This window comes from Pleurodeles waltl, chromosome 4_2 (assembly GCF_031143425.1).
Source record: "Pleurodeles waltl isolate 20211129_DDA chromosome 4_2, aPleWal1.hap1.20221129, whole genome shotgun sequence".
Taxonomy (NCBI): Eukaryota; Metazoa; Chordata; class Amphibia; order Caudata; family Salamandridae; genus Pleurodeles; species Pleurodeles waltl.
Window position 1 is genome coordinate 45,269,934 of NC_090443.1, and position 144,179 is coordinate 45,414,112.

General features: G+C 46.0%; 1 protein-coding gene across 1 annotated transcript; it reads right to left on the reverse strand.

Annotated features, from left to right (window-relative positions):
* Positions 1–19,883: 19,883 nt before the first annotated feature.
* Positions 19,884–66,834, reverse strand: LOC138292162 (zinc finger CCCH domain-containing protein 10-like). Its single transcript, XM_069230582.1, has 2 exons — positions 66,572–66,834; positions 19,884–21,941 (listed from the first exon to the last, which is right to left on the reverse strand). The coding sequence occupies exon 2, from the start codon at positions 21,885–21,887 to the stop codon at positions 20,913–20,915; it is 975 nt and encodes a 324-aa protein (XP_069086683.1). The 5' UTR covers positions 21,888–21,941; positions 66,572–66,834; the 3' UTR covers positions 19,884–20,912.
* Positions 66,835–144,179: the final 77,345 nt, after the last annotated feature.

A 144,179-nucleotide genomic window follows, 5' to 3' on the forward strand; every position in this document is an offset into this window, starting at 1 on the left:
CACGTCTAGCCGACGTGATGGCTACCAAAAACACAGTCTTGAAAAACAAATATCTTAATGGGCAGGAATGAAGAGGCTCAAAGGGGGAGCCCATCAAAAAAGTCAATACCAAATTCAAGTCCCACTGCGGCATAATAAAAGGCCTGGGAGGAAATTTATTAGTAAGTCCCCTCAAAATCGAACAACCAAAGGAGATTTGAATAAAGAGGGCTGATCTGGAAGATATAAAAAAAACGAAAGGGCTGAAAGATAGCCCTTAACAGTGGCCACAGCACAACCACGCTGAGCCAATGACAATGCAAACAATAAAACATCAGAAAGATGGGCGCTTAAGGGAACAATTTTCTTCTCTCCACACCAACGAACAAAATTAGCCCACCTACTTGCATAGACTGACTTAGTGGAGTGTCGCCTGGCCGATAAAAGAACGTCCACTACCTCTGGTGGGAGAGAAAAGGAACTCAGGTTGCCCCGTTCAATCGCCAGGCATGAAGGTGCAGGCTCTGGAGGTGGGGGTGTAGAACCTGCCCCTGCGACTGCGAGAGGAGGTCTGCCCTGAGAGGGAGACTGAGCGGCGGGTACATTGAGAGTCTGAGAAGGTCTGCATACCACACCCTTTGTGGCCAATCCGGAGCTATCAGAATGACTTGGGCCCGGTCTTGGCGAATCTTCCTCAAAACCCGAGGAATCAAGGGTATGGGAGGAAACGCGTAAAGCAACTGGTCACACCAGGACATCTGAAACGTGTCCCCCAATGCTCCTTGCATCGGATACTGAAGGCTGCAGAATGACGGACAGTGCACGTTCTCTCGAGTGGCAAACAGGTCTATATGGGGAAAACCCCACATCCGAAAGATGTAAAGAACTAGATCTGGATGCAGACGCCACTCGTGGTCGTCCGAGAAGAAGCAACTGAGTTTGTCCGCACGTACGTTTTGGACCCCGGCCAAATGGTTTGCCACTACACAAAGCCGATGGTCCCCGAGCCCAGGACCAGAGTCGCATAGCCTCTCTGCAAAGAAGGTACGACCCTACACCCCCCTGCTTGTTGATATATCTCATCGTGGTCGTGTTGTCCATCAGAATCTGAACTGACTGACCGCAGCGGGAAGGGAGGAAGGCCTTGAGGGCCAAACGAATTGCCAGCAGCTCTAGCAGATTGATATGAAACCTCTGCTCTACTGGAGACCAACGACCCTTTATCTCCAGATCCTCCAGATGAGTTCCCCACCCTAAGGTGGAGGCATCCGTTATCACCGTGGCCACCTGAGTTGGTTGCGAAAACGGCTTCCCTTGAGAAAGGTTGCCTTCCACAGCCCACCATCGGAGATCCGCTGCAGTGTCTCTGGAGATCTTTATCGACTCCCCGAGATCTCCTCTGTGCTGAAACCACTGCTTCCGGAGGCACCACTGAAGAGCCCTCATATGCCAGCGTGCATGAGTGACCAACAGAATGTAAGAAGCGAACAGACCGAGCAAACAAAGGACCTTGAGGACCGGAACTACCGCTCCTTCTTGAAACATTGGAACCAACGCCTGAATGTCCTGCATCCGCTGTGGCGGAGGAAAGGCTCGATTCAATGTCGTGTCCAGTACTGCCCTTATGAACAGGAGACGTTGAGAAGGCTCTAGGTGAGACTTGGGTACATTTATTGAAAAACCCAGACTGAACAACAACTGGGTTGTCAGCTGCAGATGATGCAACACAAGCCCCGGAGACTCGGCTTTGATCAACCAATCGTCCAGGTAATGGAATACTGCTACTCCCTTCCTCCTGAGGTGTGCTGCAACAACTGCCATCACCTTCGTGAAGACCCGTGGTGCGGAAGTAAGATCCAAAGGAAGGACCGCAAACTGGTAGTGCTGCGATCCTACCTCAAACTGGAGATACTTCCTGTGCGACCTGAGAATGGGAATGTGAAAATAAGCATCCTGCAAGTCGACCGACACCATCCAATCCTCCTTGTCCAACGCCAAAAGCACCTGTGCTAGAGTTAGCATTTTGAATTTCTCCTGTTTGAGGAACCAATTCAAAATCCTTAGGGCCAAGATAGGTCTCAGACGACCATCCTTCTTGGGGATCAGGAAGTACCTGGAATAACACCCCTGACTCCTTTCTTGCTCTGGAACCAACTCCACTGCACCCTTCAATAATAGGGAGAGAACCTCCTGTTGTAACAGCAGGAGATGATCTTCTGAACAAAAGGAAGGACGGGGAGGGAAGGGAGGAGGAATCTCCCGAAAGGGAAGGGCGTAACCTTTTCTCACCAAACTGATGACCCAAGAGTCTGTTGTTATGGACTCCCATATGGGAAGAAAAAGAGAAAGCCTCCCCCCTACCAGGGAGGTATGAGAGACAATGGCAAGAGGACTAGGGCTGCTTTCCTTGAGGTAACCCTCCAGAGGAAGAGGAAGGGTGCTGCTGTTGGGTGGCCCCTCTTGTGCGGACTCTACCCCCCCCCCTGTATGAACGATAAGGGAGGCTGGAGGACTGCTGCCCTGGCTGCTGTGATCTCCCGCGAAAGGAAGCACCTCTTCCAAAAACACGCAGCCGTCTAAAAGATCGAAATGGGGTAGAAGCAGCCTGCAGACCCAAAGATCTAGCTGTGGCCCTACATTCTTGAAAGCGCTCTAGCGCAGAGTCCGCTTTTGAACCAAACAGTTTTGCCCCATCAAAAGGCAGATCCAGTAACGTAGACTGGACGTCAGACGAAAATCCGGAAGTGCGTAACCATGCATGCTGTCTGGAGGCAACGGAAGTCCCCATGGCTCTTGCAATAGAGTCTGTGGTAACCAGCCCTGTCTGAATAACTTGCGTAGCCGCCGCCTGAGCATCAGAAAGAAGACCACGCAAGTCCTGGGGCACATCTGGAAAAACGGTCTTCGTCGCATCCATTATAGTATGGATATACCTGCCCAGAATACAAGTTGCATTGGCAGATTTTAGAGCCATGCTGCAAGATGAAAACACCTTCCTGGCCGATTGGTCCATCCACTTGGATTCCCGGTCCGATGGTACTCCCGGAAACGAACAGGGGCCGACCTCGAAGAGCAGGATGCTTGCACCACCAAACTCCGGGTCCCCAGGCGCAGATCTATAACCCCTGGCCACCGACCTACTAACAGCCGAAGAGGTGACTGGCCTCTTCCAAACCTCTTTGATCGGATCCATCAAGGCCTCATTAAATGGTAGAAGAGGATCCGCCATGGCTGCGGCAGGATGCAAAACCTCAGTCAAAAGGTTGGTCTTCACCTGCGCCGTCGGTAAGGGAAGATCCAGAAATGCTGTGGCCTTCCTAATAACAGAGTGGTAAGAGGCTGTATCCTCTGTATATTCACCTGGGGAGGCCAGGTCATACTCTGGAGAGGTGTCAAGACCACTTGAAGTGTCCAACCCAGGGAAGTCACCCTGGGGATCAGTGATCTCCCCTTCTTCGAGGAATTGCTGCTGATATTCCCTCTCCTCTAAAAGTCTAATGGCCTTTCGACGTGATCTCAACTTGGCCTCGAGCCCCGGCGTCGACATGGAGCGCAGCGACATCGGCGAATGGAGCCAGAAAGGCGTCATGATAGGCTCTCCGGATCCCCCCGACGCCGCAGATGGATCCATCGGCGCCATGGATAAGGCACCCGCATCCGACGCAGACATCCGACCCCTCGGCTCCATCACTTCCGACACCGGCATCGAAGGTCTCTCCCTCGACGTCGAGGGCTGTGCTGTCGGCATAGGGGCCTGACCTGGGTCTCCAGCCGAACAAAACGGCATAAACGGCGTCGGTTTATATGGAGCCGGAACGCCAAGATTGAAAGCCAGGGTACCAGTGGGGCCAGCCGGCGCACCACCTCCCAGAGCCATATTTTGACAAATCTGAAACATAGCATTAAGGAATGCCGCAGGATCCGTACCCGGAGCTGGGAACGAAGGATAAGTCTGTGGAGCCGGTGCCGGCGCCGGGCTGGACTCTTCAGGTTCTGGATGCACCGGCGAAGCCAGATGACTTTGAGGCTCCACGACTTCAAAGACTGACGGCGCCGGGGACGTCTGCGGTGTCGCAGGTTGAGGGGACACCGTCGGACTCACTTCCCAGGACTTGCGGCGCCGGAACGATGGAGACCTCGACGCCGACCGACTTCTGGACCGACGTCGGGAGTCACGATTACGTTGCTTCTTATGGGACAATTTTCAAGAAGAGGACCTCGCCAAGAAAAGCTTTGCCTCGCGTTCCTTCAATGCCTTCGGATTCATCTTCTGGCAGGATCCGCCTTCCGAAGAGCTAACGATACAGGTAACAGAAAAGTAACCGTTATCGAAGGCATGGAAAAATGGGAACTGACGTCAGCAAGGACCTCTTATTGCCACGATGACGTCACACGGAGCCGCGTGGAGTCGGGCAATTGTGACGTCCTCGCCGACGTGCAGAGCTAGAGAGAGAAGTTTCCATCGAATGCTACGCATGGGGGAGAATAGAATTCATTAGGTGAGGAATCCACAGGTAGTTGTATCCATCAGAAGCTCTCATTCTTTGTCTGAAACAGGTTTTATTTTGGCTTAAGGACGCAGCATAGCCACTTCATCTTCAAAAATGACTTGAAAATTATACCCTTTAAAGAGGACTTTCAAGCACCTCAAATATATGTATCATCCCAAGGACTCACAAGTACTACTCAATGACAGGCTTAAAGGAGACTTTCTCGAATGCATTACATACAACCCAGACCAACTGAATGGCACTGTTCAAGGAGAAATTCTCCAAAGCTTCATGGCCAACACAAGAGCAACCCAATTGCCCTCTTCAAAGAGGCCTTCCCTGCTACAACACACAAAACCTTCCCACTTACCTGTGAAACCCAGACCCTTTGGTGTGGGGCAGTGTGTTGATCATGCTATTTTCGACCTGATACGTTTTTATCCCATAGACAGACAAAATCTAGACGAAAGAGATAGATACCATCTGGACGATGTATTAATCTACCACTAACTTTGTGTAGCCAAGTAGTCGCAAATCAACCTGAAAATAATTTACATGACATGCAAGTAATTGATCAATACATTTCTTGACGATACAACTGAAGTATTACTAGTGCTGTGGTGTGGTGGGAGTGTGCTCGTGCAAGTGGGGTGTTTTGTGCACATGTGGAACATTTGTCCACCACCAAAATCACAAACATGTAAAAGGACAATCCAAATGAACATTTCCTAGACAGGGCAAGATTTACATTAGAACATTTCTAATGTAAAATGAAGGGATTAAAATCCTTGTAGTCTGGTAAGGGGCAGGTGTGGGAGTAGACAAAGTATGAGACAGCAGTAAGTACCTTGTGTAACATGTTGACAAAGGAGGAAGAGGCTTGAACATATACATTGCTCAGAAGCAGTGCTTTAAATGGGCCGGTACTCTCTGGTACTGAGTACCAGCACTTTTTTATTTTGCGAGGGAGAGAGTACCTGCACTTTAAAAAAAAAAAACATAATACTTTTTATTGGAGAGAACTGCCACTGCTCAGAAACAAGCAGGTACTCTGATACCTGCACTTCTATTTTCCATTTCAAGCACTGCTCAGAAGTACAAACATAATATGCGGTAGGTAAGAGAACAGGGAAATGTGCATAGCTTAAGGGTTACAAGATGGTAACAAATACGTTTAGATGTCTCATTTTGTATAAACATAATAGAAGTGGGTTTGGGAAAAGTAAAACCGGCTGTTAGGTAGAGAGAGGTATAAATGCATTAGAGATGGGTAATTCAAAAGAGTTCTTGAAATATTGTAAAGATACAAATCATTCATACAGGGTAATAATATTTTGGTGGAGGAGGCAATACAACAAGTGATGAGGAGGTTAGACTTGTCAGGGAAGGCTTAGGAGTAGGAAAAAAGGAGGACGGGTATATGTAAGGAACCATCATCCATTTGGTGTGGCATTGGTAAAATACTTAAGAGAATTCAACAAGAGATGGACACAGAGGAGTAAAAGTTATCCAGTAGCATTTTGTGTACTTCCAAATCCAACAACCATGCACCAATTCCAAGCAAGCTGTGCCTCTAATCGCAGAGTATGCCTTCCAGTGCAGTAAGTTTAGTATGTACAGCCAAGGGTATCTCAGGTTAGTCTCACAAATACTATTCACTTTGTAATGAATCCAAGCATTTCTCTATTTGTGTTGTTTCACTCGAATGTAATCTTGATCAATCTGTTAGACAGCCCATTACGGTGGTGTAAATTAGTGTTCAATTCACTGGGTGCTCAAACAATGAGATTTGTACTTCCAGATTCAACATATACAGAAGTAATATGGCTCTGTATTAATATTATTCGATGGTTCATATAATAACATACTTGTGTCCAACATGCAGGATATTTTTTTCGAAGTGCTGCACATCCTGTAGGAAGATATCCTCCGTGAGGAACTGGGTATTTGGGCACTAATGTTCTAAAACAATTTTTAATTTACAAAATGTTATACATGTTTTATTATTAAACAAATATTGTTGAGAAAGAATAAGCTCAATATGTAAAACTCTAAATAAGGAATTAACTTTGGATGGTTGTGACTGCTTGGAAAGGCTATAATTTACATTTTAAAATTTTATTGTGGGCACTTGTGTTTCCCATATTCATATGACATCCAAGTAGACCAGTTTATTTGTCTTGCCGTGTTTTGTTTTATTCTTTTTACAGTTATCATTAGTGCAGAATAGGTACAGTACATATCATATGAACGAAGACAGTATTGTGACAGGTATGATTGTAGACAGCAAAGCGTGAATGATGGATTGCACTGTATTGTTATTCGTCATTTATTCTATCTGGGTTGAAAGACTATTACATTTTTAATACTCAATCCCTTTAGCCCGGAGGCGTTGCGTTTGCTTTACTATGTTTAAAATGCTTTCCTTGATATGATTTTGTTCGGTGATGTGGTAGTTCCGTTGGTGAAGAGCGGATGTTTGCTGGTACATCATTTGCTTATTCCAATTTAAAGCTTAAGGGGATTAATAAGAGAACATGTCCAGCTATGCCTATCCGTTGCCCCAGACTTCCCAGCAAAATGTTGCAGTACACAGTATCTTATGCTGTGGATCGGTCACGGAGTATCGGGTATGTTTTTCCCTTATCTTTGGAAAGACTTCCTGCATACAAAAAAAGTGATGGAAGTTTGAATTAATCTCAACAACTGGTAATCGCCTGAGGCCTCATCCCACTCCATCATTATTTTGCACACCGTGCCACCTCATTTTGGACCCAGCCATATACAGATCAGCCTCAAACCTACCCCAATAGTCTGTACCTGACTGATTAGCCCTAATAAGGGCGAGACCAGTCTGGGGTTTTCTATTTTGTGGTTCAGTGAGGAACTGGCCTGGCAAATTTGTTTGGACTGTTCCTATTGGAGCAGGGTCGAGACTGATTTGCATGTAGCTTGTCCAAACTGAAGTTGCACGATGTGCAAAATAACAATGGACTGAGATGCAACCTGAGTGATCAGTGGCTAAGATTAAATCAAGAGTACTGTCACTTTTTTTTAAGTACTTCAGTAGGACTGATAAGGCACCCCTCACAGGCTTCTATCATGATCAATGGTTGTGAAGAAGATGGTTGAGTTCCACAAACTCTTTTAGTTATTTCGTCTGACTGATGCTTTTGGTTTTTCAATTCTGAGAGTGCACTGAGGCCTGCTAACCAGACCTTGGTGCTAGTGCTATGAAAAGGCAAGGTGCTATATAGTAAAATGTAACACATGTATTATGATATGTCCTACCAGTATGAACCCTAGATTCTTGTTTTTACTGTTGGAAAGCCAGTAGCCCCATTTGCTAGTACAGGGTTACATGCTCACAACTCAAACATGCCAACTTCTAAATGGGGCTACTAATGTTGGTATTTCAAGGTATCAAAATAATCGTTACATTAAACCCATCTTGATGCCCGAGTCAATTTAATATAACTTTTAAGTAATTGCAGCTTTTAGAAAGTTGCCACTTTAGTGCCCAAGTTTTCCAGTGGCCATTCGTAGATGCTAGCCACAAGACAGCCTTCTGTCCTCCTGGGGAGCAGTGTGAAAGTCTCACAGGAAAGGAAACACCAGAGACCCTACCTTTAGAAAACGTGTCACCTCTCCCAGGCAGGAAGCCACACATAGTGCAAGTCCGAAAGGCGAGCTTCAAAGGGAAAGACACCTTTGAATGGCAAATGGCAAACACACACAAGAGGAGCTGCTCTTTTGTCCTGATAGAAATGTTGGCATCAGGGACAGAACGGGAAAAACAGTTACCAAACCGGTCTTCCTGTGGTGTGTAGCGCTCAGGTAGCCACATCTCTAGGGTGCACTACCAAGCAAATTCCAGGAAATCATCAACAGGCAGGGTGGGACCCAGTAGCCCATTAGCTAGTAACCACTGCATCACCTGAGGGCACGTTATGGACCTAAGTATGCCACCCAGACTTCAGATCACATCTGCATTGGAACTTGTTGCACCCTGGATCTGGCAAAGAGAGGCTGCACCCAAGACTTGACTGCACCTCCTGCTCCTGGGCTAGCAAAGTAAGGACTGTGCCTGTGGTGTCCTGCTCAAGTTAAAGATGTCCCAAACAGAAGAGGTGAAATCCAGGAGTCAGTTAGCTGACTTCTTGTTGCAGCCACATGGCCACAAAATCTCAAGACGTTTGCCTTGGCTAGTCAATAGCCACAATCCCTTGATAGCCACTGACAACTAATGTGCAGTCCAGGAGACTGAGTCCTGACACTCAAAAATTGCACCCAAGTCTGCTAAACCCAGGAGAGTCATCGGGGTGCAGTTTAGTCATCAAAGAATGACACCAGCCTCCACTGAAGGGAACTGCTAGGTTTGTTGTAACTGTAGACCAGGAGTCCTGTGGCAAATAGATTTTTGATGGACCCACCAGGACTTCGAGGGATATCAACACATGTGGCAAAAGTTGTCCCACCGAGACTGCGGACCGAGGAGTAGCCCCAGGAACCCTCACCCTGTCAGCCACACAGCATCCTTCAGCATCTTCAGAATCCTGTGGCCCTTCCATCATTGAGGTCTATGGCAGTTCACCCTTAGAGTCTGGAACTGAACTGGAGGTTGTTTTTGAGACAAGGTTAACTGTTCTACAAATCCTCACCGGCCCCTTTGACATGCTAACTGCTGGAGACAGTCGCCAAAAGGGGGGCAGAGTTCACAAACACAGCTTTATATTAAAGTCCTCAAACTTTCTGCCAACTGCAGTAGATGCCAATGCTTGTTTACGTTTTGAGTGAAAAGCTATGGTTTACATTTTATTTAAAAAACTATATCTCCAGAGCCCAATGGTCAATTTTGTTAGATTTGGTGTTTAAAAAACATAATGAAAATAATCTATTTTTATAAATTGGTATAGTTTTTCTTTCATCTTGTGTGACATGGTCTTTCTAAATTGCACTTCTTTTTTTATTTAAGCCTGACTGCTTGAAGCCACAGCCAAGGCTAAGGCTTAACACACAACCCTGAGTGGGCCCAAAATAATATTGTGAGTTTATTAAACAGAGGTGGCACAACCCTACCATATAATGCACCACTTTCTATGAACTTGCTGTGGAAGGGCAGGTTGGAAATGAACGGGCATTTCACCAATATCTGTGAATCTACAGATTATTTTTTCAAGTGTGGGATGTGGAGGGGTGTTGATGGCAGGTTTCAATAGGGTGGGATGGCTTGTGATCAGAGAGAGAGAGATGTTTTGTTACTTTTATTGTAAGACACACAATGTGGAACAGGAGCTGTAGGAAGCTGGCCTGGTGTGTGGTGAGCATATATAGTGTTATCACCTTATATCAGGTCCAGGTATCCCCTATTAGTGAAGTGTAGGCAGTGTCCAGGAAACCAGGGCTCTCTAGAGGTAGCTGTGGATGAGCAGCCAAGACTTATCTAGGAGACATGCAAAGCTTATGCAGCATCACTATAGTCACACAGCACTTTCACACATGCACGAAAGAACCACAGTGTTACAAAAATAAAGGTACTTTACTATATTAACACAAATACTACATTATTGAATAGTCAATCTCCCAACTGGAGGTAAATAAACACATTATTATATACACATCAGCAATCAGTAAAGAGCATAGCTATCAATAGGCACTGGAAAAAGCAACAGCAAATAGTGAGGGCCCTAGGGGAGGGCCAAACCATACACGAAAAAAGTGGAATGTGAAAGGCAGTCACCCCACCCAAGGAAGTGAACTCAGTAGAAAGGAACTGGAAGAACTAGGAACCCCAAGAGGTGAGTTCCAGAGTGATCACTAGCGACCAGGGAAGTAGAGATAAGTACCTTGTTTTTCCCCAAACCAATAGGACATTGGAAATGGATTATGCAAGACCCAACCAAGACTTGAAGAACTCAAAGGTGAATCCTGACAGAAGAGGACCTGCAATGGAAGGGGGCCAAGTCCAGTTCGAGTTGGAGTGTCCGGTTGGGGCAGGGGCCACTACCCACCCTTCTGTGGATGCAGGACCAGGTTGACAGTGGACAAAGAAGGTCAACAGTACAGCACATGAGCTAAAGAGGAGTCCCAGAAGTGATGCAAGTGATGTCCCACATCAACAGTTGAGATGTAGTGGGTTAGTGGTGCTGGAAAACCACCAACAAGCCTTGGCAAATGCCAGAGATGGAAAAGAAGGTTTACAAGGCTGAAGAGGACTAGCAAATTCCAGAGGACTCAACCCAAGGATGGGAGTCAGGGGTGACCCTCAGCAGCTGGGAGAGTCACAAGAAGAAGAGGCAGCCCCCACAGGTATCTCACTGGCAGAAAGCACAGGCGTTGCAATGAAGCCCTCTCAGCACACATGGAGGAGTGTCCCTCATCGCTGAATCAGCAGACAGGGGACTGTGCATTGCAGGAAGAAGAGCTGAAGGCCGGGGCTACACAAAGTCTGAAGATTCCTTGGAGGAGGAACAAACGAGCCTTGGTAGCTGCAAGAGTTGCGTTGCACAAGGGTACTGTCCTGCAACGAGAGGCAAGGGCTTACCATCTCCCAAGTTGAACAGCTGGTGAAGAGGACTAAGGGAACCACCTGTGATGCAGGATCCACCAGCTATGGAGGAGAGAAGATCCACACAGCCGGTCATCGTTGCAGTTGGTTTTTGCAGATGCAGTGGAGTGATTCCTTCACTCCAAGGGAGATTCCTTCTTACTTCTTGTGCAGGCTGAAGACTCGTCACCCTCAGAGGATGCACAGCCACGGAAATGTTGCAGTTGCTGAAAGGAGCCAGAGAAACAATGTAGCAGAGCGGACTCGTCCCTGGAATTGCAGATTGTCGGTTCCTGGAGGGTTCAGTTGCAGTCCCAGTGGCCAGAAGATGAGGTAAACTATGCATAGGAGTCCTGCTGGAATATTGCAAGTTGAAACTGAGGACCCACCCAAGAAGGAGACCCTATATAGCCCAGAAAGTGGGCTTGGTCACCAAGCAGGGTGAACACCTATCAGGAGGGGGGCTATGACATCACCTACCTGACCTGGCCACTCAGATGCTCCCAGGGGCCTCTGCCCACCTTGAATTCAAGATGGCAGAATCAAGTGGTCACCTGGAGGGTCTCTGAGCACCACCCCTACGGTGGTGATGGACAGGGAAGTGGTCACTCCCCTTTCCTTTGTCCAGTTTCATGCCAGAGCAGGGACCGGGGATGCAAGCAGGTTTATGCAAGGAGGGCGCCAAATGTGCCCTTCAAAGCATACCAGTGGCTTGGGGAGGCTACTCCTCCCAAGCCATGTAACTTGTACTTGTTGCCTCCCTCTCCCACAGGAAATCATTTGTTGTGTCTTCCTCTGCCTGAGCTGGTCAAGCAGCAGAAGGGCAGAAACCTGCCTGAGGAATGGCAGCAGCGTGGGCTGCCCAGAAAGCCTCTGGAGACTGGAAGGAGCAATGCCAGGGGTCCTCTATGGGGCCCCCAGAGTCCGTGGAATCATACAACCAATACTGGCAACAGTATTGGGGTACGATTCCAACATGTTTGATACCAAACATGCCCAGGCTCGGAGTTACCATTATGTGGCTGGACACCTGTGTCCAGTACAAGGGGTAACATGGTTTCCCCGCACTTATGAAGTTCAGTGTGATGGAGACAAGTTTTTAGGAGCACCTCTGCTCATGTAGGGGTGGCCTCACACAGAGGTACCTGCCCTCTGGGCTAGGAGGGCCTACCATAGGGGTGACTTACAGTGACCTGGTGCAGTAATTTGTAGTGAAAGGGTGCATGCACCTTTTTATGCAGGCTGCAATGGAAGGCCTGCAGACCCATTTTGCATGGGCTCCCATGAGTGGCACAATACATGCTGCAGCCCATGGAGAACCCCTGGTGTCCCAATGCCCTGAGTACCCATATACCATATACTAGTGACTCCTATGGGGGCACCAGTATGCCAGTTCTGGGGTGTGCAAGGTCTTATGCAACCAAATTTAGAGGGAGAGAGCGCAATCACTGAGGTCCTGATTAGCAGGATCCCAGTGAAGCAGTCAAAACACACTGACAGCAGGCAAAAAGTGGGGATAACCATGCCAAAAAAGAGGTTACTTTCCTACAGGAGCTATATGAAGCATAAGCCTGAGGGTGTTACCGTCAATGCTCCGAAGGGCTTTATCTTGGTGGCCAAGCTAAAAAAAACTAATCAAACCCCAGAAGTGAAAACAGTAGTAAGTGTAGAATGGGATGGCCGGGCGACTGATCAGATGAGTTAGAGACGGCATGGCGCATTTTGGCAATTTTGGGACTGAAAATATTCATAATGTGGTGTTGCACACAGGTTGCTCTTCAGGGCATCTGTGTGACAGTTTGTGATGGATGTTTAAGTTTTCCACGTTGATCGGGTTCTTCGAAGAAATATTTGGTCACTAAGCCTTTTTAGGTTTCACCTGCACATCGCTTGCGCTGTGCTTACAAAATCTTCTGTGATAAAGATTAAAAATAAAATTAAATTAAATTAAAACATTCTTAAAAGGGACTTACCACCCGCCCACAGCTAACCTATTACTTACTAGTGGTAGCTTCACTGATGATTCTTGTTTTCTTGCTTGTCACTGGTCAACAGCAGCTTTTTACATCACCAGGCTGCATCGCTCGTCTTCTTTTCTCTGCTCCAGCTGTTCTGTGGAGCTTGGACAAAGTACTGTTACCGGTTCATGGATGGCAGCTAGTCTCCTTCCACCACCTGTGCACTATTGAGGAACTTTTTTTATTTTTATTTTTATTTTTTATTTTTAACTTTCCTTTTTGGCAGCTGTGCGCCTGCAACATCATTTGTGTTGTGCAGTTCTAAGATTCGCCACTCAGCAAACAGTTGTTTAGATGATGGCTGTCATATCCTTTCCGTGTAACGCGCATATTTTTTTCTACTACTGCTTTCCAGCTCCTGTTTTACTTATTGTTTGTGTTTTCTTTTGTGCCGGCAGTGCATCTTGTAAATTTACTTGCATGCTAACTATTGGGCAGTTTTAAAGCAGTCTCCTACAGTGAAATGAATAAAGACCGCGTCAGCAGCTTATAACATGCGTTTTTTGTATGCTAAAACCAGGTAGTGTTTTAAACCTTTATAAAAAGATATATCACGGTTCCATTGTGTGCGTGTGTGCAATGTAACCAGTGCCCCCGTGAAGCGCTTGAGTAGCTTCCACTCAAGTCTGTGCAGTAAAAATGAGATGAAAAAAAACAGCAAAGCTTACTTTATATTCAGCAATTACCCCTCACTATTCATTAAGGAAAATGCATTGTTTAGAAGCCGTCTCCTACTGTCAAGTGAGTAAATGGCATCATTTTTGCTGGAAAAAAACAGAAGCGCATTGGTTGACAAGTAAACACGTCGGCTGGATATAACATTTTTGTTTTTGTTTTCGAAAGCTACTCCTGGCTGACCACAAATTGGATTTCAGCTACTATTTCCCTGGCGGCGGTGCATGCGCAGCTTCGGCATTCGTGTTGTGCCTTTAGAAGGCTCTCTACTCAGCGAGCAGTTGTTTGTATGATGGCTGTCACACAGTTCTGTTTTGTAATTGGAGCACTTTTGCCACTATAGCTTTCTAGATTATCGTTTTGTGAACTGTAACAATAACTGAAGCTATAATTACAACTTTTAATTGGTGTTGGTTTCTTTTTTTATTTTATTTTTTATTAATGGCACCGCATTATTTGTTTTGATTGTATGTTCCCACCTTCTGTAATGTAACTGGTGCTACTGTAATGCATATGAGTTCACTACAAAAACTGACCGCCAGCACTCCTGTCTTTACATCATCAGTCACCCTCTCCCCCACTGGTTTAGTAAAATGCGCAATCTACTACGAGCTGTCTGCTACTGGCTGGCATAGATTAATCTGCATTTCAGTGTGGATATTTTTCTCAACTGATTTGTTTCACTTTTACAAGTGTTAGAATTTAACTGGCTCTTCCATGTGAAAAGATCACATTTCGTTCTATAGAGGTTGCTAAATTCTTGACAGTGAATTGGCTGTAAACAGTGTAAATTGCCCAAAGTCACCATGTGTCAGGGTGACACCAACCCTGTAATGCAGGGTTTAAAAAAAAAAAAATTGAAATGTAGTCACTTTGTCATTTGCTTTGTAAAAACACCGTGTCCACTAAACAGTTTTCTGTTTTCGTTGGCTGATTATAACAAGCGTTTTATTTTCTGAACATAGTCCCGGCTGACCACAAATTTAGATTTCAGCCTCCATTACCCTAGCGAAAACTGTATTGAGAACACTAGGTTTTTACGAAGTACAGCAGAAAACAACTACATTTTGAAGGAGGAAAAACCCTCATTTCAGTGTCGGCGTCACATTAACATATGGTGATCTTGTGCAATGTACACTAATTAAGGTCCAGTCACTGTTGTGACTTCATGGAACTTTTATAGTACAAGATAAGAACTTTTCCAAGGGAAAGCCAGACAGCCTGTACACACTATTTTGGCAATGCCTGCATCTTAGTATTTTATTTCAGAAAGCAAATGCTCTAGCCTTATGGAGTCTGTTTTAATTACTATTCAGGCATCAATTCCCTTTTGTGGGGCTACTTTGAAGGTCTCATCTGTTTGTTTTTCTATGCCCTTCTCTTATATTGAAACTGTTCTTTGGATCATAGAGGTGGTTAATCTTTTTTTTTCTAAGCCAGTACACAATAAATCTGTTTTTATTTTTTATTTTTATTTAATAGCCAGTAAATGTTTGTGGAATGTGGATTTTTTTTTTAATTTATGTTTCGTGTTCTTGTTTAGTGCGTTTTGAAACACTATGCTATAACACATCAGAAATCTTAGTTAATATATCAAAGAAACTGTGTTTTAGCCACACAAATAGTGCAATGAAGTAAGCGTGTGTGTATATTATTTTCACTTGTGTGCATTCAGTATATAAAAAAAAAAAAGTAAAAAGCATACATAGACTCTGCAGTGCAACTTTGCTTAAAGTTAATAATAATAAAAACACTACGAAGTGGCAACCTTTGACCATGTCACAGCGTTTTTATCTGCTTAAAGCCATGTTCCACAGCAGCTGAACTTTTGGTTTTGCCAGTGCTTGTTCGCCCTTGTAAAGGGCCAGATGCTATCTTTCCCAAATAGTTTCCACTGGTGTTTGTTCTTTGCAGTCTGTGACTTGCACTATTGCCACTCCTGCTGTAGCCAACACAGTTCAGATCTGCTAATCCTCCTTTGAGTCAGCACTAGGTTGTTTAGTAACGCCAGTCGTGAATTTCTGGATTTGGCTGGTGTTTGGATATCTAGTAAATATTAAGTGTTTTGGCAGAGATTCAATAGCAAGGTTTCAGGGTCTCCTGGAGTGGGAAAGTAGATCTTCATTGTGCCATATTATCACCTCGATCGGTTCACTGCTTACATTTCTGACAAATTCAATTGAAGGGGTGTGGGTATTCTGGTTGTGGTTTGCTGGTGTGTAAAACAGATCAAGCTTGAGGCAAAAATGGTTGAACCATACTTGAAGGTGCACTAAACAGTTTGCGATTCCATGATCATAGGTGAATTTACAGATCAAGAGTGTGAGCAGCACAAGAGATCACTCACAGTTTGAAGCACAGAGCCTGGTTGTCCTCAAAATGGTCCATTGCATGTTTTGAATCTACCGGCCCAACCGAGGATTCTGTCAAGTTTGACTCGTGAACAGGATGCCAGCACAGAGTTGCTCCAGCATGTTTGGGTTGAGGTCATGCTGGCAGTAAGTCGAAGCTATATTGAAAATGTTTTTTTACACTGATGGAACAGCTGGTAGCTAATACACAAAACGGGAATACTTTAACAACAGCAAATCCTTGCAGGTGGAAATCAACATATGCTAGAGCAGAGCAGCCCCTTCTATATTCTTCAAGCAAATTTTATGGCCCTTGTGAAAATGGTCATTGAAAAAGTTGTTGCCAAACCATGGCTCACTAAGTCCCACTATGTGGCATTTTGAATCAAAGAGAACATGCAGCATGTGCTTCACAGCACATCTGACGTTTTGGGTGACGAATTTCACATGATTGCTCAGAGATGTAACAGCATTGTGATCTAAATATTGGTGCTACATGGTTCTGTGCGAACGAGAAGAAGGAATACATACCATTTTGTATGAATGGTACCCTAAACATCTACCAGTGACCAAGAAAGCAATGAAAATGCTGAAGGATGCATGCTTGTTAACAGAAGGTGATCTTGTTCGACAGCCAAGTCAGGTTTGTAACCAACAGTCTGAAGTAGCACTCACAGCAAACGTGTCATTAAAATAAAGAAAAGTGTGATGCATCTTCTTTCTTCAGCTTACGGGCTGACTGTGACTGCACTCGAGCACAAATATCATTACCCAATAGGAAACGTGTTGAATCTCCTTTCTTGAACTCAAAACAAGTGCTCCGTCCTCAAGTCTAAATGAGTAGCATGGAGGTGTTAAAAGTGAGTTTCAAGTTATTTATCCATGTGAGGTTTCAGCTTTTGTCTTCCAGAAAAATACACATATGTCTGGATTTAAAGAATGTTACTCCCCTCCTTGACTCTAACTGCACAAAAGTCATCCATGTCACGTATCACAAGATTCTTCCCCCCCCCCCCCTGCCTGCCCCCTCCCCCACACCCCCTCCAACCCAACGTCCATCTGCCAAGCCTATCCTTGCAGACAGGCTGACAACCGGAGCAAACTCAGATAGCTCAATTAGTTTCCATGTGGTCAAGCTAGATATATAGAAACAAGTGGCTTGGAACATAAGAAAGCAGACTGAGAAACTCTGGACAGGGGCATCATCTCACACTGCAGGTTAATTTCTGGAAAAGTCTGCCTTGTTCAAATAAACCATCACACAACATGTGTAAACAGCTATAGTTCAACATGGAATGCAATTTTCCTTTTAAACTGGATAAAGTAAGTATAAGGCTCTGCACTTCTGCCCTTTGTGCATGAAGCTTAGAAAGGAGCCAGCAGGAACGGCCAGATGACCCAAGTCCACTGTAAGACCGGACTTTTAAACTGTGGAGGCTTAGAAATAGGGCTCTTTTAAGTAATATTTTACTGGGTTTTGATTCAGCATTTACACCATCACAAATAATTGAGATCACAATAAGCACTTATTAGTTCAACACAGTCATACTGACGCGATCTCACTCCTGAGATGTTGCTGGATATGTGTAGACCTATTACTCTCCAGAATGAGCTTCTGCCATCAGTAGACAGCCTTCGCCTTCCCAGTATCTCTCCCAAGATCCCCACACACGAATATGTTTCTTCGGGCATCAGTAAGTCTTGTACACTAGTCTCTCCCTCACACAGCAGAGGTCCATCTCAGCCCTCCAAGCTCAAAGCTGATGCCTGCCACCACAGGCGTGCTGTATCCCTTTTGGCGATCACTAGACCCAATCTCAGCAATATCCTTACTGCTGTTGTGTATGCTTACTCATCCACCAGTTGCAGAAGGGATATTTTGGGAGTTAGGCCTACGCACCCCCCCCCCTTCCCCTCCCAGCATGACCTCCACTGTGTCCCAAAAAGGCCAGAGAACTATACAGCTCCAAAATGAATACAAGCAGTCACCCTCCTCATCACTGCAGCAGAGATCCTCTGTATAAGCCTTAAGCGTTGTTGAGGAGTAAGGTATATGCAGTGTAAGTATTTGAACTGTATGAGGCAGAAACATGTAATCACTGCTGCATCTACTGATTACATTAGGGCCAGCACCCAATCAGTGTCATCCAATGGTCTCAAGGTCCTCCTTCCAGTGTCATGTGCCCTTTTGAAGGAGTCAGGCTTTTGTAGTACTAGCAATTAATAAAGCTAGCCTCTGGGGGTAAAAGAGGGCCCACTGTTAGTAGCACTTCCAAGGGGTTGGATTCTGGGAGCTCGTCCAACATAGTGAGGTGCATATCAGGCCTTGAAAAATCTACTCGCTTGTTTGCTGCGGTGAGTCATATTTTATCAGGTCGAGCTATTTTTAGGACCTACTAGCCCCTTCTGGTGGGTTGACAAAGGACAGGTGTTCAGTTCAGTCAGAAAGTGAAGGAGCAATGAAGAGGCCTTTAAATCTTGTTCTTGTCACATTTGCTCTGTGTTCAGAGTCAGGGGTTGAAAGTCAGTTTGTCTTCTTACAATCAATTTTCCTTCTGACTGTAGAGTTCCAGGATTTTGTAAGCTGAACTGCCTGACCTGCTGTACAAAGAGTGTGAAATGAAAGGCTGTAGTGTGTCAGGTTTCCGAACACACAGCATTTAAATAACTGTACAAACATTTCAAAATATATTACAGTACTTAAAAATGCCCATTTTATTTGTACTTGTGTGTGATAAAAAAATAATTTTATAGGATGAAAACAAATCAGAACAAAATAGGTTTTCTGAAACCCAATTTTCACAGATTATTGTTAATACATGATATAGTTTTATCAGTAAAGCTGCAGGTTAGTGGGAAGGTTTTTGGACATTTCTTGGAACTTTACAAGTAGTATATTTATTTAGAGTGAATGTTTAAACAAACTGAGAAACACTCCTGTCCTGATGGCAATTCTATTAGTAAACTAAGAGGCATGTCATGGTTCATAGGTCTCCTTATTTGTGGAACAGATTTGTATTATACAAGGAGCAAATGTTTAGTCTATTTAATCAAACAAAAGAGGTTTTGTTGTACAGCAGAAATGCTGAGTTCACATATTTGAAGGTGCACTCATGTGAGAATGAAGAAAAAAGGCAACTAAACAAATCTTTGCCTAGGGACACACAATTTGACACACGTTTCCAGGTCAAGTACATTACAGTTAGGCCGAGAAGATAATTAAAGTTACTCAACTTGCAGATCTAGTAACATTTTAATATTTTTTTTTTTTAGGTCTGCATATGTCTAAGTTGTAAGTAAAAATTGAATTGTGATATTTCTAGTTCGAGTTTGTGTTGAAATTCTCTGTAGAGTTTGATTATCGTGGAGCACCTGACATGTCCCATGATGGTGATACCCTGTGTGTTCCATCTACGGAAACCGTCTAAGGATGCAACCTCTGGCATTAGGGTGGAAATAGGGTTCTTAATCTTGAATGAGGTCAGATGGTAAACACAGGACACTGGTTTGTCAATATGCCATTCGATGAACACTCACAAGGCAATCACCTTTTTACTATGAAAAACGCTGCACATTAAAAGGGCACATACACTTAATGCTATTTCACTTCCTTAAAAAAACAAAACAGTAAAGAAAAAAGTGTAGATTTTTTTTTTAATGGATTTACGTTTGAGAGTGCGTCCATCACAGTGAATGTTTTTATTCATATTGTAGGGCATGCTGGGAGTGGAAGTTAAGAAAGCAATAGGGCCCACCTGTTTCATTTGTGCCCAAACCCCCACTTTACTCAGAGTCACTCAAGAGATTAATTAAACATTCATGCTTTGATATAGAAAATATTTTTAATAAAAGCTCTTCAGAAATATCCAGATACATATTCCAAGAAAGAAGCTGACAAAGCTAAATTGAAACAAATTGGGCACATTATCTGAAAACATTATTTGTAACCCTTGTTAAACGAAAGAGCAGAACATGTGAACTGCTACTGATGTCAACACCGACTTGCATGACGATCAATCTTTGAGAACGGAGCAGAACTTTGAAAGCACTGTAATTGGTTTCATTTCTTGGCAAACTGGACAATAATTTTTCAGGACTAAAACTGCATGAAACAAAACCGATGCACAGAACAAGCCACATCAGGGCCATATTATTTTACAAAAGGATAAGGCTGCTTACTACACCCTCAAAGCCACAAGTTGGTAGACATTTACTTTCTCTTGAAGTTGCCATTTTTATTGTCAGGGACATGGTTTGTTCCCTTCTTATTGTACTTCGTTTTATTTTAGGGCAAGCTATTGTTAGTGAGTTTGATTTGGAAGATAGTGGTCAGGCTGGGAATGCACTGAACATCAGTGACTCAGACATTTTGTGCATTTTCCAGCATGTTATTGCCTTCGCCAACCTAAGTGATAAAAACAGCTTACCCTCGACCACTAGGAACAGTGGACGCAATTCAAAACAGGCTCCTCTGCGCAAAAAGTTATATAATTTTTTAATGCAAACTTTTTTAGCCAGCTAAACCACTTTTTTTTTTTTTATTTTTTTTTTTTAAGATCAAGCCTCTTCCCAAAATATTTTATCTTCCCATCCTTTTAAAAGCCATGAAATTGCTGGTTTCAACCCACCCTGAGACTACTCCCACCAGCCCTGTAAAGTAGCACAGACAAAAAGGCATCAGAGGTAAAACTACTTGCCCCAAAAGTAATCTGTGTGCCACAACTATGATACAAATATTATGGGCGCACATGTCTACACAGGTTGTGCATCTGCAATGCCTGGTGCCATTAACAGTAGCCCCTGAGAGAGGAGTAGCGGTGTTCAGCGGAAACTGGGCATGTGGTGGGTTCTTTTAGTTCGCTGTGCCGACCTGGGCTGCTGTTTGTGCAGGAGAAGATGTCACCAACTCATGTTTGGGCATAAGGTGTGGCTGTAGGGTGTGAGTGCTTAAGGTGGTATGAGTCTGTGCGAGGCCATGGTTATAGTTGGTGACCACTGACGGCATGTCACCTGCAGTCGCTGCCAAACTTAGAGTCACAATTTTGGCCTGGTGCTGGCGAAACTGCGCATTCTGTTCCAGCAGCACCTCATTAGAGGCCTGGAGGATAGACACTTGCTTCTTTAGCTCCTCTACACGCCTGCGTAACAAGATGGCCTCTTCCTCTAACTGGCGATGCTCAGGAGTACGAACAGCTGCCAAGCCGTAATCACATACTGGCACCTGTGTGCCTTCTACCCGCCGCCTCTTAAGCATAGAACCCACATCCTGGTAAGAGTTGATCATATATGGGCTAACAAAGGTGTCAGGGCGGTTTACCGTGGGGAATGTGTTCTGCATCAGAGCCATGCTCTCCATATTCAGATTTTTCATGTCAAATTGATAATTATAATCGATTTTGCACTCGTTCTCTCTCTGGATATGACGAAACTTGCACTTTGTGCCTCGCAGGCACCCACCCTTTAGGTAGTCCCTGCAGATTGGGACCTCCTCTTTGCTGTTGGGGAGGTCAGTTGGTAGGAGTCCCAAGTTAGCAGCTACTTTCTGATGCAGGTGAGGCGGGAGTTCACCTGTTTTTTTGTAGTAATCCTCATCTTGCCTGGTACCGTGAATGAACTTGCAGTTCAGGTGCACGCACTCCTTATTTTGAAAGTCGTGGCAGAAAATAAACTCGTTCTTGGTCACACCTGGATCAGGCACACTGGCGTCGGGGTGGCGGAATCGGCAACGAGACCCTCGATAGCAAACGTTGCGCAGGAAATCTCGGCATACATCCTTGGTGCCGTCTGCAGGCTCATCGCTGCCGCTTGCACTATCCCTGTCTGGCATTTTTACCCCCCAACGCTCTGCGCAGTATGGGTGAACGAAGCGCTCAGCGAACAGCTGCAAGAAAGAAAACCATTTCCAACAATTAAGAGCAAATCCAGAACTGTCAAAATAACTGACAGGGCTTCAAAAAACCATACTATTTAGACAATTCATAGTAGGATAGCAATGCACATTAAGCCTACCAGGCCCAAATACCTGGAGGCTCTTCTGTTCAGCTGGTGAAAATGGCAAACAGTAAGAAATATCAAGTATTTGCAAAGCCAAAAGGTCTCACTCACCTATGGAAGAGCTATCGGCTCTGCCAATATGTTTTAGCCATGTTGCACACCAGCATGGGTGCTGTTCTGCACAGCTAAAAATTTGTTGCATGGAGAGGCGCAAGTCAAGTGTCGTAGAGTGGAAGGGCACAGAGTGGAGAAGAGTTGAGTGGGGTAGATGGTGTTGAGTAAAGTGTTGTTGGGTAACATAGAGTCAATTGTACTAGAGTGGATGTGAACAGAGTGGAGGAGTGAAACAGCAAACTGTGGAATAATGGGTTATAGAGTTGGGTGGAGTGCCATTCAGTGGAATAGAGTGGAGAAGTGTGTCACAGACTAGAGTGGAATAAAGTGGCATGAAATTGTATTGTAATAGTATTTATATAGTGCTTACTAACCCCTGACGAGGCGTCGAAGTGCATTTCGGCAAGTAGCACACTACTCTGGAACCCAATAGGAATTAGTGGTGGATTAGTATAGGGATATAGGAGTACAGTTTTAGTATTATGAGTTAATTTTAGCAGAGAATATGTGAGTTTGTTAGTTGGACTGACTAGAGTAATGGATGGATAGAGAAGGGAAGAATAGAGAAGTGTTAATTGGGAGTGTATTGTAATAGGATGAAGCTTGGGATGAGTAAAGGAGAGATGGAGGAAGGAAGAGTCTGTCGAAAGGGTTAGGGAGATCACAGTAGCAGGAGGGTTTTTGGATGAGTCAAGGGTGAGAAATGGGGGAGAATTTAGTAGGGTTGTTTGGGAGATCATGGTAGTAAACTGAGGTTTGGGTGAACTAGATGTGGTAGATTGGTAATTGGTCCAATATTGAAGATCTCAGCGGCCTCACCCGGGCAATATGAATTTAAAGTGAAAGTGCTTTTTGCCAAAATGCATAAACTTTCTAGTCTTTTACTTTGAAATATACTTTAGGATTATCCAGCCATGCACGGGACAGAGGAGTGGTGAACTGCTCTCATAGGTACGTACACAGCCAAATACAAAATATTCTCGAAGGGTGCATTTTTCAACATGCCCAATAAAAGCTGCCATGCTTTAGTTTTTAATATCCCAGGAAGGGGAAATAAATTGTGAAAAAATGCAGAACGTGAGATCAGTAGGATATCTGAATTAAAGAATGAACAAAAGTGTTAGTTACAGCTGTGGGGAGAAGTATTAAGTAATAGCTGCAGGAACAAGCATTTGCAATGCGTTTACTCGAGGTAAAGCTATGAACGTTGTAAACTCCTAACCGGACTTTTCTTGCCACAAACTGAAAAGTAAAATAGTTTCACATAAGCAAGCCACCGGCCACCATGATCGCAAAGCAAACGCACAAAAGCAAACAGAAGTCCGCTTGCAGTGAAGCTTATCGGCAAAAGTGCAATTGCCCATGTAATCGGCAAAAGTGCAATTACCCATGTATCCGGCAAAAGTGCAATTACCCATGTAACCAGTAAAAGTGCAATTACCCATGTAAGTGCAATTACCCATGTAACTGGCAAAAGTGCAATTATCCATGTAACTGGCAAAAGTGCAATTATCCATGTAACCGGCAAAAGTGCTAATATCCATAGCAGGGTCGATGTCATGCAAAGCATTCTACTGCTGCCCAGCGAGATTGCGCTGCCTACGAAATAAAGAGAAAAAAAATAGTGCAGAAACCATACGGAAAACATGGAGTCTCATATGTTTTCAGTATTTAGCCCGTGTGCTTGAGGCGGGCTGAATACCGGAAGAGGTATGATGTATGCATGCCTTCCAATAATGAAATCAAGCTAATTTTAAAAGGCAAGCCCACGAACCAACCACACAGATGGGCTTGATATGGGCGTAGTTAAAAGCCCCCAGAGCACTTTGCACTGGACCCTAAAAATTAGGAAGTATTCCATACACAACTCACCACCAGTATCTGGATGTGGCAAAAAGGTGCTATTATGAATTAGGCCCAGGACAAATACTGTATTTTATTTAAATTTTTAAACCACAGATGGGAACTATAGCATATTTTGTTTGTGCTGTATTTGTGTAAAATGAACTGAGAATTTTGTAAAACGAATAACACAAAATTCTTAAAGTAAACATATGTCCAAGCAAAAGGAGAAAAACTGTCCGAAGACGAATATATTCTCACGAAAACCTGTTGTTCACAGAAAGTAAACACTAGAAGGCGGCAAGCCAACTAGTCTAAACTATGCAATCCTTAAACTATTTTGCTGACACTTTGAATATATATGACTGGACTTAGCTGATTGGCTCCCTGAGTCCCTGCTGCACCTGAGACCCGCCCCCCCACCTGCTCTGGCCCTTTAAGTTTGTGGAGGGAAGCCCAAGACAGCCACCTCCATTTTGTGAGCCTCTGTGCATCTCCCCTGTGTCCTGATACAGGCCAGTGTTCAAGAATTGCAAAAAGACCTAGGTAAGGAGCCCTGTGAATTTTCTGGGTAAATAGTATTATTTGTTCAAAATTGTTTGTTTCAGCTACCTGTGTGTGTTTTACTGTGGACTCTCTGTGTTTCAGACAGCCTGGCCTCTTTTCAAGTGGTATTTGTTTGAAAATCGTTTTTTGCCGTGACTGTGTGAATTGCCTTGCTAGTTTGTGGCACCCCCTCTCCCCTCCCCCCCTTTTTTTTCCCCTCTCCTAAGTAAAAAGGCTACATACATCTTGCAGAGTGTGTCTTTTAGGAGACTGTTTTAATCTGTTTGTGTGATTTAAATTGTGCTTAAAAACTGTCTGCCCCCCTGTATTTTTGCCTTTAAAAAAGCCCTATTTTAGAGTGTGCGCCCAGCACTATAGAAGTGTTTGTTTCTTAAACAATCTCCCCCTTACCTGGAAAGTAGACTCTGCTAGCTTGGAAGTGTGGATTCAGCCTGTCTGTATCCAAGGCGATTCTGAATAGAGCAGCAGTTACCTTTCCCCCTGACCACAGGGACTGGAGTTCAGTTAACTTGCTCTTTATATAACTTCCTATTGGTTGTTGCATATGCTGTTGTGATAGGTTGTTGGGAGACGGTCCTTCATTGGTTGCTGGCTCCAGGGCTGCAGTTATGATTGGTGGATAGGGCAGGGAATCTGATTGGCCATTGGCTCTAGGTCTGAGATTCTGATTGGCTGTTGGTTCTAGGGCTGTGATTGGTGGATAGAGCTGGGATTCTGATTGGTTGCTGGTTTTAGGGCTGGGGCTGTGATTGGTGGTCAAGAATAGGGCTGTGATTGGTGATTAGGGCCGAGTCTCCCATTAGTTGGTTGAATCAGGGCTTGAAATTGGATTTGCTAGGGCTAGGACCAGCTTCTTATTGGCCAGCAGGGCTATAAAAGGCTAGGATTCAGGGCGTCTTAGCCCGGGCGGAGAGGCAAAGGGCAGTTGCTTGTAAGGGCAGAGAGGACAAGGGCAGTTGCTTGTAAGGGCGGAGAGGACAAGGGCAGTTGTCTGTTTGGGCCTGTTCGGGACAGGTAGGGACTAGGGCCTTGGGCCAGAAATGCTGCCCAATTCACATTTGACCATGAATGGTTTCAGCCCCTACACATCCCTCAACATGCAAACACACATTCTACAAAGGCATCCAACTCATGCATCACAAACTGACTACAGACAGATTGCATTGCTCCATCACCCAACACAATACCCTATATACAACACATATACACATACCCCCCACAACTACTACAGTCAAACACCTTCATTCTCACAGCAAACACTACTCTGTTCACACCCACTAACACAACCTGCCATCACCCACACAATACAAAACTACAACATACATTTCTCTCAGGTTCAGTCTCCCAGATACACACTCTCTGCTCATACTAACCAACAACACTATCCGCTGTTCGCTCCACACAGACCACCTGTCATCATAACAATGCCCAAACCCTGCCTTCAAAAACATCATCTACAAACACTCTTCCCCTCTCTTTACCATTTAAACAGAACCATACAATCCCCACATTTCACTCCACCACACATATTACCTCTTCCAGTCATCGCAACTAATACTAACTCCCGACACACACCCATCACCTCTTACACACCTCATACATTCATCTCCAAAACACATCAACACTCCATCTAACACTCAAATTCCACTTAGCAGCACTCACATACAAATCCCTCACCAAAAAGAACTACACCAATATCCCCTCATTATTCCACAAAAACAATACCAACCACAAACATCAGCACATCAAAGCAACACAAACGTACATTACACTCATCGTCATACCCACTCCCACCCCCAGGACTACACAAAGAATATAAATTCCATCCTATCTCCACCCCTACCCCCCCACTCTTCACAAACACCTACCACAATCACCCCAACCCAGCAACTTTCATTCACTCGCCTCTCCTCCATTGCACAATTTAGAGCCTTACATCATGATCCACATACTCCTCCACCACCCCTAACCCATACTCCATCCACACTAAACAAACGCAAACAAAATAAAAAACAGGTCACTCATAGCAACCTCGCATCCCCTTGTCTGTTACATAATAAAACTACCCTACAAAAAACACTACACTCCTCATGGCTCCCTCAGCCACCAAGTCCACCACCCACACACACACACACAGACCCAACAAAATGCCTCCTTAAACTGCTGGAAGAGGAACACTATGTTGAAAAGCAAGACTATTGTGAGCCTCAAACAGTTATCACAACTAGCAACACTCCTGCTTCAAGCTCACATTACACTACTTACCGTTCTACTAAACAAAACACTACCACTAACACACCTTTTCTAAACTGCCAGCTCATAAATGCTCGATCACTCTTAAAAAAACAAGCACCACATCTACGACCTGCTCACAGACACACAACCTGACTTACTATTCATAACTGAATCCTGGTTGGGAGATGACATGGCACCAGTGCTGCACGAAGCCGTTCCTCCGGGCTATCAAACCATAACCCAAAACCGTATAGGCAAGACAGGAGGTGGACTAGCTATTATATTCAAACAGGCAATGAACCTCAGTAAAACAGACAACATCTCCATACAAGGTTGTGAAGCCCTCCTTACCAGATGCCACCCTACTCCAACTTCCTCCTGTAACTTTCTCCTCCTTTACAGACCTCCACCTAACAACTCCACTTTCCCAGATGCTTTTCTAGACACAGTCTCAAACCTTATTACACTATACTCCAATCTATGCATTCTTGGAGATCTAAACATTTGGTTTGACAAACCCAATATGCCCCATCCAAAAGCTATCACCACTGGCCTAGTCGCATTGAACCTACATCAGATTGTACACAATCCCACACACATCGTTGGTCACACCCTAGATGTCATTTTTGCTAAGCCTGAACTAGTTACTATTCATAGCATCACACCAATCACCTGGTCAGACCACCATATGATAACTTTCCGACATACAACTCCACAAATCAACACACCCCACAACTACTTACATACATACACCTATCGACCATGGAGCAAACTCAATTTGGATCACTTAGAAACACAACTAACAGCAAACACAGATCTAGATACAATTAATTCTGTACTGAAGCTTTATGAGTGGCAACAGGAAGCTTTTGATGTCCTAATACCACTCAGAAAAACTAAACACAACAAAAGAAAACCAACACCTTGGAGAAACACGGAACTAAAAAAGATAAAGCAACAAATCAGAAAGTTGCAGCGAACCTGGCTCAAAACAAACAACAGTCAAGACAAACTGCTACACAAACTTAACAGGATATACAAATCATCAATCAAAAAAGCTAAAAAAAGATACTACTCAGACAGAATTCAAAATGCTCAATCTACAACCAAGGAATTTTATAAAATTCTCAATGAATTTCGAAAACCTACATGCATGGAAGGAAGTCATCCCACTACTCAAGATTTCACAAACAAATTGGCAACTCACTACACAACCACCACCATACAAGAAAAAGACTATAGGTGGTACATCCTTCTCCGTCCAAGCAGCTAAACTATGGAATTCTTTACCCCCAACTATAAGAGCCACAGATAACTTTCTTGTCTTCAGAAAACGACTCAAGAGTTGGCTCTTTCCTTCATAACCACCTTTTTCAAACAACTATGAACTGCATATGCCTATGTTGATAAATATTTTTTTCAGATTATATGTATATTTCTATTTATTTATAGTTTCTTTAGAAAATCTGTATTGCTACTATGTCATAACAATAAAATACACACACACACTCTTTAAACCTGTTTGACTAAGTATTTTTTTACCCATGGTTCTAATTATGTATTGTATGTGCATATGTGTGTGTATTCATGTGTATGTGTGTGTGTATATATATGTGTTTGTATGTGTATATGTTGTTTTCTGTGCTTGGCATGTTCGTGGATCACTGCATGGCTCCTGGGTGGGTCGTTATATACTAGAATATCTATGAATTCCTGCTCTCATCTTATCACACTTATCTACTCATCATCATATGTCATGTCTCTATCAAACTATCCTCCACTCTCACTCTGACTCATCCCAAAACCCTTATACTACTTTCATCTCCTAAATATCTCTGCCTAAGCTCTTCCCTCCGCTTCCACATCTAACTCACCAAACCTCACTCTACTACTGTGACCTCCCACACAACCCTACTAATTTTCTCCTGCATTTATCTCACCCTGCTACTATGCTCTCCCTAACCCTTCCACATACTCTTCCCCCTCCGCCCCCCTTTACTCATCCCGAGCCTTTGGGTTGAGTAAATGAAGAATATACTCCCAATTAACACTTCTGGATTTCTTTCCTCCTCCACCCCTCCATTACTCCAGTCAATCTAACTAACAAACTTTCATATCCACGGCTCAAATTAACTCATAATAATACTAAAAATGTACTCATTATTTAACAATACTAATCCATCACTAATTCTTGTTGGGTTCCAGAGTAGCGTGCTACTCATCGAAAAGCGCTTCGACGCCTCGTCAGGGGTAGTAAGCGCTATATAAATGCGATTACAATAATATATATATATATATATATATATATGGGCTTTATCATGTTTACCAGTATGGCTAAAGTAGCTGACTAACTGGGGAACGGAGTTAGAGTCCATGCATCAGCTCACCAGTCTGTGATTGTGAGCACATCACTTCATTTCCCTGTGTCTATAAAAACAGCATAAGCAGCAAACATTGGCCCGACCTTTCACAAAGTGTACATGTACAATATACGAGGAACCACTTACCTGATGCAGCTTAATTAGCGGTTGTTCAAATAGAACATGCGCTCAAAATACACCAATGAAAATAAAGTAGTGGTTAAGAGTGATCATCTGTTGCCCTCTATATTGTATGTTTTTCCCCGACTACGGTGTACTCTGCAGCCGCGCTAAGCCCAGAAGAAGGTAGAGTGTCTCAAATCTATCAGTAGACATAATTTACAGGCAGGATTTTAGATGAATGACCATGTGTGGGTCACCGAAACAATTAGGTTATAAAAAGAAACAGACCATAAAAAGCATGCAAATGTAACATCTATACAAGTACCATGGTGCCGAGCTGATGTTAAGGAAAAAGCATGCAGCACAGCACTGTAATCGCCTTCAGAAGGAATGCGCCCGATCATCCTTGTGGGCTCATGTTGTAACGCCTGGAGAGCGAGCCGGGCAGAACAAAAGAAAGTTGCGCTGCCTCCCGAAGTGGCCGCCATTAAAGATGAAGTGTAGCGGCCATGAAGCGGAAGACGCGCTGATGTTAACCAAAAAGCAACAATGGAGGGTGTGCAATTTAAAAAAAAAAAAAGAAGTACTTACAACGGGAATACAGTTGTAAAACAAAAGTTTCCAGTTTCCTCGTTACATATTATGAAAACGCCAACGGGGGATGGGGTGGGAGGGTGTTTAGCGTGGCATGTAAGGACGCTGAGCAGCTCCAAAAACAAGAGTAGGAAACAATTACCATTAATTCTTTTTAAATGTCAACAACATAGGAGGCGGCGGGAGGGACCAACACTGCAATAATGGTTTTATGTTTACAGGGGGAGGTGGGGGGGGAATGGAGACCTGCTGTAGGACTTGCCCGAGGAAGCGTGGCTACTCTGGAACAGTGTGGGACGAACAGGCAAAAAATTAAAAAGAAAAAAAAGTCCCCTGCGAAAGAGACAAACAGGACAAAGCGTAAGTATACAGTAGTTGGTCCCTGCTCTGAAGGAGAAAAGGAGGGACAAAGAGGCAGAAATGACCACTAGCAAGGAAGAATTTTTAAATTACACTACCACCAACAAATGAAATCGCTCAACTAAAAAAAAGGTTTGTACATGTGTAAGGAAATGCCTCCTTGGCATGGTTGCCCCCTGACTTTTTGCCTTTGCTGATGCTATGTTTACAATTGAAAGTGTGCTGAAGCCTGCTAACCAGGCCCCAGCACCAGTGTTCTTTCCCTAACCTGTACTTTTGTATCCACAATTGGCAGACCCTGGCATCCAGATAAGTCCCTTGTAACTGGTACTTCTAGTACCAAGGGCCCTGATGCCAAGGAAGGTCTCTAAGGGCTGCAGCATGTCTTATGCCACCCTGGAGACCTCTCACTCAGCACAGACCCACTGCTTGCCAGCTTGTGTGTGCTAGTGAGAACAAAACGAGTAAGTCGACATGGCACTCCCCTCAGGGTGCCATGCCAGCCTCTCACTGCCTATGCAAGTATAGGTCAGTCACCCCTCTAGCAGGCCTTACAGCCCTAAGGCAGGGTGCACTATAACATAGGTGAGGGTACCAGTGCATGAGCATGGTACCCCTACAGTGTCTAAACAAAACCTTAGACATTGTAAGTGCAGGGTAGCCATAAGAGTATATGGTCTGGGAGTATGTCAAACACGAACTCCACAGCACCATAATGGCTACACTGAAAACTGGGAAGTTTGGTATCAAACTTCTCAGCACAATAAATGCACACTGATGCCAGTGTACATTTTATTGCAAAATACACCCCAGAGGGCACCTTAGAGGTGCCCCCTGAAACTTAACCGACTGTCTGTGTAGGCTGACTAGTTCCAGCAGCCTGCCACACTAGAGACATGTTGCTGGCCCCATGGGGAGAGTGCCTTTGTCACTCTGAGGCCAGTAACAAAGCCTGCACTGGGTGGAGATGCTAACACCTCCCCCAGGCAGGAGCTGTAACACCTGGCGGTGAGCCTCAAAGGCTCACCCCTTTGTCACAGCCCAGCAGGGCACTCCAGCTTAGTGGAGTTGCCCGCCCCCTCCGGCCACGGCCCCCACTTTTGGCGGCAAGGCTGGAGGGAACAAAGAAAGCAACAAGGAGGAGTCACTGGCCAGTCAGGACAGCCCCTAAGGTGTCCTGAGCTGAGGTGACTAACTTTTAGAAATCCTCCATCTTGCAGATGGAGGATTCCCCCAATAGGGTTAGGATTGTGACCCCCTCCCCTTGGGAGGAGGCACAAAGAGGGTGTACCCACCCTCAGGGCTAGTAGCCATTGGCTACTAACCCCCCAGACCTAAACACGCCCTTAAATTTAGTATTTAAGGGCTACCCTGAACCCTAGAAAATTAGATTCCTGCAACAACAAGAAGAAGGACTGCCCAGCTGAAAACCCCTGCAGAGGAAGACCAGAAGACAACAACTGCCTTGGCTCCAGAAACTCACCGGCCTGTCTCCTCCCTTCCAAAGAACTCTGCTCCAGCGACGCCTTCCAAAGGGACCAGCGACCTCTGAATCCTCTGAGGACTGCCCTGCTTCGACGACGACAAGAAACTCCCGAGGACAGCGGACCTGCTCCAAAAAGACTGCAACTTTGTTCCAAGAAGCAGCTTTAAAGAACCCTGCAACTCCCCGCAAGAAGCGTGAGACTTGCAACACTGCACCCGGCGACCCCGACTCGGCTGGTGGAGAACCAACACCTCAGGGAGGACCCCCGGACTACTCTACGACTGTGAGTACCAAAACCCGTCCCCCCTGAGCCCCCACAGCGCCGCCTGCAGAGGGAATCCCGAGGCTTCCCCTGACCGCGACTCTCTGAAACCTAAGTCCCGACGCCTGGAAAAGACCCTGCACCCGCAGCCCCCAGGACCTGAAGGACCGGACTTTCACTGGAGAAGTGACCCCCAGAAGTCCCTCTCCCTTGCCTGCCTGCAGCGCTGAAGAGATCCCTTGATCTCTCATTGACTTACATTGCGAACCCGACGCTTGTTCTAACACTGCACCCGGCCGCCCCCGCGCCGCTGAGGGTGAAATTTCTGTGTGGGCTTGTGTCCCCCCCGGTGCCCTACAAAACCCCCCTGGTCTGCCCTCCGAAGACGCGGGTACTTACCTGCCAGCAGACCGGAACCGGGGCACCCCCTTCTCTCCATTCTAGCCTATGCGTTTTGGGCACCACTTTGAACTCTGCACCTGACCGGCCCTGAGCTGCTGGGGTGGTGACTTTGGGGTTGCTCTGAACCCCCAACGGTGGGCTACCTTGGACCAAGAACTGAACCCTGTAAGTGTCTTACTTACCTGGTAAAACTAACAAAAACTTACCTCCCCCAGGAACTGTGAAAATTGCACTAAGTGTCCACTTTTGAAATAGCTATTTGTGAATAACTTGAAAAGTATACATGCAATTGAAGTGATTCAAAGTTCCTAATGTACTTACCTGCAATACCTTTCAAACAAGATATTACATGTTAAATTTGAACCTGTGGTTCTTAAAATAAACTAAGAAAAGATATTTTTCTATAACAAAACCTATTGGCTGGATTTGTCTCTGAGTGTGTGTACCTCATTTATTGTCTATGTGTATGTACAACAAATGCTTAACACTACTCCTTGGATAAGCCTACTGCTCGACCACACTACCACAAAATAGAGCATTAGTATTATCTATTTTTACCACTATTTTACCTCTAAGGGGAACCCTTGGACTCTGTGCATGCTATTCCTTACTTTGAAATAGCACATACAGAGCCAACTTCCTACATTGGTGGATCAGCGGTGGGGTACAAGACTTTGCATTTGCTGGACTACCCAGCCAATACCTGATCACACGACAAATTCCAAAATTGTCATTAGAAATTGATTTTTGCAATTTGAAAAGTTTTCTAAATTCTTAAAAGACCTGCTAGGGCCTTGTGTTAGATCCTGTTTAGCATTTCTTTTAGAGTTTAAAAGTTTGTAAAAGTTTGAATTAGATTCTAGAACCAGTTTTAGATTCTTAAAAAGTATTCCAACTTTTAGAAGCAAAATGTCTAGCACAGATGTGACTGTGGTGGAACTCGACACCACACCTTACCTCCATCTACAGATGAGAGAGCGAAGGTCACTCTGTAAACTAAAGAAAATAGCAATGGGCCCCAAACCTACCAAAGTACAGCTCCAGGAGCTTTTGGCAGTTTGAAAAGGCCAACCCCTCTGAGGATGGCAACTCAGAGGATGAGGATAGTGACTTGGAGGGAAATTCCCCCCCTCCAGTCCTACTTAGGGAGAGCAGGGCTTCTCAAGCCCTGACTCCACAAATAATAGTCAGAGATGCTGGTTCCCTCACAGGAGGGACCAACAACTCTGAAATCACTGAGGATAACTCCAGTGAAGAGGACATCCAGTTAGCCAGGATGGCCAAAAGATTGGCTTTGGAAAGACAGATCCTAGCCATAGAAAGGGAAAGACAAGAGATGGGCCTAGGACCCATCAATGGTGGCAGCAACATAAATAGGGTCAGAGATTCTCCTGACATGTTGAAAATCCCCAAAGGGATTGTAACTAAATATGAAGATGGTGATGACATCACCAAATGGTTCACAGCTTTTGAGAGGGCTTGTGTAACCAGAAAAGTGAACAGATCTCACTGGGGTGCTCTCCTTTGGGAAATGTTCACAGGAAAGTGTAGGGATAGACTCCTCACACTCTCTGGAAAAGATGCAGAATCTTATGACCTCATGAAGGGTACCCTGATTGAGGGCTTTGGATTCTCCACTGAGGAGTATAGGATTAGATTCAGGGGGGCTCAAAAATCCTCGAGCCAGACCTGGGTTGACTTTGTAGACTACTCAGTAAAAACACTAGATGGTTGGATTCAAGGCAGTGGTGTAAGTAATTATGATGGGCTGTACAATTTATTTGTGAAAGAACACCTGTTAAGTAATTGTTTCAATGATAAACTGCATCAGCATCTGGTAGACCTAGGACCAATTTCTCCCCAAGAATTGGGAAAGAAGGCGGACCATTGGGTCAAGACTAGGGTGTCCAAAACTTCCACAGGGGGTGACCAAAAGAAAGGGGTCACAAAACCTCCCCAGGGGAAAGGTGGTGAGACAGCCAAAAATAAAAATAGTAAAGAGTCTTCTACAGGCCCCCAAAAACCTGCACAGGAGGGTTGGCCCAGAGCCTCTTCACAAAACAATCCTGCGTACAAGGGTAAAAACTTTGATCCCAAAAAGGCCTGGTGTCGTAGCTGTAATCAGCCTGGACACCAAACTGGAGACAAGGCCTGTCCCAAGAAAGGTTCCACTCCAAACTCCAATCCAGGTAACACTGGAATGGCTAGTCTCCAAGTGGGATCAACAGTGTGCCCAGAGCAAATCAGGGTCCACACTGAAGCTACACTAGTCTCTGAGGGTGGGGTGGATTTAGCCACACTAGCTGCCTGGCCTCCTAACATGCAAAAATACAGGCAGCAGCTCTTTATTAATGGGACAAGTGTAGAGGGCCTGAGGGATACAGGTGCCAGTGTCACCATGGTGACAGAGAAACTGGTTTCCCCTGGCCAATACATGACTGGAAAAACCTATACAGTCACCAATGCTGACAATCAGACTAAAGCACATCCCATGGCAATGGTAACTTTAGAATGGGGAGGGGTCAATGGCCTGAAACAGGTGGTGGTCTCCTCAAACATCCCAGTAGACTGTCTGCTTGGAAATGACCTGGAGTCCTCAGCATGGGCTGAGGTAGAACTAAAAACCCATGCAGCCATGCTGGGTATCCCTGAACTGGTGTGTGTAAAAACAAGAGCACAGTGCAAGGCACAGGGTGAAAAAGTAGAGCTGGAGTCTGGAAGAATGGCCCAGCCTACCAAGAGAAAAGGAAAGTCAGTTGGGAAACCAACTGCAACACAGTCAGAAAAAGAGAACCTCTCTTCTCAGGAAGAAGTTCTGCCCTCTGAGGGAACTGAGCCTTTGGAGCTTGAACCTTATCAGGTTGAGCTCTTAGGCCCAGGGGGACCCTCAAGGGAGGAGCTGTGTAAGGGACAAGAAACCTGTCCCTCTCTTGAAGGCCTTAGGCAGCAAGCTGCTGAAGAGTCCAAGGGCAAGAAAAATGGAACACATAGGGTCTATTGGGAAGATGGACTCCTGTACACTGAGGCCAGAGACCCCAAACCTGGTGCCACTAGGAGAGTGGTAGTGCCTCAGTCGTTCAGAGAGTTTATTCTGACCTTAGCCCATGATATTCCCCTTGCTAGGCATTTGGGACAAACCAAGACGTGGGAGAGGTTAGTCAACCACTTCTACTGGCCCAATATGTCCCAGAAGGTTAAGGAGTTTTGCCTCTCCTGCCCCACCTGTCAATCCAGTGGTAAGACAGGTGGGCACCCAAAGGCCCCCCTCATTCCACTTCCAGTGGTGGGGGTCCCCTTTGAAAGAGTGGGTGTGGACATAGTTGGTCCACTGGAACCTCCCACAGCCTCAGGAAATATGTATATCCTAGTAGTAGTGGATCATGCTACTAGGTATCCTGAAGCTATTCCCCTTAGGTCGACTACTGCCCCTGCAGTAGCCAAGGCCCTCATTGGTATCTTTACCAGAGTGGGTTTCCCTAAGGAGGTGGTGTCTGACAGAGGTACCAACTTCATGTCAGCATACCTAAAACACATGTGGAATGAGTGTGGAGTGACTTACAAATTCACTACACCATACCATCCACAAACTAATGGCTTAGTTGAGAGATTCAACAAGACATTAAAAGGCATGATCATGGGGCTCCCAGAAAAACTCAAAAGGAGATGGGATGTCCTCTTGCCATGTCTGCTTTTCGCTTACAGAGAGGTGCCACAGAAGGGAGTAGGATTCTCACCCTTTGAACTTCTGTTTGGTCACCCTGTAAGGGGACCACTTGCTCTTGTTAAAGAAGGCTGGGAGAGACCTCTTCATGAGCCTAAACAAGACATAGTGGACTATGTACTTGGCCTTCGCTCTAGAATGGCAGAGTACATGGAAAAGGCAACCAAAAACCTTGAGGCCAGCCAACAGCTCCAGAAGTTTTGGTATGACCAAAAGGCTGCAATGGTTGAGTTCCAACCAGGGCAGAAAGTCTGGGTTCTGGAGCCTGTGGCTCCCAGGGCACTCCAGGACAAATGGAGTGGCCCTTACCCAGTGCTAGAAAGGAAGAGTCAAGTCACCTACTTGGTGGACCTGGGCACAAGCAGGAGCCCCAAGAGGGTGATCCATGTGAACCACCTTAAGCTCTTCCATGACAGGGCTGATGTAAATCTGTTGATGGTAACAGATGAGGATCAGGAGGCAGAGAGTGAACCTCTCCCTGATCTTCTGTCATCAGACCCAAAAGATGGCTCAGTAGATGGAGTGATCTACTCAGACACCCTCTCTGGCCAACAGCAAGCTGATTGTAGGAGAGTCCTACAACAGTTTCCTGAACTCTTCTCCCTAACCCCTGGTCAGACACACCTGTGTACCCATGATGTGGACACAGGAGACAGCATGCCTGTCAAAAACAAAATTTTTAGACAGTCTGACCATGTTAAGGAAAGCATCAAGGTGGAAGTCCACAAGATGCTGGAATTGTGAGTAATTGAGCGCTCTGACAGCCCCTGGGCTAGCCCAGTGGTCTTAGTCCCCAAACCTCACACCAAAGATGGAAAGAAAGAGATGAGGTTTTGTGTGGACTACAGAGGGCTCAACTCTGTCACCAAGACAGATGCTCATCCAATTCCTAGAGCTGATGAGCTCATAGATAAATTAGGTGCTGCCAAATTCTTAAGTACCTTTGACTTGACAGCAGGGTACTGGCAAATAAAAATGGCACCTGGAGCAAAAGAGAAAACAGCATTCTCCACACCTGATGGGCATTATCAGTTTACTGTTATGCCCTTTGGTTTAAAGAATGCCCCTGCCACCTTCCAAAGGTTGGTGAATCAAGTCCTTGCTGGCTTGGAGTCCTTTAGCACAGCTTATCTTGATGATATTGCTGTCTTCAGCTCCACCTGGCAGGATCACCTGGTCCACCTGAAGAAGGTTTTGAAGGCTCTGCAATCTGCAGGCCTCTCTATCAAGGCATCCAAATGCCAGATAGGGCAGGGAACTGTGGTTTACTTGGGCCACCTTGTAGGTGGAGGCCAAGTTCAGCCACTCCAACCCAAGATCCAGACTATTCTGGACTGGGTAGCTCCAAAAACCCAGACTCAAGTCAGGGCATTCCTTGGCTTGACTGGGTATTACAGGAGGTTTGTGAAGGGATATGGATCCATTGTGACAGCCCTCACTGAACTCACCTCCAAGAAAATGCCCAAGAAAGTGAACTGGACTGTGGAATGCCAACAGGACTTTGACACCCTGAAACAAGCAATGTGCTCAGCACCAGTTCTAAAAGCTCCAGATTATTCTAAGCAGTTCATTGTGCAGACAGATGCCTCTGAACAGGGGATAGGGGCAATTTTGTCCCAAACAAATGATGATGGCCTTGACCAGCCTGTTGCTTTCATTAGCAGGAGGTTACTCCCCAGGGAGCAGCGTTGGAGTGCCATTGAGAGGGAGGCCTTTGCTGTGGTTTGGTCCCTGAAGAAGCTGAGACCATACCTCTTTGGGACTCACTTCCTAGTTCAAACTGACCACAGACCTCTCAAATGGCTGATGCAAATGAAAGGTGAAAATCCTAAACTGTTGAGGTGGTCCATCTCCCTACAGGGAATGGACTTTATAGTGGAACACAGACCTGGGACTGCCCATGCCAATGCAGATGGCCTTTCCAGGTTCTTCCACTTAGAAAATGAAGACTCTCTTGGGAAAGGTTAGTCTCATCCTCTTTCGTTTGGGGGGGGGGGGGGTTGTGTAAGGAAATGCCTCCTTGGCATGGTTGCCCCCTGACTTTTTGCCTTTGCTGATGCTATGTTTACAATTGAAAGTGTGCTGAGGCCTGCTAACCAGGCCCCAGCACCAGTGTTCTTTCCCTAACCTGTACTTTTGTATCCACAATTGGCAGACCCTGGCATCCAGATAAGTCCCTTGTAACTGGTACTTCTAGTACCAAGGGCCCTGATGCCAAGGAAGGTCTCTAAGGGCTGCAGCATGTCTTATGCCACCCTGGAGACCTCTCACTCAGCACAGACCCACTGCTTGCCAGCTTGTGTGTGCTAGTGAGAACAAAACAAGTAAGTCGACATGGCACTCCCCTCAGGGTGCCATGCCAGCCTCTCACTGCCTATGCAAGTATAGGTCAGTCACCCCTCTAGCAGGCCTTACAGCCCTAAGGCAGGGTGCACTATACCATAGGTGAGGGTACCAGTGCATGAGCATGGTACCCCTACAGTGTCTAAACAAAACCTTAGACATTGTAAGTGCAGGGTAGCCATAAGAGTATATGGTCTGGGAGTTTGTCAAACACGAACTCCACAGCACCATAATGGCTACACTGAAAACTGGGAAGTTTGGTATCAAACTTCTCAGCACAATAAATGCACACTGATGCCAGTGTACATTTTATTGCAAAATACACCCCAGAGGGCACCTTAGAGGTGCCCCCTGAAACTTAACCGACTGTCTGTGTAGGCTGACTAGTTCCAGCAGCCTGCCACACTAGAGACATGTTGCTGGCCCCATGGGGAGAGTGCCTTTGTCACTCTGAGGCCAGTAACAAAGCCTGCACTGGGTGGAGATGCTAACACCTCCCCCAGGCAGGAGCTGTAACACCTGGCGGTGAGCCTCAAAGGCTCACCCCTTTGTCACAGCCCAGCAGGGCACTCCAGCTTAGTGGAGTTGCCCGCCCCCTCCGGCCACGGCCCCCACTTTTGGCGGCAAGGCTGGAGGGAACAAAGAAAGCAACAAGGAGGAGTCACTGGCCAGTCAGGACAGCCCCTAAGGTGTCCTGAGCTGAGGTGACTAACTTTTAGAAATCCTCCATCTTGCAGATGGAGGATTCCCCCAATAGGGTTAGGATTGTGACCCCCTCCCCTTGGGAGGAGGCACAAAGAGGGTGTACCCACCCTCAGGGCTAGTAGCCATTGGCTACTAACCCCCCAGACCTAAACACGCCCTTAAATTTAGTATTTAAGGGCTACCCTGAACCCTAGAAAATTAGATTCCTGCAACAACAAGAAGAAGGACTGCCCAGCTGAAAACCCCTGCAGAGGAAGACCAGAAGACAACAACTGCCTTGGCTCCAGAAACTCACCGGCCTGTCTCCTGCCTTCCAAAGAACTCTGCTCCAGCGACGCCTTCCAAAGGGACCAGCGACCTCTGAATCCTCTGAGGACTGCCCTGCTTCGACGACGACAAGAAACTCCCGAGGACAGCGGACCTGCTCCAAAAAGACTGCAACTTTGTTCCAAGAAGCAGCTTTAAAGAACCCTGCAACTCCCCGCAAGAAGCGTGAGACTTGCAACACTGCACCCGGCGACCCCGACTCGGCTGGTGGAGAACCAACACCTCAGGGAGGACCCCCGGACTACTCTACGACTGTGAGTACCAAAACCCGTCCCCCCTGAGCCCCCACAGCGCCGCCTGCAGAGGGAATCCCGAGGCTTCCCCTGACCGCGACTCTCTGAAACCTAAGTCCCGACGCCTGGAAAAGACCCTGCACCCGCAGCCCCCAGGACCTGAAGGACCGGACTTTCACTGGAGAAGTGACCCCCAGAAGTCCCTCTCCCTTGCCTGCCTGCAGCGCTGAAGAGATCCCTTGATCTCTCATTGACTTACATTGCGAACCCGACGCTTGTTCTAACACTGCACCCGGCCGCCCCCGCGCCGCTGAGGGTGAAATTTCTGTGTGGGCTTGTGTCCCCCCCGGTGCCCTACAAAACCCCCCTGGTCTGCCCTCCGAAGACGCGGGTACTTACCTGCCAGCAGACCGGAACCGGGGCACCCCCTTCTCTCCATTCTAGCCTATGCGTTTTGGGCACCACTTTGAACTCTGCACCTGACCGGCCCTGAGCTGCTGGTGTGGTGACTTTGGGGTTGCTCTGAACCCCCAACGGTGGGCTACCTTGGACCAAGAACTGAACCCTGTAAGTGTCTTACTTACCTGGTAAAACTAACAAAAACTTACCTCCCCCAGGAACTGTGAAAATTGCACTAAGTGTCCACTTTTGAAATAGCTATTTGTGAATAACTTGAAAAGTATACATGCAAATGAAGTGATTCAAAGTTCCTAATGTACTTACCTGCAATACCTTTCAAACAAGATATTACATGTTAAATTTGAACCTGTGGTTCTTAAAATAAACTAAGAAAAGATATTTTTCTATAACAAAACCTATTGGCTGGATTTGTCTATGAGTGTGTGTACCTCATTTATTGTCTATGTGTATGTACAACAAATGCTTAACACTACTCCTTGGATAAGCCTACTGCTCGACCACACTACCACAAAATAGAGCATTAGTATTATCTATTTTTACCACTATTTTACCTCTAAGGGGAACCCTTGGACTCTGTGCATGCTATTCCTTACTTTGAAATAGCACATACAGAGCCAACTTCCTACAACATGTCTATGCATGCCATTCACACTGTCCATCATCGACGAATGGTGGTGTACGTGCAGGGAAAAGGACTTAAATAAAAAAAATATACTTTTTGAGTGCACAAGAGCATGTACGTTGTGCAGATTGTCCTTCTGAGCCAGGCATGCTAATGGGGTTTATCTCACGTTTTCTATGGAGAAGCATTGGGTATACTTGCCCACTGGCATGCATGACACTAATTGTAAACTGCATGTTGCACAGCACCAAGGTTTTGGGTAACAACACAGCGTCTTCCTCTAATAAGCATTTGCAAAGCCAATAGGTCTCGTCTTTGTGAGATCTACTGGCTTTTTCAATGGTTCTTAGCCATGTTGCAATGGGGCTGAAAGTAACGAAAATAAGTTCTACAACACAGCCAGTGTTGAACGTGGCATAGCTTTTTATTAAAAAGAAAAAAGAAAAAAATATGTCATCTATGCTACAGTGAAGCCAGTGCTGCTGTACAATATGGGAAAAAATGTCAGTCATAGATCTTGCATAAGCGAAACCTATTGGCTTTGCAAATGCTTGTTCAGTTATTGAAGAGCGAAGACAACTTTCAGTGGAGACATTTAAAAAAAATATATCTATTAAAATGTCATGGCTATGCTGAAAAGGGTGAACTGCTGTGCCCTCAATCCACTTCTAGGTAGACCGTTAATAGAAATAATTACATGGTCTGTGTTCACAACCTTTTCTGCGACTATCCACCTACAATAAAGTATCATAAATCATATGTAAATAATTGAGGTGTTGTCTGGAACAAGCACACACAAATCAATAAAATCACTATACATATAGATTGGGTATTAACAGTAAATAGACCCGCTTTTAGCAGGGACTACAACCACGTACTGTATGTAGCAAGAGTATGTATAGGATGACCACAAGTAACTGCCACTTCAATTTAGAAACTACCAGATAGGTTTTTAGACAACACAAAGCATTTAGGACACAACAATGCCAGACTTCTGACCAATTGAAATAAATTAGACTGTCATTTCCACAAAACAATCTGCTAAATGAACATCGGAGTGAATAAAGATATTGTCTAGCCTACATAGCTTTCTAAGTAGAAGCGCTTTTGCCTACAAATCACTAGAAAGAAAGTAGCCGGGTACAGGCTGAGTCACATGATAATCTTTGACAGCGAAGTTGGGAGGGGCTGAAACAATCAATTCCGAGCATGTATCTTTCTACGTCATTACTTCAGACCTGCTTTCGTCCTTATTAAACCGGTGTATAATTTGGACACATACATATATCACCGACAAAATCGATCCCATGTACTCACGTAGTACATCTGATCGTAATGACCCACTCTCCAGTACCTTCCACTAACGAAACTCACCTAAAATTCAGGATCGCCTGTCTTCCCCTCCGCCGCCTGGGCTGTAAACAGGACAGAGCCTGCACAAAATGGCACCCACTGTTTCGGCACAGAGGGAGTTACTTAGAGTGTCAAGAGTTAAGTATCGTAGAGTGGCCTGGAGCGAAGCGGCATAAAGAAGTGATACACAGTAGAATACATTGATTTTGAGTAAAGTACAGTAAAGTGGTGTAGAGTGCCTTGACAGAGTGGCAGTCAGTGGTTCAGAGTAGAGTGCAGTGGCGTAAAATGCAGCTCAGTAGAGTAGATTGCTTGAGTAGAACAGAGTGGTGTAGAGTTCAATGACAGAGCACATGGTGTAGACTGGCACAGATTGCAGTGGCGTAGTGGTGCAGAGTAGTGACAGTTCTGTGACAGAGTGCAGTCTTACAGAGTAGAGCATTACACAATGCAGTTGTGTGGCGAAGACTGGTGCAGCGTATAACAGTTGCAAGACTGCAGTGGCATATATTATTGCATCAGAGTATATTGGTGCAGTGTGCAGTGTAGCTGGTGTAGAGTGCACAGGCTTTGAGTAAAATAGTGTTGACAGCACTGGCGTAGACGGGTATAGAGGGCTGTAGAGCAATACAGAGTGGCCAGTATAGATTGAAGTGGTGCAGAGTGGAGTAGTGTGGCACAGAGTGCAGTGGTATAGAGTGCAAAGGTGTAAAGTGGAGGATTGCAGAATGGAACAGGATAGATTGTTTCAGAATAGAGTGGAGTGGTGCAAGATGAAGTGCAGCGGCAGAGTAGTGGCGAAGAGTGTAGTGGCATAGAGTGCAGTGTTGCATAGTACAGTGACAGTAGAACAGAGTGGTGCAGAGTTGGGTGGCTTCGACTGGACTGGTGTAGAATGCTTTTGCGCATAGTAGAGTGGGGTAGAGTACACTGGCCTAGAGTAGAGTGGTGTAGAGTAGAAAGGCATAGAGTAGAGTGGTGTAGAGTAGAAAGGCATAGAGTAGAGTGGTGTAGAGTAGAAAGGCATAGAGTAGAGTGGGGTAGGGTACACTGGCCTAAAGTAGAGTGGTGTAGAGTAGAAAGGCATAGAGTAGAGTGGGGTAGAGTACACTGGCCTAGAGTAGAGTGGTGTAGAGTAGAAAGGCATAGAGTAGAGTGGTGTAGAGTAGAAAGGCATAGAGTAGAGTGGGGTAGGGTACACTGGCCTAGAGTAGAGTGGTGTAGAGTAGAAAGGCATAGAGTAGAGTGGGGTAGGGTACACTGGCCTAGAGTAGATTGGTGTAGAGTAGAAAGGCATAGAGTAGAGTGGGGTAGGGTACACTGGCCTAGAGTAGAGTGGTGTAGAGTAGAAAGGCATAGAGTAGAGTGGGGTAGAGTACACTGGCCTAGAGTAGAGTGGTGTAGAGTAGAAAGGCATAGAGTAGAGTGGTGTAGAGTAGAAAGGCATAGAGTAGAGTGGTGTAGAGTAGAAAGGCATAGAGTACAGTGGGGTAGGGTACACTGGCCTAGAGTAGAGTGGTGTAGAGTAGAAAGGCATAGAGTAGAGTGGGGTAGGGTACACTGGCCTAGAGTAGAGTGGTGTAGAGTAGAAAGGCATAGAGTAGAGTGGGGTAGGGTACACTGGCCTAGAGTAGAGTGGTGTAGAGTAGAAAGGCATAGAGTAGAGTGGGGTAGAGTACACTGGCCTAGAGTAGAGTGGTGTAGAGTAGAAAGGCATAGTGAAGTGGCGTAGAGGGTCGCACCAAAAGCCAGCAGTGCTAAAGCAGGCCCTGGTGGTAAGAAGTTGTTGTTTCAGTGGAACGTGTTCACCTATTTTATTGTTGACAACCCACGCATCCACCAAATAGTATAAATACAATGTTTTAACATAAGCAGGATGTTTTATGCTGTTGTGTAAATAATGTAGTGGTTTTCCTGGCTCCCGTTTGTAGTTTTCAGGAAAGCAGTAATCTCAGTTGTCTAGGTTTTTATGGCACAGTGCCACTGCAAGTGTTATACACACGGAGGCTATTGCTCATTAACAGTAGTAATATAGGCTACACCTTTTGACTTGCTAATGCGTGTTAATGATAAAAGGGGTTGATACTCAAGACTTGCTAACTGTAAACAGAAAGATTATTAGACAGTCACTAGAGGTTAAGCAAAAGCCAACAGTGCTTTGACTGTAGAACCTCAATATGAATATTTGTTTAGCACCATCACAGAATGTTGGTTTAACACTTCCATTCAGGCCTGTTTTAAGTGTTTTGTTACAGCCTCAAACTGGAGCACAGGACTGGCACAAGCAGGTTCCATGGAAAGAATGATCTCCATTCCTATTGCGTGCCTATAAATGCTCTCACTTTGAAGACACAGAAACAAAAGTAAACACCAGCTCTCTTGGAAGACGTTTGACCTTTGAGTTTAAATGCACATGAAATGAGCGAAGATAAGAACAAGTTTTAAAAGCCTGTTCACAGAAAGCGAGATTTCAAAAGGATAGAGACAGCCTAAAACAAACAGAGCCATTAAACAGAAAGCAAGGCAATGTGAGTTACAGACCACAAAGCCAAATTGTATGTAATGGGCAGAGTGAATTCCCAGAGAAGCTTTCCGAATGTCCCCAAGAAGTCTTCAACAGACCAAACAGCTCCACTGTCTGGTAGGCTTCAACCTCAATATGAGACTAAAGAGACTTCTCCAAACATGAAAGGAGGATCAGTCATTCATAACCTAGCCAGAACTGACAGAACCAGCCTCACTTGAACGCAGTGCTTTATAACAAAACAATGTCATTTTGCAAAAGCAGTAAGATACAACTCAGTTAAACTGCTGATATTGACGTTGCTTTTTTGTCTTATTAAGCACCAAGGTCCCAGGAATTCTTGTAAGAATTATAAAAGCCACCAGTATCCTAGCTTGACTGGAAGCCTAAAAAATGCTCAAAAGTGGAAAAAGTTTGAGATTCGCCTCTCAAGGGATGTAAACCAGAAAAAGAAGAAAAGGCAGGTTGTGCCAAGGGGAAAGGTTTATATCCACTATGGCAATTTAACTACTGTTTCATATGTCATTTTGCAGAAAAGAAAGTGTGTAAGAAAAGCACCTTTTGACTTGCCTATATATTTGGCAACCATTGATGAATCTTCACAAAATGTTCCCAAAAAAAGACTTGCTGCTCGCTTCAGCAGCTGTATGGAAAGTTTTGGAGTGATCCATCAAGTGGGGGCAGAGGAAGAGAGAAAAAAAAAAGGGGGGGGGGGACGGGACGGAGGGGGGTTCAGGGTCCCAAAACTGGTTCCCATCTTTTTCCAGGATGATAGGCAGCTTACCAAAGGGCCCCCCCAGTGCATTTCCCGCTGATATTTGTGGCACGCTTTGCTAGCAAGTGATACAAGAACATCTTCACAAAACAAAAAAGCACTTATGTCATATAGATAAAAGGACAGATCCTAGTTTGGTGGAGATGCACGTCTTTATAGTCTTCTTGGCCTCTCTATAGGAGGATTCATGTTATCACAGTATTTTTGAGTCAATAAGATTGCCAAACGCACACAAGTTCGCTAGAGACATTTCCTCGTGGTCCACTATGCAGCTGTAGTTAAGAATACGTACTGGACATTTACCCAAGGAGGCAGAAAGAACTCCACTTGGGTAGATACTTTGTGCAAAACTGTGGACTCTTGCTGGATAAAAGAGCAGGTGAGGTTCCTTTATGGCAGTCACTCACACAGCTACTGACACACCCAGACACTCACACAGACACTCATGCACCTACTCAGAGACACATGTACTCACTCACAGACCCACTCACGTACCCACTTATTCACAGACCCACTCAGACCCTCACACGCCCACTGAGCCACTCAGACCTCGCGTCCTACGGTAACTAACTTGCGCCCTCGCCATGCACTATTTATTTAACCCAGATGTTACAGAACTCATGACAAATTTTATACCCTCAATAAAATGTAAATGAAACATTATCAGTCAAATTACTGAAGATAAAAAAAAACAGTGCATGGCGGTGGCTCAAGTTATAGTTACTTGAAATAACTTACTATAACTGCTGAATTTCTATGGTTTTGTGCGAGAAAATTCAGAACCTAAATGTAATGACCTTGTTACCTTTGTTTTTTTAGTGAATTTCTAAGTTTTTTTACTTCTATTTCCGAACTATAATGCTTTTTCCTCATTTATTTTTCCATAGAGATTTTGAACAGCAATTGCGCCCAAACCACTGAATGGATTGCCACCAAATTTGTCAGAAAGGTGACTTTTGGTCCAGAAAGAGCCTCTTTTGTTATTTCGTGTAAATCCCTTCAGTATTTTTAGAGAGTTAAAAGAAAATCCAAATTTGTATATAGGGACGCGAAGGCGTCGCAATCTCTCCTGATCTCAAGCTTAGATTTTCAGCCGAGTCCCAGAAAAAAGGTTAAAAATAAACAATAGGGGCCAGGGTACGGACCCCCCGAACCACTTAGCTCTGGTGGTGGTGGGGGTCCTACTTTTCAGGTCCTAGCATTTATTATTTTGATATGGGGGGGGGGATTCCCCTGTCCTCCCCCACCCCAACAGCCTCAGGAACTGCCAACTCCCCGGTGCTCTAAATATGTTAAATGTTGGGAGGGGTTCTACCCGGCGGCGCCGCCTCCCCCCCCCCACAGCACTGGGGATCACCACCTTCTCTGGCATTTCTGATATTATGAGAATGGCCCACGGGCCGCCACCTTCCCAGGGCTGTTTGTTGAAAGGGGACGCCCCCCCCTTCCTCCTCCTCCAGAAGCCAATGATGGCCCTGAGGACCAACACCACCCTCTCCTCAGCCTAGCTCCTGCTATGTCAGTGGATGCACAACCCCACCGCAACAGCCTCGGGGGAACGTCACCTCCAGAGGGCTCTTAATACGTTACATGTTAGGAGGGATTGCACCGCGCCTGCCTACCCCTCGCAGCACTGGGGACCGCCACCGCCTCGGGAATTTGTTATGAGCAGGCCCCAGCTGCAGCACCAGGGACCACCACCTCCCCAGGTCTCTTTGTTGGAAGGGAGCCACCGCCCACACCCCCCTCCAGAAGGCAATGATGGCCCTGAGGACCATTAACCCCTCCCCTCTGCCAGGCTAGCCCCTGCTATGTCCGGGAGTGCCCAACCCTGGGACACAGCTGTGCTGTGGCTTGGCTGCAGCTTTGAAAGTTGACGCCAAGTCACAGCAAACACTCTGCTTACAGCGAGGGAGAGCTGTCAAACAGCTCCCCCACACTGCGAGCAGAGGTTTCCTCGGTTTCCCTACATGCAAAGATGCAGGCATAGAGACAGAGGAAACAACTGCTCTTACAGAGAAGAAGCTGCCCAAGCAAGCTTCCTCTCTGTGACAGCAATGCTGGTTCCCACAGGAGTTGGGGAGCCAGCTGGGACCGTGGGGGCCTTCAGGCTCCCCCCCTCCCTCCAACAGTCCCCAACATTGAGACTGGGTGCAGAGATCAGCCCTGGAGAGGTGGGCCATGTGGGGTTGGGTGGTTATAGGGGTTAGCCACAAGCCAGGCCTTGCACCCAACCCACACCGTGCACAGTGTTTGGTGGTTATAAGGGTAGCCTGCGGGGCCTGGCCACAGGACAGGTACTGCAGCCAACCCCATTGCACAAGGCTGAAGGCCGTGCACAGCATAGGGTTGGGTTGTTAAAGGGGGTTGGACGCAAGGACCAGCCACAGGCCAAGCTCTGCGGCCAACCACTACTGACGTCCCCTAGTGAACAAAATTAATCTGTAATCGAGAGAGTATCTCTGGCTGCTGCCTGGGTTTTGGAATATTTTCATACATACATTTGGAGTATGTCCATCATGTTGCGTACAGATCACAAGCCTTTAGTTAAGGTATTGGCACCAGGTGGTGCAGGAAAGGGGTCCGCAAGGTTAGCAAGATTAGCTTCACGCTGACAAGAATATACATATGTCTTAGAATATATTCCAGGGTGACGCAACACTTAAGCCGGTTGATTGTCTCATATGCCAGTTAAGTGGTGAGAAATGGATAGAGCAAACGTGGAAAGGTGTGAGAGGATGCAGTTGCGAGTATTGAAGATATTTAAGATTGTGCCATTTAAGAATGAAGGAAGATGTCACTTTAATGGAGGTGACAAATCTACTGAGGTGTGGTGGGAAAAGGGAGAGTTCTGTAAGTGCTTCAGCATGCTCGTACTTAAAAGTGCTGGATGAATTATCGATTGTTGGGAATGAAGTACTGATGAGGAGATAAATGTATTCCCCCTCCACGTTTTGCGCTTAACATTGTTCAAGTTGACGCACGAAGGGCGTTTGGGACAAACAGTAACAAAAAGAAGGTTGAAAGAGGATTTTTGGTGGCCAGGAATTGATGGCGATGTAGAGGAGTGTGTTGAGAGATGTAGCAGGTGTAAGAACAGTGAGAAAAGATTAAAAGGTAGGCAAACAAACGAGTTGTGGTGTCATTGAAGACCCCGGTATGGTATGGCATAGTGGGTGCTTGGATTTTATTGGCCCACTAGCGCATTTGGGTGCAGAGTTGAGATTTGGCTTAGTTTTAATGGATGTCCATTGTAAATGGCTTGTGGTGAGGTTTCTTAGGGAAATTACCACTGGATCTACACTTAAGTCCTGGAAAGGACTTTCAAAGACGAGTAGTGTCCTAATAGAATTAAAACGGATAATGGAACGCAGTTAGTGTCTGCGGAGATGAGAAATTTTGGGGAGAAAACAGGTATCAAACATTTCCGGACCAGTCTTTACAACACAGAGCCCGCCCAATGGTTTGGTTGAAAGGGCCAACCGTTTGGTAAGGGGGGATGCATTTTAGATGGTGGTGACAAATGATAGTAATAGTAAGTCTGAAGGTGTCGGATATTGTTTGGCATACCGTACAACTAGGAATTGTGTTATGTGGAAGGTGCCTTTTGAATTAATGAGAAAGGAAACCGGGAACAAAACTTTTCCCGGCATGGATGAGAAATTTGTTATGATATTGGCTTGAATTCTTACAAGGAAATTCAGGACAGTGGAAGTGGTGGAACTACCATAGTTAGTAGCACAAATAAATATAGGAAAATTCAGAAAGGGACTATGTTAAAATCAAGACAAATAAGTGGACAGGGAAATGGAGGTAATTTCGAGGTCCTTTCAAAGTAAAGGAGGTGCATCGGTTCTTAGTTGTATTAGAAAATGGTGAGAAATGGAATTTGAGAAAAGTGCCATGGTATTGTGATGCGAATTTAGTAGATGTTAAAGAAGGAAGTGGGTGTAGCAGTTACATATTAATGGATGACAAAGCATTTCTTCATAAAAATGTTGGTAGAGGAAATTCAATTATGCACGAGGAGAGCATGATTGAGAGAGAAGTGAGTGAGAGAAGAGTAGTTATGGAACCAAGAAGAACTCAAAGGAACCACAAGATTCCAGAGTATTTGAGAGATTGTTATGTAACCTAAATGTGTAGTTATATATTAGTAAGTACTCATATCTAATAGCTATGAATCTACTCTATTTTAATGATATTTTAATTATTTTGTGTTGTGTTCTTTTATTTATTTATTTATTTATTTGCAAAGGAGTAAGATGTTGTAAGAAGTATAAGGGGTCTTTTCCTTCAAAGAATGTATTGTAGGAATGTTAGTGTAAGAACCTGGAGTGAAGTTCCATGTAGAAGTTCCACACAGAATCAGTTGAAATGGCTGGCTGGCGAGGGAGGACTGCATGGACCTGTCTCATTACAAATAAACTCTCCTGCCACTTAACGAGGAGTATTGGAGTTTTGATGCGCTACAACAGGATGTATCCAGTGCTGATGCATCTGGCATTGAAGGGAAAGGAGAACAACATCAAATTGCATCTGGAATTATTTAATACAAAAGAAGAGGGTATATTCACTGTCATCAAACAAGTGCAGAAAAAAAGGAAGAGTTCAAGGACATTTATGCTTTTGACAGGGCTGACAGTATACGGGGAGGGATCATGCTCGGTTTAGTCATCCAAGAGCACCATTCATCAGATCGTACTGCCGACTATGTAGAAGCTTCATTATACACTTGATGTTACTCCACAACAGTCCACGACAAAGCTGTACAGTGAGACTATAGGCCTCCGCCTGCAAGGCTGGAGATTTGTTTTGCAGCATTCAAGCACAACTGTACCTCTAAAAGGTCAGGCCTATGAGCCCGGCAGATAGTGTAGTTGTCAAATAATTTATTATCTTGTCAATTTAGGAATGAATGCAACATTTTTGTTTTCCCTGAAGCACAGAGGCTAATCGTCTACAAAAACAAACAAGCACAAAAGGAGGCAAGAGAGGAAAATACAAACGTTAAGAAAGTGGGGTGATACAAAATATAAGCGCACTTAGATTCTTTCCAGATGAGAACTTTAAATCATCTGTTCTTTTACAATCACAATTTCTTCATGTGTGTAGGCATCTTAACAGATAGGTTCTCAATAATATACTTTTATGTTAAAAGCCTTCATTTTTAGCTTTTAAAAAAAAAAGTGTACATAAATGTTGCTTTGTCGCCAAACAAGTCTATAGTCTGCCCAAAGCATAGCAAAGTTAAGTGGATGCCAGTTTTCTTCTGGCATATTGTTTCAGAAGAGAATGCCATTATATGTGCCAATATTAACATATTACGATACTAGTTTCCCAGCAACCATTTCCTCCTCAACGGCCACTCATGTAGAACGAATCAGGTAAATGTAAACTAAAATAAATGTAAGCAAATAAGAAGCAGAAGACTACATCACATACACACACAAGGATTGTGACAGTCACAGTCTGTCAAAGATTATTTTTAAAAAAATTAACTATCTGGAAGAAATACTTGGCACCACCCATACTTGAGAGTGTTACCTTTCTATGAGTGCAAACTACTGTCAAAAAGAACTTAACACAAGGGCAGCACACCAATCTATTTAAGCCTGTTTGGAATTCAGACATGGCCTGCATGGCTTCTTAGTGGATCCTTCCCACTAAAGTAGATTGCTGCTTGCCAGTCTTCGAAATTATGTCTTCCATTCTATCGTCTCTGTGATTAACCTCCACATGCACACTAAAGTGTGCAAATTTACATGTGCTCAAAACACCAATAACTCCTGTGTTTGCCTAGCAACGCCCAAACTCTATGAGCTGTAGTTTTTACATGGTTGCTCAATGCACGATTGTTCCCACAACCAGTAGCCTTCTACTGATTCAAGGACAGTTGTTAGTTCCCACGGTGTCTTTAGTCACCCAGTTCAATATTTCTTGTGTATGAATGGCCAAGTCCTATCCCGTCTGCTTTGGACTCCCATAATCTGAATGATCTCCAGTTTAGATGACAGCACAATAACTCTCCTGTACAGGCTTTTTTTGCAGAGGATGTTCCAAGCATTAAATTCTGTTTGCTGCCAAAATTATTTTTTAACCTATCTTTTGATATCTCATTTTGGAATGTATAATTTAAGTAGGAACTCAAAGGGATTCGCGTATAAAAAACAAGCATTTGCAATGCAAAGGGCTCGTATTTGCTTTATAGAGCTATTGGCATTATAAATTTGTAACTGGACTTTTCTTGCCTCAAATTGGTCAACCCTCTCTCATAACTTCTTTTCCTGCCATATATGTCCAGTGGCTCTGCATATAACTAAAACACTTCAATTTACCTTCTTCCTCTATCTGCAGCAAAAAATGAAAATGTTGCCATTTGGCATCCTAATTCTAATCCACCATGCTATTTCCAATACAATACCACTTTCACCACCCCACCATCAGAGTTGCTGGCTAACAATTCCCCCCCAAAAGAACACAAGAAAGCCACAGAGGAGAAATAAACTAGAAGGGTCACCCAGACATATCAAGAGTGTTCAAATGGTCATAGCGTGATAAGGATGTTAAATTGGCCTGAATTATGGTCATAATTGTAAAAGAAGAGATTATTAAACATATACAACTATCATACAAATGTTTATCAGAAATAAACTTTTGGCATTAGACTGTAATGCTCAAAACAGCCCGTAGAGCACACCAAAACAAAAATACCATTTGTAAGAAACAGTCATGTAACCGTAACAGTGAGTTTCTAGCAGGCATAACCCCATGGGGAAAAAAAAAAAAAAAATTAAAAGGAGGAAGTAATGCAGTGCAACAACAAACTTAGCCCCTAGAGGGCGTTTTTTAGGGCTAGCAGGGCTACTGCAATGATATTACAAACAGGGCCTTCAAACAAAACTTCTAACTGTAGTTCAAAAATTCTAGCCATGAGAAAGCTTAAAAGACGTTGAATGGTGGGAAGGGTTATTATTTTGGAGTCCCTACTAACAGTGGGGGAGGGGGGGGGCAAGATGATGTATACAGAAGGAGCACATTGTGGTCAATGTTTTGAAGGTGGGCCCATTGTCCTAGGACCACCACAGGCTGAGTTATGAGCAAAACTGTTTTCTAAAAGTAATGCCCTGCAAAGCATTTTGGAGCAAGCTTCAGTATCATGTATATATTTTAATGTGTTAATATTAATGTAACAGCCCTTAGAGGAAACCACAATGAGAATAGCATTTGTAAGAAACATGATCATGCAACTATATAGTTAGCTCCTAGAGGGCATAACCACACAGAAGGAAAGTGACAAATAATGCAGAGTAACCATAAATGTAAACCCCTAGAGAGCATAGTGCATTACATATTTTCAGAGGTAGCAGGCCTATAGCAATGAAGTAATAAACAATACCCTTAAAACAAGCTATGGCCAGCTGGAAAACTAAAGTTCCAGTAATGAGAATGCTTAAAAGACACCAAATGGTGGGAGGGGTTATTTTTTTGGAGTCCCCACTAACCTAATGTGGGGACCCAGAGATGACCTAGAAAGAAAGAGTGTGTAGTGCTCAACATTTTGGTGGTGGTCCCATTGTGCTGGGACAAAAATGTTGTGAAAAAGAATGCTTCCAAAGCCTTATGGGTCGAGTTTTTCCGAGGGCAGTAAATATTGTAGTATCAGTTCTCCAGCTGTGCTGGGAGAGCTGCTTTCACTTTGAGGATTTCTGTTTTATGTAAAGCATTTACCAATTTCAAGTGGTTTAATGGGAGAGCCAGAAGAAGTGAATGATTAGATAACTGCGAATAATATCACTAGCGCTTCAATATCGCTGATCGACTTCACGCTGTGGTGTCTGTTCACGCTGAGAGCGCCATGCAGCACAAAAGGGAAGAGACCCAAAAAAAAAAATAGTTCACCCACGCTGCAGTATATTGGCAATCATGCAATAATCTATGTAACAGGGGCTGTCTGCAAGACGTGACCAACAGCCTCAAGGCGAGACAAACGTAAAGCAATTACCAATGACATCAAGTGATTTTTGAAAGGCAAGCCCACAAACGAGTGAAAGTGATGGGCGTGACATGGTCATGGTTAAAAGCCCATAATACTTACAACAGGTCAAAACGCTTGGGACTTGAACGAATGAATTCTTACCTAGTTTGCATCTGCACCTTTTTTTGGTAGCTTATGATTTTGAATCTTAATGTCCCACTTTCGACATGACTGCTTCAGAGAGTTTAACATCATTGAAAGATCACAACTGGTGAAATGGCCCGAAAAAACAATGTCACTTCCACTCTGCCTGTACTTGAAGGACATCCAATAAAGGTTAGTATAACCAGCAGGACAAATACCAATAGTCACTTATGAAATCAACAATGCCTAAATCCATTTGGCCTTAATGTAGTATGGACACCTGACAGATGCACACCGTGCAAATGAGACATCACTGGCTGGTGAAGGAAAGCAACTATGCCACTTATTTAAAGACATCAATGCCCAATTGATGATTGTGTGTGCACTCTTAAACAGAAGGCTACTATTACATTATAGTTTAATAACCTTTTCGGATGTGCCCTCAGGATATGACACTAACTTGCAACATTTAAACAAAATCATCTACGACTAAAGTGAACAGTAAATTAGCCCCCTTAACACTGATCACGAGAAAGCTACACACTAGCCAATGATTTAGGCCTGAGTTAAAGTAATAAAGCCATCCTAGTATCACTGCAGTGTTTGCTGTCCTAATAGAACTGAAATTTAAAGAACCCAGAGCAGTGGAGTACCGACATCACTAGCCGGCGAGGGAAAGCAACAGTGCACCTTCCCATCTGGCACACACTGCAGAGCTACTCTGCAGAATGAAAACAGGAAAGACGATGACAAAGGGAATGGGCTGCAATAAAAGGTAAGCACTGGCAACACGAGCCTACAACTTAATAGAAAAGACGCTACTGGTCTGTAGAAACGGTGTTACAAAGCAGACACTGATGCTAGATATTAAGACTTTTGCAATACTAACATTATTTAGCTACTTAATGTTACCAGCAGCTGTTCTCACATTACATATGCTGAAAGAATGCACGGGCTCAGATAGGGACCGTAATTTCTATGCACCCAGTAGAAAGCACTTTACCTGAAACATTCTAATACTGGGAGTAAAATAATTGACAACGTACCCAAAGACAAGTGATTTATTTGTCAAGTCTCACGCGGTAAACTGGTCTAAAACAGTGTAGGAAGCTGGCCTGGTTTGTCGTGGGTACCTGAGGTACTTACAACTCATACCAGGTATCCCCTATTAGTGTAGTGTAGGCAATGTCTAGAAACCAGGCTCTCTAGAGGGAGCTGTGGATGAGCAGCCAAGACTTATTTAGGAGACATGCAAAGCTCATGCAATACCACTGTAGTCACACAGCACTTACACACATGAAAGAAAAACACTCAGCATTACAAAAATAAAGGTACTTTATTTAAGTGACACAATTACCAAAAAGTACTAGAGAGGCAACCCTCCAACAGGAGGTAAGTAACACACTAGATATGTACACTGATTATCAGCAATAGGCATAGAAATGGTAGAAAACAGTGCAAATGCAAATAGACAACAGTGACCCTATCGGGTGACCAAATCTTAATGCAATGCTAACACAGGACCCCAACCTAGGTAAGTGGCATGTGTAGAGGGGAACTGGGGGGGGGGGGGGGTACTAGGAAACCCCAAAGGTAAGTACCACAGTGCCCCCTAGAGACCAGGAGGGAAGGAGTAAGTTACTGGATTCCCCCCAAACCACCCAAAAGGAAGGAAAAGAAGAAAATGCAACACCCAGGCAAGACTGCAAGAAACCAGCGGTGGATTCCTGAAGAGGAAGACATGTGGAAGAAGGTGACCAAGTCCAGAAGTCACAGAAGAGATCAGGGGGAGCAGGAGCTACTACCCTCCCAGCTGTGGATGCAGGAGTTGGTTGACGGTAAGACGAAGACAAACAGAAATGCAGCCCTGGAGCAGATGGAGAGTTCCTGGAGGATGCTGTCGACGTCCCATGCCAGATGGATGATTGCAGTCGGTCAGTGGTGTGGAAATGCCACCAACAAGCCTTGGCAAAGGCGGAAGTCGTCGTGAAGCAAAAGTGGAGCTGCCGGGGGCCGGCATGGTCCAAGAGGACTCAACCCAAGGCAGAGAGTCCAAAGAAGAAGAGGCAGCCCCCGCAGGAGACCCACTGGACGAGGAACCAGGAGTCACAGAGGAACTCACTCAGCACAACTGAAGAAGGGTCTCACGCCACAGAAGTAGCATGCAGAGGGCTGTGCGTCGAAGAATGGCGTGCTGGGTCTACATGGCCAGAAGATCCCTTGGAGGAGATGCCAACAGGGGTACTGTCCTGCGTGGGAAGGCAAGGGCTTACCTCCAAAGCTGGAGAGCTGGCAGAGAGGACGAGGAGGACTACTCCGGACCACGCAGCCAGGCGTCGTTGCAGTTAGTGCCTGTGGATGCAGAGGGGGTGACTCCTTCACTCCAAGGGAGATTCCTTCTTCTTTCTCGTGCAGACTGAAGACTTGCCGCCCTCGGAGGATGCAGAGCTGGGGAAATGTTGCAGAACCTGTAAGGAACCGAGGAAAAACAGTTGCAAGAGGAGTCGTCGTCAGCAGCGAAACAGATTGTCGGTTCCTAGGGGGTCCAGTCACAGTTCCAGTGGCTAGAAGTCAAAGTAGAGTTTGCAGAGGAGTCCTGCTGGAATCTTGCAAGCTGAATCCGAGGACTTGCCCAAGAGAGAGACCCTAAATATCCCTGAAATATCCCCAAGGAGGAGGCTCTGAGGTCACCTGCCTGATCTGACGACTCTGATGCTCCCAGAGGTCCCTGCCAACCTTGGATTCAAGATGGCAGAACCCAGGGACCCTCAGGGAGTGGTCAATCCCCTTTCCATTGTCCAGTTTCATGATAGAACAGGGACTGGAGGTCCCTGAACCAGTGTAGACTGGTTTGTGCACAGAGGACACCAAATGTGCCCTTTAAAGCATACCAGTGGTCTGGGAATGCTACCCCTCCCAAGGCATGTAACACCTATTTCCAAAAGGAGAGGGTGTTATCCCCCTCTCCCAAAATAAATCCTTTGTTCTGCCTTCATGGGCTTGAGCTGTTTCAAGCAGCAGGAGGGCAGAAACATGTCTGAGAGGTGGCAGCATCTTGGGCTGCCTGCAAAAACCCAAAAGGCTGGTATGAGCAATGCCAGGTATGCTATGGAATTAAGAATGGAAGAGAGGAATTTAGCAAAAGAACCAGTAGAGGTTGCCAAAATAAAAAGTGAAACCAACCGAAAGGATGTGGGTAATACTACAAAAATTGTCAAAGTAAACAGAGAACCTGCTAAGTGTTACAGGTGTGGTAGCAGTAAACACGTGGTGTCTGCTAAATCGTGTCCAGCACAGAAGGTGAAATGCGGTATGTGTGCTATTGAAGGACATTATGCTGAAGTACGTAGGAGAAGAACCAAAATCGATGAAATGTGTAGAACCGAATAAGGAAAAGAATGATTACAGTGGTGAAGATAACAGTTCTGAAGAACTTCCATATTTAAAAAACAAAACTCATTTTAAATATTTCAGACGGGTGTTTAGTGGTACAGAACAAACCAGTGTTGGATGAGGATAGGTAGAGAGAGAATAAAAATCTTTGCAAACTCTGGGTCACTATGCACTATTATAAATGAAGACGTGTGGAAGAAGCAGTTTGAGGGCAAAGTGGGTGCTATGTTATTCACACAGGATATTCAACCTGAGGGATTGGGGGGGGGGGGGGGGGGGTGGACAAAACTGATATAATTGGGTGCCGTTCATTTAAGTTTAAGAATTGATGTGCGTATGGAAAATTGTAAATGTAAAAAAAAAAAAAAAAAAAAAAAAAAAGAGAAGGACCCTCAGTTCTGGGGTGGAAAGGCCAGAGAAATGTACATATAATAGTGACGCCTTTTTTCGAAGTTTGCCTCGTCTTCAGTAAGGGACAAGAGCTTTGCTGCTTTTCTGGTTAAGCTTTTAAATAGTTTGTGGTTGAGCTCAGATGACCATACGCTCTCGATGTCAAGCTGCTTTATTGAGGTGTCAAAGTATTTTTGTGCCGGTGAGCAGGGCTTCATCATTATTTCTTTGCATAGGTTGAAGTTTATGGTGTTCATGGACGCACTCCTTGTTTTATGAAAAAAGGAGATGAAAGACAGTGGGCGAAGCATGTACTTGTTCAGTTTGGCTGCCAATGTCCGAAGCCCCATAGAGAGAGCAGCCCCCTTCTGTCTTATTTCTTCCTTGTGTTTAAGAAAGGATCCAAGACAGTAAACTGGAGACCTAGATATTTATAAGTTGTTGTTTCTTTAAGCATGCTCCCACTTATTCCCCAGGTTGTGACCGCCCCCACACACAAAGGATCTCTTGCCTAGAATCACGATTTTGTTTTTTTATGGTTGATGTGCAGCCCATTCTCAAAGGAGTAATCTTCTGTGGCTTCCAAGAGACACTGCATGCCTACCCTTGTTCTACTGAGTAGCACAACCTCATCTGCGTGTAAGACGTTTGACAATTGCTTCTTCCCCAGTCATTGTGCATGGGAGTTGATTGAAGAGCGCACTGTTGAAAAGTCATCCATGAAGAGATTGAATAATGTGGTGGCCAAAACACAGCCCTGCTTTAAGCCTCTTGTCGTTGGGATCTTCCTAGATAGATCTGATCCGTTGCCCAGTTTAACTCTAACCCACGTACTGGTGTACAGGGTCTTAACAGCTTTCAGGAGCTGCTGTGGGATTCGCCAGCTATCGAGTTTTCCCTAGAGTCTGCTTCGATTGATGCTGTTGAAGGCTTTTTTGAAGTCAATAAAGCAGAGATAGAGTGGGAATTTTGCAGCTGTTGAGGAATCTAGTACGAGAGAGAGAGAGGCATAATATTGGTGTCCGTGCCAGAGTTACTGGTGAACCCTCTAGTTGGATTATTGATTCTTGATCAGCCTAGTCGACCAGATGTTCAAGTAGAGCGCTAGCGAAGTACTTTGCTTCATTATCGATTAGTGCAATCAGTCTGTAATTTCAGGGATCCAATTTATTGCCGCCTTTGCACATTGGAGATTATGGATCCCCACTAGGATTCTGGGATTGGTTCTCCGGCCAGGGTGTGATAGAAGGGGCATGGGGGACTTCGGCCCACTTAGGCGTGTCTAGTTTATAGATAGCCTGAGGAACCCCATTTGGGTCAGGTGCTCCCGTCTTCTTCCCTCTATCTATTAGCCATTAGATTACTGCCCGGGAGATGGAGAGTTAGCTGTCCGAATTATTGGTGTTACAGGCATCTGGGTTATCAGTCTGGGTGGGCCTACTTAAACCTCTGGTGGTAGCATGATCGTCTTCACCTTTGGTTTGCTAAAAATTATGTTTCAAGAAGGTCGCCCAATCCGCCTCCAAGACGTTTGAGTCCGGGGCTGGAACCTTGTGGTTTTTTTTTTTTTTAGGGCATTTAGCATACTCCCCAATTTGCTGGAATTGTTATGTTTAATGTCCCAGGTGAGTTTGGCCCAAAATGTCTCTATTACATTTCACCTTGTGATGTGATCATAAACCTTTAGTGAATGCACTCACAACTGAAGGCACCACTGATACATCCTCTAGAGTAGCTAGACTATCTATTAAACTGCAAGACTACAATGTTGAAATAATACCGGGAAAAGAAAATGTTATGGCAGATTTTCTATCCAGAATGTCTAAACAGATTGGTGTGAGGATGAAATATGGAATGCAGAACAGATTACATTTGTGCATGATCAAGATGATGTGTGTATATTAAAAAAAAGAAGAAAAAAAAAAGATATGGGATGAGGAATATTAAAAAGACAAAGAGTTAACCTGAATTAGGAGTTATCTTAGTAATGGTTGGCCTAATAAAAGAACTGAGAAACAAATGCAGATCTTTTTGGGAAGAAGGTGGGAATTAAGTATCAAAGAGGAACACATATAGAGAGGGGAGAGGGTTTCTCTGAGAGAATTAAGGAAATTAGTTATGAATGTGTGTCATGAAGATCATTTTAGAATTACCAGAGCAAAACAAGCAGTTAAAGCATAATTTTTGTGGCTGGGCATGGACAGAGAAATTGAGATATATATATGTGATTGTGAAGTATGCAATGAAACAGACAAGTCAATGGTATCCTTGAAACCACCTATGGGTAAGTGTCATGTACCAAATTAACCACGGGAATGGATAGCAATTTATATTATAGGGCCCAGTGGAAAGGATGGTAATTATATCATAGTACTAACTGACATGTTTTCAAGATGGCCTATCCTTAGAGTAGTAGAAAGATGGATACGGACTCTGTCCTGCAGTTTCTTGACCAACTATTTTTGTTAGAAGGCATTCCTGCAAGTAGTGACAACCGTGTGCAATTCATGTCTAACAAAACTAAAGAATATTTAAAGGTTAGGTATCAAGCATAGAACAACTGCTTTGTATAATCCTAATAGTAATGGAATGGGGGAACACTTTCATCAAGTAATTAAGAACATCATTCAAAGTGCATAAACAAAAAGTGAGTGGGAAATTCAACTAGAGAAAATGGTGTGGGCATAGAGTGTATCAGCGAGTGACATAAAAGGGTTTTCCCTTTTTGTTTTAATGAGAGGAAGAAATCTGAGAACTAAGTAGACACCAGGATGGTTCTTCAAGTCTAGTATTGTACAATGATCTGAAGAATCAGAAAAAGAAAAGTTAGAGTCTCTACATATGAGGAAAGAGCGGTATGACAATAAACATACAACAAAAAATGCAAAAAGAATGCATAGCAGTGGGTGAGAGTAAGAAAACCTCAGAGTACAAGAAGAAGAAAGTAGGTTCTGTGAACTTAAGGAGGTTATAGAAGTAATGAACAATGCTGTAAGAATATCGGATGGGATGGTATGGAATTTAAAAAGAATAATCAAATGTACAATTCCATCTTACAGAAGAGATAATTTGCCAAACAGAGGATTCATAATGGATGGTGTGTTCACTGAGAACAATACATACAACTACAATTAGAGAAATCTCTCAGAGGAGAATGACAATACACCAGAAGCTGAACCATTATGTGGGACGAATGAAGTTTGTGATGTCTCACCTCACGATAAAGATAGTTTGTCTCAAGAAATTAACCCTCCTCATGATTGTAGCCTACCAGTGAGAGGGAGTAGAGCTAAAGAATCTAGAGGAGGGGAAAAAACTACCAGTGTGGTTAAAGGATTATATTTGAGATATATTTCCATCATGAAATTCACATATTTATCTAATTTGATCAATGTTTTGGATACCAAGTTAAAAGGTCAGATTAATTTCTTGACACAAAACATTGCTTATTGTGGTTTTGCTATCATAATTGTTTTTCTTTATTCTCTTACAAAATGGTGAAGTGGATGTGTTATATATGTCACAAGATTAAACTTAGCTAGAAGGTAACGGAACGTAGAAGAGGTAAAATGCTATGATATCATAAGAGAAAACAAGAATGAACGGGAGGGTGATGGGATGTAGGAGGATTACAGAGGAGGTCGTATTGTACTGTACCCGTCTGCTTTTATTTGGAACTAATCTACGAACTTACCTATGTCGAGACTCTTATTTAACATCGTACATAACAGTCTTGTGTTTTCTCGAGTTACATCTAATAGCATTGTAAATTCCTAACTGGACTTTTCTTACCACATAAATTGAAAATGAAAAGTAAAACAGTTCACGAGTCAATTCAAAGCAGCGTGAGCGCGAAGGAGAGAGACAAAAAGAAAAAGAAGTTTGCTCGCAGTCAAACATATCAGCAAACATGCAATTATCCATGTATTAGGGTTGATCCACTAGGCGGGAACAAAAGTCATTTAGAGAAACGCCCTGTAACTCACATGCTGGTATGGGTACACACAAATTCAGAGATAAGCAAATGACCATTGTTTCTAAACTCCACATCTTCTGCCCATTTCGGAAATACATAGGTATCCTTGATACATATTTTCACTCTTTATATTTTACCAAATTAATGGCTGTACACTTGGTACACAGTGAAAAACCATTGGAAGGTGCAGCTCAGTTATTGGCCCTGGGTACCTCAGATTCTTGGTGAACCTACAAGCACTATACATCCCCACACCCAGAACGGTCGACCAGATGTAACCGTGTATTGCTTTCGAATATTTGCTATAGTTAGAAGAAGTTACAGATGGAAAGGTAGACACAAATGGCTGGGTTTTTTTCAACTCAAGTTCAATATTTGTTAATTTCAACTGCTACTTTCTATAGGAAAACCTTGAAGGATCTACACAAATGACCCCTTGCCAAATTCAGAATTGTGTCTACTTTTCAGAAATGTAAAGCTTTCCCTGATCCACTATTTACTTTACACCAATAGCTACCATTAATTCGAAAGAGGCCGGAGCACAAACTACCCCACATAAAAAAGGGCTCAGCGTGGGGGTGGGGGAGTATAACCATTTTGTGCCCCTGCCTGTCTGCTGACTACATGCCTGGGTCAGGATCATAGTTTGGGCTGTTTGTGCTTTCACTCCAGACAGTCACTCAAAGGGAGCTGTGCCTTGCATATCCTGGTGGCACATCACCATGCTGATGGCTCTTCCTGAGCTAGAGTGGTGGGAGGAGTTGACACTTGCACCTCAATAGGGCTGTGCCTGTTCTCATACAAATCAGTCCCCAAACCCCTGTAGTGTGTCTGGGGCCAGGGCAGGGAAAAGCAGGGAAGTGTTCTCTGCAAAGACTTCTCTTTCAAGTTTGCCTACTTCAAAGACAGAAATGGATGCATCCTGCTTCCAAAGGTTTTCCAAAGGTTGGGACTGAGTTTGCCTCCTGTTGTGAAGTCTCAGGGACATCAAAGACTTCGTCTGCCAACCCCTGGGCTCTCTTGCGGAGTCTTGACTTGCCAAGTGGTGCCAAATCCAGTTCCTGGCCCTTGGAAGTGAGTGTTGGTGCTACAAGGAAGAAACTAGTGCATCGACATCCAGAACATCTTCGGAACCAGCGCTGCTCTGACGCCATGCCGCTGTCTGCACCAGAACTGTGGTCCCCGCTGAGTCCAACAACAGGCCTGACGCTGCCACAGCACCTCCAAAGTCCCACCACAGTGCGAGTCCAGAGTGCCATGTCACTAACCTCTGTGGCACCCAACGCCGCGCAACACCTGCAGCCGCAAGGTGTGAACGTAACACCGTGAAGTCGATGCCTCAAATCTTAACCTGCTGAATTCAACAACCCTGCCTTATCGCAAGGAACCACTGGCTTGACGCATCACCTCTACAACCGTAAGAACCAACACCTCACCTCCCTGCCTCGCAGAAAGGAACAGACAACTAACCTCCCTGGTGGTAGTAATGACCCAATGCTGCACCGTCTCTAGTGATACTTCACCTCCCCGACTCCGTTTAACTTCTGATTCCTCATTGTTTGCCAAGGTATAGTAACTGGGGTCTACGCGACTCCGCGGCCGGCCGCGATCCCTTGCAGGTGGTGTCAGACTGTTGGAAGCTACTCTGTCAAGCCATTTTGATAGCCCCAGTTAAAGTGATTGTGTTTCTAAGCGCTATGTTACGTTTAACCTTTAAAAAAGGAGTATCTTTACTTGTGTATGATAGATTTTTGTCGTTTTGGTCTTTGAATATTGACTATTTTTCTAAAGTTGTGTGGAGTACTTCTATGGTATTTTCACCATTTTACTGTGTGTGTGTACAAATACTTTACACATTGTCTCTGAGATAAGCCTAAATGCTTGAGCTAAGCAACCAAGAGAGTGAGCAGGTGTTATCTTAGCCGTGTGACTCCCTTACCCTGACTAGAGTGAGGGTCTCTACTTGGACAGGGTGCAAACTACTGCCAACTAGAGAGCCCATTTCTAACAGAAAGGAACACCCAAACACCTCTATCGAAATAGGGCTGCACCCCACCCCCAGGATAGGCACGTGATGAACGCTCATGGAGGTGGCCAAAGGTTAGCATCCAGGACTGGTAGGGATGGCCATATACAGTGAAACAGAGGTACTTCAATGGAGCAGATATGGCAATATGCATACTTCATGTTTTAGAAGCCATGAACTCCTCCCCGTTGAAGGACTAAACAAGGAATAAACGATGTTCAGAAGGGTGACTACCATAAAGCTTTCCAGTTTGAGGTACATATTGAGCGTCTGAAGATCTAAGAAGGGGGCACTATTCCCAAGATGTTTTCCAAAGAACCTCAAATAAAAGCCATGGTGTCTCTGTGACTTTACCCTGGATTCGATAGCATGTTTTAGCCTTGCCCATGAAGATATTGCTCCATTTTTTAATGACTTCGGCAGTGGTTTGGAGACAAATCTCCATTACATTTCTGTATCAGATTATATTCAGAACCCAGTGACATGAGGTGATTTCATGGCAGTATGACATAAAAGTCATCCTACTATAGGATGTTTGGGGGTAAATACTTTGAGAAGTGAGGTGGGCCTACCATGATACTGGTCCTACTAAATGATGGACCGCTCCCTTTACGTGGTGTTCTGCTGGTAGCCTGTTGCTGCTTCCCATACTGAAAAGAAGACTGCACCTGTTATTAGGAGTGTTTTTGGCTGTTGATCTGAATCTTTCTCAGAGAGTAAGCGCTTTTCTGGCCACAGGTCTTGTGAAGTTAGGGTGAGAACTGCTGGTAGTGCTGAAGGGAGTCCATCGATTTTGAAGTCTTTTCACTGCCCTTTATTGTCTGGACGGCATCACTTACATGTTTTATAAACAGGTGTTGTCCGTTAAATAGCATGTTGTGATCTTTGGACACACCTATGACAGCCGAAGAAACAAACTTTCTTTTGTGAAGAACTGTTTTGGCTCATGCACTGCAATCTTTAGGTAGGTTCAAGAAATTAGATTTAATTTCACAGCTGCCTGTTATACCGGAAGCGACAGGTGCACTTAATGGAGCAGCTGCAAGACATTTATTTGTGAGCTTGGAGGGGGGGGGGGAGAAACAAAAAAAACACCTACACCCTATTCTCTTACATGGATACTCATTATTGTCACAAATTCTCTCATTTTCAAGTCAGAGAAAGAAAAATAAAAAGAGAGCTTGACATATGACCTGCCTTTGAATGCACAGAAAATGTGACAAGATGAGAACAAAATTGAAATCACAGTTTACAGTAAGTGAGTTTGTGGAACAATACAGTGACTAAGGTTTGGGCAAAGAGAAGGACGAACTCAAACTTGGCAGGCTAAAGCAAATAAAGCCAGCAAATAGAAAGCAGGACAATGCAAATTACAAACCACAAAGCCTATAATAAGCAACAGGCGTAATATGTTCCTAGCTCAGCTTTCTGAAAGTCCCCAAGATGCCTTAAGCAAACGAGACAACCGCACTGTCTGGTAGACTTCCACCTTAAAAGGCAAGCACTGGGCAGCAATAAGAAACTGAAGACTGACAACAGTTGCATAATCTGATAGTGCCTAAAAACAAGTGGGAGTAGAAAAAAAATAACAACAACAAAATAAGAAACATAAAAAAATCAGTGTGTGTGTATGTATATATATATATACACTTATACTGGGTGCTCCCTTGTGTCTGGACAAAGCTATACCCCTCTGAAGAGCTCTAATGAGAGCGAAACACGTGTCGGGGGTTGCTTTACTCATTCCAGGTTGGCTTGGACGGTATTTGACCAGTCCAAAGCTGTAATACTGTGCCTGGAGTGGTAAATGGCTTTTGTCATTTTACAGCTCGGCAAGGATGACACTGTGTCAATCCTATGCTTAAAGATTTTGCTGTACAAATGGCAAAAGACTTTGTCACTATCTAGCTCGGCGAGGATAGCACTGTGCTGATCCTATGCCTAAAAACTTTGCTAGATAAGCAGACATTTGAGGTGAGCAAAGGGTGCTCCTTACTAGAGCAGCTCTCCACCTAAAATTGGGAACTTCCCAGAGTTCTCCTTTGTTTTTTGTGTGTATATATATATATATATATATATATATATATATATATAAAAAGCCACCCCTCCCCCCCCGAAGAGTGAAAAAAGTCAGTGGCTTGAACCATAATAAGCACATAGCTTTTTATTGTTTTGCTTGTGTTAAGGTGTTTAGATTCCTTCCAACTTATGTACTTAAATGCTTTTAAAATTAACTGTCACGCCTGACTCCCCCTCCCCCCTCAAACAGGCTGTCTGTTTGAAAAAGGGGATTTGTGCACTGGCGCCACCCAATACTGGGACATTTGGATATTTCAACTAAAGTAGTTCTGATGGACCAGGCAGGGCAGGTAACCTGTCTGCTGGTCCTGCTCAGTATAAAGCGCATTCATCAAGACCAAAACTTCCAACTGCAGGTCACCTCACCAATACACAACACTAGCTTCAAATGTATCAGAGGGCGGCGCAAAGCCTTATAAAAAAGAATCGCAAAATTCAGGGCGACAGAAGAACTGTGCAAATGATGGTAGCTCGGTACCCGTCACTGCGCCTGAGCAAGAATAACTTGGGTAAGTTAAAACGGCTATACACCGTGGGAAGGGTCAGAAAGGGGTTGAAACGTCTGCATCACACTACCTAACCTGACTACCAATGAAGTCGACTCAGAGAAAGATATAGCAATAGGTCATTTGTGAAGTGCGTATGCCAAGCGAGATAAAAAATGACCTATGTACATTTTGCTACAACCAGGGGGCAGTGTATATAAGACTGCACCCTTCCATGTCTCTCATTAAGCTCTGTTACGTTGAACAAGTTGGCTTTTTATACTATTTCAAAAGCAAGGGTTTAAGTGCATAAGAGGACGCAGGTCCAACTACACCTTAGAAGACGGACTAAACGCGTGAAACCTCTTCACTAACTACCACACTAAATAATAGCCCAACCACGAGATGGCCTCCGCTCGCAGGGAAAAGTCAGCATGACCTACCTGAAATGGCCGCCGCGTTACGTACAAAAACAGTGATAGCCACCAGCAGCTAGACTGTATAATCGTAGCATCCATAATGGAACGGGAAGGCTAGCCATAGATAACATTAAACAGCACGGAACTGTAAGAGGACAGCTGGGAGAGGCGCGTCAGCCATTTCTAGCCCTACGACACGACAGCCGTAGTTCTTAATGCATGCAATAACCCTACCCTCCATCCCAGAAGGGGCACTGACCTGCAAAATACCCCGCTGCGCGGCCTAGTGCTGCGATTTGTCTGCCTTTGCGCTTTCGCTCGCTGCAAGGCTTGGATGCCCTTCCCTCTCTGCGTCGGGCGCGCTTCTGTGATTTCAGAGATGCTAGCGACCCAAACTGACGCTCTCTATCCGCATAGGCCAACGTTGGCAGTTTCTTCCCATGAGCGACCAACGCGCCGACACACAGACAGCATTTGCAGACTGCGCCAGTTCCGCCACGAACCTTCTATCCGGCGGCGGAGACAGAATACTAACCAATCACGTCTCTTACAATATAATGACGTGTTGAGTTCCACCCCAGCGAGCTGCTAACGAGTTGGCATTTCGAGCTAGTACACCCTCTACATTTCCGGTGAGGGATACGTAGTTTATGCCTAGGCCCATAATTGAAGAGGAATATAGCAAATGGCACAGTGCTTAGGTGAGCTGGGTCTCCCCGGGTCACAGGACCGATAGTTACTAAATAAAGGACATTGATATGGTTCCCCCTCATGCCCTATATGTCCTTAACTTCAATTAAAAAACACTGATTGATTTCGGAACAATTAATGAAACAAGTCTTAAGGTATTCTGCAGCAATTTTGTTCCTGTTTATATTTCACATGTTTTACTTAGTCTTGTCTTTCCGAAGAGTGTTACCTATTTCCAGGATGTTGTGTTTCTGTATTTTTTTCATTAGCATGTGACACTTAGGGGGTTATTCTAACTTTGGAGGAGGTGTTAATCCGTCCCAAAAGTGACGGAAAAGTGACGGATTTACCACCAGCCGTATTACGAGTCCATTATATCCTATGGAACTCGTAATACGGCTGGTGGTATATCCGTCACTTTACCGTCACTTTTGGGACGGATTAACACTCCTCCAAAGTTAGAATAACCCCCTGAGTATAGTGCATACTTTGAACAGAGCCGGCTCCAGGTGTTAATAAGGATCTACCATTGATAGCTCTGGAGTTGAGACTGACAGCAGTGCAAGTTTCTCACAGTGCCTGACAGTGGGTCACAAAGGTGTTAGAATACTTGCATATCCAATCACTGGCCCCCCAAAAGAGTGCACAGAGCAAAGCTCATGTATTCCAGTCACTATGATGACTCTGTGCACAGGTGTAAGAAGGACGTACACGCTTGTAAAAATATTGTCAACACAAAAGTAAAAGAAAATGCAGTGCTTACAGCTGACTGAATGCCTTGTGTACTTGTGGGTGGTGAAGTGTGTTGTTGGGCAGGGGACCTATACTAATCCATCACTAATTCTTGTTGGGTTCCGGAGTAGCGGGCTACTCGCCAAAAAGCGATTCAACACCTCGTCAGGGGTAGTAAGCGCTATATAAATACTATTACAATACAATACAATACAATAAGCACAGCGTGACAAAGCGGCAGTATAGAGGAGCCCAAGTCTGCAGTTGGTGTTTAACAAGCCACAAGGTTAGAAGCCGAAGAACCTTTATTGCTTTCTAATCATGGTGTCAAACGAACTAACCACGAGTTTCCATGTCACGGGTTCCACTTTCGGACCATCCCTCTTGCTACGTATTGCTATGGGCCTGTCCATGTGATAAACATAACATTCCTCCTTTACTCTCAACAAAGAAAAAAAAGCGAGAGATAAAGAACATAGGGGAAAATGAAATGGGAGCACACAAGAACAGAACCAGACTTCACTTTAATACAGTCTTTCATACGGGACAATCTCACCAGCTTGAGAAATAATATGTTCCTTGTAATGGTTTTTACTGCCCTCTAAGCAGTTATAATGGTCCCTTTTGCTGACTTTATTCTCCATGGGTCAAGTTCAAACAGCAACAAAAAATACTTGCAGCACGGATGTCTTTGCTTTATTAACACCAGATCACCAACCATGATCAAACTTAGTTTCGCTCGTCGGACTTTGGACATTCGGTCCTTTAATTTCTCGAGCTGGCTTAGAACTTCAGCAGCCTGGTTCCAGAGTGCTGACGGTTCTTCAGTCCGGGGAATGACATCCACCATTGTCCAATTTATATACAGAGAGCTGGGGATGACTTGAGTTGTAGAGTGAGGAGTTAGACAGTACTCCCTTAGGAAATCAGAAAGAGTGCATTCCTTGTACTGCCCATTCACCATGGGGATGCAAAGTATTTTGTTTAGCATATGCATAAATCTTTCCGCTTGACCATTGGACTGCGGCCAGCTGGGAGTGATCTTCCGATGGTGAATACATCAGGACTGCAAATATTCTGTGAAACTCCTGGCTTGAGAATGGCAAAGCATTGTCAGTCTGCAACCCTTTCAGCAGTCCATGAGTGGCCATGATCTTCTCCAGCCTGGGTATCATCTGGCTGGTGGTAGTCGACTCCCTTACTTAAATTTCTGGATATTTAGAGAAATCGTCTATAATGACCAACATGTGTCTTCCATCTAGAAGGCTTCCAAACTATGGCCCTCATTACAACCCTGGCAGTCGGTGATATAGTGGTGGTGATACTGCCAACAGGCCGGCGGTTATAACTATGAAATTATGACCACAGCGGAAACCGCTCAGACAGACAGTCACTTAAACACACCGACCACCAGGGCGAAATCAACAGGCACCACGGCAGTAACTGCCTACAGCCAGGCGGAAGACAATGTTCCGCCCACAGTATTATCATTGTCCAATCTGCCACCTTTTCTGGGGCGGTACCAACAACACCAAAAGCCTGCCGGAAACACTGCACAGAAGGGAAAAGACTCACCTCTGGAAACTCAAGGAAGAACCACGCCACCATGGAGCCAGAGTTGCATGTGTTCCCCATGCTCTTCTACGTTCTGCCCCACTACGAACACCAACGCTGGCGAAGACGACCACAGTGAGTACTGCCGCCTAGCACACAGGGGAGGGGGGAGGAAGAAGAGAGTGACACACACACGCAACACGCAGCACCCCCAACACCATACACACAAGCAGTTCCACTAGCATAACATATTCACCCAGTGCCCCTGAAGAATAATGCAAGGACAAAAGGAACTGATTAAAGTGAGTGTAATAAGATAAAATAGTATAAATACATGCATCCAAATCAACAAGTATATACATATTTACAAATGAAGGGACACTGCCCAGTCCTCAATGTCCGTGGGCCACAGGGCCACATCACAAAGTCCAAGGCTCCACTTCACTCCTGCAACAACACGGAGAGAACACTGCAGGGGCATCAGGTCGAAAATAGGCAGGCACCTCAGGGGGACGGTGAACGGGGGGCACCTCAGCTGGAAGATGGTACAACGCCACTGGTCCTGGAGGGGGGCAACATGCCCTGTGCTCTGTCCTGGGGAGTGCAAGGCCACAGTCTCTCAAGTGGGTGACTTGCCTACTGGCTCTGGAGGGGGCAACATGCCCTGTGCTTTGTCCTGGGGAGTGCAAGGCCACAGTCTCTTAAGTGGATGGCTTCTCCACTGGTTCTGGAGAGGGGCACATGCCATGTGCTCTGTGCTGGGGAGTGCAAGGCCACAGTCTCTCAAGTGGGTGACTTCCACACTGGCTCTGGAGGGGACCACATGCCATGTGCTTGGTCCTGGTGAGTGATAGGCCACAGTCTCTCAAGTGGGTGATATGCCCTGTGCTTGGTCCTGGGGAGTGATAGGCCACAGTCTCTCAGGTGGATTGCTTCTCCACTGGTTCTGGAGGGGGCAACATGCCCTGTGCTCCGTCCTGGGGAGTGCAAGGCCACAGTCTCTCAAGTGGGTGACTTGCTCACTGGCTCTGGAGGGGGCAACATGCCCTGTGCTTGGTCCTGGGGAATGGACACAGGGAAAGGTATTAGATTGACCGTCCTGCCTGTTACACTCATGGCCCACCATGCCCCTTCCCATCCCCATTTGCACACACATGGCCCACCATACATGCTGTACGCTGCCCAGGGCCCATCCACCAACCCCCCCCTCCCCACATGAGGCCTTCACACACAGCACTCCATGCATTCACGCCCCATGCATTGTTCTCACAGTGTACTCACCTGTTGGCCTGGAGGCCCATACAGCAGTCGGTACTGGGGTAGGACCCCATCCACCAGTCGCTCCAACTCCGCAGAGGTGAAGGCAGAGGCCCTTTCCCCAGTAACACTAGCCATGGTCGGTTCCAGACACAGGTCACAGCAGCACATGCAGTGTAGGTCCTCTCCTGCTGAAGGTCAGGTAGCAAGTGAGGAATTAGATAGAAAATGGCGGTCACGTCTGTAGCAGTGCACACTGTCACCGCCGGCGTACATCACCATTGGCCTCTGTACCCCATAAGGCCCAATGTTAACCAATGAGGAGTTGCAAGGCGGTTCTCAACCGGCTCCTGCAACGGCACCCAAAGTCAGCAGAATTACCTCATTTCTACATGTCCCTCCATACAGGACAGGCAGACGCCATTTCAGGGGGGGTGCAGGCCATGGCTCCTAACTGCATCACAGTACACAAATGCACCATTTGGACATCTCCAACAAAATACTGTTACAATAACAACATGCATTGAACTGTAATGGTTGAAATGTAGAGATAATGACCAGCTGCTTACTCTTTTGGCCCATAGATTTCAACCGCTGCGGATAAATAGGAGATGGAGACATCCCCCTGTGTACAGACCCCTGGTGGACTTGGCAACAACGGAGGACAGGCACATTATCTTCACCTGTAGACTTGACAGGGCCACAATCACTGAGCTGTGTGCCCAATTGGAGCCTGACCTAATATCTGCTATCCATCACCCGACCGGGATCCCCCCTTCTTGTGCAAGTGCTATCAGTGCTCCATTTCCTAGCAACTGGCTCTTTCCAAGTGACAGTGGGCTTGGCAGCAGGAATGTCACAGCTAATGTTCTCAATAGTGCTGACCACAGTGTTGTCTGCCCTGATTAAATACGTGCAGCTACATCGTTTTCCCCAGGTGGAGGATTTGGCCACAGTGAAAGCTGACTTCTATGCAATGGGACATATCCCCAACATTATTGGGGCTATTGATGGAACACATATTGCTTTTGCACCCCCCCCCCCACCCGGTGAAATGAACAGGTGTTCAGAAATCAAAAGTGTTTTCACCCCATGAATGTGCAGATGGTGTGTCTGGCGGACCTGTACATCTCCCACTGAAGAACCGGGAAAGGCAGGCTCACCTCTCCCAGCGGTGGAGGGGACACCCTAAGCCTTCAGGGTCTCTTACCAGCAAAGAACACAACAGGCAGAGTCATGACTGATGAGGAAGAGAAAAGTTTTATTAGTAAAACAGATAATAGCTTGAGCTAAGCACAGTGTCCCAGGACAGTCTGAATGACTTTCCTACGGAGGCTGGCTGCTTCATTCTGCAGCGTACAATCTTATATAGTTAAGCTGCCCCCCTTTCAGTCAGGAAGCCACCCCTCCATATCTGTTGAACACAAAAGCTTCAAACAGTTCTCCTTTTAACCCGAGAGCATCCTGCTGACGTACATACATTTGATTAGTCTTTCCTGCCTGTACTCCCACTGTCTCGGGAGTATCCTGCTAATACACGGCAAAGTGACAGTTCATTTGTCAAACGTCAGTCTTATCACAGTTGGTTTGATAATTTACGAGGATATCCCTTGCAGGAGGCCCCTGGAATGCGGTGGGAAGAGGTACAGTTCTGTTCGTGCACAATGATAAGAAGGATGCAGCTGTGGCTCGGTATTCTGAGAGTCAGCTTGGTTAGATAAGTGGAGAGGCCCAGAGAAGGAAATGGATTTAGACAAAAACTGAGTTCACAGGGAAGTCAACTTGCACAGTTTAAATGAAGAGTCAGCTTTGTCGAGCACATGGCAATATTAATGGAATACGCAGAAATAAAGTCTGAAGCAAATACATCTCGGATTATTATTTAACAATCCCTCCTTTTGCCATTGCGAGGCAAATCTCTGTTAAGTTCAATTCTATTTTTAGAAGCTCATCAATTTGTTGTTGAAGCATTAGTCGCTCAGTATTCTCTTTGATATTGGTGGGTTTGGGTGTTAACATTGAAGCACAGACCCCACACAATGCAGGACCACATTGTACGCATAAACAGCATGTGAAAAATGTGGCAGCTATGATAGCCAGGAATATCAAAACCTTCCAACCCCAGGAGACCAACACCTGCCACAGACCTGAAGTCCAAGACCAAGGCGTACCGTTGTCCTCATGTATAACCGATGCTATTTTATGTAATCTTGAAATGGCTGCAAATACTGAGGGTGAATTATCCGGTATATAAACGCAGCAGCTGGCCCCTATGATGCGACAAGCTCCACCCCTATCTGCTAGTATGACGTCAAGCACCATTCTGTTCTGAAGAGCTACCATCCTGGTAGCTTGGAGTTCGGCGGTGTTATTGGCAAGTGCTCCAGCTGTTTCATTTATCGTAGCCTCCAAGACTCGCGTTAGTCGTCGTATTTGCAGACTGTTCACCGAGGGCCCCCAAAAGGGTAGCAGTCCTTTTGTTATATCCATGAACAGCTGTGCGGAAGTGTCCGTTTGGTCTACAGTATCTCTTCTTTGTCGATGATACGTAGGTGGCTTGTTGAACGTTGGTGGGAGAAGGAAGGCAATGTAGCAAGTGCCGCTCCAACCAGGTGGCAGCCAGGTGTAGGCCTTACTCCCACATACAAAGTATAGTCCTGTAGGTGCATTGAGGTAAGGGGTGGAAGTGTTGTACGTGATGGTCGCATTACAGACACTGACTCCGACAGGTATGCGTCCTTGTCCGCAGATACAGAGCGGGGCCTGCCGAGGTCTGATAGATATTGTTTTTGGTTTCATGGAGACCGGACTAAATGTATATTCCATGAGTGGATAGCGGGCAAGGTCATGATCCTACGCATTGTTGGAGAATCCGTACAATTGCACGCGATGTGTATCTTGGCTTGAAACTGAAGGATAAAGTCTTCAAAGAGTGTGTTGTTCGTTATGATACCGGGTCGTCTCACAGGCCTAGAACCGGGTAGGGGGGTCTGTATTGAAACATTGGACATTAAGGAACATGTGTAGGCAGCCGTTACAGGAAAGACTGGGAACTGAAATGCATGAGCAGCCGTGTGAGGAAAATGACCACAAACCCAACAGTCTGTCAAGTTTGTAACAAGTTGATGTTGATGTAGCATCTGGATGAACGTATTATTGTCATATTCTTGTCTCCTGGCATGTATCTCAGGTGGTAGAGATACATGTGTATGCATGGGCGCAGACGTTGGTGCAGGAGGCTGTCCTTTCTCTGTAGCAGTGTGGATGGTCCAGCCAATGCACGCTAATATGACAAGAAGCAATACAATTACCGCCAGGCACGTTGTACGTGGACCAAACAATTTTTTAAAATGTTTAATTTTTCTCAGTTTCTGTCTCTGTACGCTCTTCTCGTAATCTGAATACATAGTCCTTTTCCTTTCTCAAGTCTGCCCTTCTCACTGGCAGTGATCAGTATCAAATTCAGTTATTCAGTACCTGCGTGCAACCCAGCCTCCCCTAGGTGCTGCCCGTGACTGGTGGTTGCTCCACCGGTGGGTGATTCCAGCAGTCCTATTAACACTCTCTGGTCCGCCACACCGGACAAAATCACGGCCCTGCAGCGAATGTTAGACTGGATGCAACAGGTAAACGATGAATCATCTATTCAACGTGAGGGGCGTGGGCGGAGGTCATATCTCGCAGAACCAGGCTCAGTCTGATCTGGAAACAAGGGAACAACTGGAACACCATCAGGTGTCGCACCCCGAAGGACCGAATCACTCTCCTCCTGGGTGGCTGTCCACTCTATCTGCACGTCACTGAAGGGAACAAACGTGGGTACTTTCTCACATTCGTCGTCACCTTGACCCTCCTTCACCCACTGATCGTATGGTAAGGGCAAAGGTACCCTTTTGCAGTGTGAAGCGTGGATCCAGTTCTTTGCTCCCTCGACTTTCACCGCAGTCCTGGTAGCAAGGAGTACTTGGCGGGGGCCTTTCCACCGGGGCTCGAGGCTCTTTTTGCATTGGAAATTCTTGGTGAGGACCCAGTCACCGGGCTCGATACAGTGGCCTGGAGTAAGAGGTAATGGTGGCAGAATATCCTTCACCTGCTGATGAATGAGACGTAAAGAGTTAGTGAGTTCATTGAGGTAATCCATCAATACAGGGTATGGTAAATCTGAGTATTTCTTTGGCCTTGGAACTCCCCACACATTAGCCGGTCTCCCCATGACCACTTCATATGGCGAGAGACCTGACTTGGAATGTGGTGTAGCCCGAAGTGACAACAGGGCCAGAGGGAGAGCATCAGGCCACGATATGCCTTTGTCAGCACATATTTTGGACAATTTCAATTTGAGTGAACCATTATATTTCTCAACTAGTCCTGCAGCTTGTGGATGGTTGGCAGCATGAAATTTCTGTCTAATTCCTAATCCTTCACACACCTTTTTCATCACCTGACCTGTAAAATGGCTGCCATTGTCTGACCATGCAATTCGAGGCATTCCAAACCGGGGAAAGAACTCTTTCAAGAGTACCTTAGCAGTTGTGAGGGCTGTGTTGTCCCTTGTAGGATAGGCTTCTACCCATTTGCTAAACATGCAGACGACCACCAATACGTACTTCAAATTGTTACATCTTTCCATTTCGATGTAATCCATCTGTATAGCCTCAAATGGGTAATCAGGGGGCGCGAAATGGCCGGGAGGTACTTTAATGCCCTTGCCAGGATTGTGTTGCATGCAAATCATACAGTGTTTAACCAACTTCTCAGCTGCTTTTGGAATATTTTTGTTGTACCAGACAGGGGCAAGAAGTTTGCATATCCCTGCTGGACTGATGTGTGCTGGACCATGAGCCATTGTCACTACAGGAAGGACATACCCATCAGGAAGCATCCATCTCTGGGCTTCTGACAAGTCTGTCCAACACCCTGTTTCTTCATTAAACCTCGCGTGTGTCTCCTTCCATGATGCCAATTCAACTTCCGTCGCTTCTGCCTGTATACTTTTTACACTCTCTACCGTGTCCTCAAACATTCCGTTATCTGGGACCCATCTGGCTGGTCCCGCTACATACATCTTGCCTTTCTTCTGACGTGCTGTTTCCTTCGCTACCTGATCTGCAAAGGCGTTCCCTTTTCCTACGTGATCAGTGATCTTTCTGTGTGCACTGCATTTCACAATGGCCATGGTCCGTGGCAGCGCTAGAACGGAGAGCAGTCTGTGTATTAACCCTCCATGTTGTATGTGGGTGCCGTGTGATGTGAGAAAGCCTCTTTCCGCCCACAATCTACCAAAATTGTGTGCCACTCCAAACGCGTATTGACTGTCAGTGTAGATATTGACATCTAAATCTGTGCTTATTTCACAGGCTCTAATCAGTGCCACTAACTCAGCCGCTTGTGCTGAATTATGTGGTATCCGACGTGCTTCAACTACTGCTGTTAGTGTCGTGATAGCATATGCAGCTGATGTAGTGCCATCAGGTAATTTGAGACATGAACCATCAATGTACAATGTACCTTGGGGTTTGCTTAGAGGCGTGTCTTGTAGATCTACTCTTCCTTTCGTTTCCTCTTCTGTCCTGATAATGCAGTCATGCATGTCAGTATATGTATCTTCAGAGCTGTCAGTCAGGGGTAATAGCGTAGCGGGATTCAGGGTAGTGCATCTTTTGATGGTAATGTGACTGGCAAGGAGTGTTAACTCATAACTGGTCAGGCGGGCATTTGTAAGGTGTTGTGTCTTAGTTTTGTTAAGTAGGGCATCAACGGCATGTGGGACCAACAATAATTATGAAGTATCCATGACTATCCCAGCTGATTGGCGCACTGCTACTGCGGCTGCAGCTACAGCCCGTAGGCAGCTTGGAAGAGCCCTGGCAACAGGATCCAGAAGGGCTGAAAAATAAGCACATGGTCGCTGTTTGCCACCATGTTCTTGTGTCAGGACTGAGAGAGAGCAACCGTTATGTTCACTGACAAACAGTGTAAAGGGCTTATGATAGTCAGGCGTGCCTAGCACAGGGGCTGTACAGAGAGCGTCCTTCAAATCTTCAAAGTTGGACTGACATTCAGCATTCCAGACAACGGTGTCAGGGCAGTCTTTGTGGGTGAGTGCTAAGAAAGGCTTGATAAGGAGGGAAAAATTAGGTATCAATTGGCGGCAAAAGGATGTGATGCCAATGAATCCCCTGACCTCCCTCTGTGTTGTGGGGACAGGTATATTGCGTATGGCTTGTACCCGGGCTGGGGTGAGTGTACGTCCCTCCTTCGACAGCAGGTGACCAAGGTAGGTAACCTGCTGTTGACAATACTGTAATTTAGTGAGGGATACTTTGTGATTGTGTTGCGATAGATGAGTGAGAAGTGCAACTGTGTCTTTTTTGCAATTTTCTTGGGAGTCAGAAGCAATAAGGAGATCATCAACATATTGTACCAGGGCGGAACCAGCGGGGAATTGAAAGGAATCCAACTGTCCCTTGAGCACATGGCTAAAAACACTGGGTGATTCCGTGTACCCCTGAGGTGCGCGACAGAACCGGAAACTGCGACCGCCCAGGGAGAATCCAAAAATGTGTCTGCTGTCCGGGTGGATGGGTATGCTGAAGAATGCATTCTTGAGATCTATGACAGAGAACCAGGTGGCAGTGGAGGGTATCATTGTTAGGAGGGTGGTAATGTCGGGTACAACAGGGAATTGGGGCTCCACTACTTTATTAACTGCTCGAAGGTCAAGCACAAAGCGTAGGCCAGGCTGATGGGAAGAATCAGCAGACTTTTTGAGTACTGGGAGTATGGGGCTGTTACATGTATTACCTCTGGTCTCTTCAACAACACCTTTATCAATCAGCTGCAAAATAATGTCCTTGAGGGCCTGTTCAGTGTGATGTGGTAGCTTGTACTGTGGCAGACGGGGAAGTAGTGCATGCTCTTTTAACTTGATGGAGAATGGGGGAATATCAAGGCAGCCCACATCTTCATTGTTTGAAGCCCAAAGTGTAGCGGGGAGCATCTCTAGCTCAGGCGGGAGTGGTAACGCTATGAACTGGGTGGGTGTCACGTGAGGACCCATGGTGACGTACAGGCCATCAGGGGAACAATATATAGTGGCGTGTAATCTTTTCAGTAAATCGAGACCTAGCAAATTTTCGCTACAACCAGAGGTAAGTATTAGAGGAGAATCAACAGTGTAGGGACCAATTGTGAGTTCCAGTGGCTTGGATACGGGGTTAACCACTGGGACGCCTGAGAATCCTACAGACACATTGGTATTGCTGGACAAAGGGACCCCAGGGACCGCATCCTTCATAACAGAACTCTTAGTGGCTCCAGTGTCAATCAAAAAATTCTTAGAAGTACCATCTAGTTGTACTTCCACATGTGGGCCATTCTGTTTAACTGGAATCGAGACGGGTCCTATCCTCCCCTGTCCTACGCTGTCCTAGCAAGAATAGAAACCCTGACCTTCTTCCGGATCATAATTATCATTATAATACTGACGTTGGGCAGAACTATTGTCAAAATAATTTTCTGCAGCTGCGATGTTTTGCTGTTGATGGGCTCTGTTAGGTCCCTGCTGTGGGGGACCTCCCCGTCCTCTACCTCGGGGTGCTCCGTGGGGCGCTCCTCTACCTCTTGTCTGGGGCGCAAACCCGTTTTTATTTGGGCAATCATTCTTCCAATGACCCTCCTCTTTACAATAGGCACACTGATTGTAGCTCAGGGAATAGCGGGGCTGGTAACTGTTGGGGCCATTATTTTGGTACTGAGGTCCACGGGGAATTGACCTATTCTGGGGGTACGCCTGCTGTACTAGAATTTTAGTTTTTAACTCTTTCGTTTGTTTGTCTTTTCTGTCCCTTTCTTCATGAACCCTATTCTCGTAATATTGTGCCATATTAAGGATCTCAATAGGAGTACTTGTTGACCAGGTACTCTCAGTCAACCGAATTTTCGAGGCCACCTCAGGTGATATGCAGTTCACAAATTTATCTACAAACAGACGCATACCTCCTTCGGTAGAAGTGTCTTGCCCACTAAAGTCAGTGTATGCCCTTTCAAACCGAGAGAAAAAGTCAGCTATGTGTTTGTCTTTCTTTTGTTTACATGTATCTATTCTATCCCAGTCTACTAATCGCGGGGGCAAGGACTTCTGTATAAGCGTGAGGAGTCTGTCAGGGAGAGCTAATATTAGGGCTCCCGGCTTGTCACCAGACTTCCTGTCTTGGTCCTCGTGGTCCAGCTGATCCCAGGTACCGCCTAGTTCAACAGGATAGTCTTTCTGTATGATAGTCTTTCAGATATCCTGTGGTACCAGGGTACCAAACAACATTTTAATGTCCATGAGAGTCAATATTTGTGGACTTATTATTTGGGAAAATTCTTTATAGAAGCCGGCAGGATTCTTGCGTGGGTCAGGCAAATGGGCTTTTAGCGCTAGGACCTCTATTCTATCCCATTGCTGGTACACAAATTGTTGTTTCCAGTGAGCGGGCACTGCTGCGTCACCCACTCCCGAGGCAGGAACGTAGCTGGGTGGGACTTCTCTTAAGGGGTGCTGTGTTGTGTGAGTGGAAGGACTACGTGAAGGACTGGCTGAACCTGTTTCTTTATCCCTCTTGTGGTGATAGTTCTTCCTATAACTCAACAGCTGACGGAGGTAGTCCTTAAGGTCCTTTCCCTGATGATAGCCGGTGGCTACCTCCTGTTTTATTCTGAGTACTTGCAAGGGGGGATTGCTATCTAAATTTTCGTCCCATTTTTCCATTAGTATCTCACACAACGTTGTATCATGTCTGCCTGTTGCACTGCTTGGAACTGAGCAAAATTCTGCCAAATAGTCTCCAGGCTTGGCTGTGTTAAGATATATTTATGCAGCATTGTGTTCATTTTCCTTTCTTCTGTCAGTTTATTGCGTTGTGGGCGTCCTGGGGGAGGTGACACTATGAGGCCATCATCGTCTGAGCTCTCATCTTTCATTTGTAACAAGGGGGCTGAAGCGCTTGGTGGGTCTGGCCTGGGGGTCACTGGAGCTGATGCTGGGGGTCTCTGGTGTTCAGATTGTGGTGGTAGGGCAAATGTTACTGTATTCATTGGTGAACCTAATGGCTGGGGCATCTGAGCAATTGGGGGTAAAGCTGGGTATATTGTCGGGGTATAAACAGGGGGGCAGTCTAGGACATCTTGCATGAGAGGATCCTTTTCGGGGTCTCTTTTCTTTTTTTCAGGTGTTTGTTGAACCACATATATCCTGTCTGTATCTAACTGGTGTCTTCTATCTATCTGGGCCCATCCCTGCTCTGCATTCTGCCAGTCATATTCTTGGGCTTTCTCAGCATCTGATTTTGCATTATGTCTCTTAGCATCCTTTGCTGCTTTAATTCGTTTTTGTCTCCCCTCTTTCTGCCGTAACCTGAGTGAATCGAACATACCAGGCCTACTTTTGGTTGCAAATAATCTTTCTTCTAAAAAATCAATTTTCAGTTCATCAAAAGTCCCATGCAGTGGCCACTGTAAATCAGCACTATGCCTAGTCTTCTTACGCCATATGTCAGTCCATATTATACTTCCCACCCCGTGTTTTACATACATTTCATGGCAAGGAGTTCCAATTGGAGGGGCCGGACAAGACTCCTCCAAGCGGGAGTCCGCTTGGCAACAAAAACAACACCATTTCCTCAATTTACTGAATGCCGGCATTATTTTAAACAGATAGTTGTAACTTAGTATCAGTGGATGGAAAACAGAACCAACGGAAGCCAATATGCAATCTATATATTATGACAGTTAATTATTTTACAAAACATCCACTGACTTCGGTCTTTGCAAAGATCGAATGGTACCTACCAGACAGACACAGAAAAGACTGGGGTTAACCCTGTCCTTACCTTACTCTTGTCTTCCTGCTCAGTCAGTACTCCGAACTCAGGGCCAGCTATGTCAGGAACTCCAGTCAGGGCCGAGCCGCCGGCGCCCGTTGAGACAAAGGGGAAGCACCGCTGGAGAACCGCAGGTCCACGAGGAAAAAGATACTTCCCAAATCAGTTGTGGGGCGCCCCCTTTGGTAGTCCTGCAGCAAACCTCCTTCTCCTTCCGAGCAGACGGCGGGTGCCACTGATGGAGTCCCTGTTCGGGCGCCAACTGAAGAACCGGGAAAGGCAGGCTCACCTCTCCCAGCGGTGGAGGGGACACCCTAAGCCTTCAGGGTCTCTTACCAGCAAAGAACACAACAGGCAGAGTCATGACTGATGAGGAAGAGAAAAGTTTTATTAGTAAAACAGATAATAGCTCGAGCTAAGCACAGTGTCCCAGGACAGTCTGGATGACTTTCCTACGGAGGCTGGCTGCTTCATTCTGCAGCGTACAATCTTATATAGTTAAGCTGCCCCCCTTTCAGTCAGGAAGCCCCCCCTCCATATCTGGTGAACACAAAAGCTTCAAACAGTTCTCCTTTTAACCCGAGAGCATCCTGCTGACGTACATACATTTGATTCGTCTTTCCTGCCTGTACTCCCACTGTCTCGGGAGTATCCTGCTAATACACGGCAAAGTGACAGTTCATTTGTCAAACGTCAGTCTTATCACAGTTGGTTTGATAATTTACGAGGATATCCCTTGCAGGAGGCCCCTGGAATGCGGTGGGAAGAGGTACAGTTCTGTTCGTGCACAATGATAAGAAGGATGCAGCTGTGGCTCGGTATTCTGAGAGTCAGCTTGGTTAGATAAGTGGAGAGGCCCAGAGAAGGAAATGGTTTTAGACAAAAACTGAGTTCACAGGGAAGTCAACTTGCACAGTTTAAATGAAGAGTCAGCTTTGTCGAGCACATGGCAATATTAATGGAATACGCAGAAATAAAGTCTGAAGCAAAAACATCTCGGATTATTATTTAACACCACGTCAATGCAAAGTATCCTGGGTCTGTGCATGATGCCTTTATCCTGAGGAATAGCAGCATCCCAAATGTGATGGCCCAACTACAGAGGCACAGGGTGTAGCTAATAGGTGAGTCCTGGTTGTGTCTGGGTCTGGTGTGGGCCCTAAGGGTTAGTGTGTGGCTAACAGCTGTCCCTCTATATTTGCAGGTGACTCTGGTTACCCCAACCTCTCATGGCTACTGACCCCTGTGAGAAATGCCAAGACAAGGGCAGAGGAACGTTACAATGAGGCACATGGGCGAACAAGAAGGATTATAGAGGGGACCTTTGGTCTCCTGAAGGCCAGGTTTTGTTGCCTCCATCTAACAGGTGGAGCCCTGTGCTACTCACCCAAGAAGGTCTGCCAGATCATCGTGGCATGCTGTCTGTTGCACAACCTTGCCTTGCGCCGCCAGGTGCCTTTTCTGCAGGAGGAGGAAGCTGGAGATGGACGTGTGAAAGCAGTGGACCCTGTGGACAGTTAGTGCAACAGAAGTGCAATTATTCATCAATACTTCCAGTGAGACACAGGTAAGACAGTGTTGATACACATATAATTGACAGTATGATGTGTGACATTGTCACTGGCAGGCTGTGTATTCCTACTTCCATGCCCACTCACTGTACCCTTTGGCATCTATTTTTACAGATGTTGGTGCCCCGCTATTGCTCCTGGTGTGTTCAGTGCAGCCAACTACAGATCTTTCCAATGTAAACACTACTTTACAGTTGAATTGCAATATTTGAACCTTTGTTAAAGTGAATACTTTTTTAAGACATCTGAGATACGCCATACTTGTATTTTATCAAAGTGTGTTTATTGCAGTGCTCTGAAGAAGAGGGGGTAGTGCAATGGGCTGGGGTGATGATGGAGAAAAGTCCAGGGTAGAGTCCATTCTGTTTGTGTCATGGGTGCATTGTCCAAGGGGGCATAGGACGTGGAGCAATGGAAGTTCAAGGTGGAAAGGGTGACAGGGTGACAGGGTGGGACACAAGGGTGACAATCAAGAGAGTCTTATTTCCTGGCGGGGGTCTTGGCAATAGTCTCTGGCTTCTGCCTGTATCGCAGGGAACATTTGCGGGGTGCTTCTCCTTCTAAGGGGGAGAGGTGCTGGTGGCCTGTTGTTTCTGTGTCTGGGCCTCCTGTCCACTAGCGGCAGCGGAGGTGGAGGGCTGTTCAGTGGTTTGGCTAGTGTCAGGAGCCCAATGGTGTGCCACTGCCTCCCTCATACTGTTGGCCATGTCTGCCAGCACCCCTGCAATAGAGACCAGGGTGATGTTGATGTCCTTCAAGTCCTCCCTGATCCCCAGGTACTGTCCCTCCTGCAGCTGCATGTTCTCCTGAACTTGTCTAGTATCTGGCCCAGCGTATCCTGGGAATGTTGGTATGCTCCCAGGATCGCGGTGAGTGCCTCCTGGAGAGTCAGTTCCCTGGGCCTGTCCTCCCCCTGTCGCACAGCAGTCCTCCCAGCTTCCCTGTTGTCCTCTACCTCTGTCCCCCGAACCGTGTGCCCACTGCCATTGTCCCCAGGTCCCTGATTGTCTTGGGTTTGTTGGGTGGCCTGGGGTCCCTGTAGTGGGGGAAACACTGCTGATTGACATGTCCTGGGGACAGAGGTATGGGCCCGTTGGGTGGGTGGGTGCTGTGGTGGTGTTTCCTGAGTGGGGAGGCTCTGTGGTGGTGTGAGACTCTGCCTGGGTAATTGACTGTCCGGAGATTCCTGATGGGCCTGGTTGATCATCCAGATCCAGGCAAGCAGAGCCTCTGTCATCACTGTGGGCCTCTTCTGTGTGGGGACTGGATGTTGCTGGCACTTCTTCGCCAGTGACATTGGGTGGGTTACAGGTGGGGATGTAAATGCAGTATTATTGTTTCTGCGTGTGACATATTGTGCATGGGTGTGTTGCCCTCTATTGTTGTTATTGCCCTGGCAGCTTTGCCTTGTGTGAAGTGGGTGGTATGGGTGAGGGTGTGTAGGGTGATGTTTTGGGGTGTGTGTTGTGAGGTGCGTGTGTGGTGTATAGGTGATGGTGGTATGTGGCTCTGGTTGTGTGGGTGCTCTTGCTGTCTCTCTCTCTCTTTTGGCAATGGTTTGTATTCATAAAGGGTTGTGGGTAATGTGGGTGGGTGTTTTATAGTGGTGTGGGTGTGGTGTGTGTATGTGTGTCAAGTTTGTGTAGTTTGAACTGTCCAATGTGGTGTTGTTTTGTTAGGTTGTGTGTATTTTGAGCGCAGCGGTATGACTGCCAATGGTTTACCGCCATTGAATGTCTGCTGCGGTGATTCGTGGGTCATAATGTTGTGGGTGTAGTTCTGTTGGCGTAACGGTGTGGGTTTTGCTACCACCAGTTTATCGCTGACCTTTGGGCTGGCGGACTTGTGTGTGTGGCTGTATAGTGACAAAAAGGACATCATAGACAACAGCTTAAAAGAAAGAAAATAAAAGACGGTAACAGATAAGTCTACTGAATTATTTATCCAATATGGAAAATAAAACTCTAATAGAGATTGTTAAAACAGATGTGTATGTCTTTCTTGAATACCCCAAACAGAATCCCGTCACAGTGGTGTCAGAAGTGGGATTGGGGTGCATGACATACAAGCACACAAGTCCATGGAAAACAAACCGACCTTAGAGGACATGATCCAGAGACTGGCAGAAGGTCAAAGACATCTGCAAGTGGTATCGCAGGAGCAACAGAGAGAGGCATAGAATGATCATGAAACCCTCCAAAATGCCTTGAGAAGCCAAGCCACAATAATAGCTAATAACCAGCTAATACATGAGACGGCACTACAAAAACACACAGAGACCATTGCTTCCAGTCACGTTCATCCCATCGTCCCAAGTTCAGTTCTACAAAAGTTCCAGGAAGGAGAAGACCCAGATGCATCTTTTACTAATTTTGAACGAGTAGCTGCTTCAGCTTCATGGCCGGAGGATAGGTGGGGACAGTATATAGCCCCCCTTTTGACTGGAACCTTACAGGCTGCTTATCAGGCTGTGAATCCTGGAGTTACCACCCCTTATCCTAAAATTAAGAACGGAATCCTAGAATGGGTAGGGCTCATATCAGGTTCAGGAAAACAAAATGAAGTCCCATGGAAAATCCTCGCGTCTTATACTATAGAATCCAGGACCTAGGGCTAAAATGGTTAAGTCCCATAGGGTCAGATAGAGAGTAGGTGATCCAAATTATTCTACTTGAACAATTTCTAGAGGCTTTAGCCCCTCAAACTCGTAATTGGATTAATTAACATCCCAGTGTAAATACGAGTACAGCAATAGAATTAGCTTGTGCTTTCCATCGGGCCCCTGAGTTTAAGATGGGGACCTAAAAGGGACAACCGATAGGGAACTGTCTAATCAGTCCCTCCTTCCGTAGCAAACCAGTTAAAGGACCCGAAGTCTTTCACACCCAGGATACCCGACAAGAATCCTAATCAGTTACCCCGGTGTTACAATTGTGTGAGTGGGGACATATAGCACGAAATTGTCCCCACAAGCTAGACAAAACAGACAAAACAGAACCCATGGAAATTGGGGTCACCAGAAGCAGGGTTCTCTATACGGGCAAAGATGTTTCTCGTTATGTCAAGAGCATGATTATCAATGGACAATTTACTAGAATATAAATTGATTCAGGATGTAGCCAGTCAGTAATCCGTGAGAGTTTAATCCCTGAGTCGGTATCGGAAGATAATGAAAAAGTTTCCATTTGTTGCATTCACCGAGATACAAAGTGATACCCCTTAGTACCAGTGTCACTCGAATGGAGAGGTAAAAAAGAAGTCCTTAAAATGGGAGTAATCCACAATCTGGTGGACAAAGTGATAATGGGTACCGACTATGACCATTTCACACGCCTACTGGACAGTGTACAGGACAAACAGGAATTAGATAAATGGTGGGATGAAGCTCCTTTTTCCCAAGCCTCTATTACTCCAGAGAAAGAGAGACTCAAATTAAGTAGAAATCAGAAAAGAGAAATATAAAAATCGTACAAAACGGGTATAACATCTGGCGACACCACCCCCGTTTCGGATAAGCCAAAGAGATGACCCTACCCTACAACATGCCTGGGAAACCACGGTAGCTGAAAAATCGGGAAAGGTGGGTCCCTATTTTCTTATAACGAAAGGTCTATTATACAGAGTAACTCAACATAACAATCAGGAGAAAACACAACTAGTAGTACCGCTCCCATATTGCATCCAAACATTACATCTGGCACATACCCATATGGGGGTGGACATTTTGGCTGAGAAAAGACGGAGCAATATCTATTACGATGGTTTTATTGGCCAGGGGTGTATTCCGAGATTAGTTGGTTTTGCCAACAATGTCCTAAATGCCAGCTTATCAACCCTGGGTCTCAGCGTAAAGCTCCCCTCTTCCCATTACCAATTATAGATGTCCCTTTCTCAAGGGTAGGTATGGATTTAGTTGGCCCCCTAACTCCCTCTTCAAGGGGGTACACATATATCCTTGTCTTGGTAGACTACGCAACGAGATACCCAGAAGCCATACCTTTAAATAGCATGACCACCAAAACCGTGCCGCAGGCCATGATAGGGTTCTATTCCCGGTTGGGCTTCCCAAATGAGTTACTCACAGATCAGGGTACTCCATTCATGTATCAATTGATGTCACAAATATGTCAAATATTAGGGATCAAACAAATTCGTACTTTGGTCTATCACTCCCAAACCGATGGACTAGTTGAGAGGTATAACCGCACCCTCAAAACGGTATTGAGAAAAACCAGAGCAGAATCAGGTAGAGATTGGGACTAAAAGCTACCCCCAGTACTTTACTCCTTACGAAACCATGTTCAGTCATCCCCTGGCCATAGTCCATTTGAATTAGTGTTCGGACGACAACCCCGAACCCTACTAGATATGGCAGCAGAACAGTAGGAGGAAGATGAACGTCAAGGTAAAGCCATTCTAGAATATACACAACAATTAAAAGACCAGGGGCCAGATGTAGCAAAAAAATAATTTGCGAGTTGCAAAGTGCGAGTCAATGCGACTCGCAATTTGCAACTCGCAAATTGGTATGCAGTACGGTGTCTCAGACACCGACTGCAACTCGCTATGGGGTCGCAATGACCCACCTCATCAATATTCATGAGGTGGGTCGCAAATTGCGGCCCCATAGCGAGTATAGGCACTCGCAAACATGGAGGCCTGCTGTCGTCAGCAGACCTCCATGTTCGTGACTGCTTTAAATAAAGCAGTTTTTTTTTTTTTAAAGTGTAGCCCGTTTTCCTTAAAGGAAAACGAGCTGCACTTAAAAAAAAAAACGAAACCTTTAGTTTCGGTATTTTTTCAGGGCAGGGAGTGGTCCCTTGGACCACTCCCTGCCCTGAAAAAATATTTTGGGGTCCATTCACAAAGTGGAAGGGGTCCCATGGGGACCCCTTCCAAATTGCGAGTGGGTTACCATCCACTTGAAGTGGATGGTAACTGCGATACCATTTGCGACCGCATACGCGGTCGCCAATGGTATTGCATACCACTCAGACTCGCAAATAGGAAGGGAACACCCCTTCCTATTTGCGATTCTGAAATGCATATTGCGAGTCGGTCCTGACTCGCAATATGCATTTCTGCATAGCAAAGAGGCATTTGCGCCTCGCAAACGGCGATTTTCGCCGTTTGCGAGGCGCAAATCCTTTGCTACATCTGGCCCCAGGTCCACAGTGTCAGGGATAATGTCAGAAAACACTTAGAGGGAACACAGGAGAGACAAAAACACTCCTACGACAGAAACACTGTCATCAGACAATTTAGGACCGGAGATAAGGTTTTGGTGTTACTCCCCAGTTCTGAAAACAAACTATTAGCCAAGTAGCAAGACCCCTATAAGGTGTTGGAACAGGTTAGCCCTGTCACATACAAACTTGAACTATCCGAGAATCCCAAGAGAACACAAATTTATCATGTGAACCTCCTAAAAATATGGGAAGAAATGGATAAACCTTCTGCATTAACAAAAACCGGGTTCTTGATCAACAATATAAAACCCCTGGACATTCATTTATGTCCCCAACCCAAAGTAAAATCTGATTTTCTTCCTTCAATCCCCTCCACTCTCACTGCAGAACAACAAAAACAGTTGAGGAAGATATTAACTAAACATAGAAACCTATTTTCCCTAACCCCGGGGAAGACTCCGTTAATACGGCACGTTATTAAGACCCAGGATGGAAAAATTATACGTCTACTTCCTAACAGGATTCCAGAGGCCAGAAAAAAGGTCTTAGAACAAGAAGTCCAAGAGATGCTGCAGTTAGGTATCATAGAACCTTCAAGTAGTCCTTGGTGTTCGCCAGTAGTACTAGTACCCAAACCCACTGGCTCTGTCTGATTTTGTATTGACTTTAGACAATGGGTGGATGAATTGTTGGAGCAATTAGGCAAAGCACAATATATGTCAACGTTAGACCTTACTAAAAGTTACTGGTAGATTCCTCTACACCCCCAGATAAGTAAAACACTGCTTTCTCCACCCCATCTGGTTTATACCAGTTTACAGTATTACCTTTCGGTTTACATGGGGCCCCTGCGACCTTTCAAAGATTAATGGACTGTTTTTTACGCTCTCATACAGGGTATGCGTCAGCATATCTTGATGACATCGTCATATATAGTGACACCTGGAGCGACTACCTACAGCTCTCGATGAGGTATTCAAAACACTACTCAAAGCAGGATTAACTGCTAATCCTGAGAAATGCAGTCTGGCCAAGGACGACATTGCATACTTAGGATATCACGTAGGAAAGGGACAAATGAGACCCTAATTAATCAAGGTTGAAGCAATCCTCAGCGTACCTCCACCAACCACAAAAAAATACGTACGGTCCTTTCTTGGAATGGTGGGATATTACAGCTGGTTTATCCCAAACTATTCAACAATCGCAGCCCCTTTGACTGATCTTTTTAAAAAAGAGAAACCCACAAAGATCAGGGAATTAACTCCACACCAGCACCATAGCTATGAAACACTCAAAATATGTCTAACCACCGAACCAGTTTTACAATGTCCAGACTTCACAAAAATGTTCTAGCTACAGATGGATGCCTCAGACGGTGGCATAGGCTGTCTTATTCGGAAAAAATGAGCAGGAGGCCAACAGCCCCATCGTTTTCATCAGTAGGAACTACTACCCCGAGAACAATGCTATCCCATAATTGAAAAAGAATGCCTGGCCATTAAGTGGGCATCAGAAAGCCTCCAATATTACTTGTTAGGACATCCCTTTGTTTTGCATACTGATCATGCTCCCCTCACATGGTTAGCTCGACACAAAGATACAAATCCCAGGATACTAAGATGGTTTATGGAACTCCAACCATTTGTGTTCCAGGTACTTCACCTTCCAGGTAGCCAGTTACCTACTGCAGACTATCTCTCCAGACATCCTATGGAACAAGGTCTCCATCAGCCCTTCCCAAGGGGGAGTATGTGTAACAGGGTTGCAGTAACCCAGTTACAAAATAAGAGAACAGGGCCACTGTTGCAGTACCCCGGGGGTCCCAACGAAAGAAGAGAGGGCTGGACTTCCACCCATGACCTGGATATCCAGTGCGAGGAGGAGAACGTCAGTGAGGAGCGCGAGGAGGAGAACACCAGTGAGGAGCGCAATGAGGAGAACGCCAGTGAGGAGTACGAGGAGGAGAACGCCAGTGAGGAGCGTGAGGAGGAGAACGCCAGTGAGGAGCGCGAGGAGGAGAACGCCAGTGAGAAGCACCAGGAGAAGGACACTGGAGGATTAAGGCCAGAGAAGGAGCCGGGGGGCACCGGGGAGCCACAAAAGACGAGAGAACATGACAGAGACACAGGACAGGACAAGAACTCCAGCCAAGTCCCTCCTGGCTGATGGAGGTGTGTGTACATTTCCAGAACCCCACAGGGCACTGGTGGGACTGGGAAAGCGGGAAGGGCACTCGGGGAAACCAAAACGGACACTGATAAAAGAGGGAATAAAATCCCTATTCACCTGGGTGTTCACAACAAAATTATTAAATTGTGTGAGAATATGATGTGCATACGTGCCACGAGGTGCACTGTACCACACAAATAATAAATTTACCCGGAATCACTACTCACCTTACTCCCCCGTACCTCCCTTCCCAGCACTTGTGTATCTATGAGGAAAGAAGGAGACAGGAGACATTTATCTGTTTTTCCCGATTCTGTTTTCTTTTGCATGGTCCCGCGAACGTCGGAGGGGACGTGAGAAGAGACAACAGACCTAAGGGAAGAGAAAAGAAACGAAAAGGACATCAGAGATGACCGCTTAAATGAAAGAAAATAAAAAACAGGAACGGATAAGACTACTGACTTATATATCCAATATGGAAAATAAAACTCTAATTGAGATTGGTAAAACAGTTGTGTATGTCTTCCTTGAATACCCCAAACAGAATCCCGTCACAGAGTTGTAGTGTAAGATATACAGGTGGACGATATGTTGAGAGAAACAGAGTGTACATGTCCTACAGAATGAACATTAAAAGAGTGATTGACACACTGTGAAGACCACTACCTCTTGTAGAGGCATCAGTAATCAGGCCTTGAAAAATTATAAAAATGTTAGTAGACCTACAGATTGAGTAACTTGAATGATCTACTCGACCTAACTGTAATGTACTTGACCCTTAAACGGGTCTCAAATTGGGTGTTCCTAGGCAATTAGTTTACAGAGTCACCTTTTTCTTCATTCTCATATACAAGTGCACCTTCAAATGTGTGAGCTCAGCAATTTGGTTGCACACAAAAAAAACTATTTTCTTTAATTAAATAGACAAAATGTTTGCTTCATGTATAATAAGATCCTAGTCCACACATGGGGGACAAATGAATCACAACTTGCCTCTTAGTTTACTAATAGCATTGGCATCAAGGCAGGAATGTTTCTCAGTTTATGTTTAAACACTCACTTTTAATAAATATATTACTAAAGCATGATGTGGTAGCATAATGTCATTTACAGACAGTATATTTCCAAGAAATGTACAAAAAACTTCCCACTAACTTCCAGCTTTACTGATAAATCTATATAGAGTATTAACAATAATCTGTGAAAATTGGGTTTCAGAAACATATTTATCGTTTGCACATCACAAAGTAAAGAGTTCTGATTTGTTTTCGTCCTTTCAAATTAGTTTTTTTCATCACACATCAATACAAAAAATAGGCTTTCACAACTACTGAAATATATTTTGAAATGTTTGTACAGCTTACTGTGAAATTAAAGACTGTATGGTATCAGGTTCTTCCTAATAAACAACATTTTAATAACTCCTTTTACAGCAGGTCAGAGAAGTTCACCTTACAAAATCCTGGAACTCTGCAGTGAGAAGGGAAATTAATTGCAAGACAAACTGACGTTTAACCCCTGCCTCTCAACTCAGAGCAAATGAGGCAACATAACAAGATTTAAATTGGTCTTTATTGCTCCTTTACTTTCTGACTGAACAGAACACTTGTTCATTGTCAACTCGCCAGAAGATGCGAGCAGGACCTAAAACTAACTCGACCTGATAAAAAAATGACTCGCCATAGCAAGTGGTCGAGTACATTTTTCGAGGTCTGGTGATGTTTAATTTAGAGCTTCACAATTTCAGAGTTCAAACAATTTCAATATTAATTATTGACAAAAAAATAATTGTTGCTCATTTAGGTTAAACAGTTATAACAACTTACAATACACATAGTCCTGGCTGGTCTGGGGTGTAAGTCAATTATTGTGTTATATATCTGTATGCAATAACAGAAAGCTCACAGAGGATCCAAAATACATGTAGAGTGGCCCACTATGGGAATCACAGAATTTTAGTTTATATGTTGAAGGCACATCCTTAATTACATAACCACACCCCTTTTATAGACCCTCCCCCCAACACTTTTTTATCCCACCTAAAGCCCTGAACTAGCAGATAGATCCACTAAGCAACAACTGGACACAGTATGAAAAAATGAACAAGGTGGAATCCATCCCAACAGCTTTACTGTTTGAGTGAAATGCAAAAGATGTGAATCAGGCTAAGACAGATCACATAAACTAAGAATCAACTGCTTGGGGAAAAGAAAAAAATACAGATTGTAGTGAAATAAGAATGAACAGGAACTAAAGATGACATTATCTGTAATCAATGTATTTATAGGGGAGTTGAAAGCCAATAAAATGTTTAAAAAATGGTTCTCCAATATTTTAGAATAGGAGGAAGCCATGTTCATGTTAATTTGTGGTACACAACGTTTTCATACCTGGTAACATGGTCAGCTTTGTGCATAGCTCTCAACTCACGAAGGTGTCACTATCGTTGACTCGCCTTCACCCCCCCTCACAAGCAAAACTCCCTCCCATAGTCTTATGTAGAACCACTAGCTCTCTAAATAAAAATTCTTTTATTCTCTATTGTGATTTTTATTGGACATGCCCCCGCTCAAAACAACTCCATCTCACTCGCTTTAGAAGTTAAAAAGGTTGAGAAGTATGTGTGTGCCACATTTTGCCCTTTCCTGGATTTTAGGGAGCACTTTGAATCCTGACAGTCCCAGCAAGCACACATCCATTTATAATAGGCAAGGAATGATTGGGGGTGTTATCAGGGGCTACCCTCCGCTATGGTGTAGGAGCGTCCCCCTCCTGCTTAAAGGAGGAAGCAAAAAAATAAAATGATAATAAAAGTATTTTTATTATCATTTTATTTTTCCACGCAGGGCGGGCCATGTCACGGGCTGGGGGAGTACTGGGTGCACTCCAAGTGCGCATGTTGGTTTGGCCCGCTGTACGAGGCCAGCCAAACTAACATGTGCTCTTAGAACTCTCCACCCAGACCAAGTGCAGGCTCCAACTCCCTCCCTGAATGGCATTTCGGCCCACTCAGGCCAGTCCTGGCGCTTCTTTCATGCTGTGTAACAGCATTAAAGAGGCATCTGGATTGGGTGGGGGAGGGGAGGAAGGCAGAAGCACCGAGGCTGCAGGAGTGATGAAGGCGAGGTGGCAGGGCGCGGCACAGTGCCGCAGGTATGTGTGCTTTTTTTCATTATTCCCCCACTCTGCGTGCTGCCCCATCTGCCCTTCCTGCCAACAACCGCCCCTGGGTGTTATACCTGAAATGGTTCCAATTGGCAGCTTTGACAAATCAACTTTGACTGGGAATACTACTTTGCAAGAAGGGAAATAACATAAAAGCCAGTAGCATAGCTTTGTTGCTCCAGTTCATGTGTGTGTAGCCCATCCTGTTAGGTTTATGTTTGAATTCTTCTATATGGCCTGAATTTACATGGGGATGGACATGTCTACAAGTACCAGAAAGTAAGGAAAAAAAGTAAAGTTGATGACTTAGCTGTGCATGGTCCTGGGAAACTTCAGAAAACATCAAATGTATTGTTTTTTGGAGACCTCTGAAACCACCCTTATTTGGAGGGTGACACATCTAGGGCTCTATCTTTAAATGTTGCTTACAATGCCTTTTGTTGATTTTAATGGGAACACCGACTTGCAAACCACCGCCCCACAAACATTTAGTTTATTCACATCTTTTGAAGCATCTTCCTAAAATTGCACCATTGTCCTTGGATGCTCAGCAGGCTAGTTAGCATATTGCAGTAGCAGTGCTTACTTCAGTCACACACATAATCATTTAAGATAACCTCTTCATTTACTCAGCAAACTTATTTTAAGGCAAATGTGGATTTATTTTAGCTTTGTGCTCTAAACTACCAACATTTTAATGTAAGTTCAGCTTGTAGATGTCCCAGTCTCAGCCAACTGTGAGACTTGCATGGCATTCATCTTCATCAGTTGGGAAAGTGAAAAGCAGAGTACAGGACCCCTCATCCTCTTGGCCAGTTGTTGGCCCGGACTAACCCACATTTATTTCCCCATACAACGGAGAACATGTGTAAGGAAATGCCTCCTTGGCATGGTTACCCCCTGACTTTTTGCCTTTGCTGATGCTAAGTTATGACTTGAAAGTGTGCTGGAATCCTGCTAACCAGGCCCCAGCACCAGTGTTCTTTCCCTAAACTGTACCTTTGTCTCCACAATTGGCACAACGCTGGCACTCCTGTAAGTCCCTTGTAACTGGTACTCCTGGTACCAAGGGCCCTGATGCCAGGGAAGGTCTCTAAGGGCTGCAGCATGGTTTATTCCACCCTGGGGACCCCTCACTCAGCACATGCACACTGCTTCACAGCTTGTGTGTGCTGGTGGGGAGAAAATGACTAAGTCGACATGGCACTCCCCTCAGAGTGCCATGCCAACCTCACACTGCCTGTGGCATAGGTAAGTCACCCCTCTAGCAGGCCTTACAGCCCTAAGGCAGGGTGCACTATACCACAGGTGAGGGCATAGGTGCATGAGCACTATGCCCCTACAGTGTCTAAGCAAAACGTTAGACATTGTAAGTGCAGGGTAGCCATAAGAGTATATGGTCTGGGAATTTGTCAAACACGAACTCCACAGTACCATAATGGGTACACTGAAAACTAGGAAGTTTGGTATCAAACTTCTCAGCACAATAAATGCACACTGATGCCAGTGTGCAATTTATTGTAAAATACACCCAGAGGGCATCTTAGAGATGCCCCCTGAAAACATACCTGACTTCCAGTGTAGGCTGACTAGTTTCTGCCAGCCTGCCACTCACCAGACATGTTGCAGGCCACACGGGGAGAGTGCCTTTGTCACTCTGTGGCCAGTAACAAAGCCTGTACTGGATGGAGGTGCTTCTCACCTCCCCCTTCAGGAACTGTAACACCTGGCGGTGAGCCTCAAAGGCTCACCCCTTTTGTTACAGCGCCACAGGGCATCCCAGCTAGTGGAGATGCCCGCCCCTCCGGCCACTGCCCCCACTTTTGGCGGCAAGGCTGGAGGAGATAATTAGAAAAACAAGGAGGAGTCACCCACCAGTCAGGACAGCCCCTAAGGTGTCCTGAGCTGAGGTGACCCTTACTTTTAGAAATCCTCCATCTTGTGGATGGAGGATTTCCCCCAATAGGATTAGGGCTGTGCCCCCCTCCCCACAGGGAGGAGGCACAAATAGGGTGTAGCCACCCTCAAGGACAGTAGCTATTGGCTACTGCCCTCCCAGACCTAAACACACCCCTAAATTCAGTATTTAGGGGCTCTCCAGAACCTAGGAAACTAGATTCCTGCAACCTTAACAAGAAGATGGACTGCTGACCTGAAGCCCTGCAGAGAAGACGAAGACGACAACTGCTATGGCCCCAGCCCTACCGGCCTGTCTCCCAACTTTGAAGAAAACTGCAACAGCGACGCATCCAACAGGGACCAGCGACCTCTGAAGCCTCAGAGGACTGCCCTGCACCCAAGGACCAAGAAACTCCCATGAACAGCAGCTCTGTTAAAAATCCTGCAACTTCTTTGCAACAAAGAAGCAACTTTAAAGACTTCACGTTTCCCGCCGGAAGCGTGAGACTTTCCACTCTGCACCTGACGCCCCAGGCCCGACCTGCAGAAAACAAACACCTTAGGGAGGACTCCCCGGTGACTGCGAGCCCGTGAGTAACCAGAGACAACCCCCTTGAGCCCCCACAATGTTGCCTGCAGAGAGAATCCAGAGGCTCCCCCTAACCGCGACTGCCTGTAACAAGGGACCCGATGCCTGGAACCAACACTGCACCCGCAGCCCCCAGGACCTGAAGGAACCGAACTCCAGTGCAGGAGCGACCCCCAGGAGACCCTTTGCCTAGCCCAGGTGGTGGCTACCCCGAGGAGCCCCCCCTGTGCCTGCCAGCAACGCTGAAGTGACCCCCGGGTCCCTCCATTACTTTCTATCTAAAACCCGACACCTGTTTGCACACTGCACCCGGCCACCCCTGTGCCGCTGAGGGTGTACTTTCTGTGCCTGCTTGTGTCCCCACCGGTGCCCTACAAAACCCCCCTGGTCTGCCCCCCGAGGATGCGGGTTCTTACCTGCTGGCAGACTGGAACCGGGGCACCCCTGTTCTCCATTGAAGCCTATGTGTTTTGGGCACCTCTTTGACCTCTGCACCTGACCGGCCCTGAGCTGCTGGTGTGGTAACTTTGGGGTTGCCTTGAACCCCCAACGGTGGGCTACCTTGGCCCCAACTTTGAGACTTTTGTGTGTTTTACTTACCTGCAAACCTAACCTTTACTTACCTCCCCCAGGAACTGTTGATTTTTGCACTGTGTCCACTTTGAAAATAGCTTATTGCCATTTTTACAAAGACTGTATATGATATTGCTTTTATTCAAAGTTCCTAAAGTATTTAAGTGAAGTACCTTACATTCAAAGTATTACTTGAAAATCTTGAACCTGTGGTTCTTAAAATAAACTAAGAAAATATATTTTTCAATATAAAAACCTATTGGCCTGGAGTAAGTCTTTGAGTGTGTGTTCCTCATTTATTGCCTGCGTGTGTACAACAAATGCTTAACACTACCCTCTGATAAGCCTACTGCTCGACCACACTACCACAAAATAGAGCATTAGAATTATCTCTTTTTGCCACTATCTTACCTCTAAGGGGAACCCTTGGACTCTGTTCACACTATTTCTTACTTTGGAATAGTACATACAGAGCCAACTTCCTACAACATGTCACTAACTTTTTTCAACTCATCCAATGGCAAGTCCAATGCTGGGCCTTCATATTCCTAGAATATAGGCTCTACATCTTGATCGCAAGTCTGGCACCAACCTCTACTTTTCCACACCTGAGGAAATGACACATCTGGCTTTCACCCCATGTCTTTTTTGTTTCAGCCAATGCTGAGACTGACCAGGTCTGCCCTTTTCTTGATCACCTCAACAAATGTTAAGCTCAGCACCAAGCACTTGGAATCATCACCTCTGCCAGGAAAGGATCTGGCTCCAATCCCACCTCACAGCCTACCATTGACCACTCATCACCTTCCCAGTGGACATTGGTGATCTATGTACATATCCTTCATCTTCAAATTATTGACTACTAGAGAGCCAGGCACTCACCCCTCAATGTCTGCTCCTCAGACCAAGGCGAGCCGAGAAGTAACCCTTCCTCTTCAGAGAAGCAAGCCAACCAGTGGTGAACAAAGCACTTAGGGGGTTATTCCAACTTTGGAGGAAGTGGTAATCCGTCCCAAAAGTGACGGTAAAGTGACGGATATACCACCAGCCGTATTACGAGTCCATTATATCCTATGGAACTCGTAATACGGCTGGTGGTAAATCCGTCACATTTGGGACGGATTACCACCTCCTCCAAAGTTGGAATAACCCCCTAAGTGCCCTGCTTCATTGCCAATGGCAAGTTGGTCCTTCGCGTTTGGCCTAAACAACTCAGCCAGTGGCAAGCCTAATATAAACACCTTATGTTTGTCGCTTCTGGCCACTGTGAGCCTTACATTGCCTACTTGCCATTATGTTACCCAACAGTGAGTTCAGTAAAGACACTTCTTCCTCACTTTGGACAATAACCAACATTTTACCTAACCTTTATCTTTATCACGTCAGCCAATTGCTAGCCTGGCCCCTCCTCTTTATTCTTAGTTTAGCCAATAGTAGGCCCAAAAGGTACTGCTATAGCTTCCATTTCCAGAACATTTGTCTCCCCCACTGGAAGCATCTTTTGCATGAGTTTATGCCCAGGGTGAGCCCAATACAAGAGTCTAAAATCTCATGCATAAAACTTTCATTATCGAGCGCTAGGCATATGTACCCAATGTGAAGGCCTCATCACTTTTCGGCACATGAGACGTCAACCCAGCAGCAGCTAAATGAGCAAAGAACGGTGGTAAAGATGGCCGATTCCACAAAAACAACCCCTCTCTTCCACTGTCGGTTAGAGGCTGCATCACAGAAATGACCCTCATATACCCAGGAGAGCCTTTAGAAATCAGGGTCATTATTGGACACCATGGTGTGGGCAGGATCACCCGATGACAGACAACAGTAGGTTTCTCAGATCTGCCAATGCATCATGGGAAGGCTAGGGGGCGACTCCTTCACTAAAAATGTTCCATTCAGCAGTACCAGCGTAAACCAACAGCAGAGTAATGCCACTAAGTCCTTATTACATAACAAGCCAAGTATGCCAAAGAAGATTGACAAGGTATAAAATGCAGTAACACAAAGAGCAGAGGTTGCAATTTAAGGATACTAAACAGCTTTCTGTTATGCTACAGTCAGCCTGAACTGGTCACACAGATTGCACCTGCAGTCTGGGTGACAGGGGAAATGTTAGCTCAACCACAGCTACAGTAAATCAGCTTTCATTGAAGTATAACACATTACAAAAAACAAACTGTGGATTGTATTCATGATCTGATATGTGTTTTTATTACAGTACTTTGTACCATCCTAAGGTGGTCTCAAAGTGCTAGGCAGAAGAGAAGAGATCAAAAATAAGGAATAAAGGAAGAGCCTTATGAACTGAGAGACTTCTAGAAATGCTAGTATCTTACCAGATGGACAAATAGTGTTTTGTGGGTAGCTGGCGTTAACCATCTGGCAGCATGAAGGGGCAAAAGAGGTAAAGGGTTGAGTAAGAGAAGGCAGACAAAAAGAAGGACAGGTTGACAATGGCGATGAGAGGGCAGTGGTAAAGGTAGGGTGGTGTTGGGTTAAATGGAAAGGAATAAGGACCTGTCGGAAAGTAGAAATTGTGTTACATTGTTTAGAGATAAACGAACTGGAAGCCACTGGGAGGAAGACGAGGAACCCTTTTTTGGTTCAGTATTTACAGTTACACTTCTGATACAGCCTTTCTCTAAGAAACGTATTTAATATCTGTGTCCACAGGTGAGTTGGAGAGAAAGGGCATAGAGGTGTTACACATTTTCCTATGTTCGTGAGTAATCGAAAGGGCATCCACGGGCATTTACACCCTATTTTCTGGATCCAAAGGTTTAGATTTTAAATCTGTTGTGGCCTGGCTTCCAAACTTAGGGACAAATGTGCATCAGCCTGCACCGAAACTTCTGTCGCTCTCCACCTGGTCACACCAACTGACCAAGTTTGTATCAGAATTTCTCATTCGGTCAAGTGCGCATGCCTGAGAATTTTTAGTGTTAAACAGGCTATTTTCTTTGACTTTTGTTAGGATCGAGCCTTTGATAGCATGCGCTAGCACATCCGTCTTGCATGCGAGACACTATTGTATATAGACAAGGGCTTGGAGCCCACCTGTTGCCTACCATTTGATGGCTTTCATGGCATTCTTCTTTACAGCCTCGTAATTGGTTCCTGCAGGGATAGCATCATTGCAGTTCCTGTCCATGAAGCTGGGACTAAGCACCGACTGATTCAACTTAATCAGTGCCATCTACGGCTCCTCGGGTGACTGAAGTACTATTTTGTTCTTTTTAACTTCTAGTGCCCTACAAACAGAAGGTTGTGACTAGCAAAAATGTGCCCAGCAGGACAGACAAAATTGCAACGTTTTATTTTCTACAGTTAACTTTTCTTATTTTGCCAAGTCTTCTTTTACCAATTTGCACTCATGTTTTGTTTTGTTTTTGCTCTTGGGCGTTGTTCTCAAAAGGTGACTATTATCGTGTTGTAGATATTGCAAAGCAACATTGTTTCTTTCTTATGTGTAATTTTTAAAATTATGCTTTACACATAATCATGCAATCCACTCCAATCACCCAGTCCAATCCAAACCACTTACCTGAAACCACTCCAATCCACCACACTCCAATCCTCCCAGGCCACCCGACTCCGATCTGCCCCACCCCAATCAAAAATAATCTGTTCCACTCCAATAGAGCAATCCAAAACAATCTACCTCATCTCATTCCAAAATAATCTGCTCCACTCCAAAACAATCTGCCCCACTCCTATCTAAAACATTCTGCCCTAATGCAATCCTAAGCAATCTGCCCCATTGCAATCCTAAGAAATCGGCCCACTGCAATCCAAAACAATGTACCTCCCTTCAATCCATGAGAGTCTACCCTACACCAATCTGCCCACTCCAGTCCAATCCACATCACTCTAATCCTCCCACCCCACCCAAATCTGCCCCACTCCAATACAGCAATCCAAGAAAATCTGCCCCACTCCAATCCACAACATCTGCCCCACCTAATCCAAAAGAATCTGCCCCACTCCCACCCAAAACAGCCTCAGTCCAACCCAAAACAATCTGCCCCACTCCAATCCACCTCACTCTATCTCAAATTACCCCACACCAATCCAAACCACCTCACTCTTATTCACCCCAGTCCGCCCACTCCAATTCAAAACAATATGCCCCCACTCCAATCTGCCCCACCTCATTCGAAAACAAACTGCCCCACTCCAGTATGCTTCACTCCAGTCCAAAACAGCTAGCCCCACTCTAATCCAAAACAATCTGTCCCAGTCCAATTCACAACTTTGTGCCTCACTCCGGTCCAAAGCAATCCATCATACTCTAGCCCACCCATTCCAGTCCAATTGACATCACTCCAGTCCGATCCACCACACTTCAATCCTCCCCCCTCACTCAAATCTGCCCCACTCTAATCTAAAACAATCTGCCCTACTCCAATCACATCTGCCCCACCCAATCCAAAACATTCTGCTCCACTCCCATCCAAAACAATCTGCATCACTAAAACCTGCACCTACTTCAACCCAAAACAAGCTGCCCCACTCCAATATAATCCACCTCACTCTTATCCTCCCCAGTCCGCCTCACTTCAATTCCATCATTCCTACTTCTCATACCTGCTTCTCATCCATACTTCTCATCCATCTTTCATCATTCCTACCTCTAATAACTCATCCTTCATCCCTACTTCTCATCAATCATCCCTACTTCTCATCGATCATCCCTACTTTTCATTCCTCATCCCTGCTTCTCATCCATACTTTTCTTACCTCATCCTTACTCCTCATCCATCATCCCTACTTCTTTTTCATCATTCTTATTTCTCATCCCTCACCCCTACTTCTCATCCATACTTCTCACCCATCTTCCATCATTCATCTACAGTTCAACCAAAAGCCTTTCTGGTTTCAGTTTCATATGTAGAAAGAAAATGTTTAAAATCAATCCACTATGGTGACAGTGCAATCCAATTCATCCAAACCTTTTCTGGTTTAATTTTTATTTGTAACAAATAAAATGTTTACATGTGGGGCTGCTTTTATTTCTGAGAGCTGTTTATTTTATTTTCTGAAACCAGAAAGATTTTCATTGAACTATAGATGAACTGTATAACCCTTTTCCCAAGAGCTCATTATGGCCCCAGCTGTGGGCTCCTTGTATTTCCCAAACCAGCAGAGCTTTCTGCAGAGGCCTGTGTAAACAGAAAAATACTTCACTAAATAAAATGAAATGTTGCACAGCCTTGAATTTAATGGAAACAAACACACAGCTGCATTTCCTCTCCTCCATCTTCACCCAGCAGATGCAATGAGAAGGCCGTTTTTCAGTGAAATACAATGCAGGCCTCTCTCATAACTCTGATTGGCTGTTGCAGTGTGAAGGTGTATTTCACAAAACTGAAAATGTATTGATATGACTGAGGGATGATTGATGAGGAGTAGGTATGATGGGTGAGGTATGAGAAGTAGGAATGATGGAAGATGGATTGAAAGTATGGATGAGAAGCAAGAATGAGAAGTAGGAATGTTGGAAGAGAAGTAGGGATGAGAAGCAGGGATGATGAAAGAGAAGTAGGGATGAAGGATAAGAAGTAGGAAGATGGAAGAGAAGCAGGGATGATGGATGAGAAGTAGTGATGATGTATGATGGATGAGAAGCAGGGATGAGAAGTAGGAATGATGGATGAGAAGTAGGGATGAGGTATGATGGATGAGAAGTAAGGATAATGGATGAGAAGTAGGGATGGTTGAAGAGAAGCAGGGATGATGTATGATAGATGGGAAGTAGGGATGATGGATGAGAAGCAGGGATGATGGATGAGAAGTAGGGATGATGGATGATGAATGAGTAGTAGGGTTGATGGATGAGAAGCAGGGATGAGAATTAGGGCTGAGAAATAGGGATGAGGAGTGAGGAATGAGGATGACCTAAAATGGATGCTGTACAGGCGGGTATGCAAACAGCAGAACTGCGTGCAGCTAAATAGATTTGTAAAGCATTGTTTGTATGGTCCAGCTGTAGACCTACAATTATGATTCAATGGTAAATTACCAGTGCAGAGTACTTGGAATTCTTTGCTTTGACTGTGCATTATGCTTTTTAAAGCGGGTGGGACATGCAGAAAAATGAAATTTCTGACCATATTTTTTAGCTTTTTCACTCACGATATTATTGTAATTGAGTATCTTGGGATGATTTAACTGCAAACAAATCATTTAAATGCGTGCGCACAGGCTACAAAGAAAGGGGATGCCACTGGCGGCAAGTGTGAGGTAAAATATAACATCAAGTTTTTCAGCTGGTAATAGCGTAGTACTAGCCTGGTACAACCCCGCTTTACTACTGCTGACAGTGTCACAACACATCAAACCTCTGAGGGGTTCATCTCCCTGGGTAACAATACAAACACGATTTAGTCTTCATTTAAGTTATAAAAAATAGCCCTGAGTAAATTGTTATCTGTCACAGCGTGTATGCAAATGTATAACTGCATTTGCGCTAAAGGTATGTTCGCCGGGGCTGCCTGCCTCCCTCTCTCGGGTCCTCCATGCCTCAGAGCACAGCAGGAAGCAGCTGGAGTATCCGGGCTCCAATGATGAATGTGTATGAAGCCTGGAAGCAGGGCTCGGGGGAGGGGATAACCTGCAAGCTGCCAGCCGGCTGGCACAGCCCGAGCCAGGTGCGCGCCCTGCCTTTGTATTTTAAGAGCACGCAGGAAGCACAGCATGCTATTGCAGGGCTTCACGGCAAATGTACCTGGGGCATGCATGTCAGCGCTTGAGGGTGGAAAGGAGTGAGGCATGGTTGATCTTAACTAACGTATACACTGATCAGTAAAGTGACTGTAGAAAGACAAGGGTTAAAGGCCCTCTGTGAATTCCGATTGCTTTCCATATGGATATGCCACATGGAGTCAGGAAGTGGGTTTTGGAGCTTTGGAGACAGAACTAAGAGTCACCATCCGTTCATTTTCCTGACAGATCGCCTGTTTCAACTAGACGGCCTCGTCATGACTTCTGAGGTTAATGATGTCATCACGCATGATATGCGTCCGCCATCTAAATTAGGGCACTATTAATTAAAAATCGAAACGTAGCGACTTTCTCCATGCATCAGCACGTAACTGGAGATCAATGTAAATAGTTGTGGTCCCGATTCTCTTCGTGCATCGGTGGTAGGGGACGGAAACAGACACCCTCGGAAAACAACCTCTAACATTCAACCTCCTTTTTAAATGTACAACAAATGTAACGAGAGAAGAACATAATTTACAGCCTCATTTACAGAAACATACTTGGCGCGACTGAACACATCGAGTGCGCGTCAAATGCTCATCGAGATTGATAAAAGTAGTTCCTAAACAGATGATACAATGGGACAAGTGGAAGGATACAAGTACTGGGGCTCTGCTCTGTGGGAGGAAAGGAAAGACAAAAGGGAGAGATAAAGAGAAGGGATTGACCAGTAGCAAGCAAGGATCTTTATAGGACACTGAAACAAACATGAGAAGCAGTGGGTAGGCTTTAAGCCCACAAATAAGTATACTAAAGTATACAAGAGATCTAGAAAGCTTGCACTAAAAAAAACTTGTGTAACCTGAGACACAATCCACAAAATCAAAAATGTGCTCAGTATTACCGACATTTACAACAGTTAAACCCTAAAGCTGAAACAGTGTTTTAATATCATCTGTAAAATTAATTTCACACCAGGCCGGCTCAGCTTAATTAAGTATGATCTAAAAGACCTATTTACAAGCTCATGTATATTTCCCCTTCATACCTGTTAGTCACTCCACAAATTCAAACATGCATGAAGTTCACAATGTAAGCAATAAATGGTGAAACACCATAGTACAGAGACCTCTTGATACTGTGGGAGCTCCTCCAAAATATGGCATTCTAGTTTAATCAACATGGAAAAAATAATAACAAAAAAAGATAAAATAGCTATTTCTCCAAATCCTGAAACCCTAAATTGCGGACATCAAAAACAGGAAAATCGGTACACCATGGAGCCTTTCCAATATATATCAGTCAAATTTGGTCCACATAGTAAGCTTGTAATCTTCTCTTTGTATTCATTTCACCAATCTGATCCTAAAAGTTGTAGACCTCAATGTTGGACTATTGCTACACCAGGGAACCCTTCCAAAGTGTAACGATTTAGTATGATTTGTATAGTAAGTAAAAGTCATATATCATACTGATCAATCCACATCACATTGATCTTTTTTTAATGTGCTCTATTGTTTAGAATTATACTATAATGTACATTTGTTGAAGAATCAGCTTTAATGACTAAGAATTAATCAATCCTTATGTCTGGGAATTGTGTTCACTTATGGTTACCCAGATTTTTTTCTTCAGTAATGAACACTGTATGCTTGCAATTGCTCCCACAGCAGCTATACCCAAATAACATAGCACCACATAAGCCTCACATATGACGTAATCTTCAAGATTCTTACTACATATAGTACAAAGCTCTCCCAAAATTGTATTAACACTTAGGTGCTCACTCCAAATTTGGCGGTAACCCGAACCGCCACGCCGGTGGCAGTCTTGTGACCACCGGCAGGGTGGCGGTGCAGACCGCCAAATAACGAGTCAGGCGGTGAATCCAATGCAATACAGACAACTCACCGCCAGCCCCACCACTGCTGACGAGCAGCATCTGCCGGCAAAAGACAACTTCAGTCAGGAGGCAGCCAATGTTCCGCCCTCCATATTCCGAGTAACCACTCCGCCAGGAAATTCGGTGGAACTATACCGCCATGAAAAACCTGGCGGAAACAGAAAGTATAAATGGAAACACCCACCTCCAGGCACAGAGATGCCGCCGCGGCCGCCATGACAAATGAACTGCTAGTCTTCCAATGGTTGTATCTCGCCACACACCTTCAGGACAACCGATGACGAAGACGACCACTGTAAGTAAACCTAGCACAGAGGGAGGGAAATGGCAGTGATACACTCCTACACAGACCACACATACTCCACACACATTGAAGGCCACACATACGCACACACAACATACGTCAATGCCTAATACCCACTACACACACAAAGCCATGCAGATACACGCCAAACATACAGCACAATGCACAACACCACCACCAACATATCACATAACCACACAATGACAACTACCCCACAAACACCTCAGCGATGGCATCGACAGGCACATTGTGCGACACCACACATACACACACACCATGAACTCCATGTAGAATTGACACACAATATATAGCTGTGAACAAACATCCAAACAATCATACAGGTGACACAACACGTACAACCAACAATCAAGGAAATACACACATTCAGCACTAGAGACACGGATGTACACAACACCCCATCCAAACACACAAGCAAGCAGACACACACATCACAACATCCCCATGGCCCAAACCATCTACCAATCACATGCAACAACACAGACACAATCCACACACATACCCAACACACCTTTGCACACAGATGTCACACCACCATGTAGAAGGAAACCAGGACAAGCATCTCATCTTGCCAACCACAGCAATGTGGGCAGTTGTGTTCAAACAATAAACTATATACAAAAAGTGCCTGTAACAGGTTGGTCGAACAGATACACCAGACTGCCTGGTTTGGTTCATATATATATATATAGGGGGTCATTCTGACCCTGGCGGTCTTTGACCGCCAGGGCGGAGGACCGCGGGAGCACCGCCGACAGGCCGGCGGTGCTCCAATGGGGATTCCGACCGCGGCGGTAAAGCCGCGGTCGGACCGGCACCACTGGCGGGCTCCCGCCAGTGTACCGCGGCCCCATTGAATCCTCCACGGCGGCGCAGCTTGCTGCACCGCCGCGGGGATTCCGACCCCCCCTACCGCCATCCAGATCCCGGCGGTCCGACCGCCGGGATCCGGATGGCGGTAGGGGGGGTCGCGGGGCCCCTGGGGGCCCCTGCAGTGCCCATGCCACTGGCATGGGCATTGCAGGGGCCCCCGTAAGAGGGCCCCTACATGTATTTCACTGTCTGCTGCGCAGACAGTGAAATACGCGACGGGTGCAACTGCACCCGTCGCACAGCTTCCACTCCGCCGGCTCGATTCCGAGCCGGCTTCATCGTGGAAGCCTCTTTCCCGCTGGGCTGGCGGGCGGTCTGAAGGCGACCGCCCGCCAGCCCAGCGGGAAAGTCAGAATTACCGCGGCGGTCTTTCGACCGCGGAACGGTAATCTGCCAAGGTCAGAATGAGGGCCATAGTGTTTTTATTGTTCTTTATATAAGTTCAATGGGATTCAGGTGATTGTCTTATAGGTGAGTATTGGTGATTCTCTTCACTCTCTTCCCCAATGATCTCGTCTTCTTCTTTCTTCTTCTTCCGGGCCTCGCGGGAAGCATGTGGAAATAGAATAAGAGATAGGAGTAGTAAGTATCTGTTTCCCTTCTTTTATTCCTTTCCTCTCTTTTGCTACTTCTCTCCACTCTTCTGCCTTTAATACCTGGACCTCTCTATTTGTGGGCTTTCTCTCTCTCTTCCCTTCAACCTCTTGGTGATGCCCGTGGTTCCTTTGTCTTCCTTTTTATTATCTCTCTGTCCTGGCCTGGTGGGCTTCTTTCCTTTCGTTCTCTACTTCTGTTCTCTCGTCTACGTCTTCTTTTCTCTCCTTTTCTTGGTCTGTGCTATTCGTGTTATATACGTTTAATTCCTGTTCTTTTTCTCCTTCCTTGTAGGTTGCTTCCGTGTCTCCCCTATTCCCCGCTACCTCTTAGGCTCCCTGTGCGTTTCGTTTCGGCGCTCTCTTTTGTTTTTGTCTATTATATTTCCTTTTCTTTTATCTTATCCTTACGCCCTCTTCCCCCTCCCCTCCTTTTGTGCACTACCCGTGAGTTTCCTTCCCTCAACCCTTTTTGTGTAGAGCCCGTGCTTTTCCTTCCCTTTCCTCCTCCCTCCTCCTGCTCCTTTTTCCCTCCCGTCCCGAGTTGCCGTACCTGGCTTGGCCACGCTTCTCCTGAAGCGTGGCAGGCTCATTCGTCTGCTTCCCGGGGCCAGCGATCCTCCTCGTGTTTTCGTGTCCACACGGCTCCAGGCTCCCGCTGTTCTCCAGAGGGTTGGAAACAGGTCCTGGCGATTTCCAACTCGTCTTCGGTCCTCGTTTTCCGCTGTTCTGCTCCTGATTCTCCTTCTGTCTCTGTCAGTCTCCTCCATGTATTCCTTCCTCTCTCCTCCTTAGTGTGTGGTTCCGCCCCTTTAAACGGCACCGAGACATGCGGTTGTGGTAGGGAGCCAATCGAGAGCCCCACTCTCTGGGATGCTTCTGTGTCGTACATGGCAGTGGCAGCACAAGTCATCCTGGTGTGCGGGTCGGCCCGGTCCGACCCGTCACAGTGCCAATGGCAAGTTCAAATGTCCAATTTAGCAGGACACATTGTCTATCAATAATGGCCCAACCCGACTCCTGACTGAAGCTAGGCCTCCACTTCATAGGGGCAGCAATGGGATAGGCAGGCACCTCAGGGGTGTGGGGGTGGTGGGGGAGGCTTGGATGTGGAAGGGGAAGATTTTGGCTTGGGTTTGGGAGGGGTGACCTTGCACTGGGAGGGTGGATATTTTGCTGGGTGGAGGAGCAGGGGAAACACCAGAGGGGGCCCCCAAGGAATGGGAGGTGGAAGGGCCTGAGAGAGGCAGTGGGACACGCTGTTTATGGGGAAGACTGGGTGGGAGAGGAGTAGGGAAGAGGTCAAGGGTGGCAAGGAAAACTCTCTTAGGTAGACGGGGCGGTCACATGATTGAGAGTGAGGAGTGGAGGTAGAGGGAGTGCTCGTCTGAGAGTCTGTGTGGTGTACGTGGATGCTGGTGGGTGCAGTGTCTGGATGTGTGTGGTGGCTGAATGTTAGGTGGATGAGTGGGTACGCATGCATTTCTTGGGAGGGGGCAGAGCTGCAAGGAGAGGGAATGTGTGAGTGAATGTTGAGGTGGTGTGTGCAAGTGAGGTGGATGTGCTGCAGGTGGCAGAGACTGTAGTCCTGGTGAGTACGGATGTGGTGTGTGGAGTGCGTGACTGTAAGTCTGCTGTTGTGGTGATTGAGGGGATGACAAGAATGACAGCAGGAACAGTGTGTGATGATGCTGTGCTAGCAGGTTTGAGTGGAGCTGTGACTGTCCGGGAGGAGGTGGTGGGAGAAGTGCCTATTGTTGTGTCTGCAGATGTGTGTTGTGTGTGTGCATTCCTGTGTGAAAGTTTGTGATGCCCATTTCTGCCTTTTGCGCACCTTTTCTGTTGTACTGGGTGTATGCGTGTGTGTTGGTGTGCTATGGACAGGTGTAGGTAGAGGGCTTGTGGATTGGGAACAGGTAGCTGGAGGGGGGATGGACGATGAAGGGGCACTGGCTGCCGTCAACAAAGAGGCCAGAGCCTGAAACAATCTCTGGAGGCCAGACAAGGGACTGTGAATGCCTTCCAGGAACACATTGGTCTGCTGCATCTGGGATGCCAGTCCCTGGATGGCATTCACGATCATTGCCTGCCCCACAGAGATGGACCTCAGGAGGTCAATAGCCTCCTCCTTGAGGGCAGCAGGCCTCCCTGGGGAAGGGGCAGAGGTGCCTGCGGCAAAGGAGACTCCCACCCTCTTGGGTGAGCGGGCATGGGCAACTGGGTGGGGTGCTACAGGGAGGGCAGTATTGGAAAGGGGTGTGGCAGACAACAATGGTATTGGTGTGGTACCAGAAGGGTCCGCCACTGCCAGGAAGCCACCATCGGAGGAGGAATCGGAGTCAGATGTAGTGGTAGCTCCAGTGTCCGCCGTGGTGCTCCCCTGTCCCACTGGTCCCCTCGGCTTCACCGCTGCCCGCCTCCTTGGTTCTGTGGGCTGCAGCATCCCCACTTGCCAGTGCTCTTCCTCCCTCGCCAGATGATGCTAATGCACACATAGACAGAGGAGGAGAGAGAAAAGGAGGGTGGCAGAAACAGAAAGAGAGGAAAATATTAGAACCCACACATCCACTTCACATACAAACAATGCAGATAACAGTCCCTGCCTGCGAAACAATAGACCATTTAGCAGTCTTTCCCAAAACGAGTCATGCAAGCTATCTCCAAACCCATAATAACCCTGCAGACCAAACTCCTGCATGAAGATACCTACATGCCCATCAATGCCAAAATGACTATACCCGATCACATATCATTCACTACAGAATTATACTAATCTAAGCAGAGAGGGACTAAGGACACTAACTTACTGATAGGAATGTGAGGAGTACATGTGGTACAGAGAATCCATTAATGGAGGAAGTGATGCAACTGCAACCTTCACGTTACATGCCTAACATTACCCATATACAGTGCCATCATGACCATTTGAAACTACTACAGTACACACAGACATGGAGGCTGCAGCCATTGACATGAAAGCAGACTTGAGAGACCCATACCTACAGCTGAACATGTGTCACTGTACCACCACTACTCACCCTACATGCCTCAATATAGCGTACATCACACACTCCTACTTGATGGGTGTGGCAACCAGGACTGTACATTCCCTAAATCACATCTGACTACATTCATTCCAAGTCCAGGGAGGGTGACAGTGCACAACCATGCAGTAGTGGCCTGACAGTCAACACTTACCCCCTTGTGGCTGCTGTGCTGCCTTCAAGCGCCCATCCAACTCAGGGTACGCCACCGCCAGTCTGTGGGCCACTAGGAGGGTCAGGGTCTGACATGCACCCCTTCCACGCTGGGAGGCCATCCCCAGCTGGGCGTCTGCGGTCTTCTGGGCCCAGCGACGCAGGTCCTCTCACTGCCTCCTGCAGTGGGTGCTCTGCCGGCTATGGACCCCCACAGTCTGCACTTCCTTGGCGTTGGCTCGCCACAACCCTTTCTTCTGGTGGGTGCTGACCTGATTGGGAAACAATGAGAAAAGGGGGGGACAAGATGTTAATGATACCAATCCAGCAGTGAGCTTAGGCGACACAACGAACACTGCTCATGCACACTGGCAATATCCCACACATATCATGTGCATGCCACACACCTGATCAGTCATGACATGTCAATGTGTACACACATACATCGTCAAATAACACCCAACTTGTGGAACCAAGGACGTTGTACTGACCTGTTGTCCTGGAGCTCTGTACAACGACCCATACAGGGGTAGGACTCCTTCCACCAGTTTTTCCAGCTCCTCTGTTGAGAAGGCTGGGGCCCTTTCCCCTGCAGTGCGTGCCATCGTTGCTTCATGAGACAGGACACAGCAGCACACAAAGTGGAGGTCTGTCTCGCCTGCATGCCAGGAGTCAAGTGAGCTGTCTCACACAAAATGGCGGTTATGACCACAGCGTTCATGACTGTCACCGCCGGCGGTGATCGTCATTGGTCCCAGTCTTCCATTGACATCAATGTTAACCAATGAGGAGTTGCACGGCGGTTCTGACCGCACTCCGCCATGATGACTTCCGCCGGCAGAACGAGGTCACTTCCAGCAGTACAATGCATGACGGACACACGGATGACATTTTAGTTTGGGTCATTACTACCCTCTGCTGGATGCCCTACTCAAGCATGTGCACAAATACATCAGGTTCCCACTACTTTAAGATTTTCCCACTGTGAAAACAGCTTTCTACAACATCTCAAATGTCCCACATGTAATTGGGGCCATTAATGGGACTCACATTGTCCTGGTACCTCTGAGGACAATGAACAGGTCTACAGGAACAGGAAGAGTATATATTTACTCAATGTACAAGTGGTGTGTCTTGCAGATCAATACATTATACATGTGAACGCAAAATTTCCAGGATCAATACATGATTCCTACATCCTGAGGAACAGCAGTGTCCCTGTAATGGTGTCATAGCTACAGGGAGAAAGGGCCTGGCTTATATGTATGTGTAATGCTCTCTATGTCAGGCATCTATACCCCTCATGACACAGTCAGCACTCCGCCTAGCAATGTTACCCATGACCATGTTTCCTTTACCACACAGGTGACTCCGGATACCCCTACCTGCCCTGGCTACTGACACCTGTGAGACATCCAACTACATTAGGGGAGAACAGGTACAATGAGGCACATTGCCGGATGAGGCGTGTGATTGAACATACTTTTGGTCTCTTGAAAGCCAGATTTCGTTGTCTCCATGTGTCTGGTGGTACACTACAGTACAATCCAGGGAAAGTCTGCAAGATCATTGTTGCATGCTGCATGCTCCATAATCTGGCCCTCAGAAGGCACATCCCACTGTTGGAGGAGGGGGACGTTAATGCTGGAGTTGTGTTTGTGGCCGGTGACTCTGATGCTGAGGGGGAGGCTGGCTAGGGTGAGGCACATGACAACAGGCACATGACAACAGGACTGTCATGATTTGTCACTACTTTCCTTGATGTACAGGTATGTCTGCATTACATATCATCTGTGCATGGGAGGTGTATTGATGAAGGCAATCTGTAGCCAGTGTTTGCATGCATCAATGTATGTGTGGGGACTACTCAGGGAGTTGTGCAATTGAGGCTGTTACCTATGTATCATCTTTCCTGTCCCACACGTGTGTGAATGCCAATGCAATACCTTACTTATGGTGTAACATAGCTGCTGGAACATTCACCCTGTGTTTGTGTTCAACTGCTATTGATGTATGACTGTGGATTACATTCCTTACTACCTTGTATCTCATTCCATTTATTTATCCCTCTTCAGGTGACATCTCTGTTTGCAGTCTGCCTGCTGATTTGCCTGTTGGTGTTGTTGACAGTGGATGTTAAAACAAAATGGATGTACTTTCACACCTGCTGGAGTATCCCACTACATCTGTAACTTGGACATTTAGGTTGTGTAGACCTGTGTATTACTTTGTTGTTCTTCAACATATTTGGCAACACTAACAATAAAGACACATGCACCATGACTTTTGATAATAGGTGTTTATTTAGTGTAGAATTCACAGTCCAGAGGAGTGGGGTAGTGCTGTAGGTGATGTACAGAGTGGGTGGTCCGGCTGTTACGTTCATTGGTCCTGTGTCCATTTGACCCGGAATGATGTGACCTTGGTGCTGGACAGCCAACATGGTGTTACAGTGGCACACAGGGTGACATTTCAGTAGAGGGATCCCTTCCTGGTGGGAGGATTGGTCTTGGCCTGGCGCCCTGCAGGATGTCTGGATGGGCGACCTCTTTTATGGTGGGGTTCCTCACCTGCAGGGGTAGAGGTGCTGTTGTCCTGTGGGTCCTCCTGCTGTGCCTCCATTCCAGTAGCAGGTGCTAATTTTGAGGGCTGTGATGTTGACTGACTAATGGATGGGGCTTCTGTTGGGTGGAGAATGTCCGCAGGCTGCAGTTGAGTTCCTTGAACTCCCCTAATATGGAGGCCATGGTAGCATTGTTGCCTGCCACTGCTGCCTTGGCCTCCTGGAGGTATTCCTTCTGCAGCCTTTGTGGGTCTTGCAAGGTGGTGAGTATCTGGCCCAACTTGTCCTGGGTTTGCTGGTAGGCTCCCAGGACCCTGGAGACAGCCTCCTGGCCAGTCGTGTCCTGTAACTGCTTCATCCCTTGTCCCACGATTGGCCTCCCACTGGCCATAGCTCCCTGTGTCTGTGCCCTTGGTGCAGTGTGCCCCCTCCGACTGACACCAGGACCATTACTGTCTTGGGTTTGCACCGTTGACTTCTGTCCCTGTCCTGTGGAGGTCACTGATGATTGATGTGACCTTGGGATACAGGTATGGGAAGGTGGGCTCTGCTGTGCACTGGCTGCTGTGTCAGGGGAGGTGGTTTGAGTTGTGGGCAGGGTGAGGCTGGTGGTGGTGGACTGACCACTCATGCCTGATGGGCCAGGGTCATTGTCAGAATCCAGACTTGCATGTGAATCCTCCCCTATTGGTGCTGCATCCAGGCCTGGGCTTCCTGTCACTGGGCTCCTCTGCTGTGTGTCATTACTTGGGAGGCCTGTGAGATGAGAGGTATTGTGTCAGATGATGTTATTTTTGCGGTGACACACATGGTTGTATTCCCTCATTCACTGTATTTGCAAGGCAGTAATGGCATTGACCGTTTCCAGTTCTCTGCTCGTGTTCCCATCAGTGGAAGGTTGCAATGGCCCTAATTTGCAGTACAGTTTACATTTATCTTGCTACTGTCATATTGGTGATGGGGAGTGACATGGTTTAACGTGCAATTGCAGAGATGTGATATGGCCGTTGCAGTTAGGCAAGGGTAGGGAGTGTTGCATTGTGGTAGTTGTGGTACATTCTGCTGTGTGAGGCGTTCATGTACTAGGTTGGGCTCTGTGAAAGAATGTCGTCAGTGGGGAGATGTGGCATGCAAGTGTGTGTATATGGCCAATGATGGGATTGTGCACGTTCGGGTGGTTTGTGGGGATGAGAAGGTGTTGGGGGTACATGCTGTGCACAGGGACATGGTGGCCAGTGAGTACAGTGGACTTACCAGTGTCCAGTCCAGTAGCAGTTCCCATCAGGCCTTCCGGATGTAGTATGGCCAGGACCATCTCCTCCCATTGTCCCATTTCTGGGGGAGGTGGTGGGGGTCCTCCACCAGTCCTCATGACAGCCACTTGGTGCCTGGAAGCCATGGCCAGTACCTTCTGCCTAAGGTCGTTCCACCTCTTCCTAATCTCCACTCTTGTGCGTGGATGGTTCCCCACTGCATTCTCCCTGTTGACTATCCTCTGCCATAAGTCGTTCTTCCGGGCTATGGATGTCTGCTGGACCAGTGCTCCAAACAGTCTCAGCTCCACTTTGACAATTTCTGCGACCATTACCCTGAGCTCCTCTTCTGTGAATCAGGTTTTTTTTTTTTGTGGTGCCATGGTGGTTGTGTTGTGGGTGGGAGTGTATGGTGTGCAGGGATTCTGTGTGTGCTGTCTGCAGTTGTGAATATGTGTAATGGTATGTGCGTGTGCCCTGTGGTGTTTGTGTGCAGTGGTATGTTGTGTGATGCATGCTTAGTATGATGGTGCCTGTGGTATCTAGGTGCAGTGCCTCCTTTCAATGTGCTGTTCTCTCGCTCTGTCAGGGTTTCTGTTTGCAAAGGGTTCTGGGTATGTATGGGGGTGTGTTTTGTAGTGCTGTGGACAGGTGTCTGTATGTGTTTCAGGTGTTGCTATTGGTGTTATCCTATCTGGTGCAGTGTTGCTGCGGTGGTTGCTACCTATTTTCCCGCGGCAGTTTGGACCGCCAATGGATTACCACTGTGTTGGTTTCCAGATTGCTGATTTGTGTTCAGAATTTGACGGGTGGCTTTTTCTCGGCGTGGCGGTGGCGGTGGTGGTGGTGCAACCGCCTCCTTCATTCCGTTGTTTGGGTCAACGGGTTTTGTTTTTCGGTCAAAATTTGGCGGTGTTGTGTTGGTCACTCGTAATGCGGCGGGCTTCACTCCACCATCGCTGGCCGTGTATCGGCTGCCTTTTGCACAGCGGTCTTTGGGAATGACCGCCAAACTCGGAATGAGCACCTCAGTACCTAATAAGAAAACATTTGTTCTCATACTGAGCATTTATTTGAAACTGAAGTACGTGTAAATACTTTTCTTTTTTTAGGACTGAGCCTGAATAGCATATACTAGCACATGTGTCTCGCTTGTGAGACACTGTTGTATATAAAAAGGGCTTGAAGCCTGCAGATTGCTTTCTATTTATTGGCTTGCATGGCACCCTTCTTTAAAGCCTCATAATTGGTCACTGAAGGCCTAGCATAATTTCCATTCCTTTCTGTGGAGCAGTGACCAACCACAGATTGGTTCAATTTATATCAGTGCCCGTCCACTGCTCCTGACGTGATTGTGGTACTATTTTGTTCTTTTTAACTTCTAGTGCCCAGTAAACAGGTGGTATGTGACTGACAAAAACTTGCCAGCAGAGCAAACAAAATTGCAAAGTTTTATTTTCTATAGTTATTTTTTGTTTGTTTTGCCAAGCCTTCTTTTCTCACTTTGCACTCATGTTTTGTTTTGTTTTTTGCTCATGGGCGCTGTTCTCAAAAGATGACTATTATCTTGTTCTGAATATTGCAAAGCGACATTGTTTCTTTTTTATGTGTAATTTTCAAAATTGTGTTTTAACACATAATCGTGCAGTGCACACCAATCAACACCTCTCCAATCCAGTCCATTTTGCTCCAGTCCAAGCCACTCACTGCAATCCACTCCTATCTTCCCGCCCCAACCCAGTCTAATCTGCCCCACTACAATCCAAAACATTTTGCCCTCTTGAATCCAAAATATCTGCCCACTCCAATACAGCAATCCAAAACAATCTGCCCCACTCCAATCCACAAGAATCTGCCCCACTCCAATACTATCTGCTCCACTCTAATCCAACACAATCTGCCCCACTCCAATCCAAAACAATCTGCCCCACTCCAATACAGCAATGCAAAACAATCTGCCCTATTCCAATCCACAGCAATATGCCCCAATCCAGTTCAAAACAATTTGCCCTACTCCAATGCAGCAATCCAAAACAATCTGCCCCACCCCAGTCCAAAACAATCTGCCCCACTCCAACCTTCCCCACTTCAATCCAAAATGACATGATCCACTCCAATCCGTCCCACTTCAGTCCAATCTGCCCCACTCCAATCCAATTCACCTCACTCCATCGAAATCCATCACATTTCAATCCTCCCAACCCACCTCACTCCAGTCTGCCCCACTCTAATCCAAAACAATCTGCCCCTCTCCAGTACAGCAATCCACAACAATCTGCCCAACCCCAGTCCAAAGCAATTTGGCCACTCCAATACAGCAATCGAAAACCATCTGCCCCACTCCAACCTCCTCCACTCCAATCCAAAACAATCTGCCCCATTCCAGTCCAAAACAATCGGACCCACTCCAGTTTGATCAGTTTTAGCAACTCATTTCTTTGTTCTTTTTATCTTATTTTCTTTTTCTCCTCTCTCTTTTTTAGCGCATGCTGGCTTATAAACATTCTAACTTTCTTTCAGCCATATTCTGTGTTGTCCTGATGATTCTCTTTCTTTTCCCCTGAGGATCAAAACATCATCGACTATAGTATCCCTCACTCAATTATAAATAATTGTACATATGGGAATTGGTACTTTTGGATAACGGCTACAGCCATTCAGTGTATTTTGTCAAACCTTTAAGCCTGTGTTCCATGGAGTCAGAATTTACTGTTTTTCTTTTTATCATTCCCACACTATTGTTGGTTATATGTATATAATAAATATTCATGTATTCTCCATTGGACAGAAATTATAGGTTTGATTGAATTTCTATGTATATTTTGATGCTCTTGCATGTCACACGGGGAACCCTGGTTCCTTAATAAATATGTGCCCCCTGGTCCCTCTATACCCATAGGGGTTCCCTTGTTTCACATCACATACTCTGCACAATCGCCTGATTGCATAGGCTTAACTATTATCCTATTTGTTTAAGTAGGTTTCATCTTCTTTGTCCCTTGCTTTTTTTTGTTTTTCCCCTTTTTAGGCCACATTCAAAGTGACCTTCCCTGTATATTTAAGTGTACGCTCACTTGAGCGTGTCAGACCATACTCCACTTTACTCAGATCTTCAGACACTACTGACACTACTGAACCCCCAAGCTCTAATTTGACAGAATAATTAGAGAAATCTAAAAAGAAATACGTCAGACTTCAACTGATGATATGTACGGCTATGGAATATTTAAGATCAGATACCATTCCAGTAGGTCTCTAAGTGAGGAATATCCCTGGGGTCTTTACTGATGATAAGACATATTTATATGGTTTCAGCTTTATAGGCACAACATGCTTGAGACACTGGATGGTTCTGGGCAATGATACTGCCATTGAACATTCCAAAAAACTTGCAGAAGAGAATCTTGACTTAGAAAAACAAATTAAGGACTCTAGTTTGATTACTGATGCAACAAAATTGCTAGAAAAGATTGAAAAAACTGTCACTAAGTTAAATAAGTTGGAGCAAGATAAAAAAAAAGTCAAGAAGGACATTCATAACTATAGAATTGATAATACATATACAGGGAGTGCAGAATTATTAGGCAAATGAGTATTTTGACCACATCATCCTCTTTATGCATGTTGTCTTACTCCAAGCTGTATAGGCTCGAAAGCCTACTACCAATTAAGCATATTAGGTGATGTGCATCTCTGTAATGAGAAGGGGTGTGGTCTAATGACATCAACACCCTATATCAGGTGTGCATAATTATTAGGCAACTTCCTTTCCTTTGGCAAAATGGGTCAAAAGAAGGACTTGACAGGCTCAGAAAAGTCAAAAATAGTGAGATATCTTGCAGAGGGATGCAGCACTCTTAAAATTGCAAAGCTTCGGAAGCGTGATCATCGAACAATCAAGCGTTTCATTCAAAATAGTCAACAGGGTCGCAAGAAGCGTGTGGAAAAACCAAGGCGCAAAATAACTGCCCATGAACTGAGAAAAGTCAAGCGTGCAGCTGCCACGATGCCACTTGCCACCAGTTTGGCCATATTTCAGAGCTGCAACATCACTGGAGTGCCCAAAAGCACAAGGTGTGCAATACTCAGAGACATGGCCAAGGTAAGAAAGGCTGAAAGACGACCACCACTGAACAAGACACACAAGCTGAAACGTCAAGACTGGGCCAAGAAATATCTCAAGACTGATTTTTCTAAGGTTTTATGGACTGATGAAATGAGAGTGAGTCTTGATGGGCCAGATGGATGGGCCCGTGGCTGGATTGGTAAAGGGCAGAGAGCTCCAGTCCGACTCAGACGCCAGCAAGGTGGAGGTGGAGTACTGGTTTGGGCTGGTATCATCAAAGATGAGCTTGTGGGGCCTTTTCGGGTTGAGGATGGAGTCAAGCTCAACTCCCAGTCCTACTGCCAGTTCCTGGAAGACACCTTCTTCAAGCAGTGGTACAGGAAGAAGCCTGCATCCTTCAAGAAAAACATGATTTTCATGCAGGGCAATGCTCCATCACACGCGTCCAAGTACTCCACAGCGTGGCTGGCAAGAAAGGGTATAAAAGAAGGAAATCTAATGACATGGCCTCCTTGTTCACCTGATCTGAACCCCATTGAGAACCTGTGGTCCATCATCAAATGTGAGATTTACAAGGAGGGAAAACAGTACACCTCTCTGAACAGTGTCTGGGAGGCTGTGGTTGCTGCTGCACGCAATGTTGATGGTGAACAGATCAAAACACTGACAGAATCCATGGATGGCAGGCTTTTGAGTGTCCTTGCAAAGAAAGGTGGCTATATTGGTCACTGATTTGTTTTTGTTTTGTTTTTGAATGTCAGAAATGTATATTTGTGAATGTTGAGATGTTATATTGGTTTCACTGGTAATAATAAATAATTGAAATGGGTATATATTTGTTTTTTGTTAAGTTGCCTAATAATTATGCACAGTAATAGTCACCTGCACACACAGATATCCCCCTAACATAGCTAAAACTAAAAACAAACTAAAAACTACTTCCAAAAATATTCAGCTTTGATATTAATGAGTTTTTTGGGTTCATTGAGAACATGGTTGTTGTTCAATAATAAAATTAATGCTCAAAAATACAACTTGCCTAATAATTCTGCACTCCCTGTACTTACTTCTCTGACAATTTCTATTCAGACAGAACATACAAAAACCCATACTCTAGAGGTCCCTGGGCAGGTACAATAAACAGAACACCATTGTTACTTTCTCAGATGCATCGGCTGAATCCTTTGAGAACTCAGATTCAGGTGAAGGCCTGAGTACCTTGTCTAATACTTCCAACCTAACTTTTTTAGGGAGAGGACAGGTCAGACCTCACAGAAAGGGTAGGGAATACAGACGATGTTGGTTCAGTACCCCGGGAGACCGCCAAACACGCCTGAAGTAGTACCAGTGGTGACATAGTACCTATGATACCCCCTACTCTGACCAACGCAACTAAAATTATGGACAATTCTCAATCTATTCGTATCTTCACCTTATGAAGACATCAACTTTCCTCAGCTGAGATTGCATTATTAAGCAAGGTTCTTTCCTTTGTCCCCACAATTCGTCCCACTGTTCGTCCCAACTACTTGGTTCTACAGACAGAAATACTATTTTTTTCTGAAAAATCAGTCTTCACACATTTTTCAGTGACAATGCATATACACCTTATGTTGCCAATACCAGCTTCTGCCCTTCCTGTATATTTTCCCCACCACACAATTCCCTCCCATTCGAAATACACACTTTTGAACAATTGTCCCTCAAAGAGATTACCAAACTAGAACGCCAACATAAGTTATCCCCTTTAATATTTCTCTCGATGAGAACTAGAGGAGAAGCAGGCTTTAATCAACCTCAAATGTAATCAGTCAATTATAACAAAAAACCAGTGGACAAAGGGGGTGAAATAGTTGTTCAAGGCAAGGAACAGTACAAATCTGAAATTGCCAGACAACTAGCAATCAAAGACTATTACTCTAGACTCAATACACAGATCCTACTCACGAAATCCAGGGTCTTATTCGTGATATTACTGAGAGACAAGGCTGATGGCTTTCTGAGCCAGAACTAATTCTTGTTCCTTAATACCAAATCACCCAGAATGCCCGTCATCTACGCTCTGCCTAAAGTACATAAAAACCTAGCATAGACGCCCGGCTGACCCACCATCTTTGGCTGTGGTTTTATCCTTGAGCCTTTTTGCCAATACATTGATATTTTGTTAAAGAAACTGTACCTCACACAACAAGTTATGTGAGAGACAATATTGGATATGAATAAACAGTTGGAACATCATCCATTTTACCTCAACACCTGCATTTTGTGTTAAATGGACATTGAGACCTTCTACACCAACATTGCCCAGAGGGAGGGCATTGATGTGGTTTGTAATATCCTAGGGCAGAGACCTCACCCTCACTCTGTACCTACCCCCTTTATTTTAGAGCTCCTCACCCTTTGCTTTACCAGGAATTTTTTCTCCTTTGATTTCCATTACCACCAAGAGATAAAGGGGACATCTCCGGGGGCCGTTTTTGCCCCTAACTTTGCCATATTATTCATGGATAACCTTGACCAAAACATAATTCACTCCAACACTAATCGTTTTCACAGCAACGTTTTGATCTAGAAATGTTACATAGACAATATTTTCCTAATATGGCAAGGCTTACATGCCACTCTTTTTGAATTCCATATTTGGCCTAATGCATACTGTAAGTGTTAAGACTCTGTCGTCCCATTTCTAGGGGGCGCTGTAAGGGGACTGTCGGAAACCTGGGAATCACCTTGAACACTTATTTAGAGTCCCTTGCTGCCTCACGTTTGTTTCTCTTTTCGCCATGGTATGCTTTTGTAGTATTACATTTGCTTCCTGGGACTGCAAATCCCATAATGCACAGCCTGGTAGTCAGAAAAGCCTTGATTCTGTTTCCCATTGTTTTCTATGGGAGATGTCCAGTTGCTCCTTTTCAACGAATTCTCTCCTCCAGGACTTGCGAGTGTCTGAAACGACACACACCTGAGACCTCTCCTTTGCAGGCCGGTCATGTGATTTCACCAGGGGTTTTCTGCAGCTTGGAACTGCTTATAAGCAGCCATTTCCTCAAAATCCTCGTTGTGCATTGGAGTTTGATTCCTTTGTGTTACAGACCCCATTATCGGATGGTGTTCCAGTCTTGTTCATGTTCTGTTCCAGCTTGAACCTGTTTCCTGTTTCTCTGTCCTGGTCCTTGCTTGTTCCAGCCAGAGCCTGCTCTCTGTTTCCCAGGTCTGTCTCTGTTTGTTCCAGCCAGAAGTTTGCGCCCTGTTTTCCAGTCCTAGTCCTGCCTTTGCTTCAGCCTGAGCGTGTTCCCAGTTCCTGCCTCTGTCTCTTTGTTCCTTCTGTTTCTGTTTCCTCTCGGTATTTGTGTCTGGTAAGTGTTCTATCAGTCTTCACCAGTGTATAAGTGTCCTCCTTTGTACTGGGGTTGGCTACTGGTTTCCAGGAGGCAATTCCAGCACCCACCCTTGTCTAGTGTTATACGTTGTCTTTCGTGCCTAACAGTGACAGTGTGCTATTGCTGTTTTTCCAGGAATAGCCACTGTGTTTCCAGCTGGACCCACAAGAGCTTGTCTTGTGTATGTAAGTACTATCCTTGTTTGTGCTCTGGGGTCCAGAGACAGAATCACTTCTGCTGCCTCCTTTCTATGGGGCTGGCAGGGTGACTATCTGTAAGAGCAAACTGCACAGAGGCATTGACATTCCCTGTCACTGTGGGAGGTTCTGCGCCCTACTCTGTGTACAACCCCAGCATGTTTGTCCATTAGTAATCCGTTTCCTGTTTGTTCACACAAGGGTTGCTCTGCTTTTACATTCCTGTTTCCTGTGCCTGTCCATAGCTGTTCTTTCCGTGTATGCCTTTAGCTGCTTTTCGGCCCCAGTACACTACCTCTTTTGGATATTCTGTGACCTCAAGGGGTGCCACAACCAGAGTCCTGATCAGACCCTCCAAAAACCGTGACAGTAAGGGCCTCAAATATACATTGGAAAAAAGCAGATCCAAAATTGCCTTCCTGGACCTTATGATTAAAACTACTGATGGTGAACTTTACACATCACTTTACCGCAAACCAACTGAAAGGAATACTCTACTCTCTTACTCTAGTCACCACGCTAGAACACTCAAGGACTCCTTACCATACTCACAGTTCCTTCGTATTTGGCAGAACAGTTCTCACAGACAATTTTTTTTTATGGAAGCCAGTACTCTGGCTAACAAATTGCTTGCACGAGGATACCCCTGTAAACTTGTCAAGACTTCCATAAAAAGGGCATGGGACACTCCTAGAGATGTTCTATTGACACCTAAAGAGAAAACGATTAATGACAGACTTGTCTGTGTCACAACTTTCTCCTTGATTTCTAACCAACTGAAGAAATACATTCTCAAACAATGGGAGGCACTCAATGCACGGGAACTCACTCTTGATCACCCTATTTTTGCATTTCACAAGAGCAAAAGTATAAAGGACCATTTAGTGAGAGCAGGCATATCTAGTGCCAGGACAGAGCAAACACTAAGGCCCTCATAACAACCCTGGCGTCGGTGTTAAAGCGGCGGTAATAACGCAAACAGGTGGGCGGAAAAAAAAATGGGATTACGACCGTGGCGGAAACGGCGGTACAAACAAACAGCGCAGCGGACACCGCCAACAGACAGGCGGGAGCCAAAGTACCGCCCACTGTATTACAAGAGGTCTATCCGCCACCTTTTCCGGGGCGGAACCAACGCTATCAAAAGCACGGCGGAAACAGTACACAGAAGGGAAAACACTCACCTCTCGACACCCAACGAGGAACCAGGATGCCATGGAGCCCGAACTTCAGGTGTTACCCATGTTGGTTTACCTCCTCTTCTACCAGGAGTACGAACGGTGGCGGCGGCGGTGGCGACCGCGGTGAGTACTGCACCTACAACACAGGGGAGGGAGGGAGGAAAGAGAGTGACACACACACACGCAACACGCAACACCCCCACCCTCACCCTCACACACAACAACATACACACAAATACATGATGCAACAATACACATACACCCCCCCACCCCATGGAAGAACGCAAGGACAAAAGGAAATGATTGTAACGATTGTAATCATGAAAAATCCATTAGTCAAAAGTCAAAATTCAGTAAATACAAATATGTATACCAACTACACAAGTCCGAATAGTGTACTAATCATTGTCCGTGGACCACTGGGCCCAAAATTCATGGACGAAGCCCACACATGATACCTGACTGGAAACGGAGAGAACACTACAGGGGCATCAGATCGAAAATATACAAGCACCTCAGGGGGAGGGGGAGGGGGGGGCACCTCAGCCTGATGAACGCACAACGCCACTGCTGCACGAGGGGGCTCCATGCCCATTGCTGTATCCTGGGGAGTGCAAAGCCACAGTCTATCAAGTCTCTTCAGTGGGTGGTTTGCCCACTGCTTTATCCTGGGGAGTGCAAAGCCACAGTCTCTCAAGTCTCTCCAGTGGGTGGTTTGCCCACTGCTTTATCCTGGGGAGTGCAAAGCCACAGTCTCTCAAGTGGATAACAGTCTCCTCTGGTTCTGGAGGGGGGCTTTGTGCCCAGAGTGCTTTATCCTGCCAAGGACTGAGGTAGTGGATGTATCTCTCTACTGGTTCTGGAGGGGGCATGATGGCCAGAGTGCTCCACGTGCAGTGTGGCCGGTACAATTCCCTCACCTGGGTGTGTGTGCCATGAGATTTGCGAGGTTCAGGTAGCATGATACGCCATGGAGTCAGCGACATACCCCACACTGATGCGGCTGCGCCTTCCACCTGCAGGTGCAAACTGTGATGGAAGTCATGCCTCATGGAAGCTGCCCAGGGTCCAGGAACTCTCCTCCAGCCTCAGACGACTGACCACTGGGGATGGTAGCCATGTCAGCGGTGGTGCCTGTGTCTGAGGACGCCACGGGACCGGTGGCGGTGCTTGCGGCGGTGTCTGTGGTGGCTGTGCTGGCGGCAGTGTCTGTGACGGTGGTGCTGGTGGCTGTGCATGGCTCAGCACCTGATGAGGGACACAGCAGGACGTCTCCTGCAGCCTCTGACAGTTGCCCACTGGGGAAGAGGCTGGGGACTGTCGCTGAGGCTGTAGACGTGCCGGGGGCGGTGCAGGTGGCGGTGCTTCCGGCAGTGTCTGTCACGGCGGTGTCTGTGGCGGCGGTGCTGGCGGCGGTGCATGGGTCAGCACCTGATGAGGGATACAGCAGGACGTCTCCTGCAGCCTCAGACGGCTGCCCACTGGGGAAGAGGCTGGGGACTGTTGTTGAGGCTGTAGACATGCCGGAGGTGGTGCAGGTGGCTATGCAGGTGGCAGTTGTGGTGGCGGGGCAGCTAGCGGTGTTCACCGCCGTACAGGTTGGCGTGGTCGTGGACAGAAAGTGTGGCACTGGTCCCTCAGTCGGTGCCACCATGCCCTCTCCTGACCCGCTCTTCAGCTTTTGTCCCTTCCCCTGCTTTGATGGTGCCACAGTTGTCTTGCCACTATCCCCTTTGGTTTTTGCTGAGCCCTTGGTGACTGGTAGTTTCGGCTTCTCCCTCCGGGATGTGGGCACCTTTTTCACCTTGGCAGGTGGCGGAATGTCCTTGCCCTCGCTACGTGGCACACTGGCAGCCCTGATGGGTGGCACACTCCATGCCCCCGCAGTTGCTGGCACCACTGTGCCTGGGGATGTGGTGGCTGAGGTGCTGGGCTGGGACCTGGAAAGCCTGGCCCTAGGGGAAGGACTGGGGGGGAGGTCTAGGGAAGAGGTCAATGTTAACCAGGAAGAGTTTTTTAGACACACTGGGACGGGAAGATGGAGGGGGTTTGGGAGGGGAGGTGGAGGTAGTGGTTGTAGGAGGTGTACGTCTGCTGAATTTGGGTGAAGGTGCATGGGCCGGAGGCTGTTGTGTGGTGGATGGCTGTTGGGTGGGTGTGTGCCTGCGTTTGTGTACTTTGGGAGGAGGGCTCACTGACACACTGGGAGAGGACACTGGGGGATGTGTGAATGGTAGTGGGGGTGGTGAGTGCACGTGAGCAGTGTGTGGTGATGGGCGTGCTGGTGATGGAGGCAGTGGCTGATGATGTAGTGCATGCAGGTGTGAGTGGAGATGAGACAGGGAGGGAGCAGGAGGACGTGGAGGAGGGGGAGACAGTAGAGGCAGTGGATGTTGCTGTGTCTGCATGGGGATGGTGCTTGTGTGAGTGCCTGTGGGATGTGTGGTGCTTATGTTTGCCTGAGCCACTCTTGCGTGTTGATGAGTGTGCATGCTGGTCTGATGGTGTGCTTGGGATAGGCTGAGGTACAGGGGATTAGGTCTGGGTGGAGGAAGTTGGAGTGGGGAGGCTGGACACAGGGACAATCGCTGCCATCAGTGCTGAGGCCAGAGCCTGAAATGCTCTCTGTTGGGCTGCCTGCCCAGAATGAATGTCCTCCAGATATGCATTTGTTTGTTGCAAATGCCTCTCTACACCCTGGATGGCATTCACAATGGTAGATTGCCCAACAGTGAGGGATCTCAGGAGGTCAATAGCCTCCTCACTGAGGGCAGCAGGGCTGACTGGGGCGGGGCCTGAGGTGCCTGGGGCGAAGGAGATGCCCACCCTCCTGGGTGAGTGGGCACGGGACACACGCTGAGAAGCTGCTGGGAGGGCGGTGCCGGTAGGTGGGGTGGCGGCTGTACCTGTTGATGCGGTGGGCACAGAGGTGCCTGCCACCGCAAGGGAGCTCCCATCAGAGGAGGAGTAGTGTCACTGCTGTCTGCTCCTGTCCCCGCCGTGGAGCTCCCCTCGCCCTCTGTCCCACTGGTGGCTTCAGACTCCATTGTTTCGCCCTCCAGGGCCAAGTGGGTTGCAGCACCCTTCTGCTCCGGTGCCAATGCTCCTCCACCTGATGATGCTATTGCACACAAGAACAGGGAGACCACAAAAGGGGGGGGGGGGAAAGACAGAAGAAAGACATGTTCAGTGCATGCAACACCACTACCGTTGGAGGAAACAACACACAGGGAGCAGCCCTCTGCACTACGCCATACACTGACAGTTCCTAGAAATTTCAGCTGACCATGGGGTACGAGGCCTAAGCACAATTGCTGCACACCTGGAAGACACAGGAGCCTGACTAAGTGTAGATGGCTCTTACCACTGGTGGGTTTGTGGTGCCACATGGCCTACCTCACAAGGGACCTTGCCTACATAGCTCGCCCTGGTCTAGGGGAACCCACTGCCCACCTCCCCCACCCAGACACCTCGTAATGCGCGCAGAGTCAGCTGAATGAGAGTGTACTCACCCCCTTGTGGCTGCTGTGATGCCCTCAAGCGCCCATCCAACTCCGGATAGGCCATCGCCAGGATCCGGAACATCAGGGGGGTCATGGTGCGACGGGCACCCCTTCTACGTTGGGAGGCCATATCCAGCTGGGCCTCCGCCGTCTTCTTGCTCCAGCGGCACAGGCCCTCCCATCTTTTACGGCAGTGGGTGCTCCGTCTGTGGTAGACCCCCAGGGTCCGGACGTCCTTGGCGATGGCACACCAAATACCCTTCTTCTGGTGGGCGCTGACCTAGAGGAATGGTACAGGGGGAATGGAAATTACTTACCCATCCGGACCGTCATACTCATTGCCCCCCAGTTCCCACCCATGCCCTGACGCACATACACTCCCCATCCGCACAAGCAGGCCTCAGCCCCCGTCCCCATGTATCATCCACACCACTCAAAACAGGCATTGCCCATTCAGCATGCTCACAGTGTACTCACCTGTTTGTCTGGAGGACTGTACAGTTGCGTGTACTGGGGGAGGACCCCATCCACTAGTTTCTCCAACTCCTCCGAAGTGAAGGCAGGGGCCCTTTCCCCAGACACATGAGCCATCCTCGCTTCCGAACACAAGTCACAGCAGCACTTGCAGTGTAGGTCCTCTCCTGTTGAAGGTCAGGTATCAAGTGAGTGAACAGACAGAAAATGGCGGTCATGTCTGCGGCGGTGCGAACCGTCACCGCCGGCGTACATCGTCATTGGCTCCTGGGACCCATAGGGCCCAACGTTAACCAATGCAGAATTGCACCACGGTCTTCGACCGCCCTCCGCGACGGTGTACAACGCCAGCGCAGTTACCTCATATCCCCTTGTCCCACCTTACAGGTCAGGCAGCCGCCATTTCAGGAGGCCACATGGGATGGATGTTAACTGCTTCACACCTATCTAGGCCGGGAATATAGACAGATACCGGCACATTGCGGATTAATAATGTTTCTGCAAATAGCACATTGTGATACCTCAGTTTTGGATGACTCTCTGCTCTCTGTTCTCCTCCATAGGGCATGTCCGCTGGGGCAGGTGATGAGATCGCGGCATCCTCCGTTGTACAGACCCCTGGTGGACCTGTCGACAATGGAAGAGAGACACATCCTAGTCACATACAGACTTGATCATGCAACAATCCAGGAACTGTGTGCCCAGTTGGAGCCAGACCTGATGTCAACTATCCTCCATCCCACAGGAATCCCCCCTCTAGTGCAGGTCCTGTCTGTACTCCATTTCCTGGCCAGTGGGTCTTTTCAAACAACAGTGGCCATGGCATCAGGGTTGTCCCAGATAATGTTCTCTAACGTGTTGTCCAGAGTGTTATCTGACCCGCTGAAACACATGTGCAGCTACATCGTGTTGTGTTTCCTCAGGTGGAGAATTTGCCCACAGTGAAAGGTGAGTTCTATGCCCTGGGACATATCCCCAACATCATTGGTGCCATTGATGGGACACATGTGGCATTTGTACCCCCACCCGCAGGAATGAACAGGTGTACAGAAGCCGGAAGAGCTACCATTCTATGAATGTGCAGATGGTGTGTTTGGCAGACCAGTACATCTCCCATGTGAATGCCAAGTATCCTGGCTCTGTGCATGACGCTTACATTTTGAGGAATAGCAGCACCCCTTATGTGATGGGGCAACTCCAGAGGAACCGTGTGTGGCTAATAGGTGAGCCCAAGGTCCCAATACAGTTGACATAGGTGTCTGGTATGGGGCTGTCCCTAAGGGTTAGTGTGTGTCTAACAGTTGTCCTTCAACATTTGCAGGTGACACTGGTTACCCCAACCTGTCATGGCTACTGACCCCAGTGAGGAATCCCAGGACAAGGGCAGAGGAATAGTACAATGAGGCACATGGGCAAACTAGGAGGGTGATCGAACCCCCTTCGGCCTCCTGAAGGCTAGATTCTGGTGCCTCCATCTGACAGGTGGCTCCCTATACTACTCACCGAAGAAGATGTGCCAGATCATCGTGGCCTGCTGTATGTTGCACAACCTGGCTTTGCGATGGCAGGTGCCTTTTCTGCAGGAGGATGGGCCAGATGGTGGTCTTGTGGCACCTGTGGAGCCTGTGGACAGTGAAGAAGAGGAGGCAGAAGAAGAGAATATCGACAACAGAAACAACATCATCATGCAATACTTCCAGTGAGACACAGGTAAGAAGATGTCACTGCTTCCCACATCTCATACTATTGTTTGAGCTAGCATAAGTCTGTCATTTTCATTTAGTGTATGGACCCTCCCTTTGACTTTCCATTTCACAGATCTGGGTCCCACTTTGTGCCCTCTGCCATGTTTACTGCTGGCCTACAGCTGTGTTACATTGGTATATGAACAAGTAAATTGACATTGCTGTATTCCATGGTTATTGCAATTACACATTTGTGAAAGCACAGACCGACTCCAGATTGTTTTGTGATTGAAGTGTGTTTATTCCTGTGCTAATAAGTGGAGGGGGTTGTAAAATGGGCTGGGGGGATGGTGGAGGAATGTCCATGGCAGAGTCCAGTCTATTTGTTTCATAGGTGCATTGTCCAAAGGGGCATAGGAAGTGGAGCAATGGCAGTTTAAGGATGGAAAGGGTGACATAGTGGGACAGAAGGGTTACATTCAGGTGGGTCTCATTTCCTGGTGGGGGTCTTGGCAATGTTCTCTGTCTTGTTCCTGGATCTCAGGGACCGTTTGCGGGTGGTCCTCTATCTGCAGGTGGTGGTCTGCTGGTGTCCTGTTGTTCCTGTGGCGGTGCCTCCTGTCCACTAGCACCGGCGGAGGTGGGGGGCTGTTCATCCTCCAGGCTAGTGTCAGGGGCCCCTTGTGCCACTGTGTCCCTCCTGGTGTTGAGAAGGTCTGCCAGCACCCCTGCAATGGTGACCAAGGTGGTGTTAATGGACTTCAAGTCCTCCCTGATCCCAAGGTAGTGTTCCTCCTGCAGCCTCTGGGTCTTCTGAAACTTGGCCAGTACCGTTGCCATCGTCTCCTGGGAATGGTGGCATGCTCCCATGATGTTGTAGAGTGCCTCGTGGAGAGTGGGTTCTATGGGTCTGTCCTCCCCCTGTCGCACAGCAGTCCTCCCAGCTTCCCTGTTGCCCTGTGCCTCTGTCCCCTGAACCGTGTGCCCACTGCCACTGCCCCCAGGTCCCTGATGGTCCTGTGTTAGTGAGGTTGCCTGGGTTCCCTGTAGTGGTAGACACACTGCTGATTGACGTGTCCTGGGGACAGAGGGATGGGCCTGCTAGGTGGGTGATGTGCTGGTGTTTCCTGAGGGGGAGGCTCTGTGGTGGCTTGTGACAGTGGCAGGGGAACCGACTGTCCCGAGGTCCGGGATGGGCCGGGCTGGTCATCTTGATCCAGGCGTGCAGAGCTGCGGTCATCACTGTGGGCCTCTTCTGTGGGGGGACTGTATATGTCTAGCAACTCCTGTCCGGTGACGTTGGGTAAGGGTCCTGTTGGGGTGTAAATGCATACTTATTGTATCTGTGTGTGCCAATGTGTGCAATGTGTGAGTGACCCTCTACTCCAGTGCTTGCATTATTGGCTTGGTACTCTGGGCATATTCTTGTTGGCGTGACAGTGTTGGTTTTGTTTTCACCAGTTTATCACTGACCTTTGGTGTGGTGGACTTGTGTGGGTGTCTGCATTGTGGGGGATTCCGGGCTGTGGGTTGTAATACCTGTAGCGGAATTCCACGGCCGCAGCGGTAAGTTGGCGGTCTTCTGCATGGCAGTAAGCGGGATTTACCGCCAGGGTTGTAATGAGGGCCTAAATGATCTATGGGGGATAGCACCGGTGCTTGGTCATCTCAAGCGCAGAAATTGTAGTGTTTGTCAGTTCACTGTGAAATCAAAATAATTTGTCTGTGGTCACATCAGGTTCTCCTTACAGCATTTCTTAGTCTGTAACACACAAAATGTTGTTTATGCTAGCACATGTCCATTTAACCCAATCTAAATTGGACAGACAACCCAGAAGGTCTGGGTGCAGATTTGCCAACATAGAAGCTGCCTATGATGTTAAGTAACTAATGCCCCTTTGGTTGGACATGTCATGGAACTGGGACACACTGAGAATGACCTGTGATGGCAGGTTATTTCTGTGATCAAGCCACCACCTAGATGAGCAGATATTTCGGACATACTGAATTAAGAGGAACTTAAGTGGATTTTGCCCTCCAACGGCCTTTACACTGGCCTCAACCGAATGAAGGATTGGACCTCTCTATTATAACTAATGAACATGTTCTTGTTATCTCAAACTGTGCTAGTGAAGTTTTCTCGCTACGTTTCTTATTGGACACTGTTCGCCTAGGCATATACATACAAATGACAATTGGCATTAATTGTGTTGTCAGTCCACATCTTATTCTGTTCACTGATAATTGGAGGTTTGAGTTCTTGCTTTTGTTTTGTTTTAACACAATAGTATTTGTATTTATTTGATATTTTTGCACTACAATTTTTGATCTCTTTGCTTTATATTTTCCTTATCCAGTTTCTTTGAACGGTTGTTACGGCATTTCTTAAAACTTTTAAAAAACTTTTTTGACTTTTTCAATTGACTTTTTTATTTTTATTTTCCATTGTCCTTTTCTTCTCTGCACTCTGTTTCTTTTCCTTTTTTGCTATATAAATGAATCACTGCAAGCACCTTTTTTCTCCATTTTTGAATTCACTACCCCCTTTTTTTAGTTCCCCTCTTTTTAGGTTGAGTGCGAAAACGCTTTGACCCATAATGCTTTGCAGGGCATTTTTGACAAAACATTTTTGCCCATAACTCAGCCTGTGGTGGTCCTAGAACAATGGGACCACCACAAAACGTTCAGCATGACATGCTCTTTCTATCTACATTATCTCAGGGTCCACACATTACGCTAGTGGGGACCGCATAATAATAACCCCTCCCACCATTCAGTGTCTTTTAGGTGTTCTCATGACTGGAACGTTTGTTTTACAGCTGGGAGTAGTTACTTTTAAAGGCTTTGTTTGTAATATCATTGCTATAGGCCTTATAATAATAATCATATAAAAACAATAGCTTTGGAGAGAATTTACACCACCTTCCCTCAAGATATTTTCAAGGGAACAAAAACAGATTCTCAAGGGGACGGGTTTCTAGCTGTTGCAGGTTGTGGCTCCGGGTACACTAGGAGAAGCCGTGATGGTGTTCTTCTTAGCGATTGACTCCCCTTCCGCTCCGAAGCCACCAACATCATCTGCGGCGTCCCCCAAGGCTAATCCCTCTGCCCAACGCTGTTCAACATCTACATGGCCCCCCTCGCACAAGTGGCCCGACAACACAACCTCAACATTCTCACCTACGCCGACGACACCCAGCTCATCCTCTCACTCACCAAGGACCCGCGCACCCCAAAACCAACCTACATGAGGGAATGAAATCCATCGCCGAATGGATGAGAAACAGCCGTCTGAAACTGAACTCGGACAAGACGGAGGTCCTCATCCTCGGACCCACCCCCTCCGCCTGGGACGACTCTTGGTGGCCCACCGCACTAGGAACCCCACTGACACAGTCCGACCACGCTCGCAACCTGGGCTTCATCCTCGACTCCTCCCTCACATTGTCTAAACAGATCAACGCAGTTTCCTCCTCCTGCTACAACACACTCCGCATGCTCCGCAGAATCTACAACTGGATCCCGACAGAAATAAGAAGAACAGTGACACAGGCCCTCGTCAGCAGCAGGCTGGACTACGGCAACGCACTCTACACAGGCATCCCAGCAAAAGACCTACTACGCCTCCAACGCATCCAAAATGCCTCCGCCCGGCTGATCCTCAACGTACCCCGCCACAGCCACATCTCCCACCACCTGAGAAACCTTTACTGGCTCCCCGTGGACAAAAGGATCACTTTCAAGCTTCTTACCCACGCTCACAAAGCACTCCACAACACCGGACCAGCCTACCTAAACAACAGACTCAGCTTTTACACCCCCACCCGTCAGCTCCGCTCCACTAACCTCGCCCTCGCCGTCGTCCCCCGCATCCGAAGAAAGACCTCCGGCGGCAGATCTTTCTCATACCTCGCCGCCAAAACCTGGAATACCCTCCCCACCAACCTGCGACGGACTCAAGACCTACTCACCTTCAGAAGACTCCTCAAGACCTGGCTCTTCGACCAGTAACACCAGCTCTCCATTCCCCCCCCCCCCCCAGCGCCTTGAAACCCTCACGGGTACATAGTGCGCTTTATAAATCCAATGATTGATTGATTGATGTACAAACGGCATTGACTGAACGTGAAGTTTGTAAATTTTGATTTTATTTCTGTAGCTTGTAATTTGTAACTTGAATGTAACCTCGAGCATAACAATTATACTGCTACTAATTACCATTAGGATTAGTAGCAGTAGTGTAGTAGTACAGTTATTATCACTGGTGTTATTATTAATGATACTATAATAAAGGCAATACTTCTGTTACTACAACAACAGTAGTACTATAGCTGTGTCTCCCTGGGGCACATGTGCCCTTATTTCCAGAGTTTAAATTAGCGACTTTGATGCCAGGATGACTGTGTTTTAGTTTAATCACCATATTTGTCCGCGTGGTGTGATCCTGGTCAAATTATTTTCTTTCCCCGCGCCTCAGCTGCAGAATTTGCAAAAACAGGAAGCGCTTGGAAAAAGACAGAAGGCGCGTTTAGTCTGTGACACTAGCATCTCTCTTCTCTACTGATAACGACATGGACTCAGAGTTGTGACCTGGAGCACAGGGAGTGCCCTTTAAGACCTGTCGCAAGCAAGGGCCACTGCTACTTAATCGCTTACCATTGAATGAACCAGTCAATAGTACCTGATTCATACATCTTTGTAAAGGCCGCACGCGAGCGCACGTTTTCGAATGGAAGGCGACTTCACAGTAAATCTGAGAAGATATCCATTTCTTCTCACACGGGGCAAGTTATTCAACAGCAGCGAGAGTTGGTAGAGATCGCAACCGTCCATAGGTCGCCGACATAATTATGCGGCATCAAGCCTTCTTACAAGCCTTGTGCGGATCTTACACTGGGGGCAGCGGGCGGATTGCATGACCAGTCCGATCTTTCATAGGAAAGTTGTTCTGCAGCAGGAACAATTTATTATTGTAAATTCAGTTCTTATACGGTGAATGCAGTACTTGCAGAGCAGGCACAGATTTTATGTGGCATGAGGACTTCTACTAGGACACGGAGAGTTCTTATTTAAACGGTACACATTTTCTTTGCCATGAAATGGCTCACTGTGATGTGGCAGTTCTTAGAGGAAAAACAGGTGGTGCAGGGTGGGGAGTCTATGTGTTTAGAACAGTGCTTAAATTGTGATCCGATTTTAAATGTTTGGAGTAGTCCATGTACACGGGTAGCTCACATAATAATGCGGTGCCTATCCATGAAAGGAAGGTGTTCTTGATATATGCTGGACAGAACTTCGTATTGTTGCCATATATATGTATACAACATTGACAGGCTCTACGGGCAGTTTGTTCATTGTGGTGACAGTTTTTAGATTGCTGATATAATTTTTATATGGGTAGAACAATTGTTATGCGGTGGGACGTGTCTTAAGGCTTTACAGTTCATATAAGGAGAGAAGAATTCATATAAGGCGGAAAAGTCCTTATGCTGACTGTCTGGATAGTTCTTAAATACCACGGACTGTTTATACCTGGATGACAGTTCTTATACGACATACAGATTGTGTGTACGTATAGGCCGTGCTTATATGGAATTGAGGATGCTTGTACGCCTAAGAAGTTCTAACTGTATAGATGAGAACAACTGTGTGTATATGGAGGAATTATGTGGTATGGCAAATGATTGTATGCAAAGAGGCGAGCTCTGATATAGCCGGCGCAGTTCGTATATGGCATGGCCCCTTCGTTAAATTACAAAGACTTCTTGTTTTTGGCAACGCCGGTTCTTAGCTTATACAGAGAGTTTTTGTGGGATATAACGCGTTCTCGTATTTGGTATCAACAGTTCTTGCATGGTATGCCCAGTTGTTATATGATCTTAACAGGTTGCATGTGGCATGGTCAGGGTTTATATAATGTGAATAATTCTTATGTGGCATGGTCAGTTCTTATAGGATGTGAAAAGTTTATTTGCAGCACCGTCTGCTCTATATGCCACGGGCAGTTCACATATCACATATTCGGTTCTTAAATGATTTGGAAAGCTCCTACGTGGTAAATGCAAGTAGGATGTCTATGAAAGGCGAACCCTGCCTTACAATGATCTCAAGTTCACCGTTTAGAACACCGACACGGCAGACCCAGCCGCCCACCCTTCTTGGGTCGATAATGCCATTTCATGGAAATTAGTGACATCTTTTTTGAACAGCTGCCCCATTTACGTGGTATGGATTTCACTTATGGAATGATCAGTTTTTATGTGGCGTGGCCAGTTCTGATATGGACAGCTCGCACTTGGCATTGCGTGCTGTTTTAGGCTCTAGCTGCTTGGCAGATAGCATGGGCAGTTCTTGCTTGCGCAACAGTGCCTGTACCAGCCGGCAGTTGTGCTAGGGGCCGGGGCGGGGTGGGGCCGGTAGTGCATACACACTTGAGGGGCATCTCAGAGGTAGCGGACCCTGTTTCGTGTACCGGGGGCATCTCGTATGTTCCGATCCTTTGACAACAGTTCTGGTGTTACTTTCTCTCACACCGAGTGGCAGTGCCCAGGCCTTGCTTCCTCTTCTGTGCCTGAGGCTCAGGTCCTCCCCCTGCTGGACGTCTGGACGAAGTGACACCGCCCGGACGTCGGACAGTGCCGGACTGACCCCTGTGCCCATGTGGCTTGCCTTTCAAAAATCCCTTGATGTCATTGGTAAATGCTTTATGTTTGTCCCGCCTTGGGGCGGTTTTGTTGCCCCCTTGCAGACTGCACCTGTTACAGGGATTATTGCACGATTGCTGATATACTTCTGTGTGGGCGAACTACCTTTTCTTTGTCTCTCCCCTTCCTGCTGCAAGGCGGCCATGGTGCTCAAGCGTAAATGGGCACAACAGCAACTCAATCGGCGGGATTGAAACGCTGGTCACAGTGTTCACAGTTACCTAATCAGAGTCATTTCTTGTGGCTCTTCCCTTAAAACACTTGCAATTGGTAAATGCTTTTATGTAAAACAGAAATCCTCAAAGCCAAAGCCTATTCTGCAACATTGACTGCACTCGGGAAACCCAACCCATAATGCTTTGCAGGGCCTTACTTTTTACAAAACATGTTTGCCCATAACTCAGCCTCTGGTGGTTCTAGGACACTGGTGCCATCACCAAATGTTCAGCACAACCCACTCTTTCTGTCTAAATCATCTCTAGCCCCCCAAAATAATAACCCCTCCTACCATTCAGTGTCTTTAAGTGTTCTTGCGGCTAGGACTTATGTTTAGCAGCTGAAAACAGTTTGTTTTAAAGTCCTTGTTTGTAATATCATTGCTATAGGTCTGTTATTCCTGAAAATGTGTAATGCTCTATGCCCTCTAGGGGCTAAATGTATGGTTATTATAATTTTGTCATCTGTGTGATTATGTCCTCTAGGGGCTAACTATATGGATACATTACTATGTTTCTTACAAATGCTATTTTCATTGTGGTACCCTCCGGGCCAAAGGAAGAAGGTAAATGGGAGTGCTTTAGTTATATGCAAGGCCACTGGAATTATATGGCAGGAAAAGATAAAATTGTGAGGGATTTTTGACCAATTTATGTGGCAAGAAAAGTCCTATTATGAATTTACAATGCCAATAGCTCTAACTCAGGAAAATGTGAGACCTATTGCATTGCAAATGCTTGTTTGTATGATTTCCCACCAGGTTAGGGTTCGTAATTATATGATCTCAGGCATAACTGACCCCTCTTCTGCTCACCAAATATTATCTCTAATTTTCACATAATTTTTTATTGGATTGCACTTTTTTTGGGTTATTTTTAATTATTTCTATTTTTAAATTTTTAATTTTCTTTCCGGGAATTAGCTTTATTTTATTTTTCTATGACTCCTCAGGTCGGTCCTATTTTCGCGCAATTTATAATCCCACTGACTCCTTCTGTATGGCTCTCTCAATATGGCAGCCGGGTTTCCCACCAGCTCGCATGCTTGCACATTGTTGCGTTCTGGCGCTGCAGTCTTGAAGATGAGGACCTTGTCGGTCTCTGTTGACATTCTTCCTAGCTTGCTCGTGCCGATCCTCGTGGGTAGTACCTACCAAGGCACTCCTTTGGCCAGTTACAGGACCACACGCTTCATCTCATCGGTAATCATTTTAGTTCTTTGGCGCGGCTGCGGCCCGCTGATACCTTACTCCTTCAAGGAAGTTAGTCACAAGTAAGTCTCACATGGAATATCTTTATTTAATTTCAGTCTGCTGGAAGGTCTTACAGGCCCCTCTTATTTGGGGGTTTTACATGAGAGGATACATTGGCATTGGCATAATTTCCCTCACCGAAGACCCGGACACGGGCAAAAGGAATTTTCACGCAGGAATGGAAGCCGTTGCCCCCTGGATGAGAGAAATCTGCCTCAAGCTCAACTCCTACAAGACTGTGCTCATCATCTTCAGAAATGCGTCCTCAGCTTGGAACGACCCCTGGTGGCCCACATCCCTCAGCAGCCCCCCTGCACCGACCGAGCACGTCCGCAACTTAGGAATCATCCTTGACTCCTCCCTATCCGTGGCCGGCCAGGTAAACTCTGTTGCCTCCTGCTGCTGGCACACACTGCAAACTCCGGAAGATCTTCAGATGGCTTCCAGCAGACTGTCGCAGGACAGTCACCCACGCCTTAGTCACGAGCAGGCTCGACTACGGTAACGCCCTCTACGCCAGCACCTCCACTAGGAACATCAAAAAACTTCAACTCATCCAGAACGCCGTTGCCAGACTCATTCTGGACCTCCCTCGTTGAGAACATATCTCTCAGCACCTGAGGACCCTCCACTGGCTACCGGTCGAGAAGCGAATCATCTTTGAGCTTCTCACCCACATTTACAAGGCCATACACAATGCAGGACCAGCCTACCTGACCCACTGTGTCTCCTTCCACACTCCCACCAGATCCCTCCGCTCCACCCAGATGGCCCTGGTCACTGTCCCTCGCATCCGCAAAACCACCACCGGAGGACGATCTTTCACCTACACTGCAGCAGAGAGCTGGAACAACCTCCCCCTGCACCTCTGACAAAGCCCGTCACTCACCATCTTCAGGAAGAACCTCAAGACGTGGCCCTTTGGATGAGGCTCCTCCCCCGCAGCGCCTTGAGACCCTCAAGGTTGAGTAGCCTTGAGACCCTCACGGGTGAGTAGCCACGCTTTACAAATACTGATTGATTGGGAGGCCATTACATGTTTTTGGTGCAATGTTTGAGAACTATCACCTGCTCTTGTGAATGTGGGGGATATGTGCAAGTGAGAGTGAGGCTGAGATTAGGTGTCTGTCAGGCTGGGAAAATTGTATGCAGTTGTTGACATATTGTGGACCAGTGTTGTGTAAGGATTTGTATGTGTGTGTGTGTGGAGTTTGAATTGACTACTTTTGTGATTGGTGAGCCAGTGCATTGAGATGTGGATTTGGAATAGAGTGCCTTTCAAATATAACCTCGCATAGAAGCAAAATTCTGGACATGGGAAGTGCACCTTGGCACCCCTCAGATTTAGATATTACTGTCCATGACCAAGGCATCATACACATCAGAATGCTGAAACTCAATATGGTAGACCACCTCTGTGGACACGCACGGAAAAGAAATGACATACTAATTCATGCACAGACCAACAATGTATTATCTAACCAAGCAGAAAATAATGATATTGCAAAGCCTCTGGAAAGAAGGTAATGTCACCTGATACTATCTCACTGTCAGGAATCTCAGTATCAAAATCTTTACAAATGCTGATTGATTGATTGACCCTGTTTACCTTGACCTAAGAGGTTGACTGTATTAGCATGATTTTTTGCTGTTCGCAGCTCTCCTTTAATAGGAACGAGGCCTGGTGGGCACAATGGACCTACGCTTGACCTAACAATTGTCCAACCATGACATGTACACATTCTTTATTGCATGCTGGTATGTCACCTCTGATTCATTCCCATGGCTGGCCCTCATTATGTTTACCACTCCCTTTCATTCCGGGCCACAGGATGGCTAGGTCTTGCACACATCTTGTTAATTAACTGCTCCATATTCAGTTTTAGCAACAAATTTCTTTGTTCTTCTTTCTCCTCTCTCTTTTTGTAGCTCATATTGATTTATATTTGTAGCTTTCTCTCAGATATATTCTGTCTTGTCCTGATGATGATCCTTCTATTCCCTTAAGGATCGAAACGTTGTTGACTATAATACCCTGACTCAATTATAAAATATTGTACGTATGAGCATTGGTACTTTTGGATAGTGACTACAACCATTCGGTATAAATTGTCACACCTTTAAATCTCAGTTTCGTTTCAAGCAGTCAAAATTGACTGTTTTTCTTTTCATTGTTCCCACACTATTATTGGTTGTACGTGTATAACAATATATTAATGTATTCTCCATTCAACAGAAATTACAGGTTTGATTGTATTTCTCTGTATATTTTGATGCTCTTACATTTAATAGGAGGGGCCCTTGTTCCTTTATGAATATGTATACCCCTGCTCTCTATATACCCAATGGGGTTCCCTTCTTTCACATAAACACTCCATTCTGAAACAGTAAGCCCCACTCCAATCCAAAAAAATCTTCCCCACTCCTTCCAAAATAATCTGCCCCACACTAATGCAAAACAATCTGCCCCACTCCAGTACATTCTGCCCCACTCTAATCCAAAACAATCAGCCCGCTCCAATCTAAAACAATCTGCCCCACTCCAGTCTGCTGCACTCCGATCCAAAACAATCTGCCCAACTCCAATCCAAAACATTCTGTCCCACTCCAATCTGCCCCACTGCAAACCAAAACAATGTGCCCCACTCCAATCTGCCACACGCTAATCCAAAACAATCTGCCCCACTCCAGTGCAAAACAATCTACCCCACTTCAATCTGCCCTGCTCCAATCCAAAATAATCTGTTTAACTCCCAAAAAAACTATCTGCCCGCTCCTGTCTGTCTCATTACAATCTAAAGCATCTGCTTCACACCAATCTTCCCTACTTGAATCAAAAACAATCTGCCCCATTCCAATCCACAACAATCTTCCCCAATCCAAAATAACCCCCCCACTCGACTCTGCCCCACTCAAATCCAATACAATCTGCCCTACTGCAATCCAAAACAATCTGTCCCACTCCAAGCTGCTACACTCCAATCCAAAATAATCTGCCCAGTCCAATCCAAAAGAATCTGCTTCACTCCAGTGTAAACCAGCTCTGCTCACTCCAGTCCACCCACTTCAATCCTGTCCACCTCACCCCAATCCAATCCACCCCCTCCATCCCAATTCACCCCACTCCAATCCCCCACACATTACCCCACACCAATCTAATCGACCCCAATCCAGCCCAATCCATTCTACCCCAATCCAGCAAAAACCAGTCTATCCCAATCCAATCTATCCCACTCCAATCCAATCCAATCTACCCCACTCCATTCCTGTCCTCCTCATCCCATCCAATCCACCCCACTTCAATCCGATCCACCACAATCTACCCAACTCCAGTCCAATCAACCCACTCCAGTCTAAGCCACCCCACTCCAAACCTCCTGAATCCAATCCAGCACAACCTACACCAATCCAATAACCCCACACCAATCAGATCCACCCCACCCCACTGAATCATATCCACCCCACTTTGACGCATCCTCCTCCATTCCAATCCTCCCCACTCCACACCAATCCTCCCCGCTCCAATCTAATCCAACCCACTCCAGGCCAGTCTCCGCCCACTTCACTCCAATCCACCTCACCACAATCCTTCCAAATCTAGTCTACTCCACTCCAATTCAATCCAAACTACGCTACCCCAATCCTGTCCACCTCACCCCAATCCACTCAACCCCACTCCAATACAATCCACCACAGTCCACCCCACTCCCGTTCAACCAACCCAACCCAACCCACTCCAGTCCAACCCAAACCACTCCAGTCCCGAACCTCGATCCAACTCATCCCACTCCAATCCACCACATTCCAATCCACCCCACTCCTATCCAATCCAACCCATTTCACTCCAACCCACCCAATTCCACTCAAATCCAACCCAATCCCACGCTCAAATGTTTTTAATCCCACTCAAGTCCAGTCCACCTCAACCCAATACACCCCACTCCAGTCCATCCTACTCCAATCCGATCCACGCCAGTCCAATCCACTTCACCTTAGTCCACCCCACTCCAACCCAACCCACCCCACCCACACCACCCCAATCCAATTTATTTCAATCTAGTTTAATCCACTCCACCTCACACCAGTCCAATTAACCTCACTCCACATCCACCCCACTCCAATCTGACTCAACCCACCTCAGTCCATACCACCCCACATCAATCCAACCCACTGCACCCCCATCCCATCCCCCACCCCAAACCAATTTGCCCAATCAATCCAACTCTCCTCACTCCATTCCAGCCCCCCTACTTCGGCCCAGCCCACTCCAGACCACCCACTCCATTTCACCCCACTCAATCCAACTCACCCCACTCCAATCCAGTCCATTCAACCTCAGTGCAATCCACCCACCTATATGCAATTAATTCCACCTCACTGCAATCCAATTCACCCCACTCCAATCCACCACATGCCACCCCAGTTCACCCCACTCAGAGCCAATCCACCCATCCAGTCCACTCACCCCATTTCAGTTCACTCCAATCCAATCCACCCCACCCAGTCAGCCCCACTCCAATCCACCTCAGTCCAACCCACTCAACTCCAATCCACCCCACTCTACTCCAATCCCCACCTCTACTTCAAGCCACCCCACTCTGATGCAGTCCACTCCATCAACTCAGTTCCACCCCACTCCACTCAAATCCACCCACTATACCCAAATCCAATCCACCTAACTCCAAAAAATGGTTTTCCACTCCAATCCACCCCACCTCAATCTACTGCAATCAAATCCAATCCACCTCAGTCCAGTCCACCCCAATCAAATCCACTCTACTCAGTCCGATCCACCACAATCCAAATAAATCTGCCCCACTCCAATCCAAAACAATCTGCTCCACTGCAGTCCAAAATAATCTGCCCGCTCCAATCTAAAACAATCTGCTCCACTTCAATTTGAATCAATCTGGCATACTCCAATCCAAAACTATCTGCCCCATTCCATTCCAACACAGTCTCCCCCACTCCAATCCAAAATAATCTGACCCAAACCAATCTGCCCCATTCCAGTCCAAATTAATCTGCCTGACTCCAATTCATAACAATGTGCCCCACTGCAAACCAAAAAAACCTTCCCCACTCCAATTTGCCCCACTCCAATCCAAAACAATATGCTCCCCTCCAATCCAAAACAATATGCCTCACTCCAACCCAAAATAATATGCACCACTCTGATCCAAAACAACCTGTCCAACTCCAATCCAAAACAATCTAGCCCACTCCAGTCCTAAACAATCTGCCCTCTTCCAATCCAAAACAATCCAAGCCCCACTCTAATCCACAACGTTCTTGCCCACTCCAATGTGCAACACTCCAATCAAAAACAATATGCTCCACTCCAATCCAAAGCAATATGCACCACTCCAATGTGCCCACTTCAATCCAAAATGTTCTGCCTTACTCCAATCCAAAACAATCTACCCACTCCATTGTTCCCCACTGCAAACCAAAACAATCTGCCCCCCTCCAATCTCCCACACTCGAATCTAAAACAATCTACCCCACTCCAATCCAAAACAATCTGCCCCACCGCAATCCAAAACAATCTGCCCCACTCCAATCCAAAGCAATCTGCCCTACCCCAGCACAGAACAATCTGCGGTTCTTCAATCTCCCCCACTCCAAAACAATCTGCCCCACTCCAATCTAGATCAATTAGTCTCACTCCAATCCAAAACAATGTGCCCCACTCCATTCCAAATTAACACTCCAATCAAAAACATTCTGCTCCACTCCAATCCAGAACAATCAGCCCACTCCAATCCAAAACAATCTACCCCTTTCCAATCCAAAACAGTCTGCCCCACTCTAATCCAAAACAATCTGCCCACTCCAATCCAAAACAATCTGCCCCACACCAGTACAAACCAATATGCCACAGTCAAATCTGCCCAACTCCAACACAGTCTGCCATACTCCAATCAATATTCTGCCCCACTACAATCCAAAACAATCTACTGCACTCCAGTCTAAAACAATCTGCCACGTTCCAATATAAAATCTTCCACATTCTAATCCAAAACAATCTGCCCACTCCATTCCATAACAATCCATCCCACTTCAATCCACAACACTTGGCCCCACTCGAATCCAAAACAATCTGCCCCATTTGAAACCAAAACGGTCTGCCCCATTCCAATAAAAAAAAACTGACTCACTCTAATCCAAAATAATCTGTCCCCACTCCTATCCAAAACAATTTGACCCAAACCAGTCTGCCCCAGTCCAAACCCAAACAATCTGCCTTACTCCAATCCAAAACAATGTGCCCCACTAATCCAAAACAATATGCCCCACTCCAACCCAAAACAATATGCACCATTCCAATCTAAAACAATCTATCCCACTCCAATCTGTCCTACTGCAAACCAAAACAAAATGCCCCACTCCAATGCAAAACCCATCTACCCTAATATAAAATAATCTTCCCCACTCAAGTACAAAACAATCTGCCCCATTCCAATCTGCCCTTCTCCATTCCAAAACAATCTGCCCCACTCTAATCCAAAACATTCTGCCCCACTCCTATCTGCCACAATCCAATCCATTCCAATGTACCCCACTCTAATCCAAAACAATATGCCCACCTCCAATCCAAAACAATATGCACCACTCCAATCTGCCCTGCTTCAATCATCTGCCCAACTCCAATCCAAAACAATCTACCCATTCCAATTGTCACCACTGCAAACCAAAACAATCTGCCCCACTCTAATCTGCGGCACCCTAATCCAAAACAATCTGCCCCCTCCAATACAAAACAATCCACCCCACTCCAAAACAATCTGCCCCACTCCATTACAAAAATAAATTGCAAAGCAATCTGCCTCACTCCAATCCAAACCAATTTGTCCCACTCTAGTCCAAAGCAATGTGCCACATTCTTATCCAAACAGTCTGCTTCACTCCAATCCAAACCAATCAACTCATTCCATTGCAGAACAATCAGTCCCACTGCTATCTGCCCCACTCCAAAACAGAACAATCTGTCCCACTCAAATACAAGACAATCTGCAACACTCCAATCTGTCCCACTCCAATCCCCCCAAAAAAACTGCCCCACTGAAAACCAAAACAATCTGCACCACTCTAATATGCCCCACTCCAATCACACTTCAATCTGCCCTACTCCAATCCAAAACAATATGCCCTACTCCAATCCAATACAATATACCCCATTCCAATCCAAAACAATAGGCACCACTCCACTCTGTCCCCCTCCAAACCAAAACAATATGCACCACTCAAATCTGCTCCAGTGCAAACCAAGACAATCTGTCCCTTTCCAAGCCAAAACAATCTGCCCCATTCCAGTACACAACAATCTGACCCACTCCAAAACAATCTTCCCCACTGCAGCCCAAAACACGCTGCCCCACTCCAATCCAAAACAATCTGCTCCACTCCAGTCCAAAACAATCTGCCACATTCCAATCCAAAACAATATGCCCCACTCCAACCCAAAAGAATATGTACGATTCCAATCTAAAACAATGTATCCCACTCCAGTCTGTCCTACTGCAAACCAAAACAAAATGCCCACTCCAATGCAAAACCATCTACCCTAATCTAAAACAACCTGCCCCACTCAAGTACAAAACAATCTGCCCCATTCCAATCTGCCCTTCTCCATTCCAAAACAATCTGCCCCACACCAGTACAAACCAATATGCCACAGTCAAATCTGCCCAACTCTAACACAGTCTGCCATAATCCAATCAATATTCTGTCCCACTACAATCCAAAACAATCTACTGCACTCCAGTCTAAAACAATCTGCCACATTCCAATATAAAATCTTCCACATTCCAATCCAAAACAATCTGCCCACTCCATTCCATAACAATCCATCCCACTTCAATCCACAACACTTGGCCCCACTCGAATCCAAAACAATCTGCCCCATTTGAAACCAAAACGGTCTGCCCCATTCCAATAAAAAAAAACTGCCTCACTCTAATCCAAAATAATCTGCCCCCACTCCTATCCAAAACAATTTGACCCAAACAAGTCAGCCCCAGTCCAAACCCAAACAATCTGCCTTACTCCAATCCAAAACAATGTGCCCCACTAATCCAAAACAATATGCCCCACTCCAACCCAAAACAATATGCACCATTCCAATCTAAAACAATCTATCCCACTCCAATCTGTCCTACTGCAAACCAAAACAAAATGCCCCACTCCAATGCAAAACCCATCTACCCTAATATAAAACAATCTTCCCCACTCAAGTACAAAACAATCTGCCCCATTCCAATCTGCCCTTCTCCATTCCAAAACAATCTGCCCCACTCTAATCCAAAACGTTCTGCCCCACTCGTATCTGCCACACTCCAATCCATTCCAATGTACCTCACTCTAATCCAAAACAATATGCCCACCTCCAATCCAAAACAATATGCACCACTCCAATCTGCCCTGCTTCAATCATCTGCCCAACTCCAATCCAAAACAATCTACCCATTCCAATCGTCACCACTGCAAACCAAAACAATCTGCCCCACTCTAATCTGCGGCACCCTAATCCAAAACAATCT

Coding starts and splice junctions, on each gene's coding strand:
- LOC138292162 (XM_069230582.1), bottom strand. CDS start 21,887: ATGCCAGACAGGGATAGTGCAAGCGGCAGCGATGAGCCTGCAGACGGC.